The 144,179-nt window shown below is 36.6% G+C and overlaps 2 protein-coding genes across 2 annotated transcripts; both read left to right on the top strand.

Moving 5' to 3' along the window:
* Window positions 1–1,814: 1,814 nt before the first annotated feature.
* On the top strand, window positions 1,815–81,137 carry LOC131801753 (uncharacterized protein K02A2.6-like). The gene is made up of 3 exons (XM_059120697.1): window positions 1,815–2,346; window positions 76,328–76,431; window positions 81,063–81,137. Exons 1-3 carry the CDS (start codon window positions 1,815–1,817, stop codon window positions 81,135–81,137), a joined length of 711 nt encoding a protein of 236 aa, XP_058976680.1.
* A 35,334-nt stretch (window positions 81,138–116,471) lies between these two features.
* On the top strand, window positions 116,472–134,468 carry LOC131801621 (protocadherin-like wing polarity protein stan). Its single transcript, XM_059120459.1, has 4 exons — window positions 116,472–118,372; window positions 121,788–129,177; window positions 132,377–132,922; window positions 132,995–134,468. Exons 1-4 carry the CDS (start codon window positions 116,776–116,778, stop codon window positions 134,466–134,468), a joined length of 11,007 nt encoding a protein of 3,668 aa, XP_058976442.1. The 5' UTR covers window positions 116,472–116,775.
* Window positions 134,469–144,179: the final 9,711 nt, after the last annotated feature.

The raw sequence follows: 144,179 nt of genomic DNA on the forward strand, positions 1-144,179 counted from the left end.
ATATGTATATGATATATATATATACATAGGTTTGTCACATATTCCTGTATTTATGTGTCAATTGTTGGCATTGTTCAATACCCTACCCAACACCCTGGGAAAACGGGAAAACTCGTAAAAGACATTCTCAGCTCGGGGAGGGCTTCAAAAATTATCCAAAAATCAACGAATACTGTCCCCTTCCAAAAAAATATTTACTAAGAGGCCTTCACAAGGCTCTAATAGTCATTCAAATAGTAACTTAGAGAGAAATAATCGAACGATTTAGATAGTTCCTACAACTATGCATTACAAGACATTAGCAAGCCCCTAAGAGCCCTTCAAAAATTATTTATGCCCTCCACCATAATATGGAGGGTATATTAAGTTTGTCATTTCAGTTGTAACACATTTTAGGCCCCACAAATGTCGATTAAGTGATCCGTCCGTCCCTTTCCCTGTCAATCCGTCTGTTCGTTTGTGGAAATCACTCTAGCTTCCAAAAGAAATGAAGTAGGTTGGTAAAATTTTATTCAGATGTGTGCTTGTTCTGCAGGACTTTTGGTATTGAAAATGACGTATATTGGTCCACGTTTTGGTATAGCTCCATATAACTCTACCGACCCATTTAAGTTTTTTTTTTTTTGGCTGCTTCCAAATTTGCTGTAAATTGGCTGCATACGTTCCAATTATGTAGGAAAGATCCTTGCATAGAACTGTCAAAGTAGGTCTTGATACATATTTTAGAACACCCTGTATCACTCTCTCCCTCTCTTCTTTGTTATTCAATTGTTGTTATTATTATATCCCGTTTGTTGAAGTATGTCATTCAATAAAGCTAATCTAATTATTTAGTCTGCTTTTAAATCTTGTGCGTTTCACTTGGTTCATACATATCATTTTGGCGACGAGGCAAAAGTGAAAAAAAAAAAAAAACAGTGGTAATGGATGACAAACCAGTGGCAATAATTGGAAGCATTGAGCCTTTCAGTATTGGTGAAGACTTCAATTTGTATGCCAATCGATTAAAGCACCTGTTGTTATTAAATAAAATTAAAAACGATCCAGACAAGAAATCGTTTTTGATAAGCCTAGGTGGTCCTGAGCTGTATAAAACTTTATGTTCACTTCTATCACCGCAAACCGAAGACAATTTCACATTTGAGAACATTATTGAAAAACTTACAGCTCATTTCAAGCCGAAGAAGAATATCATTGTTGAGTGCTTTAAATTTTTTAAAAGAGACCAGCATCCATCTGAGACCATATCTGACTACATTGTAGAATTGAAACAATTATCCCAAAGCTGTGATTTTGGAACATTTCTTGATAAAGCGCTATTGATCAAATTTGTCTGCGGGTTAAATAATGATGTCATCCAAAATCGATTATTAAATGATACTTCAATCAATTCGTTTGAGAAAGCATGTGACCTTGCCCTGACATTGGACATGACACAGAACCAAGTAGACTTGTTAAGAAATCACTCAGTACATGTACTGCAAAACAACTCATTTAGAAGTCGTGATCAGCAACAAAGAAATGGAAATGAAGGGGCGGGTAATGAAGTAGGCAGGCAGAGCAAAAGAGAACGCAAAACTTCTATTATTGAGTGTTATTATTGTCACAAAAGAGGTCACATCGAGAGAAATTGCTGGATAAAGAGGAATGATGAGATTCGGAACAAAAGGAGACCCAAAAGAGAGCGAAGAGGTAATAATAAGAATGCCGTAAACAATATTGATGATTATACGAGCGATAGTGAGAGTGATTATTTAAATAATTTATACAATTTTCTTGCATGCAATTATAATAAGAGATTATTAGTTAAAATTATGATTGACAAGTTTGAAATAGAAATGGAAATTGATACAGGAGCTTGTGTCTCTGTCATTCATATAGATGATTACAATAAGTATTTGAGGCATATTGAAATGCAAAAGGATACCAAATGTCTTAAGGTTGTGACCGGTGACCGTGTTAAAGTTGTTGGTGCAATTTTAGTAAATGTGGAAATTAATTGTAACTCGTGGAAACTTAAATTGTATGTGCTTGACGGCGATCAAACTTTCACGCCTTTGCTGGGCAGAAACTGGTTGGATGTTTGTGCTCCGAATTGGAGAAATATAGTTGGCGAATTAAAATGTTTAAATTCATTAGACAAATTCAATTTCGAAAAGTATTCACAACTATTTTCGAAATCAAATAATTCAACCATTAGGGACTACACAGCTGAAATCTACCTCACCGATGAAGCTTATCCAATATTTTCCAAACCGTATCCAGTGCCATATGGTCTAAGGAAAAAGGTAGAAGATGAATTGGAGAAAATGTGCAAGGAAGGTGTATTAGTGCCCGTTAGCAGAAGTAGGTGGGCAAGTCCTATTGTAATAGCAAATAAGGGTGACGGATCAATAAGAATTTGTGTAGATTGCCGTCGAACTGTAAATCGTTTTGTAGAAATGGAGCATTATGTTATTCCCAGAGTAGATGATATACTTGCCAGTTTGTCTGGGTGGAATATTTTTTGTAAGCTTGATTTAACGGGAGCGTATCTTCAGGTAGGAGTAACTGAAAGGTCCAGAGAAATTCTGACGATTAATACACACCGAGGGCTGTATCAATACACCCGTTTAATATATGGGTTAAAAACAGCACCTCAGTTGTTTTCAAATATTATGTATGAAATTTTGAAGGGGTTAGATAAAACTTTAGTTTATTTTGATGATATCTTGGTCGGAGGATCAGATGTAAGAGAATGTGAAGTTAATTTGAAAAATGTACTGGATAGATTATTGCAATTTAATGTCAAGGTAAATTTTGAAAAATGTAAATTCTTCGAGGAAGAAATAGATTATTTGGGTTATACTATTAATTCTAAAGGCATCTCTCCTTCAAAATCAAAAATTCAGGCAGTAATAACGCGCCAACTCCAACAAATAAAAGTCAATTAAAGTCATACCTCGGTATGATAAATTATTATAACCATTGCATTCCAAATTTATCTTCAGAGTTGCGCTTACTACACGATTTAACAAAAAAATGATATTAAGTGGAAATGGTTGGACAAACATCAAATTATATTTGAAAAGAGCAAACACTTTCTTACAGATATTAATGTGTTAACTCATTATGACCCTAACAAACCAATTATAATTTCATGTGACGCAAGTCCCTATGGCGTAGGAGCGGTACTATCGCATGTAATCGAGGGCAAAGAACAACCAGTAATGTTTGCTAGCAGTACCTTAAAACCAGCTGAGCGTAATTACTCACAATTACATAAAGAAGCTCTCGCAATTGTATTTGCAATTCGCAAATTTCATAAATATATCTATGGTTTGCCATTTACGATTGAGAGCGACCATCAGCCATTAAGGGAAATATTCTCCGACAAAAAGAATTTGCCATCTGTAACGTCCAGTAGATTGCAAAGATGGGCAATATTTCTTTCTTCTTATAATTATATCATTCGCTATAAAAAGGGTTCAAAAATGTGTCATGCAGACGCGCTATCAAGGTTGCCTCTAGCTGAAGAAATTGAAGGGGAAGAGGATAGTATTAATATATTCAATATTTTGGATGATATACCAATAAATATGGACGATGTTCGCAAAGAATTAAAAAGGGACAACGAGCTTAGTCGGATTTATCAATTTGTAATGTATGGGTGGCCCGCAAATCTGAATGCAGATCTTATGAAATATTATGATAAAAGAACGGCATTAGGAACAGAAAACGAATGTTTGTACTATGGAGATCGTATAGTAATACCAAAAACTTTACAATGCAAAGTTCTTGAGCTATTGCACGATAGTCACATTGGTATAGTTAGAATGAAAGGTTTGGCTAGAACATATTTCTGGTGGGTAGGAATGGATAAAGATGTTGAAGAGTATGTAAAAACATGCTCTACATGTTGTAAAACACAGAATGTCTCAAAACAAATTACAACATCATGGCCTACTGTTACTTACCCTTTTGAACGAATTCATTTAGATTTCTGTAAAATTGAAAATGTTACTATTTTAGTAATAGTAGATACTTTTTCAAAATGGATAGATGCCAAAATAATGAAAACAACAAACGCTAGCGCGTTTATAGACATTTTACGTGGGTTCTTTGCAACATTTGGTTTACCTCGACAAGTAGTGAGCGATAATGGACCTCCATTTGGGTCAAGGGAATATATATCTTTTTGCGAAAACTCCGGAATTGAATGTTTAAAGTCGCCCGCATACCATCCCCAAAGCAATGGAAGCGCCGAGAGAGCCGTACAAACTGTTAAGACTGGTTTAAAGAAATACTTGATAGATCCAAAATACCTACATAAATCATGGGACTACAAAATAAATAATTTCTTGTTGAAATACAGGACAACACCAACAACAGTGACCGGTATTGCACCTGCAGTTGCCATATTTCGGTTTAAACCTAAAACATTGCTAGACCATGTAAACCCAAAAACTAACAACAATTTAGAACACAAAAATGTAAATATTGTAATAAAACAGAATGTTCAAAAAGAGATAAAGTCTAAAATACCGGAATATACAGTTAATGAAGTTGTAATGTACAGAAATGTACATAATAATTATCATAAGTGGATACTTGCAAAAATCGTAAAACAATTAAGTACAATAAGATATTGTATTAGCATCAATGGCCAGCGAAGAGTGGCACATATTAATCAATTGAAAAAGTTTTGTGGGAGAGCAAGACCATATTATTCAAATATAACATATCGAAGAGATAATAATAGAAAAAGACAAAGAAGTATTGATATACCAAGTGAAGTAGAATTAAGACGCTCAGAAAGAATTAAAAAGAAAAGAGAAGAAAATGAAAGAGATGATGATAGTTTATAAATGAATGATAAATTGCATGAGGAGAGTTTAATGCATTTTTGTTTTTGTCAATATTTAAGAGCGTGGATGAAAATTAAAGTTGCATGTTTATTTTGTTATTATATTTAGTCATACATTGTATAATTTGTAAATTATAAAAAAAAAAAAAAAATAAATTATATAATTTGTAATTATTTGTAATTATATATTATATCATAATACTGATATTGAAAATTATTATAAGATTTATTTTGAAATTATATCCCCTTATTATATTGGGGAGGGAATGATACATATTTTAGAACACCCTGTATCACTCTCTCCCTCTCTTCTTTGTTATTCAATTGTTGTTATTATTATATCCCGTTTGTTGAAGTATGTCATTCAATAAAGCTAATCTAATTATTTAGTCTGCTTTTAAATCTTGTGCGTTTCACTTGGTTCATACATATCAGGTCTATGTCTTGATATAGTACCCAAATAACTGTACCTCCAAATATTCGTTATTTTGATAATTTGTGTCCCACTTTTCACCGAGTATGTTTTAAATTTGCAATTTGAAGTTCTTCGTATACCCTTCATATTTATAAGGATACCTCTCTATTTTTATGATTTTAGCGACGTATTGGGTACTACAGCCCATTGCAGAAAATTGTGTATGCAGAACCATGTCTTCGTAGGCTCCAATATAACGATAACTCCCTGTGACTCCTCTAGCCTTTCCAAAATATTTATTTATTTATTAATTTATTTTTTCTTAAGGGGCAGTATTTTGAAATTATTCTTAAAAAAATGCATGAAAAAAGCTTTTAAAACCCACTGAAACTTATCTCTAATACAACTTCAAAAATTCTTCTTAGTCCACGGTTTCTGCCACAAAAGTCCTTCCAAAGAATATTTATAAGAGCCCTTCACAACACATTAGCGAAAGTCCACAAAAATACTAATAGTGTGCCGAAAATATGCTTTTAAAAATACCATAGTCCATAAAAATGGTGTAAATAACTGATATTGGCCATTTGGTAGACAAAAACCATAAAATCGGATAAAGATATATATGAGAGCTATATCCAAATCTGAACCGAACTTGATAATATTTAAAACACTTATTTCAGAGCCGTATCTGATATTTAGTACCAAATAATATTGTTGTGGAGTGCATATTACGCACGTGGGGGACTTAAAACCCCATGTATATGGAGCTATAGCTATATCTGAACCGATTTTCACCAAATTTGAAGTTCTTGTTTCTAGGATGAATTCTGTCGGAATTTCCGAAATTTAGTTCATTTGGGCTCATATCAGCCATTTGGTGCACAATAAACCCGAAATCGGACGAAACGTATATGGGAGCCATATCTAACATTTAAACCGATTCTAACCAATTTCAATAGAGTTCGTCTTGGACCAAACAAACATTGTTTGGCAAAATTCATCTTAATCGGAATATTAATGCGACTTGCATTTTGTTCACTAAAATAGATGGACGGACCGATGGACATGCATAAATCGAATCAGAAAGTGATTCCATGAATATCCTCAAAAGTAGTTATGGGTCTATCTTGCTTCCTTTTCCATGTTGCACACAAATGCACAAATACATAATACCCTTACCTCTATGTGGTGTAGGGTATAAAAATAAAAATGTGATGAAAGATATGGGAATATGCCTGTAAAATGATGCTTAAAAAATCCAGAATAGTTCTTTGAAAAGGTGTTTTTGATATTCGAACGAACAATCCGCTGAAAACATCCTTTTAAAATCCACAAATATTTCTTTGGTTTATTTTTCTTAAAAATAACAATAAATAGTCCCTTAAAAATATGCGTGAAAAACCAACAACTGGAAATAGTTTATGCTTTAAAGAAGCATTTTAAAATATGCCTCACAAAACAGTTATAAGTTTTTTAAATGTCCTTAAAAAATCTAAGAATTGTAATTAGAAAAATACATTAAATATCCCACGAAAAGTATTTTAAAGTATTTTTTATATTATTCTTTAAAATATCCATAATTAGTTGGCTAATGGTTCTCTTAAATTATGCTTTAAAGAATAAACGAATAGTCCTTTAAAACTATGCTTTAGAAAACAACGATAAATTCTCTTGAAAATACCCTTCAAACTTCCAGGAATCCTTTCAAAATATTTAAAAAACCCACAAAAGTCCTTTAAAATTAAAAATCCAAGAATTGTCCTCCAAAATTGTATATTCTATAATATTTCGCGAATATTTCTATAAAATTGTGAAATATAATGTGAAATATATTATTTGGAAAATTCACAAATAGTTGCCAAATGACCCATTAAAAATGTGCTTAAACCCCTTGATTGGTCCTTGAAAATTTACTTTGAAAAACACAAAAATACGCTTTAAAAATACAAGTTATAAAATTTTTGCTATAAAAATTTTTTGCACAGTCCTTTGAAATTATGCTTTAAAAAATCACTAATAGTTCTTTGAAAATTTGCCTTATGGTATCCGCGAAGAATCCTTTGAAATTGTTTTATTTTTATTTATTTTTTTTTTTTTTTTGAATCCTCTTTAAAAATCCACAAATGATCAATTGAAACGCTTCATGAAAAATCCCCGATTTTACATCTGATAGTCCTTGGGATATCTTCCTAAAAATTTTTCTATAAAAACTCTATTGGACCTTCAAAATATTTCGAAAGAAAATTCTTCGATTAAAGCTATGCCAATCCTTTGAAATCATCAATTGAGGCTCTGCTAGTCATTTGAAAATACTCTTAATACAATTAAGGCTATTTGGGTCCTTTAATACTATTCTTTAAAAAATCAAATTAAAGCACTGCTTGTCCTTAAAAAATATACCATAAAAAATCCACCATGAAGACTCTGATAGTCCTTTAAAACTATTTTAAAAAAATCCAAGATTAAAACCCTACTAGTCCTTTGCGGATATTCTTTAAAAAATCTATGAGAAAGGTTTTGCAATGAATTTCAAACTATTTTTTGAAAAACTCAACATTAAGGATCTGCTAGTCTATTGGAAATATTTTAAAAATATCGACGATGATGGCCGCTCTATTCCTTTGAAATATTTGTTTAAAAAATTCACGGCTAAGTCTATGCTAGTGCTTAGAAAATATATTCTCTAACCCCACGGACTGCTATTTTTATACCCTCCACCATTCTATGAAGGGTATATTGGCTTTGTCATTCCGTTCGTAACTCCTCGAAATATTCATAATAGTTCGTACACAGTATATATATTCTGGATCAGCGTAAAATTCTAAAACGATCTAGCTATGTCCGTCTGTTTGTCTGTTGTAATCACGCTATCTTTCGAACGAATTGAGACAGAAGGCTAACATATTGCATACATGCTTAGTTTAGCAGAAGGTTAAGTTCGTAAATAGGCCATGTTGGTCCACATAACGGTACTTCCCGACATTTTGTCGACATTTTGATGATTTCATTATAACATTTTTTTTCATTATAACATTATTCACCGGAATCGTTTTAAATTTCGTATTGGAAGACCATAATGTGTACCACAACCTATGGCAAAAGATATCGTATGCATGTCCACGTCTTCGTATAGCCCCCATATGACGGTACCTCCCGATACTCGGTATTTTCATGATTTTTGAGACATTATTCACCGGAATTGTAACAAACTTCGTAGTAAAAGTTCGTAATTCATACTGCAGCGTATGACAGAAAATTGTCTGTGCAGGTCCACGTCTTCGAATAGACCCCATATAACGGTACCTCCCGATATTCGGTGGTAGTTTTCGGATTTTTTTTTTTAAATTTTCAAGTTCCTTCCAAATGGGTATTAGTTGCTTTTTTACTTGTTTTTTTTCTAAGCCAGGATTAATTTGAAAACATTCTTTAAAAAATCCATGATTAATGCTCCGGCAGTCTTTAATAATATTCCAAAAGTATTTAAAAATCCTCTTCTAAGCCATAATTGTCTATTCTTCAAAGGTCCACGATGTAAGTTCCGCTAATTGCTTAATTTTTTTTCAATTCCTTAGTCCTTTGAAATCGTTCTATAAAAACCATGATTATTGCTCGGTGACTCCTTAAAAAATATGCCTTCTTATACATAAATCAATCATTACATTCTCAAAAACCCGCAATTTTTATTTTGGTTGCTCCTTAAAAATATTCTGTGAAAAATAAATGCACGGATTAAACATAATCGTGAGGAAGTAAAAATACCTCTTTGCCATGATTTCAGTATTTAAACCAAATAGTCTTTACAACTCCAATAATATTTGGGCATTTCGAGTTCAATGGAGGGTCTTTACCAAGAATTACCCTCAATTTCTTTATATGCACGTATGTACATGTGTGCATGTTTGTTAAGGCCTTTGGTGAAACTTATTTACATTTTGGTAATACACCCGTGTTTCTTGTTGTGTTCGATATTGTATAGTTGAAACATTACTCGCGTAAGCTGGCTTTTATTTAAAGGATAAAAGAGTGAGATATTAGGGTGTATCCGAAAACTGAATCAGAAAATCATTCGTGCCTTGGGGTTTAAATGTAAAAATATATTTTTTTAAATTTGAATATTTTTTTATGAATTCTAGCAATCATTAATCAATGTTTTACAAAAAAAAGAAAAGAAAAGAAAAGAAAAGAGAAGAGAAGAGAAGAGAAGAGAAGAGAAAAAAAAAACTTCTGGGTTCCAATTCCAAGTTCATATTTCCCTGAAATATTTAAATTGCTGTCTCCGTCCCCCTAATGTCTTACAAGAGATTAAACACCAAACAACCCAACGCCATCAATAAATGCTCACTTGCCTTACTTAAACATGCTTATGCTACTGCACTTTTCAACAACCATCTGTGCATATGTATGTACACATTTCACTCCGGCTTCTCAGAAAGGATTTCAATATTCTCCCAAAAAAAACGAAAAATAAAATCGAAGTATAAATAATGGCAAAAATATTTAAAAAGTTGAAAACGAAGGCAGACAAATGTGAATTTTATTTACTCGGCTTCTGTCAGAGACACACACATTGTTTATTTATTGCCAACCAATACAAATGGATGGATAGATCGACAGATGGATCGCATAAAGCTACAATGAACAAGGAATGCAGATTTCAATTGCCAAGTCCTTTCATCCACGCTCCCCACCACCCAAAAAGAAGGAATGAACATAAAATCAAAAACCATACTGTCAATGTGTGCAATACGAACATCCTGCATCAAAGCAAGGACCCACATTGTATACCGCACTGCAACAAAGGATCAACATTTAAGCTGGATATTCAATAAGCAGATAACATAGATTTGCATGTTGTTTATGGCTCTTACTTGCGATAGATAAATATATATTTGCATGTACGTGTGTGTGTGTCTGCAGATATGTTAACATTTGTTTGTCACACACACACACACACATATATATATATATATATATATATATATATATATATATATATATATATATATATATATATATATATATATAACACTTCCCATAAGTTGCACTTTATTTGATTCTTGTGGTTGAACGTTTTTCTTCCATACAAAGGAAATCATCAACATAAAGTTGTAAGGTTATTTTGAGCTGAAGTCAATCCGAAGTCAATCATCATATTCGAAAATAATACTTCAAGGAGGAAATGTTTTTTTTTTTTTTTCAATTTATCTCTTTTTTGTGGAAGCCTTTGGATAGCTGGGAATTGAAAATTGTATTAAATTGATTAAATAAAAATGTAGTCTGATAGGATTTGTTAGAATAACTTATTGGTTTTGGTATAACTAGTCACTTATGAGATTCTGTTGTGGAGAGTGGCTTCTCAAAAGTCAGTAATAAGCAATGATATAATGGACTTTACTAAAAATGTACTACTAAGTCGTAAACCACACATGTGGCTAGGAAAGCAAATTGATTTTTTCAGAAAGTTTTACAAAGATTATCTTTACGCATTGATTACGTTTTTGGGATTTTAAAGTTTCAAAAATTCTGATGAAGGTGGATCATATTACCGAAGATGAAAGGAAAATATAAATCATCATATTCATTGAAGTGGTAGGTTTGTCTTTTGGGACAACGTTTGGCAACAGTAAAAACAATTTGCGACGGAAACAGCGACAAACTAAATAAATTATCTTAAAAAAGTAAAATACCAGGCCGATTTTTGAATTTCACAATTTGAACGAATAAAATCCGTTAAAAATTGTTTTAAAATCATCAAAATATCGTATATAGGGAGGTACCTTTATATCGGGGTTTTACGAAGACATGGACCCGTATAAACAATTTTCTTTCACAGTCTGTAGTTCCCATTACGAACTCTAAATACAAAATTTAAAACAACTCCGGTGAATGATGTCTCTAAAATCTCAAACTATCGAATATCGGGGGTACTGTTGTACAGAATGAGATGAAAAACTTCCGACTGCTGTCATTTCCAAGCCACTCGTCCGACAGCTGTTAAAATTATTCCAGTGACAGCTCATTACATTGCTTACTTGAAAACTTTTTTTGTACTTCAAAAAGCATTTTGCTGAGAATTTTCGAGAAAAAAAGTTATTCGTAATGGAATTCAAGCGTAATAGTGTGATTTCTTTATATTTGGCTGGAAAACCACAACTGGCTATCGTTAGAGCACTCCAGGATTCAAATGTGAATAAATCTTTTGTGTCTCGTACTATTGCTCGTTATCGTGATACTGGTACCGTAGCCCGACGTCAAGGAAGTGGACGGAAGAAAACAGCAACATCAGCAGAAACGGTTCGAAAAGTAAAGAAGCGACTTGATCGAAACCCGTGCCGTAGTTGTCGAAAAATGTCTCGTGAGCTGAACATATGGCAATTATTGGAAAATGAGCTCGAGGTAAAGCAGTTAAAATTCCAAAAAGTGCCAAAACTTACACCGCAACAGAAACAAAATAGACTCAAAAGAGCTAAAGAGTTGCTTCGCTTGGACGAAAGTGGTGAACCGCCGAATTTGGTTTTTTTTCGATAAGGAAACATTCGTTGTCCAGCAGTTTGTAATCGTGTCTACTTGCCAAAAAGGTCAGCTGAAAATGTGCATCTTCAGTTGGCCATCAGAACTCACGCGCCGGCCATGGTGAATGTGTGGTTCAGATATAGCTATAGCTCCCATATATGTATGTTTTATTATATTTGGTGTTAAAGTATCTCACATGCGTAATATGCCCTCCGCAACAATAATCGTTGGTACCAGACATCAGATACAGCTCACACATAAGTGTTTAAAATTTTGTCAAGATCGGTTCAGATTTGGATATCGCTTCCATATATATTTTTATCCGTTTTATTTTTATTTATTTATTTTTTTATTTTTTTATTTATTTATTTTTTTTTTGCACCAAATTGCCAATATCATCCCAAATTGACAGAATTTGTGCACTTCCGACGGAATTCAGCCTAAAAGCAAGTGCTTCAAATTTTGGTGAAAATCAGTTCAGATATATAGAGTTGCCCATATTCGACGGACCCGTGTGTTTTTTTTTTTTTTTTTTTGGGCCCATTCCAATCGACGAGGCTTGTCCGCAGGCAACATTCTTTGCGTTAATTGCATTTTGTACGGGAACAAATGCAAATTAATGCGAATAATTGTTGTAAAGTGGAAGGTATTGTTGAAGCGGTGTAAGGTATTATATTGTCGGCCCGCCCGACTTTTGACCTTTCCTTACTGGATTTTTAGCGAGGTGAATCTGCCTTGTATAACTCTCAGTATTTTCGTATTTTTTTGGAAGTGCAGAGGGTTTGTGATTGTCAATATTAGTAAAAGAGGTACATACGCCATCAAAATTTTGCCAGTTTAAGGCCTTGACAATTCTTAGGTATGAACCTGACAGTCCAATAAACATGTTTTATAAAAATCTAAAAAAAATAGGTACACATATAAACAGCTCTTTTAAATTCGACTTTTTCCTGCTATATTAGCACTGTCGTTAGTTGTTACATTCTTCATGTTTTTACTTTCAACTTCAACACGTTTAATTGCTTTAAATTGTGTTCAGTTTTCATTTCTGCTGCCTTGAAGCGTAACAGGTAAAGGAGGGTTTTGTTGGCGTCTTTTGCTAACCAACAATTATTGCTATTTATGCTTGAGATCATTTTCCCACACATTTCTTTAACATTTTTCTCGCCACACTTGGTAGTTTCAAGTGCCAGGGTTGTAAATGAATTGAGGGGTACTGGAAAAGTATTATAGGGTTTGAAATATTTTCGCGATGATAGTTTGTCTTCGGATCATTATAAGACGGTTGGTTGTTTGCAGAAGTCACCCTCATGAATAGGCTTTTTGGTGGGAGAAAAATGTCAATTTCCTTACATTTCAAAATCAAATGTATCTAATCAGCTTTGTGTTCATATCTTTCCCACATTTTAAGACAGTTGTTAATTTTTCTCTGTCTTCAAAATTAAATAAGAGAGATTTCACTTAATGTGAACCAAAAACGAAAACCCTTTTTTGTATAAAATTTCCTCCTTATGTAAGCCTTATCCAATAACCCTTTTTGCATAAATTTCGCACAGACAATGAACAATTTCACGCGTATATACAGAGTGTATAAATTTACTTAACCAAACTGACTACTGCTGCTATTCATTTAATATTTGTTGGTTTTCTTAGAAAATTTGCCGCTGATCCGAATGGAAACCGAAAAACTGAATAAATATTCCAAATACATGTGTTCATATGCTCGGGTGGGAATTTGGCCAAAGGGAAATGTAAATGTAATTTTTAAATTTATTTTTACACGGTTCCCAAGGCTACACTTAGGTTAAATAAAATGCGTTGAGGTATGAATGAGCCACAAAAACATGGGAAATGTCAAAATTAGAAAATTAGATACCTAAATGTGAAACTATTCGAAAAATAATCTTATTTTTATTTGTTGATTTTTATACCCTCCACCATACTATAGAGGGTATATTAATTTTGTCATTCCGTTTGTAACTCCTCGAAATACTCATGTCAGACCCAACAAAGTATAAACATTCTTGATCAACGTAAAATTCTAAGACGATTTAGCCATGTCCGTCTGTCTGTGTGTCTTTATGTCTTTTGTAATTACGCTATCTTTTGAACGAATTGAGATAGAAGGCTAAACTTGTGCACACGTGTTTATTTTGGCGGTAGGCAGGTTAGGTTGTAGGTCCACGTTTTAATAACGGTTCCTCCCGATATTCGTAATCGAAACTATAGTCTGTGACAGAAAATTGTCTATGCAGGTCGAGTTCTTCGTATATGCCCCATATATCAGTACCTTCCTATATTCGGTATTTTGACGATTTTAGGTACAATACTCACCGAAGTTGTTTGAGATGTCAGAAAATCAGAAAATTGTCCATGCTGGTCTAGGTCTTCGTATAGCTCCGATATAACGGTTCCTCCCTATGTACGGTATTTTGATGATTTTAGCTACATTATTCACCGTTTATTTCAAGTTTCGAATTTGAATATGGTAATGGCTTGTGACAAACAATGCCTATGTAGGTGCACGTCATACAGACCCTAATATAACGGCTACATTCGGTATTTTTAAGATGTTAGCAGAATTTTTGGCGAATGTTATCTTTTTCGAATATTTTCAAATTCGTTCTAAATGGTGGAGGGTATACAAAGTTCGGCCCGGCCGAACTTACTGCTGTGTTTTGTTTTTTTTTTTTTTTCACCGATTTATTATTTAATTGTTAATTTTTCTTGTTATATAAAGTAAAACCGCAGAATAATTTATTACAGCTAACCTCGATATGTGAATCCTCCGTGTAAGGAGTGTTCTAAATTTCAAATAAATTTTATTTCGACTACCTTAATTTTTATACCTCCCACCAGATATTGAAATACATATTAAGTTTGTTTTATTTCATATTTCATTTTTACAAACACATACTGAAAATTCCGCAGGGTGAATGTAATTATATATACATTTTTTCCAATATTGACATTATATACCCCTGCATAATGAAATTTACAATGGCCCCCGTTGCATTGATTTATGCTGACACATGAAAATGTATCTGTGTCATTCGCAAAATTAAAACTGTAACAATACAACAAAAACGGGAAACACAGAATCACAACAATGACAACAATCATCGCAACTCTATATTTTGTTGCAAAATGTAGACAAATATTTGATTGAATTACAAAAAGGATATGAATTCAATTAAATTTTAACGAATAATATAATTTTTTTGGGGGGGGGCTTTTGTTTCATTTTTTGTTTGCATTTCATTGTTTTGCTTGTCTGTATATCTTTCGATTCTAACCACGAAATAAAATGTGTAAATAAATTTAAATACAAATTGCATTTGTATTTAGGTGATGAAATATTTTGATTGCATTTTATGTACATAAATTAAATGATAAAAACTAAACAAATTTGTAGAGTTTTTGGTAGTTTTTCCTTTTAGTCTAACTGAATTGTAAATGTAAATATGGAGATTATGGTGGCATTTGCATTTAACCCCATACCCAAGCTGAGAACACGGATGGTGTTTGGTGGTTATATTGACAAACAATAAGTAGTCTGGGTTTGTTGCAAATCAAAAAGTGCTAAGTCTTTTATTTATTAATTTTATAATCATACAGGGTGAGATAAAAAACTGCAGCAAAGTCAAACGCCATAATTTTTATTTATTTTTTAAACTTTATTGAATGAAAGCAAAACCTTTCGGAAATAGCATCAAATTTTAGAAAAAGTTTAGATTTGTTCGAATTGGTCACCTTTGGCACGAAATATGGCCCTCAAACGGCCAATGGAACCGTCACACGCTGCCCAAATGTTGCTCTGCGGTATTTTGGCCCATTCCCGACGAAGCGCTTGGTTGAGGTGATCGACACCTTGGTACTTTTTAGTGCCAACCTTGTTTTCCAAAATACTCCAGACACAATAGTCCAACGGATCGAAGATTTTGGTGGCCATTGTGCGCTGGAAATGAAGCGAGAAACCTCATTTTGTAACCATTCTTGGGTGGCGCGTGCTGCTCCTGAATATGTTCCCGAATGTTTTCTCATATCGCAATATTCCATTCGGCAAATATTGAAATATGAGCTCGGGGTAAAGTCATTGATATTCCAAATAGTGCAAGAACTTACACCGCAACAGAAAGAAAATAGATTAAAAAGAGCTAAAGAGTTTTTTCGCTTGACCGAAAGTGGTGAACTGCCGAATTTGGTTTTCTTCGATGAGGAAACATTCGTTGTCCAGCATTTTGTAAACAAACAAACTGATCGTGTTTACTTGCCAAAGAGGTCAGCTGAAAATGTGCACCTTCGATTGGCCGCCAGAACTCACGCGCCGGTAATTTGTGGTGATTGTGTGGGCCGCCATAACAGCCGATGGTCGCTCTCCGCTCGTATTAATCGACCGTGACATCAGTATAAATGCCGAATATTATCGCGAAAATATTCTGGAGGGTGTATTGAGGCCTTGGGCACGCACATTTTTTGGCCTAAATCTGTTGCCAAAATCGACTAATACTTCTTAATTTGTTTTTCAGTTTTTTTCAGGCAAATTTTCATATTTAAATTTCTTAATAAGTAGAAACCCTCAATGTATCAGTATTGGAACCCTACTAAAAATGTTTACTTGGTCTTGCCTGCTATTTGTGACATTTTGAAAATCATGTCAATTGGGATACTGTTTTGAGGAGAAACACAAGTGATTTGCATGGAAAAGAAAACTCGTTTTAATAATTCTTTTATTATCACCCTTCCCCCTAATTTTGTTCCATTGCAATTATCTAGAATCGGTTTTTCGCAAACAGCTTCCCCCCTTACTAAAAGCTGAAGTTTCTTAGTTGACCCTTCCTTTATCTTTCCCTTGCTATCTGCAATCATCTCTCCCCATTGTTATTGTACATCTTTCGCCCTTCCTTTCCCTCGGCCATCATCTTCCTCTGTTCATTGGACATGCAAAATGTTGACAGAAATTCTCCCTACAAGAGGGAAAACTAAGGTGTTTGTTGGACAGTGCATTGCACCCAGTCAGGCGTTTCATTTTATTTCGAATGATTATCAGACAGCCCTTGGCATCAGTTCTGTTCAAGTGTCTGCATATCCTGCAGTTATATTTTTGTTAAATTAAATTTATTGTGTTTTTTTACTACACAGACATGTTGAGAGCTTTTCAATTTCATTTTTATAATTTCAGCGAAAATATTTTAATTAAATGAAAAATATTAAATTCATATATTTTTTGTATTTTACAGAATTATTACCACAATGGATTTTCTCTCTAATGTGACCTAAGTAAGTGTGAATATTTGATTAAACATACATATAAATGTTCCCAAACAAATTCATAAATTAATTATTTGAAAACTCATTTTATTTATTATTTACAATATGTTTTTATCGTATTCGCCTATTTTACCGAATTTAGTTTAAAAACTTTTTGGTGTAGCTTTAAATGGAAAAATTATTATTAATGAAATAATAATTTTTCATTTAAATTACTTTAATAAGTTTTTTAATTAAACTTTCATTAGGGACTTTGTTAATTGTGTAACCATTTCCTTCGTTTGGCGTTTATATAAGTTTAGCCCGCCCCGGTGGCCGGTAGGAAATTTTAAGAAAGGATATTTAAAAGTAGGATATTTTATTGACAATGATGTATTCAAGACACCAATTTTTATTGAATAAGTAGCTGAAAGCAGACCAATATGTCCAAAATCTAAATAATCTATTCATTTTAAAATTAAACTTTATTTTCCATAATTTATAATTTTTATACCCTACACCACATAGTGGTAAGGATAATATGTCTTTGTGCATTCGTATGTAACATGGAGAAGGCAGCGAATTTCTTTCTGAGTCGACTTGTACATGTCAGTCCGTCCGTCTATACATATGTAATTGTGAACAAGATGCAGGTTGCATTTATTATTCAATTGAGATGAATTTTTGCAACCAATATTTGTTTGGCCAAAGTACGAACGCTATTAAAATTGGTGATAATCGGATAAGATTTAGATGTAGCTCCCATATATCTTCAACCGATTTCGGGTTAATTGTGCAACAAATGTCACATGTCACAAGTCACAAGTCCGCATAACCTGAACTTTGGCTCTACCGACCAAATTCAGTCTAAAAGCAAGTACATCAAATTTGGTTAAAATCGGTTCAGATATAGCCATAGCTCCACTATATACAGGGCGAGAAAAAAACTGCAACAATGCCAAACGCCATAATTTTTACGTTTATTTTTTAAATTTTATTGAATGAAAGCAAAAAAAAATCGGAAATAGCATCAAATTTTAGAATACGTTTAGATATGTTCGAATTTTTCACCTTTGACACGAATTATGGCCTTCAAACGGCCAATGACGCTGCCCGACTGTCTGCGGTATTGTGGCCAATTACCGGCGAAGTGCTTGCTTAAGGTATTCGACACTTTGGTATTTTTTAGTGCCAACCTTGCTTTCCAAAATACTCCAGACACAGTAGTCCAACGGATTGGTACCCGGAGATTTTGGTGGCCATTGTGCGCTGGAAATGAAGCGAGGAACCTTATTTTGTAACTATTCTTGGGTAGCGCGTGCAGCGATGATGCTGAGTCCTGTTCGAATGTCCAAGGTCTGCGGGCAAATCTGTGCGTGCCCAAGGCTTTAATACATCCTCCATAATATTTTCGAGAAAATATCCGGCATTTATTCCGATGCCACTGTCGATTTATACGAGCGGAGAGCGACCATCGGCTGTAATATCCGGAGCTTGAGTTCTGGTGGCCAACTGAAAGTGCACATTTTAAACTGACCTCTTTGGCAAGTAAACACGATAATTTTGTTTGTTTACAAACTGCTGGACAACGAATGTTTTCTCGTCGGAGAAAACCGAATTCGACAGTTTACCACTTTTGACCAAGCGAAGCAACTCTTTGGTCTTTTGAGTCTATTTTCTTTATTTTGAGGTGTTAGTTCTTGCACTTTTTGGAATTTCAATGGCTTTACGCCGAGCTCAATTTTCAATATTTGCCTAATGGAATATTGCGATATATTCAGCTCACGATCCATTTTTGGGCCACAGCGACGCTTCTTTACTTTTCGAACCATATCAGCTGATGTTGCTGTTTTCTTCCGTCCACCTCCTTGACGTCGGGCTACGCTACCAGTATCACGATAAACATTTATTTACATTTAAATGCTGGAGTGCTCTAACGATAGCCACTTGTGGTTTTCCAGCCAAATATAAATAAATCACACTATCACGCATGAATAACATCACGAATAACAGTTTTTGTGGAAAGTTCTCACCAAAATTCTTTTGTACGCTTACAAACAATATAATGAACTGTCACTGGATTAATTTTAACAGCTGTCGGACGCAGTCTGAAGGTAGTTGCAGTTTTTTAATCTCACCCTGTATATTTAATTGTGCACCAAATTGCTAGTATCACTCCAAATTACCTGCATTTTTGGCTCATGCAACTAGAAGCAAGAATATCAAATTTTATGAAAATCGGTTCAGATATAGCTTTAACTCCCATGTATATGTTTTATCCGATTTAGTGTTTAAGTCCCTCATATTCGTAATATGCACTCGACAGCAATGATATTTGAGCTCAGAAATACCTCTGCCAGATTTTATTAAGTTCAGATTTGGATATAGCAGTCATATATATCTGCAACCGATTTCGGGTTAATTGTGCGCCAAATGTTCAATATCGGTCCAAAAGTCTTGGATTTCGGTACATCCGACCGAATTCAGTCTAGGAGCAAGTACATAAAATTTAGTGTTTAAGTCCCTCACGTTCGTAATATGCATTCGAAACAATGACGTTTGTACCACATATCTTATAGAGCTCGGAAATAGCTTTGACAAATTTTATCGAGATCGGCTAATATTTGGATATAGTTTTCATATATATCCTTAATATATCCTTAATACGATTTCAAGTTTATTGTGCAAATTATGGCCAATTTCAGCTCAAATGGTTTCGGGACGTACGTTTCTATTTTGTGAAACTCTGATATACATTTTTTAATATAATCCTTCTCGAAGTGATATCATGCAATGTTATTTGATACAAAGGATTAAAATGTCTCTGTCAAATTTAGTGAAAATTGATTCAGAATTGGTTATGCCTCCCTATATTAGTTCCTTCAGAAACCAATTTATAACTGCTCTAAAGCCAAGTGTCGATAGGTGGTATGATCTGCTTCAAATAAATTCGTTTATTACGGGAGCTCTACTAAATATGCATAATGTTGTAGGGTATCATATAGTCTGCCCCGCCCGACTTTTGACTTTACCTTACTGGTTTAAGTATATTCCCCAAAAGTTCCAACACTATTCCCTACCGCCAAAAACATCAGTCAACATCATCATATAGCCCCTGCCGCGTTAATGATGTTTGAAGTCAAGCATCTCAGAACTCAAAAATAATTGACATCTTAATGACTTTAGTTGTTATTTCGGAAAACAACACAGAAAACCCAAAAACGAAAAAGAGTTCAAAATATACATATTTACCATAAACACACTTTGTTAAGTAGTTATTTTGGTTCTTGCTCTTGTTGTTTTCTGCTTTCGTTGTTCTGAACATAAATTATTATCTGGCCAACAAGCTGGAGCAACAATGTCCAACGTTGAATACTTTAAACACGCAATGAGCTCATTTTCTGAGCTTTGCTTGGTTTTTATTGTTTCTCTTACTTTCGGCCACTTGTGATTATGTTCTAGCCTTCTAACTACAGCTACAAAATTAAATGGCCGGGTTTTCTTCAAGTAGCTAGCTCGCTTGGCCAGGTAGTAGTAGCTAGCACTGTTGTTGCTGAGCATGCTTAAGTAAGTAAAGATTTATGAAAAATTTAATGAGTTTGGGAAACTAAACTATTATGGAGAGAAAAGTAACCGACCACAACAACAACAAAGTAAAATGAATAAAAACTTAAACTTTGATGGAATACAAAGTTTTTTTTTTTTTTGTAGAACGATTAAGCTGCGAAAACGGAAGTATAATCTAATTTTTTTCTGCAGCCCATGAGAAGCTTTAAGTTGGAAATTTCTTGGATATATTAATTTTGAACCATATTTTAAACAAATATAAATGTACGACCACATAGCTTACTTGTTCGCTCTGCTTTATCAGGTTTTGCAAGCTATCCAAGGCAACGATGCGGGTAAATGTTGAGAAGAATGCATAATAATTATACGCTTGTCCACATGTCTACCTCTGTAATTTTGCAGACATCTGCCTGTCCGCGCGAGTAAGCACGTTCGCATACCTGTCTACTGCGAGCGTAAAAAGCCAAAATAAAAAAATCACTTAAAAAGAAGACACTCGAGTCGAACTTTTTATGCCCTCCATTACAAATTTATATTTATTTAGAAGACTTGCAATTAAATAGTACCAACCAAGTATGTGCTGAATGGAGCAATAATTCTAAAATACACATGGTGAGATAAAAAAACTGCAACGAAGTCAAACGCCATAATTTTTTCATTTTTTGTTAAATTTCACTGAATGAAAGCAAAAAATGTCGGAGATAGCGTCAAATTTTAGAATAAGTTTAGAGTTGTTCGAATTGGTCACCTTTGGCCTTCAAACGACCAATGAAACCGTCACATACTGCCCGAATGTTACCCTGCGGTATGTTGGTCCATTCCCGGCAAAGCGCTTGCTTGAGGTGATCGACATTTTGATATTTTTAGTGCCAACCTTGCTTTCCAAAATACTCCAGATACAATAGTCCAACGGATTGGCATCCGGAGATTTTGGTGGTCATTGTGCACTCGAAATGAAGCGAGAGACCTTATTTTGTAACCATTCATTTATTCTGTTGCCACAGTCGATTAATATGAGCGGAGAGCTACCATCGGCTTTTACGGCGGCCCACACCATCACCATGGCCGGCACTTGAGTTCTGGTATCCAACCGAAGATGCACGAATGTTTTCTCATCGGAGAAAACCAAATTCGGCAGTTCACCGATTTCGGCCAAGCGAAGCAACTCTTAAGCTCTTTTGAGTCTATTTTTATTCTCTTGCAGTGTAAGTTCTTGCACTTTTAGGAATTTCAATGACCTTACCCCGAACTCATTTTTCAAAATTTTGTCGATTGGAATATTGCGATATGTTCAGCTCACGAGCCATTCTTCGGCCACTGCGACGCGGTTTTTGATCAAGTCGCTTCTTTACTTTAAAAACCATTTCTTCTGAAGTTGTTGTTTTCTTCCGTCTACTTCCTCGACGTAGGGCTACACTACCAGTATAACGGTAACGAGCGATGGTACAAGACACCAAAGAATTATTCACATTTTAATGCCAAAAAATACAAAAATTACCAAACGTTGTGCCTTGAGAAGCAGAGTTTTCAAATTTGAAAAAAGTTCACTCTTTAGTGTGTTAGGGTTGTGCAATTTTTAATGAGGAAGTAGTTTTGACGAGTAGTTTTGAATTATAGCTACATCATAGAAAACTTTACCAAAAGGGTAGCAGAAGAATGAAACGATAGAAGCAAGCAGGTGAAGCTCAAGTTTTAAACTTTGGAGAGTGGGTCGGTGAAATACAGCTGCATTTTTCAAAATTCGAAGCAGAATATTATGAAAAGTACGAATAGGAACTTAATGGTTGGTTATTGAATTTTCGAACGGCCAAAGCTAGACATCTGAAATTTTTAATAAGGACCTTTGATAAGGATTTCTATTATAAAAATTCAAACTAAAGTACTAAATTCTATTCCAAGGTTGACTGACAACGTGTGAAGTTAGAGTTTTGGAAATTTGGGAAATACAAGCAGAAACGTTAAAAAATAATAAATTATGGCCGAAATTCAGTAGGTTGATAAAATTTTTCTCAAATGTATATTATGTCTGCAGAACTTTTGGTATTGAAAATGTGCCATATAGATTAACGTTTTGGTATATCCCCGATATAATGGTACCTCTCTATTCTCGGTGTTTTGATGATTTTAGCGGCATTATTCACCGGAATTGTTTCATATTTGGTATTTGAAGTTCGTAATGTATATTATAGCCTGCGACTGAAAATTGTCTGCGCAGGTCCACGCCTTCATATAGTCCCCATATAACGGCACTTCCCAATATTCGGTATTTTGATGATTATATATATATATATATATATATATATATATATATATATATATATATATATATATATATATATATATATATATATATATATATATATATATATATATATATATATATATATTTGGCAGTTGAAGTTCGTAATGTATATTATAGCCTATGTCAGAAAATTGTCCATGCAAGTCCACGCCTTCGTATAGCCCCCATACAATGGCACCTCCCGATATTCGGTAATTTTATGATTTTAGCGGCATTATTCACCGGAATTGTGAAGTGGTAAAATTAGAGTCAAATAATGTGGATCAGTGGTTCTGTATGCGGGGAGACACGCTTTTGGAAATTCTGACTAAAAGGGCACAGAAGCGTAATACATTCCCGATCACTGCATTAAGCGGAGTAAGCTTTTTTGGTATAACGATCACAGATGGCGCCCAAGGTAAGCACACGAATAGGTTTTTGGATATTCGATCCGAAAAGGCGAAATTAGTACTAAGCAGCATTATGTTCGACATTTGATGTACATATGAGTGATGTTATAGAAGTAGAACACTGTGACTTCTTCTGGATACATTGATAGCTTTTACAATGCTTCTGGTTGATTACATAATATTACCTTACCTATCGAGCAAAAAATGAAGGTCATAAATTAGAAGAAGCTCTTGATGATCTTACTTAACTGAACACGTATTGTATTTTAATAATAATATTCACTGATTTAAATGCGTTGTTTATTTATAGGACTACGATGAGGGGCCATTTTTGAGTTATTTTGATTTGATTTTCAGTGTTGTTTCATGAAACTTTTGATTATTAAAAACATATCGATCCTTTGTAGGAGAGGAGACGAAAATGTGGTCCGATCTTGTTCAATGTAATATCTGAACTAAGTCTAATATTAATAGGATGCTCCCTTCCATTTCTAAGAAAAACATTTTTTTTTTTGTCCAAAATGTATTCTTGTTGAGGAGGAGGGGATACTGCCCAGTTTCGAATTCAATTTAATTTAAATAAAAATATTACAATGTACCATCTTCGGTTCAAATCTGAATGTCTCTTCGAAAGTCCAGTGCTGTCCAAATGATAGCCAATAAACTAAGAAATTTAAATGCCTATTCTGACAGTTTGCAAAGTTATACTAGTAAGGAAAGGTCAATAGTCGTAAAATAACCGTAAAATGGCTTTTAAAAAGTGGTTATGTTAAAAGGTTGAATTATAAAATTATCTGTAATAAATCTGATATAAAAATTGTGATATTAATTATGTCTCTTAGCTAAAAAAGTAGAAAAATGTGATATTTTTTAAACATTATATCAATCTGTCACAAAAGAAATAATAAACTTGATATACCCGCAATAAAAGACACAACAAACCATTATCTTCTTCTTCTGTGCGCTCAGCATACGGCGAGTAATCACTGCAGAACCAAACAAAAAAACACGTTCTTGTATAGTAGTATACCCCCCCCACCCTCTAAAAACACCAAATATATTTTACCAAAGTGTGTTGGTGTATGTTCGGCTTCTTGTTGGGAACAACAGAAAAGAAAAACTTTGTTGGTTTGAAGGAATCAACATTAACATTTTGGTTTTTTCCCCGCTTATTCACAACAGCAGCAAGTCGTCGTGTACAATATAAGCAAAGCGAAAAAAAAAGAAAGCAAACTTTATACTAACTCAAGTGGCAACGTTATTAGCATTTTGTGGCAAGTGTTAGTCCGTCCATATGTGAACAAATGTTTTTATTTTTTGTTGCTTTTATTCTTACCTCACAGGCTAATGTTGTGAACCAGCCAAGAAAAAAAGCAAAACAAAAACAAGTGGTAGCTACTTTTGGCTTGGCTAATATTAGCCGTTGCCTTTGCTGGCAGAACCTTTTTTCTCTAGCATGGTCAGTGACCCATGATGACGGTGATGATGGTAATGTTGTGGAATGTTGTTGCTGCTATGTGGAAAAGTGAAAAAAAAAAAACGTAAAACAGCAATAAAATGTAAGAAAATTTGAGACTTACACGCTAAGTTGTGAAGAATTGTTCTTGTATGGTCAACATCTAGAAGATGGATAATTAATTATGTTTAAAACACATAGTTTAGAAAAAATGCGACCTGCTGTTAATCGTTTCTGAAAATTAATGCGACAATATTTGCCACTCAAAAAATTATGTTTTAAACACGTGCAAGATTAATTATCCCTGAAGATAAATATTCAAAGTTTAAGCACAAGAGAATTTCAAACTCACTTTTTACCTAAAATCCATGATAGCAGCCAACCAGTTGAAGCTAGAAATGTATTCTCTATAGTTATGAAAAGTAATAAAAGGTACACCATTGATATTCAGCGATCGATAAAAGCGAAGAAAGATATTGATAGATAGATAACTACTAAAAGGTGCTAAATTGTATAACATTTCTTGGAGCTATCAGAATGAACTAAAATTTTAAGATTATCATGAGGGTATCTCTTGGTGAAATATGTCGGGATTATTGGAAAGTAATGGCACTATATTTTTGTTGGTCGATAAATGAGGTGGATTTAGATAAATTCCAATTTTATTAGTGAAGACACAAACCACACAGGGTCAAAACTGATCTACAAAATCATGATTTTTACCCAAAATTACTCATATTTTTCAACAATTGTCAGAAAATTTATTTAAAAAGTATATTTTCACTTATTTCAACATTCTATGTACATCTTGGTGGGCGTTGTCGCACATAAATTATTAGTATTTTTATACTTAGAAAAACATGTAGGAGGGCCATTGTGTACCAGAATAATTCTGATGGATCAGGTGTATAATCGTAAATGTTTTGGGAAAAGAACTTAATTTCAAATATTCGATTTCAAAATTGCCTAATTCGGCCACTTTTGTCGGAATTCTATGCTTCAGGATAACTTTTACCTCTTGTTCCCCAGATAGTATATTTCTGCCAGAACAATATTAGTATCGCATGATCTCGATGATCACCTTTGCGAGAGATAACATGGTTCAAAATTTTTTCCCGTAAAATGCAGAAAAATGCCATGCCGTAATCAACTCTCGGTAGTTCTATCCATGCACTTTATCTGGTGCATGGATAGAACTTTTCGGTATTCCAGCTCTATCCTCTCACCTAATATCCATTTTAGTACCACTTAGTATATTCCGAATAATTATACAACACATTTTCAAAACCACCTCCATATTTTAACCACAGCTACCAACAGTGTCACTTAAATCAAGTTTCAAAATTTCAGCTCTATCCCTTTAACTAATAGCCAATTTAGTACCATTTAGTACTTTTCGTGGAAATATAGTTAGTATTTTCAAAACAACTTCATATCTCAATTTCAGATAAGAACAAAGACCTCAATGTCAAATTTTTCCTGTCCCTGACGCTTCAACAAGTACTTAATTTAGTACCAATTAATACTTTTCGAACAATTATAGCACACATTTCAAAACCCATCTCCATATCTTAACCCAGATACCAACATATATATCATATTTTAGGATTTCAGCTCTATCATATCACCCAATACCAAATGTAGTACAATTTAGTATTTTTCGTACAAATATAGGACTCATATCCAAACCACCGTCAAATCTCTAAGACTGATACCACCAGTAATCTAAATATAAAATTCATCTATCATTTCACCCAATACCCAATTTAGTACCATTCAGTACTTTTCGTACAATTATAGTACATATATGTCCAAAAACCACCTTCATATGTCCAAGCTACACATGAACATCGACCCATATAACAAATTTCAGATTTCAAACACTATCTGTTCACCCAATAAAAAATAAAGTACCAAATAAAGTACTTTACGTCCACTTATTGCACACAATTGTAAAACCTCTTCTTGACCACAAATCTTCCATCAATAGGGAACCCAATACAAATTTCAAATTTCCAACTTCATCCGTTCACCCTAAACCAAACTGTTCCAAATTTAATAACATTTAGTACAGTTCCCACACTTAGTACACATTTCCAAAAATCACCTTCATATACCAAACTTACTTTCCAACCCTGATTATCATACCAAATTTCCATGTGAAAGGAAGTGCCAAGTGGTACCTTTTTATAAGTTTGGTACAATTTCGGAACTTTTCATAACCGTAAAGTTTCCCAAAACCCAGCTTTCTCACACGCCTACACGCCAAGACTGGCCTTTGTGCAATATTTCAAGATTCTAGCTTTCGCCGTTTCTTCTGGGCGTTGATTCTCGATCAGTCAATTATTTAACTACTACAAAGTACAGTTCGCATTTATTACCTGATACAGATACAATTTTGCACAATTCATTTGTTTGATCCAAAGACGAATCATATGAAATTGGAGATAACCGGTCAAAATTTAGATATAGCTCCCATATATATCTTCGTCCGATTTGCCTTATATCGTGCTCCAAACGTGTAATATTTGCCCAAATGGGATGAAATTTGACACCTACGACCAGATTGAGCCTAGAAACAAGTAAATATTTATAGGGGTGTAGGGATACATGTGGATGAAAAATGGTTACACACATTTTCTCTATAAAAGTTATATATCCTGAACTTTTCTATTTCTTATAAATGCAGTCGCAAGAAATAGATAAATTATTTGTGATCTTGGTAAAAGACATTTTTTCTTAGGATTTTCATTAAAATTGTTTTGATAAATATTGTCTTTAATTGCGGTAAATACAAAGAGAGCTGTAGTTAATTACCCAAACACGCACACTTCCCCCCATCTCAGACTCCCATCACATAGTCCAATAGTTAAACAGGTTATCATTGTAATTACAAATGCTTTTCTGCGATAAGAGGTTTATCTGCTTTCATTCGTGACTGGGTACTAATTTATAGCCCTAAGGTGCCACATAAATTTGTCACAATTGCAGATTGGCCTAAACAGACGCTGAATGGAAAATTTGTTTTTTTCCCGTAAAATGCAGAAAAATGCCATGCCGTAATCAACTCTCGGTAGTTCTATCCATGCACTTTATCTGGTGCATGGATAGAACTTTTCGGTATTCCAGCTCTATCCTCTCACCTAATATCCATTTTAGTACCACTTAGTATATTCCGAATAATTATACAACACATTTTCAAAACCACCTCCATATTTTAACCACAGCTACCAACAGTGTCACTTAAATCAAGTTTCAAAATTTCAGCTCTATCCCTTTAACTAATAGCCAATTTAGTACCATTTAGTACTTTTCGTGGAAATATAGTTAGTATTTTCAAAACAACTTCATATCTCAATTTCAGATAAGAACAAAGACCTCAATGTCAAATTTTTCCTGTCCCTGACGCTTCAACAAGTACTTAATTTAGTACCAATTAATACTTTTCGAACAATTATAGCACACATTTCAAAACCCATCTCCATATCTTAACCCAGATACCAACATATATATCATATTTTAGGATTTCAGCTCTATCATATCACCCAATACCAAATGTAGTACAATTTAGTATTTTTCGTACAAATATAGGACTCATATCCAAACCACCGTCAAATCTCTAAGACTGATACCACCAGTAATCTAAATATAAAATTCATCTATCATTTCACCCAATACCCAATTTAGTACCATTCAGTACTTTTCGTACAATTATAGTACATATATGTCCAAAAACCACCTTCATATGTCCAAGCTACACATGAACATCGACCCATATAACAAATTTCAGATTTCAAACACTATCTGTTCACCCAATAAAAAATAAAGTACCAAATAAAGTACTTTACGTCCACTTATTGCACACAATTGTAAAACCTCTTCTTGACCACAAATCTTCCATCAATAGGGAACCCAATACAAATTTCAAATTTCCAACTTCATCCGTTCACCCTAAACCAAACTGTTCCAAATTTAATAACATTTAGTACAGTTCCCACACTTAGTACACATTTCCAAAATCACCTTCATATACCAAACTTACTTTCCAACCCTGATTATCATACCAAATTTCCATGTGAAAGGAAGTGCCAAGTGGTACCTTTTTATAAGTTTGGTACAATTTCGGAACTTTTCATAACCGTAAAGTTTCCCAAAACCCAGCTTTCTCACACGCCTACACGCCAAGACTGGCCTTTGTGCAATATTTCAAGATTCTAGCTTTCGCCGTTTCTTCTGGGCGTTGATTCTCGATCAGTCAATTATTTAACTACTACAAAGTACAGTTCGCATTTATTACCTGATACAGATACAATTTTGCACAATTCATTTGTTTGATCCAAACACGAATCATATGAAATTGGAGATAACCGGTCAAAATTTAGATATAGCTCCCATATATATCTTCGTCCGATTTGCCTTATATCGTGCTCCAAACGTGTAATATTTTCCCAAATGGGATGAAATTTGACACCTACGACCAGATTGAGCCTAGAAACAAGTAAATATTTATAGGGGTGTAGGGATACATGTGGATGAAAAATGGTTACACACATTTTCTCTATAAAAGTTATATATCCTGAACTTTTCTATTTCTTATAAATGCAGTCGCAAGAAATAGATAAATTATTTGTGATCTTGGTAAAAGACATTTTTTCTTAGGATTTTCATTAAAATTGTTTTGATAAATATTGTCTTTAATTGCGGTAAATACAAAGAGAGCTGTAGTTAATTACCCAAACACGCACACTTCCCCCCATCTCAGACTCCCATCACATAGTCCAATAGTTAAACAGGTTATCATTGTAATTACAAATGCTTTTCTGCGATAAGAGGTTTATCTGCTTTCATTCGTGACTGGGTACTAATTTATAGCCCTAAGGTGCCACATAAATTTGTCACAATTGCAGATTGGCCTAAACAGACGCTGAATGGAAAATTTGTTTGTTTTGACCACCTCTTGTTCGTTGCATGCTAATGGAATGTGTGCCAAAATCCTGAAATTCCACATTAGCGGTTTGCATTCCATGATAATAAACTAAACTAAAACCGGATAAACAGAAAGTCACGAACGGCAACAAAAAAGAAAATACCGAATAATAGTTCATCCTCAGTTTGGGCCGCAACTTAGCAGCCAAGGAGCTTAAGATGTATAAATATAACTTGTTGCAATTGTAAAACAATGTTGCAATGTGTGGCGGTCATGTTAGCAGTTTGACACGCATGTTCATGGGGGGAGGATGAGGTAAAAGATTTTCTTAACCCAGCAAAGAAAAAAAAAACAATTTTCTTTTAAAAAATTATTAATAGCTCCCTGATATGTTGGCATCTATGCAAACCTGTAATGTTGCAATATGTTACTTTTCTGTTCGTTGCTACAAGTTGTAACCGAAAAGGCTTTTGAAAATATACATAAGTCCGTATCATGAGTATACCTGTTTGTGTCTGAGTGTTTGTGTGTGTGTGTGAATGCGCAAATGTTGTATTGCTGTTTCAGAAAACCAGTATTATGTGGTTCATTTCAGTTATACCGAATACCGGTATGAAACAACAACAACAACAAAATCCATAACACCATCACCATCCATGGACATTATCTCCATTTTGAGTTTGTGGCACATCGCTAATCTAAAATGCATTTTTGAGTTTAGTTTCTATTCATAGCAGCTTTTCCTTTTCGTACCACCAATCCCACATTCATCTCGAGTGTCGTATTTTACTCTATCGCTTACTAAATATCGTAATGAATTCGCAGTTTCATTGAGGTGCAGTTTTGGTTGCCAGCACTTGGTCGCGGTTTCAATTGAGTGCCATGGTGGTGGTTGGTATTAGCAAGGCCACCACCAAAGGACCACAATTGTTTTGTGAACATATTTTCCCAGCAGATTGTGATACTTTTCATTTTGCAGACAAAATAAACGGTATATAATTTATTTACGTTGTTTCTAATGGATTTGTTAGGGATTTTCTTTTTAACACAGGTGACAGGAAACAAAAACCTCAATGAAGACAAGGAAACAAAAGCACAGATAAATATGATCTCCTAAGTCCTAAGTAGTCATTTTGGGATAGAAACAATTTAAAAAGTATCTGTCGGATTAGCCAACAGATGTATACCCTCAGCCTATGCTCGATTATTTAAATTATTTTGATATGATATAAATATTGTGATGTGCGAGGTATGAACTATATCGACCGATATATCCCATCTGCACAGCAGATAATGTGTTAGTAGAAATAATGGGAATGTGAAATATGAAGAGAATCGGGTGTTTTGTTTGGTGATCGTTTTGGTTATTCAAAACTTTGACCGTTTGTGGAATAGGTACCAAAAGGAATGGTTCGATCTTTACCATTTTTATAACAGATCTTGTGTTGATGAAAATATTGAGATGTACGAAGTCTGTATGGGATCGGATGTTAATTTCGCGTTTCATAAGCTGTGGATATTCAAAATGTCGACCTTTTGTGAGGAAGGTACCAGGAGGAATGAACCGATATATTCCATCTTTACACCAGATCTTAGGTTTACCAAAATATTGGGATGTGTGAAATTTGAAGACAATGGGACTCTTGCAACACATTTTATATGAGTTGTATTATTCAAAATGTTGACCATTTGTGGGGGAGGTATTTGATAGAGTGGACCGATAGTGTCCATTTTCGCACCTGACCTAGCACTAATGCAAATATTAGGATTTGCAAAGTTGGAGGAAAATTGGATTATCGTTTCTCTTTGTGTGGAGAAAATATATTTTTTGAAAATTTCGTCTTTTTGTGGGGAGGTACCAGGAGGCCCATCTTCGAACTTGATCTAAGTTTGACAAAAATATTACCATGTACCAAGTTTTGACCAAATCGAATACTCCCTTCGAGAGTTATCGTGTGCACCAGCCAGACAGACGGATCGATGGACGGGTCGACCCCATATGTCCTGAAACGTATTTCGTCCAAAGAGACATATAGATCCTACCGTTATTTCTACTTGGCATCTTCCGTATGGATGATTATTAGGTTATTAAATTCGATAAAATTTAAAATGTGTGTCAACCAAATGACGGATTAAGTATATTTTGACGAAATCCAAAGTATATTTGGACGAAATCCGTTTCAGAAAATTTGGATTCGATCTAGATATGTCATGCACTTCTCTCTATCTCTCTGGATGGCTAAAGCACACAATAACTCTAAGCTTTGAACGTTGTAATAGACTCACCAACCTCTTACGAAAGGAGAGAACATATGTTTCAAGAGCCCCAAGTGTCAAGTTTCAGCTGATTTGGTTGGAAATTGTTACAGAAATCTTCAAAACACCATAAATCAGGAGGTAACTTTATATGAGGGCTATATAGATGTAAAGACCGGAATCTATCATTTTTTGTAGAGAGGGAGCAGACCAACCAAGAACCCAAATATAAAGTTTCAGCTAATTTGTTTGGAAATTTCAAATATCGAAAATCGGAATGCATTCAAAATACCATAAATCTGGAGGTACCGTTATATGGGGGCTACGTTTACCAATGTAGACCATTTCCAATATCAATCAGCCTGCATATAATATAAACCAATGTATCAAGTTTAAATAATGTGGACTCTATCGGTTGACGGACATCGTTAAATCACCTTATAATTTTAATTTGGGGTCTCCGAGGAATATTTTGAGGGAGCCAAAAATATATAGGAACCGAATCCAATTTGGGCTGATATTACACATTCGGTGCACAATAATCGTGAAATCGAATGACGATATATCTGACAAATCTGAACTGATATTGATAAAATTTGACGAATATATTTCTGAGCTGTATCTGATATCTTGTGCCAAATATCATTGTTGTGGAGTGCATCTAACGAAGGTGAGGGACTTACACAGCAAATCCGATGAAACATATGTACGGCAGCTATAGGTATATATAAACCGATTTTTACCAAATTTAAAGTACTTGCTGCTAAACTAAATCCAACTAAAAGAGTCTAATATATCAGCATCGATCCTATTTGGACGAATATTTCACATGTGGCGTACAATAAAATTGAACCCGGAAGATTATATAGTAACTATATCTAAATTTTGGACCGATTATCACCAATTTCAATTTGTTTACAGAAATACTTGAACAATCGACTCAGAATGTTATTCTATGCGGATCATCAAAGGACTTTTGGTATTGAAAATGGACCATATAGGTCCATGTTCTGACATAGCACCCATATAGGTACTATTATATGGGTACTACGTATACTATATATAGGTACTATTTTCTATATTTTTGTAATTTAAGCGACATTATTCACCCAAAATTTTAAATTTGGTATCTGAAGTTCGTAATGGATACTACAACCTATGACAGAAATGTTCCCTTATATAACGATACCTCCCGATATTCGGCATTTTGACGATCTTAGCGACATTATTTACTATCTAAAGTTTGCAATATATACTACAGCCAATGACAGAAAATTGTGTGTGTAGCCCCCATATAACGGCACCTCCCGATATTCGGAATTTTGATGATTTTAGTAACATTATTCAGCGGAATTTTTTTAAATTTGGTATGTAAAGTTCGTAATGGATCCTACAGCTTAAGACAGAAAGTTGTGGGTGCAGGTCCACGTCTTTGTATAGCCCTCGTATAAAAGTACCTCCCGGTATTCGGTATTTTGATGATTTTAGCGACATTATTCACCTTAATTGTCTCAAATTTGGCATTTGAAGTTCGTAAGGGATACTACAGCATAAGACAGAATATTGTATGTGTAGGTGGAAGTCTTTGTATTGCCCCCATATAACCGTACCTCCCAATATTCGGTATTTTGATGATTTTAGCGACATTATTTATCGTAATTGATTCAAATTTGATATTTAAAGTTCGTAATGGATTCTACAGCCTAAGAGAGAAAGTTGTCTGTGTAGGTCTACGTCTTCGTACAAGTCCCATATAACGGTACCTCTAGATATTCGGTATTATGATGATCTTAGCGACATTGTTCACCGAAAATGTTTCACATTTAGTATATGAAGTTTGTAATGGATACTGCAGCCTAAAACAGAAAATTGTCTGTGTAGGTCCTCATCTCGTGTAGCCCCCATATAACGGCACCTCCCGATATTCAGAATTTTGATGATTTTAGTGACATTATTTACCGGAATTGTTTCAAATTCGGTATTTGAAGTTCGTGATGGATATTACAGCCTTAGACAGAAAATTGTCTGTGCAGGTCCACGTCTTCGTATAGCCCCAATATAACCTCCCTGTATTCGGTATTTATATGATTTTAGCTACATTAGTCAACGATTTTTTTTTTCAGGTTTCGCATTTGAATTTTTATTGGCTTATGACAAAAGTTACATGTGTAGGTAATAATACAATGGCTACATTCGGTATTTTCAAAATTTTAACAGCATTTTTATCGGATTTTATTTTTTTGGAAAATTGCCAAATTCTTTCCAAATGGTGGAGGGCATTTAAAGTTCGGCCCGGCCGAACTTACACCTGTTTTACTTGTGACTTTGGTTTCATAATCTGTTGGATTTTCCCTATAATTATTATTATTATTTTTTTTTTTTTTTGCCTAGTGTTATGATTGTTATAATAAGATGCGGCATTAGGATGAACTATGTTGATGTACTACTTTCTATAAATTTAGAGAAAATCTTTAAAATATATATTTAAGTTTAAAATTATATTTATGCATACGCTAATAGGCTGTTAAACCACATCTAGGGTTACTACGGGATAATTTTCAGTTTTAAATCTATTGTGCTGATTTCGTCGATAAAGGGTTTTGTGGCAAGCATCGACAAACAAATTTTTGAAAACCTAAGCCAGAGTTCCGTATTTGGAATAGTTACTCTAATTTGTAGGTTCGTCGTTTTATCTTAGATGCTGCAAAAACGGAGACATTTTGGCAACATTTGCTACTCGACCAAAAAAGGACGTTTTCCCAAAGTGTGCTTATCATCAAAACTAAGTACTTAATTTAAGATTAAATAATACCTCTATTCATTTATAATTATGTCTAAGAAAATGCGCTGTAAACTTTTGCTCTGTTTTCTTACAAAGCTTTAAAATTTTATATTCTTGATCTTAGTGTCACATAAGGTTTTCTTTTTTAAAATGGAAAATCCGCGGCAAACAAAAACACAGGTGTTGCTGGTGTTGTTGTTGTTGTCGGTATCAGGGACCCTTGCTTACAATCTAGTTATCCTTTTTTGTCTTTGTTCCTCTTCTTTCGCACCTGAAAGTTATGAGACAACTACTACTACAACTTGGCAACCTAGCAGTTGTATTAACATCCCTGGCCAGTGCTAGTGCTTAACATGCAGATATGAATCTTTAATATTTGCTTCTTTCTCCTTCTGGTTTTTTTTTCATTCTTCCTATCGCACTGCCAGGGTAAAGTTTTGTCCGTTGCCATGGCTGTTTTGTGTTTTATTTGCCATGCGGTACGCTACTACTTCATGATGGCAGTTTTCTGTTTTTGCATATCAAAGGTGTTCTATTATTTATGAAATGCATGAACCAAATAAGGCTGGCTGGCTACCTGGCTAGCACCGAAAAAGGTGGCAGTAGGTGTTTTGGTCGTTTAGTTTTAAAATTATTACGCTCAGATAAACTTGAAAAGAAAATGGAAATGTAAGAGAAAACGAAAACGAAAGAGAGGAGAAACACAAAAAAGCGACAAGAGATAATATAAACTTTTTTAAAGTAATTCCTTGGTTTATGATTTAGTTGTTTTTATTGTTGTTTCTTTACCGGTTCCTGTTTGGCCGGGGAAGTGTGCTCTACGATCTCTGATTGCAATGGAAAATATGCAAAATTTTATGTGACACATGCCTTCCATATTTTGGAAAATAAAAAATATGAAAATAAAAATGTTAATAATCAGGGCTGTCACAGAAACCATGTCGGTTTTGCTTATTGTCGTTTTTGTAAACCAATGTTGGTTTCATTTGGTGTCATGAAACCAAGTTGGTTTTGTCAATTTCGATGATGTGCATTTTTTTTTTTTAATTATCTCTCACTGTAGTACAAAAGTCTTCCCATTATTTTCACCTATAGCTGACCCTTTATATTAAACTTTTTTATCGACGTAATCAACTATATCATTTTAGCTACAGATGGTATATATCATATAATACGGCCATAAATGTGTCTCACCGAAATAACGGTTTTAGAACCTAGGTCTCTTCGAAAACCGTTTCAGGACATTTGGAGTCGATTTAGTCATGTAAGTTTCTCCGTCCCTTTGTCTTTCCGGGGCGAATGACAACTTTCTAGGGGAGTATGCGACTTGGACCAATCATGACACACTGTAATATTTTTACCCAAATTAGATCGGTTTCGGAAATGAGAAATATCAATCCACTTTTTGTGGTACTTTCCCCACTAAAGTTCAAAATTTTGAAAAATTAAATACAAATTTCTTATTGAGCAATGGAAGACCCTGACATAGTTCAAGCGTGGCACGTCGTAAAAATTCGCCAAAAGTTTGTTCAGATGCAATAAAAAATAATTCTTGTCTTCACCTGAAATGAACAAAATTCAACGAGTCCTTGATCAAAAATTTAACAAAAGTTAGAGAAAGGGAGCGAAGAACAATTTTTTTCTTAAATTTGTTATTCAGTTTTCAACACCTCGAAGCATTCTTAGGAGACCCCAAAAAGTGTAAAAATTATTCCAGTGACAGCTCATTATGTTGTTTATAAGCGTTCGAAAGCATTTTGTTGAGAACTTCCCAGAAAAAAACTTATTCGTAATGGAATTCAAGCGTGATAGCGTGATTTCTTTATATTTGGCTGGAAAACCACAAGTGGCTATCGTTAGAGCACTCCAGTATTTAAATGTGAATAAATCTTTTGTGTCTCATACCATCGCTCGTTACCGTGATACTGGTAGCGTAGCCCGACGTCAAGGAAGTGGACAGAAAGAGAGAGCAACATCAGCAGAAACGGCTCGAAAAGTAAATAAGCGACTTGATCAAAACCCGGCAGTGGCCGAAATATGGCTCATGAGCTGAACAAATCGCAATATTCCATTCGGCAAATACTGAAAAATGAGCCCGGGGTAAAGCCATTGAAATTCCAAAAAGTGCAAGAATTTAAACCGCAACAGCAAGAAAATAGACTCAAAAGAGCTAAGGAGTTGCTTCGCTTTCCTGAAAGTTGTGAACTGTTGAATTTGGTTTTATCCGATGAAAAAACATTCGTTGTCCAGTAGTTCGTAAACAAACAAAATGATCGTCTTTACTTTCAGGTCAGATGAAAATGTGCACCTTCGGTTGGCCACCAGAACTAAAGCGCCGGCCATGGTGATGGTTTGGGCCGCCATAACAGCTGATGGTCGCTCTTCGCTCGTATTAATCGACCGTAACATCAGAATAAATGCCGAATATTATAGCAAAAATATTCTGGAGGGTGTATTAAAGCCTTGGGCACGCAAACATTTTGGCCGCAGACCTTGGACATTCTAACAGGACTCAGTACCATCGCACTCAGCAATGCCCCTCGCAAGAATGGTTACAAAATCAGCTTTCCAGCGCACAATGGCCACCAAAATCTCCGGATACCAATCCGTTGGACTATTGTGTCTGAAGTATTTTAGAAAACAAGGTCGGCACTAAAAAATACCAAAGTATCGATCATCTTAAGCAAGCGCTTCGCCGGGAATGGGCCAAAATACCGCAGAGCAACATTCGGGTAGCGTGTGACGGTTTCATTGGCCGTTTGAAGGCCATAATTCATGCCAATGGTGACCAATTCGAACAAATCTAAGCATATTCAAAAATTTGATGCTATTTCCGACATTTTTTGCTTTAATTTAATAAAATTCAAAAAAAAATTGTAAAAATTATGGCTTTTGTCTTTGTGGCAGTTTTTTTATATCACCCTGATAAGAATGAAATTATAGGGCGATTTAGCGATGTCAGTGAGTCTGTTGAAATATAGTAACCAATATTTATTATATAGCCTTGAAATTTGGCAGATACATTTAAATTATATGCATGCAGATTGATATTGCAAATGACCTATATTAGTCTACGTTTAGGTATAGCCCCCATATAACTTTACCTAGTAATTTTCAGTATTTTGAAGGTTTCTGGCATAATTTCCAGCCAAATTAAATGAGAATTTACAATTGGGGTTCTTGGTAAGTCCATCAACTCTCCTTGCCAAAAAATGTTGGATACGGGTTCAGTAAATAGTATAGCCACCAGTAACGGTACCTCCCGATTTTCGGTATTTTTAAAGTTTCTGCCACAATTACCAACCAAATCAGCTGAAAATTGATATTTGGGGATCTTGAAAGGTCTGTTCTCTCCTAACGAAAAAATTTCGATTCAGTACCTCCCGATTTTCGGTATTTAAAAATTTTTACGTCAATCCCCATCAAATTAGCTGAAAATTAATAATTAGGGTTTGTGTTAGGTCTGTTGTCTCCCTGCAAAAAAATATTTGCTACAGATCCACCAATTGGTATAGCCCCCCAATTACCCGATTTTCTGTATTTTAAAGGTTTCTGACACAATTTCCAACTAAATCAGGCGAAACATGACAACTGGGGTTCGGATACGGTTCATAAATCGGATACACTTACTTTATTGTAATTTGTGAGCTTTCACTGTATTCTCCAACCGATGTCACCGGTAGTTGCAGTTTAAAGTTGGACACGTTTGAATCCAGGTACTTTAATTTAATACTTGGATATTGAAAGTTTGGGCCGGCCGAACTTAATGTTTTTTTTTTTTCTTACCTCTACTTTCATAATCTGCTTGATCGCTCCTGTAATTATTGAAGAAATGCATTTTGTCCCACAGTGTAATTGGAAATGGAATTCTTAAATTGTCAACGAGATATATTTGTTGGGCAGCCTAATAGTGCGTCAAAACGTACATGCAATGTGAGAGCCTTTCTTGTGAATCCAAATAATCTCAGAAAGTTTTTCTTCAAAATATCAATGTCAATTTTTTACGAGAATCGAGATATATTTTTATAGTTTTTTTTTTTTTTTTTTGTTATTCATAAATTATTCATAAAATTTTCGGGGTTAACAAAATTCTTTTAAACGGAACGTAGTAACCGATTGCTTTACAATTTTCAAAGTATCACAAAGACACTCAACAACAACTTAAAACAAGTTCGTTTTTTGCAAACCTTGAAAACTTTCAAATTATTTATTTATTTTTTTTTTTTTGGCTTTTCCTTAAAAATTCAGGCCTTTATTTGAAGGTAAAGTCCTGAATTCAAGGCAACTCCCTTGAAAGGAATTAAAAACCCATTACCGCCACCCTTTATGCAAATAACTTTAATTGATGGCTGCCAATAGGGAGCCCTTCTCCTTTGCGACTTGTATACAATATGTCACAACATTTGTTTAACATTTTCTTACAACTTCCGAAGAAATTCCCTTTTTGTCATTTTTCCTCCTCCTCTCTCCATCCTTACTTGCCTCGTTGTTTAACTTTCGCTTGATAGCTAAGAAAACAAACTTGTTCATTTTTTATAACAACACCATTTTCTTGGCTTTTTCTCGGCGGTGTTGTTTGTTCGACAAGAAAATTTAACACTATTTTAACAAAATACTTTGTGTGTGCCTGGCATAAAATAAACGCTTTTGGTCCTTTGGATATGTTGGCTCTGCCATCATTTGTTATGAAAGCAAAACTTTTGCTTCAGAGAAAACGAGCAAAAGGATGACAGAGATTGCTACAACTCGAAACAAAGTGAGAGAAAAAAAGTATTCACAAGAAGAAGAAACTATGACAGACTCTTCTAAGAAAGTGTTGAAAATTGTGTTAAAAGTGTTAGTTGTTTTCTGCTTTATCGTCATCTTTTTTCTGGAGACCCAAGGAAGGCTATTGGGGAAAATGAAGAAAACAAATGATTTTTGCTTCAAACGCAAGTAGAAAAGAGAAAAATAATTGTTATTTGAGCTTTAAAGTAGAACAATAATACTTTCCGTAATGACCTTCAGGGAAAAGACATAAAGGTTAAATTTAAAATGAAGATGACTTTAAGAAATAGGATATTAACTTAAATATAAGAACTTCAAAAGATTGGATTCGCTATTACAAAAATATACCCTCTTCCAGAAAAATATACTCTCTTCCTTTATAAAATCGAAAATCAAAACTAGTAAATTCTTTCAGGTTTTGGAATAGAGCAAAAATTAAAAGTATTTATTTTTAAAGTCCAAACTATGCGTATACGTTATGACATATGTCATACGCCACATATACCCGCAATAAGGAATGCGTTCAATCTGAATTGAAATCCAAGAAATAAAAACACATAAAATATATATTAATATATTAACTTAACTTAACTTCTTTCAGGAAGAAAACAAGTCGATAAATTTTTCAGTGGAATATATGGATCTTTTATATCCTCAGCCATATCGGTATAGAGGGTGTATATTTTAAAACGGCAAAAACGTGCCTCATCGAAATAACGGCTTAGACCCTAGGTCTTTTTAGACCAAATCCGTTTCAGAACATTTGGAGTCGGTCTAGCGATTTCCGTCCGTACGTCTGTGTGTCTGGTTGGTGCGCAAGATAACTCTCGAAGGGAGTATTCGATTTGAGCCAAACTTGATACATCGTAATATTATTGTCAAACTTAGATCGATGGGCAATATCGGTCCATTCCTTCGGGTACCTCCCCCAGAAAATGTCCATATTTTCAAAGAAAAAAATTTACTGAACAGAAAGAAAAAGGATAATCCTATTTTACCCCAACTTTGCAAATCCTGCTAGGACAGGGGCGAAAATGAACAAAATCGGTCCATTCCATTAAGTACCTCCCCCACAAAGGGTCAACATTTTGAATAATTACAACTCTTATATAATGTGATGTAAGAGCCCGATTGTCTTCAAATTTCACATATCCCAATATTTTTATTAAACCAAGATCTGGTGTTAAGATGGAATATATCGGTCCACACCTTCTGGTGCCACCCCCAAAAAAGGTCACAATTTTCAAAAAAAAAAAAGAATATTTTCTGCACAGAAAGAAAATGATCTAATTTTGCACTAACTTCGCAAATCTTAATATTTGTGTCAGTTCTTGGTCAAGTGCCTCTCCTACAAAGGGTAAAATTTTTAAATAATTATAACTCTTATGATGTAAGAGAGTGATACTCACATTTTTCAATACTTTTATCTGTCATAACTTGCGACACAAATCAGGGATTCTTTGAAATATGGAATTTGTAATTTATGATTTCGCATAAAATTGGATATAACTGTTCGATTTTCTTATAATTCTGGCCATACCAGTATTTATACCCTACACCACAAGGTGGTCAGGGTATTATGTCTTTGTGCATTTGTTTGTAACAGGCTAAAGGAAACGAGGTAGACCCATAGTTCCTTCTGATGATCTGCATAGAATCACATTCTGAGTCGATTTATGCATGTCCATCCGTCCGTCTGTGAATATATTTTTGTAAACAAAGTACAGGTCGCACTTATTGCCTGATCCAGACGAAATTTTGCTCAGATCATTTGTTTGGTCCAAGGACGAACCCTATTGAAATTGGAGATAATCGGTCAAAATTAAGATATAGCTCCCATATATATCTTCGTCCGATTTGCCTTTTATTGCGCACCAAACGTGTAATATCACCCTGAATTGTATGGAATTTTGCATATACACCCAAATTAGGCCTGAAAATAAGTATGCCAAATTTGATCGAAATCGGTTCAGATATAGCTATAGCTCCCATATATATTGTTCATCCGATTTGTTACTTTTGTCCTCCGCAGCCGTAATATGAACTGCGCCACAACAATATTTGGGGAAATATATCAAATACAGCTCAGAAATACATTTGCTAAATTTTATCGAGATCGGTTCAGATTTGGATATAGCTCCCATATATAACTTCGTCCGATTTACCTTTTATTGTGCACCAAAGGTCTAATATTTGCCCAAATGGGATGGAATTTGGCATTTGACCGAATTGAGAATCGGTTCAGATATAGCTATAGCTTCCATGTATATTGTTCATCCGATTTGTTATATTTGTTACCTACAACCGTAATATGCACTCCGTAACAACGATATTCAGGGAAATATATCAAATACAGCTCAGAAATATCTTTGCAAAATTTTATCGAGATCGGTTCAGATTTGGATATAGCTCCCATATATTTCTTTATCCGATTTCAAATTAATTGTTCACCAAATGGGCAATACAATTCGAAGTTAAATCATACAAATGCTTCGGCATATTTAGTCCTTTAAACTTTAAATAATAATTATAATCATAGCGTGTATGATTGAATTCTCCCATAAAAACTTTTAATTGTTATGTGGAGCTCTACTAAATTAACAAAGTGGTGTAAGGTATCATAAAGTCGGCCCCGACCGACTTTAAGACTTTATGTACTGGTTTTAATCTGTATTTGATGAAGTATGAAAATGGAATACTTCGGATTTGAAACCTCAAGCACATGTTAACATCTTCTAAAAATTATCACATATCTCATATAAAGTGAAGGAAGTTACCAATATAGTCCGAACCTGGCACATTGTAATATTTATATCATATTTATTTAGGTTCGATACGAAATAGACAATATTAGCCCATTTTTTCAAAATCCACTCCATAGAGGGTCAAGAATTTGAAAAATCATAACAGAAGTAAAAATATTTTTAAATAATCAAAATAATAATCAAATCATACATCTGTCGATAAAACCGATACTATTTTACTTGTTTTAATTAACTTCTTGCATTTGCCATATTTTTATTTCTCTCATTTCCCACTCTAATAAAGTAAAAAGTATCAAATACTTCTATAATTTATATGATTGCACATTATAATATACTCAAGCTGATGAGCTATTGGCACCATTATTACCCCCAAAGTTGAAGTGAGCTAATTTGCGTGAGTGAAAGAAAAGCCAAATTAATCAAGTAGACATTTTTTCTCTTCATCTTTTCTGGTGCACAACACTTCAATTACCATAATTATCATTTGCATTTCCTTTACATTTCATCTCAATTATCGCTTCATCTGTACTCCCTAACGTTCGCTCGTTCATTCGTTTTCATTTCTTCTTCTCGCTCGCTGAGCAAATAATCTACGGTTAATGATAGCCTTTTACAAATACTCAAATCTGTTAACTTTGGCATGACGCCGCCGCCGTCGCCACCGCCTCCTTGAAAACAGAAACGGTAAAATTGAATTCATGCAAAAAACACAAAAAAAAAACGAGAACGTTATTGAACAAATCCTATGATATTTACCCCCTACTTTTGCTTTGCAGTTCCTTTTGACTCAACTACAGATTCTACGAAAAAAAAAAACTGCAACTTGAGAAGAAAAAACCCCGGCATGGCATTGCTTCATAATTTAACGCAAAATGAAAACCCATTCAGTTTCAATTTGGTTTTTTTGGCCAGTTTTTCCACTTCATCTGTTGTTTGTTAGTTGTGTTGTTGGCACTCGAGTTGAGAGATGATTCTGTGTTTGTTTGTGGTAGTTGTTGTTTTATTTTTGGCAAGTTTCAACATTGAATTTGGTCAAATGAGGCCGATGTACAGTGTCTGCAAGCACTTCTTTTGTACTGCAGGCACAGTAAAAACCAATCGATACATACTCGTTCATCACCAAAATACTATAACATGGTAATATATGAGTTGGAAGATTCAGGAGGTGAAGGAATACAACTTCAAAGTTTGAGGCTGAATTTGCAGAGAGTTATAATTGATTAGATATAATTACTAAATCATAACCTGAGTTGTTTTTAACTAGAAATGCTATTCCTCAAAAAAAAAAATAGTAAATTAAATATGATGAGAAATTAAATATGATGAGAATTGGGGAAATCTCTACACTAAAGTTAACATTTTATCGTGGCGTATGAGTAATGTGAAAAATCATACGTACCCTAGTGACAGCTTCATTACCCAATGTCTCAGAAAAGTATGAGTAATGTGAAAAATCATACGCTCCCATGTGGCAGCTTCATTGACCTTACCCAATGACTCAGAAAAACAACATTTAATTATTTCAAGATTAAAACGACTAACAACCAATATATATTATATTTACTTAATTTCTGGGTTGCATGACAGGCGGTAAAATCATTTTGAATTGTATTCAATTTTTCGCTCATAAGACTATGCTATTCACATTTAATTTATGGGGATCCCTACCGTAAGGTTGTGGTGTGAATCGTGATTTGGATATGACTATCTGATTGTGGTTTACAAAAACTTGAAGTTTAACAGAAATCTATGCATGAGCTGGCTAATATGTTGAATAAAAGTAAAATTTTCCATTAAACTGCGAATATTTTTAGTCCCAGCGAAATCATAAATAAACGAACAGGTCAATTCTGACCGTTACGTAGATGCCGATAGTATATATATCGGATATATATAGCGAAATATATATATGATGTGTGAATACAAAGGAAGGTTATGTTAGCTTGAATGCTTATATCTCAAGAATGTGTGGACCGATTTTGACAAATTTTGTCAATTCTGAATGCCCTCCTGTCATGAAAGAATAAAATCTAAAAAAATCGCATAAAAAGATGCCAATAATGAGGTTAATATAAATTTTGTAGTATTTTGTTACATTTTTTTTTATTTTTTCATATTTTTTATCGCATGCGATTTTTTCAATTTGACTTATAATATTGAGGTGTACATTTTGTAATATTTTTTCACCTTACAACACATGTTGGGGCTATTATATACAGATTGCAATTATCGTCGGACTATCACGAAAATTTTCACTAGGGTAGGGTAAGGCTCAGAAGGGCTAGGTCTATTGTTTTCAAAGATGCCCGCAATATATTTAGGGGTTGAAATGGACCAAAACTAAAAATGTTCCTGATTTTGCAAAGGACACGAAATCTCGCATGAAGTTAGATTTTAGGACGGCGGGTGGAATGAACCACTATTTTTGTGTGAAGAAATACCAACAATACTTACAGGCGATATCCGAAGTACACAAAATGCGAACTTCTGGCTTTTTTATGCTTATTTCGTTGACGAATGTGGTCAAATATCGTAGACAAGCAAATCATATAGATGAGTCTAAATTTGGAATACAGAGAAGACTCTTACTTTTGGAGATGATCGCAAAATATTTAGGGGTTCAAATAAACCAAAAATAGAAAAAATTTTGTGATCAAAGAATTGAAGCCAATAAACACGCCTGAGGAGAGAGTTAAGGACAGGGAAGAAGTCTACAACAACTAACAGAACGATGAAGTGCGTAAATATTGGGCAAATATTCCTGGTCAAAATGCTTAGGGTAATATGTGGGCAGTACTTCGTGACATAATTTCAAAAGCGAAATCTTCCAAAATGGATTTGGACATAAGGGGGCTTTTAATATATTGTTGTATTGTAGGGTATCACATGGTCGTCCCCGCACGACTATAGCCTTTGCTTACTTGTTTTTTATACCCTACACCACATACTTGTAAGGGTATTATGCCTTTGTGCATTTGTTTGTAACTTGAAGAAGGAAGCGATATAGATCCATAGTTACTTTTGAGGATACTCATAGAATCAGTTTCTGAGTCGATTTATGCATGTCAATCCGTCTGTCCGTCCGTCCGTCCGTCCATCCGTCCGTCCGTCCGTCCATGTATTCTTGTCAACAAAATGCCGGTCGCATTTATTATCCGTTGAGATGAAATTTGCCAAATAATATTTGTGTGGCCCAAGGACGAACCCTATTGAAATTGGTGAGAATCGGTTCAAAGTTAGATATAGCTCCATATATCTTCATGCGATTTCGGGTTAATTGTGCACCAAAAGGCTAATATCAGTCCAAATGACCAGAATTTTGCACATCCGACCAAATTCAGTCTAGAAGTACAGGGTTGCCCATATTCGACGGACCCATCGATTGTTATGCGACTTGTGTGCGGTGGAGCGCCGTCTTGTTGAAACCAGAACTGCCTCATACGCTTTCGACGAATAATTGGCATCACAAAATTGGTCATCATGTCGCGATAACGCTCCTGATTGATGGTAACAGAATGTCCATTTTCATTTTGGAAGAAAAACGGCCCAATGACCGTTTTCATGAAGAGGCACTTCTTGAATCTCCTGAGGATTTTCAGTGGCGTAAAAATGGCAATTTTGCTTATTTACGGTCCCATTCAATGTGAAATGGGCTTCATCGGACATGATAATTTTGTTTGTTGAGTTTTCACAATTGACTTCGTCTGTTGAATGTAAATTTCAACTATTTCAGAGCGCTCGCGTGGCGTGTATTGGTTCATGGTAAAAATCTGCTTGGACTGACGCTTCAAACGCGGTATGTCATTAAGCGATGTGACATCTCTGTCAAAAGTTATGGCGTTGCCAGATGGGTCCGTCGAATATGGGCAACCCTGTAAATACTTTAAGTTTGGAGAAAATCTATCCGATTTAGGGTATTGAGTACCTCAATGCGGGATATGCACTCCAAACGAATTATATTTGGTACCCGATAACTTATGGAGCTCAAAAATACATCTGTCAAATTTTATAGAGATCAGATCAGGTTAATATATATAGCTCCCGTATATATCTTCAACCGATTTCGGGTTAATCGTGCACCAAATGGCTAATATCATTTAAAATGACCAGAATTTTCACACATCCGACCGAATTCAGTCTAGAAGTAAGTACTCTAAATTTAGAGAAAATAGATCCGATTTAGGGTATTGACTACCTCAATGCATTATATGCACTCCAAGAGAATGATATTTGGTACCAGACAACTTATGGAGCTCAAAAATGCCTAAATTGAAAACTCTATTGGAATATGGATAATAGAGAATGTATCGGTGATCGGACTTTTAGACGTTAAATTTAAAATCGAAGAAGTTATTATTGATACTTGGGTTGTCATGCTTGTATTAATTTTTATGTTGGAGACAATTTTTAGGCATTCTATCGATCATTTGTAGAGAGACATTCGTAGAGCACCCATGGTGTATTCTGGATGAAAATATTTAACTAGAAGGCGATATAAACATAATTGGTAGCTCCAGAGATGACAACAATGTTGTAGTCGCTACCAAAGACAGTTTATAGATAATGCCGTATTATGTTTTTGGTAATTGAAACTAATGGTTAAGGAACTCCTCCTTTTAAAGATATCTTTATGTTAAGCTCGACATGCAGACGATAAGCTCGTAAGTGCAGTTGAACTCGCTTTTGTTTGTTTACAAGGGTTGTGAGCGATATATAGCTGAACGAACTTGTTGCTACTACTACTCTGGCTACTGACAGTTCGTAGGAGCGGAGCGCCTCAACTTCTGCGGAAAAAATAAATAGAAAAGAACAACGGATCGAGGTTCTTTCGGAAACATATAATCGAAGCAACTGTGAGCAGATCAAAACGAATTTCCTGTGGGAATAACGTGCCGAAACGCATTTGAAAGGGGGGCAGGGAACCAAAACTACTTTGGGATTGCGAAATAGTGCCAAAACTTGTATGTCCATATAACAAATTAACAGACTTTTTGTATACCCTCCACAATAATATGGAGGGTGTATTAAGTTTGTCATTCCGTTTGTAACACCTAATACATGTTAGACCCCACAAAGTACATATATTCTTGATCAGCATAAAATTCTATGTTGATTTAGCACTGTTATCCGTCTGGGGAAATCACTCTAGCTTCCGAACGAAATGAGGAAGGTTGATAAAATTGTTCCCAAACGTATATTTTGGTATTGGGGTAATGGGCCATGTAGGTCCACGTTTTGGTATAGCCCCTATATAATATTTTGATGACATTAGGCACAATATTTTCCGAAATTGTTTAAAATTTTGTATTTGAAGTTTCTAATAGGTACTACAGCCTGTGACAGAAAATTGTTTATGCAGGTCTTCACATATCGCCGACATAACGGTACCTCCCTATATTCGATATTTTTATGATTTTAGGCCGATTTTTTTCTCAAGTTTTGTATTTAAATATTGTAATGGCTTATGACAAAAATTGCTTATATAACGGTCATATTCGGTATTTTTAAGATTTTTATAGAATTTTTAACTGAATTTTTTTTTTTTTTTTTTTTGTGAAAATTTCCAAATGTCGGTTATTTGAATTCAAAATTTTATCACTTGTGGACAAGGTACTAGAAGAAGCGATCTGATCTGTACCATCTTCATATCAGATTTTTGTTGGTAGAAATATTGGGATTTGCCAAGTTTAAAAATAATCATATATTCATTTTGCATTTTATGAAGGTTATAAGTATTTGAAATATTGACCCTTTGCGGAGGAGGTACCAGAAGGAGTGTTCCAATCTACACCATCTTCATACCAGGTATAGAGTTTGTAAATTACTGACAAAAAAATAGACTATTGGGCTATTATATAACATTTTATAAGAGTTGTGATTAGTCAAATTTTGAGGGGGAGGTACCAGAGGGAGTGGCAGATATTGTCTATTTTGACACCTGACCTTGCAATGATGCAAGTATTAGGATTCGAAAAGTTTGCTCAAAATTGGATGATCCTTTCTTGTTCTATAGGGTAAATTAATTTCTGTGAAAATGTTGACATATGTGTGGGAGTTACTAAAGGGAGTTGACCAATATTTCCCCTCTCCGAGCTGGATCTAAGTTGGATATTTATTTATACGATGTACCAAGTTTGGACAAAATCGGATAATCCCTTCGAGGGTTGTCGTGCGCACCAGCCAGCCAGACAGACGTACGGACGGACTAGATCGGCTTCTGAAACGGATTTGGTTCAAAGAGACCTAGGGTGTAAAACGATAATTTCGATGAGGCACGTTTTGGCTGATGAGGCTCTCTGTAGTCATATATGGCTGAGGGCATAAAATATGGAGAAAATACCATTTTTGCTAATGGAAAAAATTGTGAAAAATCATTAAAGTTAGAATTAATTATAGATTTCCGAAATTAGAGAAATGCGACAATTGTATAAATAGGATTACTTTATTTAGTTATGCTCTGTAGAATATGTTTTTTGACGCTCTAGTTTCAGTGCTGACATATGTTGTGGAATATAAACATTTTCAGTAAAATAAGTTATGATTATTTGAAACTTTGATCCTTTGCTTTGGGAGGTACCAAATGAAGGGAGATGTTACATACCGTATGCCTGCTAATCATATGCCAAGTGTGAACGTAATCGGATACCCCTCTAATTTTCAGTATTTTTTTTAAACTTAGTCTATTTTTACCACAAACAGCGATACCACATGGGAAAGAAGTGAACCGATGTTATACAATTCCGAACTTTATTTAAGCTGGGAAATTATTAGAATGTGAAAATTTAAGTCCGAATCGTATATACATTTCAAGACTTTTCATGCGTACCAAGCAGGCAGTGATTTTCCTCCACCGAAACCGTAATGTTTTGAAATCACTGTGTTGCCACAACTATAAACCGGACACCATCCGTTGTTATTTTGTGTATTTTTCCCCTCCACAAAATTGGACCATTTGAATAGCTTGTTTTTTGTCTGCACGGGGTAAACTATAACTAGCGTATCAACCAAACAAGAACCACAGTCACACTGCCCCGTTGTGCACTCTGTGGGTGCATTTGTATGAGTGAGTGTAAATTGGCTTGAAATCTATTAAATAAACAAACGGCCAAACTCCTTGAAACTCCGGTCCATCGTGCCGTACGAAATATCTGTTGCAATTGAAAGACGAACTAAATCCGAACATAATCAAGTACAAAGCAAATACTTGCCACGATGCAACGTTCTCAGAGTTGTCCGTTGTTGGCGTTGGTGGCAATGGAGATTTTCGTTTTTCGTTGCGCCAATGTAAAGAGAAAAATACACTTTCCGCTTGAGTGTTTGGCGTCGTGGTGGAAACTGGGATTTGTAGATTTGTGCCGGATTATGGCATAGAAAATCAGCAAATTGTGAAAACAAGAAAAAAGCAACAACAACAACATAATGTGAATCTGTTTAAGACAGCTAATAAGCTGTAACCGCTTGTTCTGTTCCAATCAAATTATTTTCTGCTCAAATGAAAAGCAAGCAAGAGAACTGTTTTACAGTTTTTATTAAGGCCTTCGGAACTATAATCAACATGGGTGATTTGGTAATTGAGGCGGTCACAGTGTTGTGGAAACAGCAAAGAGGAATTTTTGAGGAGAAGTTGATTTGGGAGCAAGTACAATTTTTTGCAGGTTTAAACAATATTTTTTTTTATTTTTTTGTTATATATTTATTATTATTTTTTTTTATTTTATCTATTTATTTATTTATTATTATTATTATTATTATTATTATTTTTTTTTTTTTTGAGTAGAGCTTTTAGATATCTTCTTTTTCCAGGGAATTAAATTTCTGTTTTTGGAAATACCGTAAATATTACAAATTTTGGAATAATAGTATGACCAGTCCAACGAGTTTTAATACACCACTAGAAAATATCAATCTTATTTTGAGCTAAACAAAAAACAAAGCCATTCGGAATGGAAGCAAACCTTGAAATCCAGAGCAGAATTTAATTTATTTACCATGTCTTGCTTTTCCGTTATTTTTTTCTTGTATATTTTTTTATTTATTTATTTTTATTTTGTTTCTTTTTTTTACATTTTCTCACCTTAAATCCCCCAACACAAACAACCTAAGAAAGACTCCCTTTTAAAAAAAAATCTAAATTCAATGAAAAACATTTTTCATTCACAGGTTTAATGCCTCGCCCAGGAGACGTAACATTTTGTTGTTGCGTTATCCATTTGCTTGGCAACCTTGAGCTGCAATTGCAAGACGAAGAATAACTTGTTCTTATTGTTCTACTTCTTCTTCTCCTTCAACGAAAGAAGGGGGATTTGTGTGTGTGTCTCTCTCTGCTATATTGTTCCATAGAATTTGGTATTTGAATACAGTTTTGTTGTAACTGCCTATACTCTTCGTACCCCTTGTCCGATTGAAAATTTGCGCAAAGTACCCAATTTTCAAGATTTGTGTACGTCTTGTTCGTTTGGTTCATCTGTTTATGTGGCTGCGGCAAGGTTAAGTTGGTTATGCTATTTGTCGAGTGGCAATTACTTGAGATTATGGTAAGCAGAATATAGCCAAATTTATTTTGTTGCAAAGACTCTCCAGAGTGTTGAGTACATTGAATGTATGCCACGCTTTTGGGTGCTGTTCTTGTCTTGATTTGTGGCAGAAAAATTATTGGAGATGATATTGATATTGAGTGTAACACTAAGCATAATTCAAGTTTTTAAAATCTTAAATTTTGGTGCACTTTAAATCCAACTTATCTCAAAAAATTTGCAAGTTTTTTGTTATTATGTATGTCATAATGGCATAACTAGTAGGAAATTATCCGGCTTGAAAAAAAATCCTTTATGATCTGATGAAAACGTATATCAATACCCTGTTCATTATCAAAAAGCAGCATTGTTTTCCATGAAAAAAAAAATTTGAAAAGGAATTTTAAACCATGGACTTTTCTAGGATAGAAATTTAATAATTTTAAGCTTCGACTCATATGAGGTCGAAAAAATAAAAAAAATATTTTTGAAAGGGCTTTGAATATTCTACCCAGTTCCTATGGATGCTAAAATTTGCTTCTGAAGTTTGAAATGTAGTACTATATTGCATTATCAGGGAGAGATGAAAAACTGCAACCAACTTCAGACTGCTATCATTTCTATGCCACTCGTCCGACATTGTTTATAAGCGTACCAAAGCATTTTGGTGAGAATTCTCCAGAAAAAAGTTTATTCGTGATGGAATTCAAGCGTGATAGTGTGATTTCTGTTATATTTGGCTGGAAAACCAAAAGTGGTTATTGTTAGAGCACTCCAGAATTTAAATGTAAATTAATCTTTTGTGTCTCGTACCATCGCTTGATATTGGCACCGTAGCCCGACTTGCAGGAAGTGGACGGAAGAAAACAGCAACATCAGCAGAAATGGTTCGAAAAGTAAAGAAGCGACTTGATCGAAACCCGCGTCGCAGTGGCCGAAAAATGGCTCGTTAGCTGAATATATCGTAATATTGCATTCGGCAAATATAAAAAAATGAGCTCGAGGTAAAGCCATTGAAAATAGACTCATTAGAGCTAAAGAGTTGCTTCGCTTGGCCGAAATTGATGAACTTCCGAATTTGGTTTTCTCCGATGACAAAACATTCGTTGTCCAGCAGTTTTTAAACAAACAAAATGATCGCGTTAACTGCCAAAGAGGTCAGCTGAAAATGTGCACCTTCGGTTGGCCACAAGAACTCAAGCGCCGGCCATGGTGATGGTGTGGGCCGCCATAACAGCCGATGGTCGCTCACCGCTCGTATTAATCGACCGTGGCATCAGAATAAGTGCCGAATATTCCAACAGAACTCAGCACGCGCAACCCAAGAATGGTCACCAAAATCTCCGGATACCAATCCGTTGGACTATTGTGTCTGGAGTATTTTGGAAAGCAAGGTTGGCACTAAAAAATACCAAAGTGTCGATCACCTCAAGCAAGCGCTTTGCCGGGAATGGGTCAAAATACCGCAGAGCAAAATTCGGGCAGTGTGTGACGATTTCCTTGGCTATTTGAAGGCCATAGTTCGTGCCAAAGGTAACCAATTCGAACAAATCTAAACTTTTTCTAAAATGTGATGCTATTTCCCACATTTTTTGCTTTCATTCAAAAAAATTTAAAAAAATGTAAAAATTATGGCGTTTGACTTTGTTGCAGTTTTTTATCTCATCCTGTAGACTCTAATATAACTGCTAATTCGGTAGTTTTAAGATTTGAACAGAATTCTTAACGGATTTTTTTTTTGGAAATGCCAAATTCATTCAAAATGTTGGAGGGTACTCAAAGTTCGGCAGTTTTTTTATTTGTTTTTTATATCATTTCTATCTTTCTGAACAGTATTTTTCTTAAATAACGTCCTACGCCGTATTCCAAAAAAAAGGTTGTTCCATTTAATAATGATATTAAAACTATATCGACGCATTTATTAATATATAAATATGAATAGGAAACATACATAGCCGCTGCTGCAATAGTCCTAAGTAAAATTGATATTATTTGACAATTTTATACTATTTTTTCAGATTATGTTCTGTTTTCAGTTTGCGCATTTCCAAATAATTCCTATAAATAGAAATGATTTTTAATACGTTAAATGAGGAGAGTTGTATATCATTCAAAACCTAACCCCTCTAATTACATAAATTACCAGGGAATATTAACTTGTAAATTACTAAGCATAACTTTCACTTCTTTTGTGCTTGACTCCTACCCTATTCCATGACAGCTATCTCTTCTTCAAATTATTTTTCGGGATGATGTATTTCACAAATGTTCATTCACAATCCAAAACAGCTATAGACCATTAATTTCAAAAAGAAACAACTCAAAACGTTGTCTTCCTAAATCACATGAAAACTGCCAAAGAAAATCTGACAACTGCAATAACCACCTTGAAAAAAAGCATACAAAATAGAAGCAGCATCAATTCAATTACCATCATTTTTAGAAAAAGAAATCTAGTGCAGAGTAGGAAAAATGCCAAAGGCCACAAACAATGTTTTGTGGAAGATGGCGATGATGATGATGATGTTCTGATGAATAAATGCTTGGATGACCAAACATCATAGTCTTCTGTGGAAATTCTATGCGGCAGCAAAGTCATGTCTATTTCTGGTGTTTGTGAAAATTCCAAAGAATTTCTTTCTTTGAAAGAAATTTGTGTAATTTGAAAGAAAATTCTGAATCTGAAAAAAAAAACTCAACAAGATTTTTAATTTCTGTTCGTATGGAATCTTGTTACAATTTCAATTTGTAATTAAAAAAAATATTTCTCAAATATGCCAACTACAATGTAAATTGCTTAAAATTATAAAAATAAAAAATTTAAATGTTATGCATAAATAAAACCAGTAAGGAAAGTTCAAAAGTCGGGCGGGGCCGACTATATGATACCCTACACCACTACATGCATATTTAGTAGAGCTCTCGTAAAAATGTTTATACAGGGCATTTCAGAGCTCTATGAGATATTTGGTACAAAATCAAAATCTATCTAATTCTATCGTGCATTTTACGAACTATAGCTATCTCTGAACCGGGTTTCTCCAAATTTTACGTATTAGCTTCTAGACTGGTGATTTGGGCTGATATTGACCATTTAGTGCACATTTAACCCGAAATCGGATGAAGATATATATGAGAGCTATATCCAAATCTGAACCGATTTCGATAAAATTTAAAACAGCTATTCCTGTGCTCCATCTAATACCTGGTACCAAATATCACGGTTGTAGAGTGAATATTACGAATATATGAGACTAAAACTCTAAATCGGATGAAACATATATATGGTTGCTATATCTATATCTGAACCGATTTTCACTAAATTTGATATACTTGCTTCTAGGCTGAATTTGGTCCGATGTACTAAAATTCAGTCCATTTGGACTTATATTGGCCATTTGGTGCACAATTAACCCGAAATCGGATGAAGATATATATGGGAGCTATATCCAAATCTGAACCGATTTCAATAAAATTACAAACAGCTATTTCTGGGCTGTATCTTATATCTGGTACCAAATATCATTCTTGTGGAGTGCATATTACGAATGTGAGAGGCTTAAACACCAAATCGGATGAAAGATATATATGGGAGCTATAGCTATATCTGAACCGATTTTCACTAAATTTGATATACTTGCTTCTAGGCCGAACTCGGTTGGGTGTGCCAAAATTCAGGTAATTTGGACTGATAGTGGACATTTGGTGCACATTTAACCCGAAATCGGATGAAGATATATATGGGAGCTATAGCTGTTTCTGAACCGATTTTCTTCAAATTTGTTGTATTTGCTTTAAGGCTAATCTCGGTCACATTTGCCAAAATTCGGGCCATTTGGGCTGATATTGGCCATTTGGTGGTCAATTAACCCGAAATCGGATGAAGATATATATGGGAGCTATATCCAAATCTGAACCGATTTCGATAAAATTTAAAACAGCTATTTCTGTGCTCCATCTAATACCTGGTACCAAATATCACGGTTGTGGAGTGCATAGTAGGAATGTGAGGGACTTAAAAATCAAATCGGATGAAAGATATATATGGGAGCTATAGCTATATCTGAACCGATTTTCTCCAAATTTGATATACTTGCCGAACTCGTTTGGGTGTGCCAAAATTCAGGTAATTTGGACTGATAGTGGATATTTGGTGCACATTAAACCCGAAATCGGATGAAGATATATATGGGAGCTATATCTAAATTTGATCCGATTCTCACCAATTTCAATAGGGTTCGTCCTTGGGCCAAAAAATATTGTTTGGAAAATTTCATCTCAATCGGATAATAAATGCGACCTGCATTTTGTTCACAAGAATACATGGACAGACGGACGGACGGACGGACGGACGGACGGACAGACGGACTGACATGCATAAATCGACTCAGAAAGTGATTCTATGAAGGTTCTCAAAAGTAACTATGGGTCTATCTCGTTTCCTTCTCCATGTTACAAACAAATGCACAAAGACATAATACCCTTACCACTATGTGGTGTAGGGTATAAATAAAAGTAATCTAATTACAAAGCCATATGAAAGGATTATGTTGCGTATACGTGTTGCCACAATGTATACGCTAGAGGTAGCAATACAATCAATGGTATACCCTCCACTATAGTATAATTTGTCATTCCGTTTGTAACATATCGAAATATACATTTAGACCCCACAAAGTATATATATTCTTGATCAGCATAAAATTCTATGTCGATTTAACGATGTCTGTCCGTCTGTCTTTCTATTCGTCTTTGGAAATCTCTCTAGCTTCCGAACGAAATGAAAAAGGTTAATCAAATTTTACTCAAATGTATATTATGTCTGCAGGACTTTTGGTATTGATAATGGGTCATTTAGATCCACGTTCTGGCATAGCCCCCATATAGCGGCACCTCCTGATATTAGGTTCTTTGTTGTTTTTAACGACATTATTCAGCGGAATTGTTTTAAATTCGGTATTTGAAGTTTAAAATGGATACTACAGCCTATGACAGAAAATTGTCCGTGCAGGTACCTCCATATATTCGGTATTTTAATGATTTTAGCGACATTATTCTCCGTAATTGTTTCAAGTTTGATATTTGAAGTTCGTCAACGATACTACAGCGTATGACAGAAAAGATTCCTGCGTATAGCCCCCATATAAGGGTACCTCCCGATATTCGGCATTTTGATGATGTTAGCGACATAATTTACGGGAATTATTTCAAATTTCGTATTTGAAGTACGTAATGGGTACTACAGCCTACGGCAAAAAATTTCTATAGCCCCTATATAACTGCACCTCCCGATATTCGTTACTTTGATGATTTTAGCGACATTATCCACCGGCATTGTTTCAAATTTGGTATTTGAAGTTCGTATTGGATACTACAACCTATGACAGAAAATTGTATTTTCAGGACCTCGTTTACGTATAGCCCCCATATAACGGTACCTCACAATATTGGGCATTATTTATTATTTAACGATATTATTCTCCGGAGTTGTTTCAAATTTGGTATTTGAAGATCGTAATGGATACTACAGCCTAAGATAAAAAATTGTCCGTGCAAGTCCACGTCTTCGTATAGCCCCCATATAACGGTACCTCCCGATATTCGATATTTTGATGATTTTAGCTACATTATTCACCGATTTTTTCAAGGTTCGCATTTGTAATGGCTTATGACAAAAGTTGCCTATGCAGGTCCACATCCTCGTATAGACCCTAATATAAAGGCTACATTCGGTATTTTTTAGATTTTAACAAAATGTTTAACGGATTTTATAGTTTTGAAAAATTGCCAAATTCGTTGCAAATGGTGGAGGGTATACAAGCTTATTTACTTGTTTTTGTTTCAATTGAGGAGCGTAGAAGTTTATAAGAACAACCATAATGACAAAAACAAAAATAACAGCAAACAATAATAATGACTAAAAACTCAGTTTAGAGATATTCCAATGCTCTGATTTCAAATATCATGCTAATTGATACAAATTTCAAATATCAAGAAAAAATCCAAAAACAACAAAATAACAATTTTCAAAAAGAAAATTAATTAAACTTTTTTAACTTCTTATGTTGCACCAAAAGTTAGCCTTACATCCAATTTTTGATACCTCAATTTCATTCCAACAAAACACTGAAAGCCTTGAAACTTTTTCAATCTCCCGTTCTCTCTGAACAAGATATCAACTAACTATTACCTAAATGTTTTTTCCACTTTGCAACAAATTAAATTTGACTCAAACCTGAAAATTCCATTTTAGGCATTCCATCAACAAGAAGACCAAGGAAAAAAAGAAACCCAAAAATGGGTAAAAAATCAAACGAAAAAAGCCTGTCAGTGTCGTAAATTTTCCACACATTCAAAATGTTCGGTCATTCAATCTGTTTTTGCTTAACTTCGGAACAAAACTTTGTTTCCAATTTGCAATGTGAAAATCTAGTTTTGTTTTCTGTCATTGCACACAGACACACACGTACACAGATCCAGCGAAAAGTTCTGTCTTAACGAAAACTGATTGAATACAATGTTGTGTGTATGTCTTGTTTTTTGTTGAAGGCATTTTTTTGATAGCCTCCAACCAGGACTAGTGTGACGAACTACTAAATTGCTATTTTTCCAGCTTGGCGTGGCATTTGTAACTGTGAATCACGTTGATGTAAAAACGAGGGTTTGTTTTTGTTTGACTCGGGGTTTTGTTGGGGCTTTGTTGTTAGTATTGTAACGTAAGAACAATTTATCCAAACTAAACTCAACTAAATCGTGGCAATAGAAAACAATTGCATGAGAAATTGCACACGGGATATCGAAGAGGCAAAAAGTATATAAATGGATGGAATAAGGTATGGCAACACAAATTGCTACCAATTTAGAATAAGGACACTTTTCAAACCTGATTAAATCGGAAAAATCAAGGCAATTGGCAGTGTAAATGAAATTGAGCACGGAAAATTGATTTAGAGTACCTTGCCGATTTTTTGCAGGCAGAAAAACAGTATAAAATGTACAGGGTGAATTAAAAAAACTGCGACAAAGTTAAACGCCATAATATTTACATTTTTTTTTTCAATTTTTTTAATGAAAGCAAAAATGTCACAAATAGCATCAAATTTTAGAATAAGTTTAGATTTGTTCGAATTGGTAACCTTTTGGCACGAATTATGACCTTCAAACGGCAAATGAAACCGTCACGTGCTTGAAACCGAATCTTGCTCTGCGGTATTTTGGTCCATTCCCGGCGAAGCGATTGCTTGAGGTGATCGAAACTTTGGTATTTTTTATTTCCAACCTTGCTTTCCAAAATACGGCAGACACAATAGTCCAACGGATTGGTATCTTGGTGGCCATTGTGCGCTGGAAATGAAGCGAGGAACCTCATTTTGTTGCCATTCCTGGGTGGCGCGTTCTGAGGGCGATGGTGCTGAGTCCTGTTGAAATGCCCAAGGCCTTCAGCCAAAATGTTTGCGTGCCCAAGGCTTTAATACAACCTCCAGAACGTTTTCGCGAAAATATTTGGCATTTATTCTGATACCACGGTCGATTTATTCTGATACCACGGCCCACACCATCACCATGACCGACTCTTGAATACTGGTGGCCAATCGAAGGTGTACATTTTCAGCTGACCTCTTTGGTAAGTAAACACGATCATTTTGTTTGTTTACAAACTGCTGGGCAACGAATGTTTTCTCATCGGAGAAAACCAAATTCGGCAGTTCATCACTTTCGGCCAAGTGAAGCAACTCTTTAGCTCTTTTGAGTCTATTTTCTTTCTGTTGCGGTGCAAGTTCTTGCACTTTTTGGTATTTCAATGGCTTTACCTCGAGCTCATCTTTCAATATTTGCCGAATGGAATATTGCGATATGTTCAGCTCACGAGCCATTTTTCGGCCACTGCGACGTGGATTTCGATCAAGTCGCTTCTTTACTTTTCGAACCATTTCTGCTGATATTGCTGTTGTCTTCCAGGCACTTCCTTAACGTCGCACTACGCTACCAGTATCACGGTAACGAGCGATGGTACGAGACATAAAAGATTTATTCCCATTTAAATGCTGAAGTGCTCTAACGATAGCCGCTTGTGGTTTTCCAGCCAAATATAAAGTAATCGTACTATCACGCTTGAATTCCATTACGAATAACTTTTCTTCTGGAAAATTATCACTTAAATGTCATTTGACAATTAGTTCCGCACGTCTTCTGTCTTTGTACAAGTTAAAATAGGCATTTCCAACACACCTCCTTATCTAAACGCTGCAACCAAATTTCGTATCACTAAGCACTAAATTATCTCTTTATTGTAAGAATTACCAAATTTACCTACGCATCTAAATGCCTCGCATTTATAAAAATGCTAATACCAAAGTCCATAATTCAAATTCTATTCCAATACTATAGGTCAAATTTTGTACCATTTCGTACATATATTGTATGAATTCCCACAACGACTTACTTCTATAGCAAACATTAATATTCCAGCTTTCATCATACATTCACCCAATACCAAATTTAATACCATTTAGTACTTTTCGTACAAATATAGGACGCATTTTCAAACCACCTCCAAATCTCAAGCACAGATATCATTAGTAATCCGATTATGAAATTTCTGAATTTTATCCTATCCCTTCACCCAATACCAATTAAAGTACTATTCAGTACATTTTGTACAATTGTTATTGTTTCAGGAACGAAGTATATGTGGCCCGGCTAAACATGAACATAGCGACGACAATAACATAACAGATTAAGCATCAAGCACTATCTTTTCAACGAATAATAAAATTTTCCAGATATAGTACTATTTAGTATTTTCGTGCACTTTTAGTACACATTTCCAAAACCACCTCTTTTTAGCAAACCTACCACCAACAGGCACCCTAATACCTATATTACAAATTACCTTCTTCTTCTTTTCTTTTGTTCACTCAAAATGGAATTGTACCAAATTTAGTATCATTAATATAGTTCTTATATTTAGTCACACTTCCGAAACCACCTCCTTGAATCAACCCCATTACCAAAGAATTTATTGTCATACCTAATTTCAAGATTTTACAACTATCGTTTACATAAATCCAAGTAGTACGATATTTAGTTCACTTTAATAGTCGATAAACTTATTGTTCGAATTTCCAAAAAACGCTTTTTGGCATATATCCTACGCAACATCAAATATCCCCATTTGAAATTACAAATTTCCTGTTTTAACTCTTCCCCCAAATACCAAATTAAATATTTTGTGTTCTCGTACTTTTTAGGACATATTTCAATATTCCCTGATAAGTATAAACCAAAATGCACATATGGTGATTATAATGCCAAATTTTAGATTTCCAACTCAATTTCCTACCCAAATACCAAGTTTAGCACCATCTAGTACTTTTTGGTACGTATTTCCAAAACATCGTCCAAATCTCAACACTACACACTAACAGTGATCGTAATACAAAATTTCCGATTTCAAGCAGTATCCGTTGACGTTGCACCAAATTTAGTATTTTTAGCGCATAAGTACAAATTTCGAAAACTACCTCAATATACCAATCCTACATTCCAACAGGATTCCAGCTCTATCGGTTCCCTCCAAACCCAAATTGTACCAAATTTAGTACATTTCAGTACATATAACAACAAATTACCAAAACTACCTCCATATCGCAATCCTACACTTCAACAGCAATCATATTTCTAATAGTAATTATACCCTCAGCCATATGGCTTCAGAGGGTATATATCATTTGATACGGTCAAAACATGCCTAGTCGAAATAAGGGTTTTAGACCCTAGGTCTCTTTGGACCAAATCCGTTTCAGAACATTTGAAGTCGATCTACCGATGTCCGTCCGTCTGTCCGTCTGTCCGTCTGTCTGTCTGTCTGGCTTGCTGGTGCGCACGATAACTTTCGATGGAAGTATCCGATTTGATCGAAACTTGGTACATCGTACTATTTTTGTCAAACTTAGATCGAGTTCGTAGATGGGCGATATCGGTCCACTCCTTCTGGTACCTCCCACACAAAATGTCAAAATTTTCAAAGAAACGAATTTATTGCACAGAAAGAGAAAGGATAATCCGATTTTGCTCGAACTTTGCGAATTCTTATATTTTCATCAGTGCTAGGTTAGGTGTGAAAATGGACAATATCGGTCCACTCCATCAAGTACCTCCCCCACAAATGGTCAAAATTTTGAATAATTACAACTCTTATAAAATGTGATTTAAGAGTCCGATAGTCTTTAAATTTCACACATCCCATTAATTTTATTAGACCAAGGTCTAGAGTGAAAATGGAATGTTTCGGTCCACTCCTTCTGGTACCTCCCCCCAAAAGGTAGAAATTTTCAAAAAATATTTTCTGCACAGAAAGAGAAACGACAATCCGATTTTGCTCGAACTTTGCAAATCCTAATATTTTTATCAGTGCTATGTCAGGTGCGAAAATGGACAATATCGGTCCACCCCATCAAGTACCTCCCCCACAAAGGTTAAAATTTTTGAATAATTAATACTCTTATAAAATGTGATGTAAGAGTCCGATTGTCTTCAAGTTTCACATATCCCAATATTTTTATTAACCTAAGGTCTGGTGTTAAGAGTCCATTCGGTCCATTCCTTTTGGTACCTCCCCCACAAAAGGTCGAAATTTTCAAAAAAAAATATATATAAAATATATTTTTTGCACAAAAAGTGAAACGATTATCCGATTTTGCTCTAACTTTGCAAATCCAAATATTTGTGTCAGTCCTAGGTCAGGTGCTAAAATGAATAGTATCGGTCCACTCCATCAAGTACCTCCCCCACAAAGGGTCAACATTTTGAATAATTATAACTCTTAAGAAATGTGATGTAAGGATCCGAACCTCTTCAAATTTCACACATTCCAATATTTTTATAAACCCAAGATCTGGTGTTGACATGGAGTGTATCGGTCCACTCCTTCTGGTACCTCCCCCACAAAGTGTCGAAATTTTGAATATCCATAAAGCTTATAAAACGCCAAATTAACATCCGATTCTATTTAGACTTGGCACATCTCAATATTTCCATCAACACAAGATCTGTTATAAAGGTGGTATAGATCGAACCATTTCTTCTGGTACCTCCCCCATACATAGGGTTCAAGATTTTGAAAAACAAAACGCTCAAATAAAGCAAAATAAGCAAATACAAATATTTTTGTCAACACAAGATCTGTTGTGAAGTTGATATATATCTGCGAACCCCTTCCGGTACCTCACCCACAAAGGGTCACAATTTTCAATAATTTTATCTGTCATAACTTTCGAAACAATTTAGCAATTCTTTACTACTTGCTATGCTCAAATATTTCTCTCAATAAGAAGCCTGATATGCATATGAAATTTATCGGAATTTATGATTTCGCATAAAATTGGAAGTAAATATCCTTTCTTGTAATTTTGCCCAATATTTCGCTCAATACTTTTTTTATTTGTATCAGATGAAGTATAAAAATGGAATATTTCGGTAGACTCTATCTGGTACATCACGCACATTTTAACATTTTCTAAAAAAAATTATTACATATCTCATATAAAGTGAAGGAATGTGTCGATATAATCCATACCAGTAACGTCGGAATATTTATATCATATTTTTGGGTCCGATACGAAATGGACAATATTGGTCCATTTCTTCGGAACCTGCTCCATAGAGGGCCAAACGTTTGAATAATTGTAACGCTAGTCAAATATATTTCGACTATTTAATCGAACATAGGCTGAGGGTATATATCTGTCGGTAATACCGACTGATACTTTTTAACTTGTTTTATTTCTAAATTTCAGAACTTCAATTCTAACGATTCTCCCAAAATTTAAATTGTGCCAAGTTTCGAAACTTATGTGTACTAAATGAGTACGAATTTCCAAAACTACCTACATACCTCAGACCTACGATGCAATAGCCATCTTATTCCCAAATGTCAACATTCCAGCTCTATCGGTTTAACCAAATCGAAATCGTACAGATCGAATTTGAAATTAGTACGTCTTAGTATTTTATTTACAAATTCGAAAACTACCTTCACATCCCATTAAGGTTAATTTCAAATTTCAGCATTCCAGCTCCATCCGGCCCACCACATTCAAATTGAACCAAATTTAGTACGGCCTTTCCAAATTTAAGGTTTTAGCCCCAACCTTTCACATGATACGAAATGGTACCAAATGTAATACTTTTAGTACCGCTCTAGTACGAATTTCCTAAAACCCAACCTTATCTGACACCTTCGGATCAAGAGTGATCCCCACCCAAAATTTCAATTCTAGCTTCAGCTGTTCGCCTCGGAGTACTACAACCTATGGCAAAAAAATACCTATAGCCCCCATATGACGGTACCTCCCGATACTCGGTATTTTCATGATTTTGAATGTTTCAAATTTCGTAAAAATTTCATAAGCAGATCCTCGTCTGCGTATAGTCCCCATGTAAAAGTACGTTTATATATATGAGGGTTAACCCACTGGATTTGGATTTAAATTGTCATATCCATTACTTTTACTTCAAATAAATCCTCTCAAAGTAGGTTAACCCTACAAAAAGTTCTAACGTAAACATGGCATAACAGTTGTCATTCGAGTGGTAATTTTCGGATTTTTTTTTTTTTTTTTTAATTGTTCAAGTTCAAGAATTAAAAGATCGACCCGGCCGAACTTAGCTACTTTTTTACTAATTCCTATCTTGAAGCTTGACATTTATTCGTTGTCATTTTTGCATTCAGAATATTCGATACAATGCCCCTATTTCCCATATTTTCATATAAATATATACCTACAGATTTTCGTTATTAAAATAGTCTTGGCATTTCAAGTTCCAGGGAAGATAATTATTGTAGGGAATATTTTTCCGGCATACTGAAACCTATAACGCTCAGTGCCAAAATTTTTTATAAAATATTTTACCTGCATTAATCTCCGTGTCCACTTTTTTTATCAAAAAGTTACAGAGTCTTTTTGTGGCATAACAAGTTATATAACAGTTTTAATTTAAAACTAAAAATTATATATTTTATTTCCATTTTTATACCCTCAGCCATATGGCTACAGAGGGTATATATCATTTGATACGGCCAAAACGTGCCTAGTCGAAATAACGGTTTTAGACCCTAGGTCTCTTTGGACCAAATCCGTTTCAGAACATTTGGAGTCGATCTAGCGATGTCCGTCCGTCCGTCCGTCCGTCCGTCTGTCTGTCTGTCTGTCTGTCTGGCTGGCTGGTGCGCACGATAACTCTCGAAGGGAGTATCCGATTTGGTCCAAACTTGGTACATCGTAATATTTTTGTTAAACTTAGATCGAGTTCGGAGATGGGCAATATCGGTCCACTCCTTCTGGTACCTCCCCCACAAAAGTTCGAAATTTTCAAAAAATTTAGTTTTTGCACAGAAAGAGAAACGGTAATCCGATTTTGCTCCAACTTTGCAAATCTTAATATTTGAGTCAGTGCTAGGTCAAGTGTGAAAATGGACAATATCGGTCCACTCCATCAAGTACCTCCCCCACAAATGGTCAAAATTTTGAATAATTACATCTGTTATAAAATGTGATATAAGAGTCCGATTGTCTTCAAATTTCACACATGTCAATATTTATGTTAACCCAAGGTCTAATGTTAAGATGGAATATATCGGACCATTCCTTCTGGTACCTCATCCACAAATGGTCGAAATTTGAAAGAAATATATATTTTTTGCACAGAAAGAGAAACGATAATCCGATTTTGCTCAAACTTTGCAAATCTTAATATTTGCATCAGTACTAGGTTAAGTGTGAAAATGGACAAGATCGGTCCACTCCTTCTGGTACCTCCCCCACAAAGGGTCAATATTTTCAATAATTAAAACTCTTATAAAATGCGATGTAAGAGTCCGATTGTCTTCAAATTTCACACATTCCAATATTTAATGCAACCCAAGGTCTGGTGTTAAGATGGAATATATCAGTCCACTCCTTCTGGTACCTCCCACACAGTATTCTGATATGAATATGTAATTTGTCGGAATTTATGATTGCGCATAAAATTGGATACGAATGTTCAATTTCCTTCAAATTTTGCACATATCAATATATTTTATCTGTATTAGATGAAGTATGAAAATGGAATACTTTGGTCCGCTATATCTGTTACCTGACGCATATTTCCGAAAATGTGCACCTATCTCATATAAAGTACAAGAAGTAGCCGATATAGTTCAAATCTGTCACGTTCATAACTCAAGGCTGGGGGTATACATCTGTCGGCAAAACCGACTGATACTATTTTACTTGTTTAATATTCATTTTGTTTCTAGTTTTTTTTTTTATCTTCCCAATAAACTTTGGATTTTAATTTCAATTTAAAACTAAATGGAAAAAAAAACTTTTCATCAAAAAACATTTAGTTTTACTTTTAATTGTTGACCATAAAACCAAGAAAAATAGTTCTGCACAAAAAGTAAGGCAGCACGTTTTCAACTCTTAACTTCTCAACACTAGCAAAACTGTGCACACTTTCATGCCACAAAATTCTCCTCTCTCTCTCACACACACTGAAATGTGTCTCCTTTCTAGGAAGAGAAACCCCCCCAAAAAATTAAACCATATTGTTCATTTGATTTTATTATCATTTGGGTTGTGAGTAATAAGAATAACAACAACAGCAGCACACAACAGATGTGTTTCATGTCCTACTCCATTCATGCTTTTGTGGGAGACTGCCAATCCTTTTGCCCGAAAAAATTTCCCAAAAACTATTTTGTGTATGCGTCTGTGTGTATGGTTATTTTTTTTTTTTATTTATTTTTATTCCTTTTGGTTTATTTGTTCATAGTCCAAGAGCTATAGTCAAATTGCTAGTAAGTTCTTTACATTTGGGTAAAATAATTTTTACTGTTTTGCTGCTGTTGTTGTTGTTGTCCTGGAGTTTTTGTAATAACAATTGTTTCCTAAATTTGTTTGGCACATTTCAGTTTTACATGTAACTCAAACCTGGAGGGTGCCACTCAGAATTACTGAAACTGGTTAACCACAACAATTCCAAGTTGAATTTGTTCTCCGTTTTTATTCAATTTCCATATAAATTTGATTGGGTTTTGCCAGTTTTTTTTTTTCTCTGTTGTTTCTCAGCAGATCAGCACTAAACCAGTTGGAAGTTGAAAGTTATGTGGTTGCCATTGTTACCCCATTCAGTTAGCAGTTCTATTGATTTTGTGTTAGAAGCTTATGTTTTCCCTCCCAAAAAAAAAAAAAAAAAAAAAAAAAAATTAGGAAAAAATATATTGTTAATTAACTTAAGTGGTCTGGATGGATGAGAGAGGGAAAGTTTTCTTTTATAACGAAAATTGCTTTAAAATACCAAACCGAATTTTAAATTGTAAATGTTTGGAAAAAAGTTTTAGTTTTCCAATAAAAATATTAATACATTATGAAGGATAAGAAAAAAAATCCCAAGGGCTTGCAGGATGCAGATGGCTGAACACAAGCCGAATAAGCCAATTTTTTATGCAACATAAGTTCTAATAGGTATAAAATATGGTAACATTTGTATTGGGTGTACAGATAAAGCAAGAATTCTAACATTAGGAATAAGCGCGAACTACACAGTTTTCACATGTAACCCGGAACATTTTAGTATTAATTCGTAACATTTCATTTGTAATGCTAATTGAAATTTCAGTGTCTGTCTGTTGGAATAACGCTATCTTTCGAACGAATTGAGATAGAAGGCTAAAATTTTGCACACATGTTAAATTTGCCAGTAGGTTTTTTAGTAAATGGGCGATATATTCGGTATTTTGATGATTTTAGCGACATGATTCACCATAATTATTTCTAATTTGGTGCTTGAAGTTCGTATTGAATACTACAGCCTAAGACAGAAAATTGTCTTTGCAGGTCCCCGTCTTCATATAGCCCCCATAGACCCCCATCGCTTCTCATATATCTATTGCTCAGATACATTTTTATACCCTCTACCATACATAGCATGGAGGGTATATTAAGTTCGTCATTCCGTTTGTAACTCATCGAAATAACGATTTTTAGACCCAACAAAGTATATATATTCTTGATCAGCGTAAAATTCTACGACGATTTAGCCATGTCCGTCCGTCTGTTGTAATCACGCTACAGTCAAAACGAATTAAGATAGGAAGCTAAAATTTTACACAGATCTGTCTTTTGTCTGCAGGCAGGTCAAGTTCGAAGATGGGCTATATCGGTCCACGATATCGTATAACCCCATATAACGGTACCCCCGATATTCGGTATTTTGATGATTTCACCCACATTTTTTAATGGAATTGTCTGAAATTCCACACAAGGAGTCCCTTCTGAGTACTTTACCCCCTGAAAGAGAATAGTCCATATAGGTCCACGATATCGTATAGCCTCCATATAATGGTACCCCCCGATATACGATATTTTGATGATTTTAGCCACATTTTCTAATGAATTTGTCTGAAATTCCACACAAGGAATCCCTTCTGAGTACTTTACCCCCCCCCCCCCCCCAGAGAGAGAACAGTCCATATAGGTCCACAATATCGTAAGCCCCCATATAACGGTACCCCCCGATATTCGGTATTTTGATGATTTTAGACACATTTTTAAACGGAATTGTCTGAAAATCCATACAAGTAGTTCTTTTTGAGCACTTTACACCCTGAAAGAGTATAGCCCATATAGGTTCACGATATCGTATAGCCCCCATATAACGGTACTCCCCGATATTCGGTATTTTGATGATTTTAGCCAGATTTTTCAACGGAATTGGCTGAAATTCTATACAAGGAGTTTTTTGTGAGCACTTTGCCCCCTGACAGAGAATTCTCTTTATAGGTTAACGATATCGTATATCCCTCATATATCGGCACCTTCCGATATTAGGTATTTTAAAAATTTTATCTGAATATTTAATGGATTTTATTTTATTTATTTATTTATTTTTTTTTTTTGAAAATTTTTTAATTCGTTTCAAATGGTGGAGGGTATTCAAAGTTCGGCCCGGCCGAACTTACTGCTTTTTTACTTGTTTAATATAATACATCTGGAGGTCATATCATGAAATCTTATTTGATATGAGAGGTACCAATGCCAAATTCCACATTTGGTGGAAATTAATTTTGAGTTGGATATACCTCGCGTATGTTAGTTCCATCTGATTCCCCATAAGTTCCCAAAATAATACGGGTAGCTCTACTAAATATTGATAGTGATGTAGGGTAACAGCCTCTTTTTGTCTCCCATTACTGGGTTTATTAGGTGTAGGGTTCGTTTCTCGTTCTCAACGTGTTGGTTAATCCGCTCCATTATAGGTTCCACAAATGAGTTCCAATGTAACCTGACCCTTACCCTGTCACTGGAGTAAAATTTGTACTGACGTCCTACCCTAAGCCTTGAAAAGGTTATCCAAAACAACCACACAATCTTATATAATAAGTTAGAAATATTTACTATTACGGCTCCTTTATATAATATTTTTAAAATATTTAATTGTTATAGCTCCGATATGCTTTTATGTTACTAGTTCTTCAAACAATACTCCTTCATACTCAATCCAGCTCTGAAAACCCTTTCTAACACGTTGTTAAATTTGCAGCCATATACTCTTAAAAATGAAACAAACCTTTTTGTATAAATATCACGTACATTTTCTGTAACTCACTTAACACAACCCTTCACTGTACTTACCTCATACTGCACATCTCTCTTTCTCTCGTGGCATTAAAGAGAGGGAGAGCTCAACAAATAATAATTGCATAATGCAATAAAATCCATCAAGATCCAACTGACTTAGTACTTGAATTGTCCCTCATTTCTTTTCTAAATCCTTTAAATGTCAAAGAATGTGCCAAGAAGACATAGCTGTCCATGAGTATGAGAGATTTGACACTTCAGCAATGTATACTCCCTCTCAGAATAGCATAGACAACAGTAAATGAAGAAAACAGAGACCTCAAATCATATTTGTATACATATGTGTGTGTGTGTGTCAAGCTACAAAATACGATACAACCCTGAACAACTGGGGTCCATGGCTTGTCATTTAAATGTAACGACAAGTGCTATATTAAAGGGTTAAACACACACTCAAAATGACAGACATTCAGATATTACGTACATATGTATAAGCATATATACAAATGTATGGACTTGTAACTCTTTTGATAAATGCATATACATGGCCAAGTTGTAACATGGCTCAAAGTGGCTATATGTTGTGCTGATGCTCAAAAATATAATGGCTTGCTTATTTGCTGTTGTGTGTGTGTGTGTTTTTGTACATAAAGAGCTATGAGTAAATCCAATTTGGCATAATATTTGTTAACTCTTTCACATACACTCATATATACCTACATAAAACACAATGTGTCCATTGTCTGTCATTATCAATGTAACGGCATCATCATCAGCAGCAGCATCATTCAGGCAGTGACCGTACTCAAGTATTGCCTCTTGAAGGACTCTCCATTACACTTCAGAGAGCAGACAGACACACAAAAAGCCTTAGCCCAAAAAGGACATTAAATTGTTACCAACATTTATTAGCAAAAGCAAGCACAACAAAGGACATGCCATTGAAAAATATGAAATGAAAATAAATTGGCTTTAATTTCTCTTGTTTTGTTGCAATATGTCTCAAGTCTCCCAGACTGGCTCATGCAACGACCAAAAATGAAATAAAACAAAATAAGGAAATTAAAAAATTCGAAAAAAAATCTCCTCAATCCACAGCCTAATAATATCTAATTACCACACACACACATACACACACCTGATGTTTTTTATGAAAAACGAGGGAAACTCATGGTCTCAGATTATTTATTATTGCCCTCAAGGCAGATATCTCCCATACCATTTGTCATCAAAGAGAATAATGAATTTTATGAGGCAACCATAAATTTCTACCATCTTTAGGAAAACACCATCTTTGACGCGGTTTGGCTCACCAGTATCATCATAAGCTTCATCTTTTCCTTGCCACCAAAGCAGAAACCACATCCTTGGAACCATAACATATTTTCCTCTTCTAATTACCAACACTTGTTTATGGTTTCAATATGCTAACATTGTTGTTGTTATTTTGTCTGGAATGAGAAATTTGATAGCACGGTCGTTCCAGCAAAATCTCACCCCAGGGTAAAATCGTGGTCAGCGTTTTAGTTTCTGTGTTATTTTCTTCCATTTTTTCGTAATAAGCAATATTTTGTCGTTTCTAATTTTATAGGTGGCAGTTATTCCTGATTTATGCTGGGGAATAAGAAAACAGCTGAAACTGTTAAAAATTTAATTTTTCAGAATAGGCTTGGAGTATTTTTTTAACATATTTATTGTTTATTAATTTCAACAAGCAAAAAGGGCTTAAAGTTCGAACGAACGGAAAGAATAAAATACGCTAACTTCGAATATTAATTTATTTTAAATAAAATAAACTAGTAAAAAAGTCGGACCGACTTTATGATACACCCATTTGCATATTTAGTAAAGATTTATATAAAAATAAAAATATAACGAATCGGATGAACAATGCATGTGGGAGCTTTAGCTATATCTGAACCGATTTTCACCAAATTTGACATACTCGTTTCTATGCTCAATTTGGCCGTAAGCGCCAAATTCCATCCCATTGGGCCTAATATTACACGTTTGGTGCACTATATATGGGAGCTATATCCAAATCTGAACCGATCTCGATAAAACTTAGAAAAGGTATTTCTGGGCTGTCTTTGATATATTTCCCCAAATATCATTGCTACAGAGTGCATGTTACGGCTGAGGAGGACAAAAATATCAATATCAAAAATATCTGAAGCGATTTTGATCAAATTTGACATACTTATTTCAAGGCTTAATTTGGTCGTATATGCAAAATTCCATGATATTTGGGATGATATTACAAATTTTGTGGACAATAAAAGGCCAATTGGATGAAGGTATATATGGGAGCTACATCTAAATTTTGACCGATTATCTCCAATAGGGTTCGTTCTTGGCCTTAACAAGTGCATTGTGCAAAATTTCATCTGAATCGGGCAATAAACTCGTACTTTGTTTACAGAAATACATGGACAGACAGACGGACGGCAGACATGCATAAATCGACTCAGAATGTGATTCTATGCAGATCATGAAAAGGAACTATGGGTCTATCTCGTTTCCTTTTGCTTGATAGCGAGTAGCGGAACCCATCATCTAAGTTGGTTGAAAACCTTCGATGAAACCTTAAAAATACCAAAAATCTGGAGGCACCGTTAAATGGGAGTCATACCGTTAATGGACCTGAGTCAAACAAACAAGCCAAGAACAGACTTACCGAGAACCCCAATTGTCAAGTTTCAGCTAATTTGGTTGGAAATTGTGACAGAAACCTTGAAAATACCGAAAATCTGGAGGTACCTTTACATGGGGGTTATACCAATTAGTGGGCCTAAATATAACATTTTTGCAGGGAGAGAACCAAGAACCTCAATATTCGTAGTTTCACCCTATTTGGTTAGCAACTATGGCAGAAACCTCAAAAATACCAAAATCAGCAGGTATCCTTATATGGGGGCTACATCAAATATGTAACAAATATTTTTGGAGATACGAGACCTACCAAGAACCCCAACTGTCAAGTTTCAGCTAATTTGGTTAGAAATTGTGGCAAAACCTTCAAAATACCGAACATCTATGTGGGGGCAACACTTAAACTTGGGCCAATATAGGATCATTATCAATTTCAAGCAACCTGTATATAGAACAAGTTCGGCCGAGCCGAACTTTTAATACCCTCCACCATATGGAACGAATTTGACAATTTCAAAAAAAAAAAAAGAAAATTCTGTTAAAATCTTCAAAATACCGAATGTAGCCGTATCTTATATATTCAAATGCGAAACTTGAAAAACAAAATTCGGTGAATAATGTCGCTAAAATCATGAAAATACCGAATATAGGGAGGTAACGTTATATATGGGTTACGAAGACATGGACATGCATAGACAATTTTCTGTCTTAGGCTGTAGTATCCATTAAGAACTTCAAATACCAAACTTGAAACAATTCCGGTGAATAATGTCGCTAAAATCATTAAAATATCGAATATCGGGAGGTACCGTTATATGAGGGCTATACGAAGAAGTGCACCTTCACAGACAATTTTGTGTCATAAGCTGTAATATCCATTACGAGCTTCAAATACCAAATTTGAAAAATTTGAATCACCTAAATACCGAAAATAGGGCGGTACCGTTATATGGGGGCCATACCAAAACGTGGAGCATTTTCAATACCAAAAGTTCTGCAGACATAATATACATTTGGTTAAAATTGTATCAACCTATTTTATTTAGTTCGGAAGCTAGAGTGATTTCCACAGACGGACGGACATCGCAAAATCGACATAGAATTTTAAGCATATCAAGAATATTTACTTTGTAGAGTCTAAAATTTATATTTCGAGGTGTTACAAATGGAATGAAGAAGTTCATATACCCTCCATTGTATGGTGGAGAGTATAAAAAAATTAAACTAAACTTTATGACTCTAGCATTCTCTTAAATTCATTAAATATCTACTTAATAGCATCAAAAGTCTCTTCGAAATTCTTAAAAGTCCAAAAATGGTTCTTTTTGTTTTCCTTATCCCCTTTTTGTTATATTTGTTCCCTTTTGCTTTTCCCAGATGAAGATTTTCGAAATCAACAAATTTTTAATCAATTATCATTGAAAGAATCAAGACCACATTCCACTAAATGGCCCAGTTTTTCCACTCCACTCTTCAAGCACACCCAGCTTTCCCTTTCCTCAAATTAGAGAGTGGGAGAAAGAAAAACTCATTTCTTTTGCACGTTTTCTTGCATACCAATTCTCAAAAGAAAATTATATTAGATTATTTTTGCTGCATCAGCAGAAAAATAAAGTCATGACTGCATTATCGAGGGGGTGAGGGAGAGAACGAAAACGAAACACTGTTACCAAAAGCGGAAAAGTATATAAAATTATTTAATTTGCCATAAAAAATGGAGAAAATGATGAGCCAAAAGAAAAATAAAGAGTAGAAGACATGAAACTCTGCCATCATAAATACTTTTTGTTGAAGCGGGATTTTTAGCGCCATTCCGCCAACACTTGGCTAAGTTCTGATTGGATGCGAAGTGTTGACCATCAAGTCAACACAATTTAAGACGGGCAAACAGTTTAAGCACGATGAGGGGGTGTCATATAACACCGAACGAAAAAGAAGCAACTATGTGGTGCAGTTTTTATAACTTTTTTTCAGTATTTTGCAAGTTTAACGTTTTTTCTCTTTTTTTTTTTTTTTTTTTGCTTCTCCATTTCTTATGCCACGTACTACACCTTTAAGTGTTGGGTAATGAAAGTTATCACGGTGTTGGTGAGTTAGTTTTTCTTGAAGAAAATCACGTCCGAAGAAAATTGTTTTGTTTGCCACGTTTTCGAAAAGCTTTAGTTTGTATTTTTATTATCCTTGCTTGCTTGCTTGTTATCCCCCAACGACCCTCTGGCCATTTTGTGGAGAAAGAAAAATGGGAAAAAAGAAAGAAGGGTATTGCAATTCTAAGTAATCGAAATTCTTATTAAATGCTCGTTAGAAAGTTAAATCAACTTTGTCATAATATCGGCAATAAACAAAACAAATATATCCCTTTCTGGAATAGAAAAATCGAATGGGAAAATAAAGTTGCTCGATTTCTTCCACAAATGTGTGTGTGAATATGCAATTGTATTGGCATTTCAATTATCTGCATTTTAATGAACTTTTATGCGGCTTAATTAAAACATTAATCATCTGACAAGAATGTAGCACAGATTTTCATAAATATTTCACACTTTCGTACCCTTCAATTCGCACTCCAATTCAATTTATATTTAATCCCTTTCAATGAATTCCAACTAATGCTTCAATTCTGCTGTTAATTTTAGAATTGAAATTTTAATTAACGCTAATTAATCTGCAGTTGATTGGTACTTTTGAAATTACTATGAAGTCGACTGTAATCGACAGTTGAAACCACACGAAGGTGAAAGTGGATATCTGCTATGCAATAAATGTTAAATTTTTACACCAAGCTTGGAGTAAGAAAATCCCCACTCTGTATCAACGGTGCGTATACGTGATGTCATAAAGTATACGCACCCATGCATATGTAAATGGATATATTGTTTGATTTTATGGAAGGCGTTGATGTGTAAAAATATGATATTACAGAGTCAAATAATTGAGAGCAGATAAATTTACCTAGAATTGGGAACGTAAGTGGGTTACAATTTTAAACCCGAATTTTTTGTTTAATTAAAAAAAAAAAAAAATTATATGTAGTCATTTCAGACGCATAATTACGGTTTTTATGTTAACATGCCTCTACTGTAAAAAGTGCCTCCACAAACTCCACTACAAAAATTCTTAAATATTTAAAACTATGGCTCATATAGTCTTTCGCAAAATTCTTTTAATAAACAAAGATGACTAAAAAACATTCCTTGGAAATCCATAAATATATGTGCGATAGTCCTTCAAAATATTAAAAAAAAAAAAAAATAATCTATAATATTCCTAAAAAATTTTTAGATCCTTAAATTTATGATATTGCCCCAATTTCCTATAAATCAAAAATTCACAGTAATGGCTATAAAATCTCCTTGAACCTTCCTTTTTAAAATCCTCGACAAAGGCCATAATTTCATTACAAAAATCCAGACTGTGTATGTAAGCCATCCTTTCAAGATAGTCCTTCTTCTTTTAATCTACGATTCAGATTCTGATAATATTACCAAAAAATAATCATACAATGAAGAGTATATTAAATTTGTCTTTCCGTTAACAAGTCCTCCAAAATTTCGTCGGAAACTCCATAAAAGTACATACAGGGTGAGACGAAAAAACTGTCAACAACTTCAGATTGCTGCCACTCGTCCTACAGCTGTTAAAATTATTCGAGTGAGAGCTCATTATTGTTGTTTACAAGCTTACAAAAGCATTTTGGTGAGAATTTTCCAAAAAAAAGTTATTTGTGATGGAATTTAAGGGTGATAGTGTGATTTCTTTATATTTGGCTGGAAAACCACAAGTGGCTATCGTTAGAGGACTCCAGCATTTAAATGTGAATAAATCTTTTGTGTCTTGTACCACCACTCGTTACCGTGATATTGGTAGCGTAACCCAACGTCAAAGAAGTAGACGGAATAAAACAGCAACATCAGCAGCAATGGTTCGAAAAGTAGCGAAGCGACTTGATTGAAATCCACGTCGCAGTGGCCGAAAAATGGCTCGTGAGCTGAACATATCGCAATACTTCATTTGGCAAATATTGAAAAATTAGCTCGTGGTAAAGCCATTGCAATTTCAAAATCATCAAGAACTTACACCGCAACAGAAAGAAAATAAACTCAAAAGAGCTAAAGAGTTGCTTCGTTTGGCCGAAAATGGGGAACCGCCGAATTTGGTTTTCTCCGATGAGAAAACATTTGTTGTCCAGCAGTTTGTCAAGAAACAAACTGATCGTGTTTACTTGCCAAAGAGGTCAGCTGAAAATGTGCACCTTCGGTTGGCCACCAGAACTCAAGCGTCGGCCATGGTGATGGTGAGGGCCGGCAAAACAGCCGATGGTCGCTCTCCGCCCGTATTAATCAACCGTGACATCTGAATAAATGCCGAAAATTATCTGGAGGGTGTATTAAACCCTCGGGCACGCAAACATTTTGGCCGCAGACCTTAGGTATTCCAACAGGACTCAGCACCATCGCACTCAGCACGCGCTACCCAAGAATGGTTACAATATTAGGTTTCTCGCTTCTTTTCTAGCCCACAATGGCACCAAAATATCCGGATACCAATCCGTTGGACTATTGTGTCTAGATGTTTTGGAAAGCAAGGTTGGCACTAAAAAATACCAAAGTGTCGATCGTCGGGAATGGTCCAAAATACCGCAGAGCAAAATTCGGGCAGCATGTGACGGTTTCATTGGCCGTTTGAAGGCCATAATTCGTGCCAAAAGTGACCAATTCGAAGAAATCTAAACTTATTCTAAAATTTTATGCTATATCCGGCATTTTTTGATTTTATTTTATTAGGCTTTGATATTCCTTCAAATTATGCTTTTGAAAACGTAAAGAAAATTATAGTTTGAAAAAAACTTGAATTATCCTTCCATTTGCTTCCGCTAGTATTTTCTATCAAATCAGAGGGGCATAGTTTAAATTGGAATGTATTTTGGAAATATCAGATTTCAAGAATCTTTGAAAGAATATTTTCTAGTTAGTCCTCGTTTCCATATAAAGAGTTGGCATATAACGTATTACGGAAGTACGATTCTACAAAACCACATTGGTATTTATCATTTTTATCAAAATCAAATACATTGCATAGTTCCATAAACAACAAATATTTCACTAAAACTCTACATAATAATATACTCCATATAATATACAAAACTTCTTTATTAACTTAAATCCACAAACCATTTGTTTACCATTCAAAATTAAAGTCTTAAACCAAGTGCACACACACACACAGATACACAGACCTGATAAAAATGCAAATATACTCACATTTCTAATGGTTTTGTTTTACCTTCTTCATTCTTTCAGTTTATTATAACCCAGCCACAATGATGTTCCACAACTATAACAATGAAATGAATTTAATTATCAGCAACAACAACAACTACTACTCAGCCACTCTACAGGAAGAGGTAAGCAATACTAATAATAATAATGGGAAAAAACCACATAAAAGCAGCAGATGCGTAGAAGTTAAAATAGAAGAAAAAGCTCTGCTTCTCTTTTAAAACAATCACAAATGAGGGAAAGAAGGAAGCTATGGTACAATAATAACAACAAGAAAAGGGTACAACTGACAATGTGGTTGTTGAGCACATAACAATATCCGATCTAAGGTTGTTGTAGCATCGTTTTTCATTAGAATATGTTTTACTTCCTTAAAGAAGGACTATTACAATAGAGTAGGTAGGATTAACACAATCTGAGTAATTGCTGTCGGAAAGCCAAATACACATTTTGAGAACTAAAAGGTTTTCTATTAAAAAAGAAAGTTTTTGTTTATAATAACTAGAACAACATGGCTTTTTAAGTATCTTCCCTATTCGATTAGAAAGACATGAAGAATGAGAAAAGTTCGAAAGGCATCATTTAACTGCAAACTTAGAGAGAAATTCTATATTCCAAACATACGCATTTGCTTATTTTGACCCGTATGGTAATCCATTCCTTGCCAAAATGCAAGGTTTTCACTGTTAGAACCTCCGAAACAAATTGTTTACTGGCAATCCGATTAAAATTGCAACCCGTAGCCTTATTACAAGGAAGGACGCACAAAGGTTGACCGACTCAACTCATGGTGATATCTTGTCGCCAATACAAAGTCTACTGTAAGACTATTACCACATAGATCTTATCGCAGACATTGGCAAAATTGATTTGACGTAAGGGGGGTGGGCTCAGTAGGGTAACACTCTCCACCGTTTATGACGAACTTGGAAAATGTAAAAAGAAAATTCATTAAAAACTACCGCTATAATTTTTAAGATTCCAAATATCAGGTGTTACACTTATATAGGACCATATTAAAAAGTGGATCTCTATGATCAATTATCTGCCATGGGTGGCAGTTTGAGATGATTTTGTTAACAAATTTAGCTAAAATCATCAAAATATCGAATGTCAGTTATATTGGGCCTATACGAAAGCGTGGACCTCTACAGCCAATTATTTGCCAGAGTAGGTGGTGCCTATTACGAACCTCAAATACATAGTTTGAAAATATCCTCTTGAAAATGTAGCTAATATCATCAAAATACCGAATGTGGGGAGGTACCGTTATAAGGAGGCGTGGATCTGTACAGGAAACTTTTTTCATAGAAGGTAAATATCGAATGTCAGTTATATCGGGCCTATTCGAAAGCGTGGATCTCTACAGCCAATTTTTTTGCCAGAGAAGGTGGTGCCTCATATACCAAGTTTGAAAATATCCTCTTGAAAATGTAGCCAATATCATCAAAATACCGAATGTGGGGAGGTACCGTTATAAGGTGGCGTGGATCTGTACAGGAAACTTTTTTCAAATTTTAAATAAATCCAAAGAAAACTGTGACACAAATCATCAGAATACTGAATATCCTGTGATACAGTGATATGGGGTTAGGACATATATTTTCCGTTCTCGGCAAAGATCTTTTCTACATATTGGGAAGACATATTCCCAATTTACAGCAAAAAACCTCAAATCTGTCGGTACAGTTATATGGGGACTATATCGAAACGTGAGCCTATATAGCTCATTTTCTACGCAAAAATCCTCAAGACTTAAACACACATCTGAGTAAAATTTTATCAGCCTTTTTCATTTCGTTCAGAAATTAGAGTGATTTCCACAGAAGTCCATCTGTCTGCTTGGGAAGCACATCACTAAATCGACATAGAATTTTTGGTCTGAAATATATATTTCGAGGTTTTACAAGCGGAATAAAAATCATACCCTCCCTTCTATGGTGGAGGGTATAAATAAATCATTTATGTAGGCCCTCTACCTCAACAAAGCCGACCTCCTAATATCCTTGGCCATTTGGAAAGTGAGTCTTTGAAAATAAATCTATAAGATCCAGAATTCGAGCGGAATATATTGAAATTCCAAACTCAAAAAAGTCCTTTAGGAAATTAGAGAGGTACCCTTGTATGTGGGCTATAAGAATGTATAGACCAATATACACAATTTTCTTCGAAAAGGGATGGACATTTTTAACAAAACCCGCATCATGCCACTTATCAGCTAAACTACTTTATTCGTCAAAAATCGTCATTGTCGACTTTTGTGTACATTTCCTATCTATTTCTCATCCATCTGACGTTTTGCCAACTAGCCGTCCCCAACAGCTGGCAGCGAATATCGGTAAGCCTGAAAACAGAAAGTTTATCGCTTCCCAGAACTGCTCCACATTTAGGAGTAGCTACTCTTTTCAAAAACTGTGATGTGCTTGAAACCCTTGTTCAACTGATTTTAGAATCAAGAAACTCAATGTGAAGGTCATCAGTTACTGCAGAATCATAAATGTGACAACATTGGAACAGGGTCCGCCATATAACGTTTTTTAAATGCTATAAAAACGGACTACCGATTATTTTCTCAAAACTTGTTTCTTTTTTGAGAAATTTTTTCAACTGACTGCCCCGGCAGGCCATACAGTAGTAGCCTATACCACTAGTCCAATTTTTAAGAACTTTATCGATTGTGAACATCAGTTTATCACTAATGGCTTCACGTATATCGTCTCTTAAAGCACCACTTTTCTCTGTTTTGTCGGGTTAACACTTATCTTTGACGGGGCCTCACAAATAATAGTTCAACGGTATCAAATCGTTGCTCCTAGGTGGCCAACCTACATCAGCTCTGCAACACATAATACGAATTTTTTATCAACAGAGCGCAAAGCTCGAGTGTAGTTTCGGCTGTGTGGCACTTAGCACCGTCCTGTTAGAAACAAATATTGTCGATATCCTACTCTTCAATTTTAGTGATCAAAAAATCGTTCAATATGAACCGATAACGCAACAGCCACTCCTTGACCAATATCAACTATGTCTTTGGACTAAAATACGCACCGAACATTGTATCGGCTTTTCAATGTAAGCGTACAACAAGGTGGTCATGGCAAAAGAAAACGAGATAGAATTTTTGATAACCTGCATAGAATCCCTTTCTGAGCATGTCAGTCCGTCTGTCTGTTCGTCCAGGTATTTTTGTGAACAAAATGCAGGTCGCATTTATTATCCGATTGAGATGAAATTTTCCACTAAATATTTGTTTGATCGAAGAACGAACCCTATTGAAGTTGGTGAAAATCGGTTTAAACTTATATATAGCTATAGCTATATATATATATATATATATATATATATATATATATATATATATATATATATATATATATATATATATATATATATATATGTATATATATATATATATATATATATATATATATATATATATATATATATATATATATATATATATATATATATATATATATATACATATATACATATGTATATATAAATTTTACAGAGATCGGATCGGATTTTGATATAGCACCTAAAAAGTGTAATATCAACTCAAATAGGATGGAATGTAATGAATATCGATTCAGACACAAATTCCTCCGCAAATTTAGTAAAAATCGATTCAAAGGCGGATATTCCTCTCATATGTTAGTTCCTTTGGACTTTAAATTATATCTATAATCATGATATAATTCAATTACACTTAAGATGCAGAATTTCGAGTTGGTATTGAAATACAGTAAATATTAGAGATTTTTTAACCAATCGTTACTTTTTAGCCAATTAGTTCGGTTTAAGAGATAGTATTGTTGGCGCACCAAGCAAACTAAAGCCTATGTCCATATAATATATGCATTTATTTTTAGCAGACAAATGTTTGCTGGATTATAAAATTGCTTAAACATAGGTCGCAGCACTCCAGCAGGAACATTTATTTTCCTTGAATCCCCTTGTACATGTGGCACAAGTGTGGATGATATGTTTCGCAAACTATTACCATCCGGCCGCAAAACAATGACTCGAACAAACTACAAGAAAATACACAAATCACTTACCTGTCTAGGCATGACTTTCGGAAGAAAAAATAGAAACAACAACAACATTTGAACAGGATAAGAAATGAAAATGGCATGGAGGGAAGGATATGCCATGGAAATGAAAAGAAAGGAAAACTATGACGATAATAACAGTTTCAATGCGGCTACGATGGTAATTAATACTGAAATTTGAAAAAAAAAGTAGAAATTGCAGGCAGATAATTGCATAAAGTCTAAAGTCTGAAGGATGTTTTCCAGCATATAGACAGCTGAATGTGATATGAAAAGGGTTTTCCTTTCCTTTGATTTCATGCTAAATTTTAAGCTTTAATTTTGTGGTGTTTTCACTGCAGAATAGTTAGGCTGGTAGTTTTCCAACTCAGCTTAAAGGGGCAATAATCAAACTTCTTGCAATTCCTCTTTCTTTCCTCTTTTGTTGCTATCGTTCTTCTTCCTTTGTTCTTCCATTCAAATGACTTTTGTTCATTAATTTCAAAACAAAAATATATACTTCATCTTTTGTGTTTGTTCACAATTCCTATTCTTTTGTTTTAACATCCATCCTTGGTTTCTATGATTCATTGCATATGTTTCCCTTTCCCTACGAGTTATTGCGGCAAGTTGTTTCCCACAACAAAAGTTTCTTTTCCACATTTCATTTTGCGTGATTTGTTTTTTCTATTACTCTTTTTTATTTTTTGTTTCTGTAGTCTGTTCCTCGTTTTGCCAAAGAAGATTGTAATAAGACTATGAAAGATTACATTGCTGGTTTTTATTACACTTGATTAATGGTTGTTCAATGCAGTCAAGCGTTGAGGATAGGATAGAATGGGATATAAGGAAACGGATGTTCTCGGAAGTCATAAATATTTTGTGAATTATTTTGTAGCGGAATTTTGTCTTTCCCATAAACAGATAATTTGTAAATGCCATGTCATTGTGGCAAACCTGCATATAGTCATAATATCTCCTCAAATTAACCAAAATAGTTTAATGGTTTTGGACTTTTGCAATGAAATAAAATCATTAATCATTTTGCTAGACTTCCAATATAATAATTATCATCAATTAAATAAAGTAAAACAAAACAAAACAGATATGGTCAAATATTTAGTACTAATGAAGGTCATCATTGCCAAATACCATTTGAGTTAATAGAGGATGGGATAACTGAGAGGTCTATCTTGTAATTAACAGGAAAGTAATTTCTCGGCATTCTTCCATATATGATCAGAAGGTCATATTTTAGCAAATGGCCAGAAGGTCATACTCTCACAAAAGGCCAGGAGGTCATACTCTCATCTTCCATAGATGACCTGGAGGGGTCATCTTGCATAGATGACCTGGAGGGGTCATCTTGCATAAATGACCTGGTGGGGTCATCTTGCATAGATGATCTGGTGGGGTCATCTTGCATAGATGACCTGGAGGAGGTCATCTTGCATAGATGACCTGGAGGAGGTCATCTTGCAGCTGGAGGAGGTCATCTTGCATAGATGACCTGGAAGAGGTCATCTTGCATAGATGACCTGGAGGAGGTCATCTTGCATAGATGACCTGGAGGAGGTCATCTTGCATAGATGACCTGGAAGAGGTCATCTTCCATAGATGACCTGGAGGAGGTCATCTTCCATAAATGACCTGGAGGAGGTCATCTTCCATAAATGACCTGGAGGAGGTAATCTTCCATAGATGACCTGGAGGAGGTCATCTTCTTTAGATGATCTGGAGAAGGTCATTTTGCATAGATAACCTGGAGAAGGTCATCTTGCATAGATAACCTGGAGAAGGTCATCTTCTATAGATGACCTGAAGGTCATCTTCCATAGATGACCTGAAGGTCATCTTCCATAGATGACCTGAAGGTCATCTTCCATAGATGACCTGAAGGTCATCTTCCATAGACGACCTGGAGGTCATCTTCCATAGACGACCTGGAGGTCATCTTCTATAGATGACCTGGAAGTCATCTTCCATAGATGACCAGAAGGTCATCTTCCACAGATGACCTGGAGGAGGTCATCTTCCATATATAACCTGGATGTGACCTGGAGGCCATTCCATAGATGTGACCTGGAGGTCATCATCCATAGATGTGACCTGGAGGTCATCTTCCATAGATGACCTGGAGGTCATCTTCCATAGATGACCTGGAGGTCATCTTCCATAGATGACCGGGAGGTCATCTTCTCACAGATAACCAGAAGGTCATTTTCTCACAGAAAATTTCATTTTCTGGAAGATGACCACAAGATCATCTTCGTTAGATGACCGGGAAGTCATTTTCTATAGATTACCAGAAGGTCGGCCAAGCGAAGCAACTCTTTAGCTCTTTTGGGTCTATTTTCCATCTGTTGCGATGTAAGTTCTTGCACTTTTTGGAATTTCAATGGCTTTACCCCGAGTTTATTTTTCAATATTTGCCGAATTGAAAATTGCGATATGTTCAGCTCACGAGCCATTTTTCGGGCACTGCGACGAGTGCTCTAACGATAGCCACTTGTGTTTTTCCAGCCAAATATAAAGAAGTCACACTGTCACGCTTAAATTCCATCATGAATAAATTTTTTTCTGGAAAATTCTCATCAAAATGCTTTTGTACGCTTGTAAACAATATAATGAGCTGTGACTGGAATAATTTTAACAGCTGTCGGAAATGACAGCGGTCTGAAGTTGGTTGCAGTTTTTTCATCTCACCCTGATTGATTGCCATATTTAAAAGCTTTGCACAGTTTCATCAAAATAATTCTAGAACATAAAATCCAATATTTGAATTAAAAATGAAAGCACATACTTCAAAATTGTCGACACATTTCTTTTTCCCAAAGTATAACTACCCAATAAACACAAATTTATTTATACGAAAATTAAAAGTACATATAACTATACACATATGTACATAGTTATGCACACATGTGCAGTATGTGTATTTTGCATGTGTACTCATTTTTATACAAATTTCTATCCTTCTTTGCTTAGAAAGCATTGAATTCTATGAAATATTGAATGGAGAACATTTAAAGAGAGAGAGAGAGATGGGATCTCATAAAAAATCCCCACCCAAGCAATGACTTGCAAATTCATTTAAGAAAAAAAAAAAACATTTTCCATTAGCATTGCTGGAAATTCATTGAAAGTATATGTAAAGAATCTTTTTAGATTTTTCTAACAATTATTAGATCGAAGAGATTGGGCAAAATGTGCATGCAATGCACATGACATTTTGATTTTTTTGCTATGGTATTGATTTTGTATTCAAAAGAGATTTTCTTGTAATTGAATAATTTCAAATGCAGTCAATGTCAAGGCAATTGGTGAAGACTCTAGACGGGCTGATAAAGAAAACATTTTCATTATATTTAATATTGTCATAATAATTTGATATTTGGAAAACCCGAAGACGAACGTAACCATATTGTCCCTAGTGGTTTCTATTGAAATAACATTTATTATTTGCAATTTTATTCTTCTGAATGAGTGAGATAAACATTCATAAAGTGGGTTGACTCAAATATTTCCCTTTGATGAACATGACTTTTATGCTCGCAGTTTAGAAGCCATGTCAATTTTAACAACTTAAATTATCATTTCTCCTGAATTTCGAAAAAAATTCTTCCTCAGTTTCAGCTCTTTCCTAGAACAGAAAACAATTTTAGGGTTTTATTTGCCGTCACTCTTCACTACTCTTTATTTGGAAACACCCACAACTAATGTTCCAGAATTTCCAATTAATATTGAACATTTATGGCTTCCCTGCGACAAGGATCAAAAGCACAAATAGAAGTTAAAATGTCCTTTGCAAGTTGTTGTTTTTTTTTTCACTGGAAATTGTTTAAGCTTCTTAAAATTAATTATTTACGGATACTCACAGTATACGAAATAATATTTATTAACAACAATATTATCACAAGAGACATATTTCATGGGAATTTTCAAAATTACCAGCATCCCTTTGACATTTTCGGTCATTCAATGTTGTAATTATTTTCGCAGAGGACAGATAGGATTATGGGTATTTTATGAAATTTAAGTGTTGTTAAATTTTAATGAAGGTATTGTTTGTCGAATGCTTTTAAATAATTTTTAAATTAAGTCCTATGGTATCAAATAATTTAATCGGAATTTCTACGAAATTTGGGATGATTGGAAAATATGCTCATCGTTATAAGAGATGTGAATGGAAGGGATGGTGAGAAATGAAAGGACAACAAAGGCGCCATAATTATTTTGCATCAGAGGTAGCAGAAAGTAATTTCGGGTTCAGTTTGTCAAGTTGTCAACAGGAATATTACGTACCAAAACCACCCACCATAACGGAATAATAAGAAGCTTAAAGTCTGTCTATGTTGTATGACATTCATGTAGTTTCACTGTGCATAGTTACGTGAATTTGGAAGCAGCGATGGGCCAATCTGTAAAATTCCCTGTTAGATTTATAGCATAGTTATACCCTACACCACATAATGGTAAGGTTATTATACCTCTGTGCATTTGTTCGCAACAGGGAGAAGGAAGCGAGATAGACCCATAGTTACTTTTAAGGATCTTCATAGAATCACTTTCTGAGTCGATTTATGCATGTCAGTCGGACGGACAGACGTCCGACCGTCCATATATTTGTTCGAATTTATTATCTGATTGAGATGAAAATGACTTGAATTTTAGCACATCCAACCGATTTCAATCAAGAAGCAAGTACATCAAATTAAGTGAAAATCGGTTCAGATATAGCTATAGATCCCATACATATATTTCATCCGATTTGGGGTTTAAAATCCCTCACAAGCGTAACATGCATACCACAAAAATTATCTGTGGTACCAGATATCAAATACAGCTCTGAAATAAGTGTATCAAATTTTGTCAATATCGGTTCAGATTTGGATATAGCTCCCATATATATCTTCAACCGATTTCGGGTTAATTGTGCAGCAAATGCGCAATAACTCTTCAAAAAGTCCTGAATTTTGGTACATCCGACCGAATTCAGTGTAGAAGCAAGTAAATCAAATTTGGAGAAAATCGGTTCAGATATAGCTATAGCTTCCATATATATGTTTCATCCGATTTGGTTTTAAGTCCCTTACACGTAATATGCAATCGAGAAAAATTATATTTAGTACCGGTCATCAGATACAGCTCAAAAATACCTCTGTCAAATTTTATCAATATCGGTCGGAAATAGCATGAAATTTTAGAATAACTTTAGATTTGTTCGAATTGGTCACGAATTATGGCTTTCAAACGGCCAATAGAACCGTCACATACTGCCCGAATGTTGCTCTGCGGTATTTTCGCCCATTCCCGGCAAAGCGCTTGCTTGAGTTGATCGACATATTGGTATTGCTTTCCAAAATACTCCAGGCACAATAGTCCAACGGATTAGTATCCGAAGATTTTGGTGGCCATTGTGCGCTGGAAATGAAGTGAGGAACCTCGTTTTGTAACCATCCTTGGGTGGCGCGTGCTGAGTGCACCCTCCAAAATACTTCCGCAATAATATTCGGTATTTATTTTGATGCTACAGTCGATTAATACGAGCGGAGAGCGACCATCGGCTGTTATGGTGGTCAAGCAAAGGTGCACATTTTCAGCTGATCTCTTTGGCAAGTATACACGATCATTTTGTTTGTTTACAAACTGCTGGACAACCAATGTTTTCTAATCGGAAAACCAAATTCGGCAGTTCACCACTTTCGGCCAAGCGAAGCAACTCTTTAGCTCTTTTGAATCTATTTTTTTCTGTTGCTGTGTAAGTTCTTGCACTTTTTGGAATTTCAATGAATTTATCCCGAGCTCATTTTTCAATATTTTCCGAATGGATCATTGCGATATGTTTACCTCACCAGCCATTTTTTGGGCACTGTGGGGCGTGTTTCCATCAAGTCGCTTCTTTACTTTTCGAAGCATTTCTGCTGATGTTGCTGTTTTCTTCCGTCCACTTCCTAGACGTCGGGCTACGCTACCAGTATCACGGTGACGAGCGATGGTACGAGACACAAAAGATTTATTCACATTTAAATGCTGGAGTGCTCTAGCGATACCCACTTGTGGCTTTCCAGACAAATATAAAGAAATCACATTATCACGATTGAATTTCATCACGAATAACTTTTTTTCTGGAAAATTCTTTCCAAAATTCTTTTGTACGCTTGTAAACAATATAATGAGCTGTCACTGGAATAATTTTAATAGCTGTCGGACGGATGGCTTAAAAAGTAACAGCGGTCTGAAGTTAGTTGCAGTTTTTTTCATCTCACCCTATATACCCCCAGCCTTGAGTTATGATTATTCACACTGTTGACCCTTAAGAGGAGGTTCCGAAGCAGTTGGCTAATATTGTCCAATTCCTATCTGATTTAAGTCTGATATAAATATTACAACGTGACATATTTGAAGTATATCGCCTATTTCCTATACTTTATATGAGATACGAGCAATTTTTTAAAAATATTGAAATATGCGTAAAGTACCAAATATAACGGACCGAATTATTCCATTTTTATACTTCATCTAATACAGATAAAAATATTGGTATGTGTAAAATGTTAAGAAATGAAGGAAGGAAAGAAGAATTTATATCCAAATTTATTCGAAATCATAAATTCCGATAAATTTTATATTCATATCAGATTTCTGGTGAAGACAAATGTTTAGATATAGCAAGTTGTAAATAATTGCAGACTTGTTTCGCAAGTTATGACGAATAAAAGTATTGACAATTGTGATCTTTTTGTGAGTAATGTACTAAAAAGGCCTTCGCAGATTCATATCAATTTTCAGAACAGATCCTGCGTTAGCAAAAATGTTTGAATATGCGAAAGTTGAAGAAAAATGTTGAACCCTATTTGGACGAGGTACCAGAAGAAATGGTCCGATCTCTACCATCATTATACCAAATCTTGTGTTGATTGGAATATTGAAATGTACGAAGTCTGAATGAGCTTCATGGATACTCAAAATGTTGACCTTTTGTGGGGGAGGTACCGATCTCTACCCTATCTTTAACAGATCTAGTTTTGATGGAATTATTTTGATATGTCAAGTCTGAATGCAATAGGATATTAATTTCGTGTTTTATGAATACCTCCACCAGACCTTGAATTAATAAATATATTGTGATGCTTATTTCGGATTTAACGATAGTTTTTGTTATTCAAAATTTTGACCCTTTGAGGGGAGATACCAGAAAGAGTAGACCAATATATTCCATCTCCACACCAGACCTAGGATTAATAAAAATATAGTGATATGTGTAATTTGAAGACAATCGGACACTTACATCACATTTTATAAGAGATATAATTATTCAAAATGTGGACCTTTCGTTGGGGAGGTACTAGATGGAGTGGACCGTTTCAAATGGCCGTATCAAATGATATATACCCTCTCCAGACATATGGCTGAGGTTATAATTATTAGTCGAACTTCTATAAAATTGTACTTTATTCCTATTTGACTTACACAACTTATAGCTAGGTTTAGGTAAATAGTTAATCTTTCGCCTTTACCTCTGTGTTGATCTGCAGAATTTTAAATGTATTTAATTTTTGTTTCATGACATGTGTTACACATTGTCGGCAATAAATGCTCATCAGTTGTCTACACTCTTCAAAAACTGCAGTGGTCATTCAAAACCACCGTTGAACATTGAAGCATAACGGCAATTCAGATTAACCAAATAATTTGTGGCGATAAAGCACAATCGCATAAATACGGCTTTTGACAAAACGCAGTGATTTAAATTTGCGAATGTGTATGTACGTTCGCAAATTATTTTCTTGATTGCAAAATTTTGAATTTTCATACACACACACAAACCACAATATTTATAAACATTTCGCGCCAAAACATAATAGAATTCATACAAACTTATACAAAATATGTGTATATGTATGTGTATGGGCTTCACATACTTGCATACATAGCTTCCATAAAAAATATGCTGTGACTTTTGCAGATTTTCACGTATGGGAAAATGATTGAAAAAATTATAAAATATTTTTTGTTCACACCTTGCTTTGTTTGTTTTGCCACAGCTCGTTTTCTGGTGTTTGTTGTTGGCTGTGTTTTTTTTTTCATTCATTCATTTATTCACTCATTGTTTTTTTCGTTTTTTGCTTTAGCTCTCACTCTTTCTGCTAAAATTCTGTTAAACAGAGAAAAAATTGTTTATGCTTCGCGTAGCATGTAACTGCAAATATGCCAGAAACAAACGCTTAACCAACCAACACAAACACTCACACACATGTACACACTCGCTCACACATGTTTGGTTCAATGTGCACACTTACAGCCAATTGCATGCAGTCAACAATGGCAACGTAGCGGAAAAACGGTGAGAAAATTGAAACTCTAAAATGCAATGAAACTTTTCAACTGGCACTATCGGGGAAAATGGGAGGGGGAGGAAGGGTGGCAGGGGTCCAGGTTAAACATGAAATGGCAAAATTTTTGTATGATTTTTATAATTCGCAGCGAGCATTTGATTGCAAGCAGCCATATGTTACTGTTAGTGTTGTTGGCAAATCCGTTGTCCATATTATGACCATTACTATGGCTGTTGCTGCAGCCGATTCTGATGCTTTTATTGCAGTTATATTTGATATTCGTTGCCCTGCTGACGTTGCTATTACACAAATGGTCATAACCATTTACAAAGCGTGGAAAATGCACCGGTCATAACAATACACTCAAGGAAAAAATATTAGTTAAATTATGAAATATATAAACGGTGTTACCGTATTATCGTCACATTTCTAGTAGGAATTAGGGAAAGTTATTTCAAAGAATGAGTGCACAGAGTGGAGTAATCTCATGGCTACACTGGCTCCCTGTGATTAACGAATTAGTTGAAAACATTACCACATGGGGATAAGGGTTGGGGCATATTCGCCTCTGTTTTATTTCAGCCTGCGTTAAGACACGTCATGAATGAAACTCTGAAATCTCTAGACGCTTGTATCAAGAGAAGTGGTCTGGCAATGGAACAAAACCGCCATGTAGTGGCGCCCAACGAAAAAAAAGTCCATTGGAGTATTTGTCGACAGTGTAAAATATTTTTTGCAAGGGCATTCCTACCTCGATCTCTGGCATACAGAGATTCTGAATCTAATATGCCTTATTAAAACTCAAATTTCTCCCATCAAGGATTTTTAAAATGTTGGTGAAATTGTATACCCATTAAAAATACTAATCGCAAACCGAGTTATCAACTTATTACTTTAACAAGGGTAAGGTAGCCAAATTGGGGTAGTGTGCTGTCGAAAATAATACTTAATTATTTTTTCACGCTAGATCCTTGTAGAATACAACTACAAGAGTCCTAAATAAGAGTAATAGGCTTTATAAACCTGAATAGGGGTGACAAATTCTCCCATTTTAACACTTTCGGAAATGTTCGGATTAAGATTTTTCGAATTCCGTGTATTTTAGGTATACAGGGTGAGCTAAAAAAACTGCAACAAGGTCAAACACCACATTTTTCTTTTTTTTTAGTTTTGTTGAATGAAAAACAAAAATGTCGGAAGTAGCACCAAATTTTAGAATATGTTTAGATTTGTTCGAATTGGTCACCTTTGGCACGAATTGTGGCCTTCAAACGGCCAATGAAACCGTCACACGCTACCCGAATGTTACTCTGCAGTATTTTGGGATATTCCCTGCGAAGCGCTTGCTTGAGGTGATCGACACTTTGATATTTTTTAGTGCAAACCTTGCTTTTCAAAAAACTCCAGACACAATAGTCCAAGAGATTGGTATCCGGAGAATTTGTTGACCATTGTGCGCTGGAAATGAAGCGAGGAACCTCTTTTTGTAACCATTCTTGGGTGGCGCGTGCTAAATGCGATTATGCTGTGTCCTGTTGGACTGTCCAAGATCTGCGGCCAAAATGTTTGAGTGCCCAAGGCTTTAATACAACCTCCAGAATATTTTCGCGATAATTTTCGGCGTTTATTATAGTCAATTAATACGAGCGAAGCCGGCGCTTGAGTTCTGGTGGCCAACCGAAGGTCAATATATTCAGCTGACCTCTTTGGCAAGTAAACACGATCATTTTGTTTGTTTACAAACTGCTGGACAACGAATGTTTTTTCATCGGAGAAAACCAAATTCGGTAGTTCACCACTTTCAGCCAAGCGAAGCAACTCTTTAGCTCCTTTGAGTCTATTTTCTTTCTGTAGCGGTGTAAGTTCTTGCACTTTTTGGAATTTCAATGGCTTTACCCCGTTTTCATTTATCAATGTTTGCCGAATAGAATATTGCGATAAGTTCAGCTCACGAACTATATTTCGGCCACTGCGACGCGGGTTTCGATCAATTCGCTTCTTTACATTTCGAACAATTTTTGCTGATGTTGCTGTTTTCTTCCGTCCACTTCCTTGACGTCGTGCTATGCTACCAGTATCATGGTATCGTAGTAAATCAAAATGTTCTTCAAAATTGTTTGCCATAAAATTCTATATTAGGGTCTATACGACGACGTGGACCTGCATAGACAATTTTTTTCATAAGCCATTAGAATATTCAAATACGAAACTTGAAAAAAAATCGATGAATAATATCGCTAAAATCATAAAAATACCGAATATAGGGAGGTTATATGGGGGCTATACGAAGACGTGGACCTGCACAGACTATTTTCTGTCATAGAATGTAGTATTCATTACGAACTTCAAATACCAAATATGAAAGAATTCAGGTAAATAATGTCGCTAAAATAATTAAAATACCAAATATGGGGAGCTAACGTTATATGGCGGCTATACGAAGACGTGGAGCTGCACAGACAATTTTCTGTCATAGGCTGTAATATCCATCACGAACTTCAAATTTGAGTCAAATTTTATCAACCTACCTCATTTCGTTCGGAAGCTAAAGTCATTTCCACAGATTTCAATAAATCGACTTAGAATTTTATGCTGATCAAGAATATATAGACTTTGTGGGATCTAAAATGTATATTTCGAGGTGTTACAAACGCAATGACAAACTTAATATATCCTCCATACTATGGTGGAGGGTATAAAAACAGTTGAATTTGTATCACGTCCATATCCCCAAAAATGATTGCTTAATTTGCGGGTACCTCAGTTTTAATACATTGCCAACTGCCTTAGAACCTTTTACTACTCGCCACCCTTCAACGCGTATGTCCAATTGTTATACTTCGCATGATGTCTTTTTCATCGACTGGCTTTGAAATCGCATTTGTCCTCTCCCGGTGTTTGCTGAACTACGCCTTCTTCGGATTTCAGTTAAATGCCTTTAATGATAATGTGACGTATTTAGTCCCACATTTGTTGACATTTCCTATAAAAATTTAAATGTGTGAAAGTATTTCTTGGGACATCTAGTGACCTACATTCAACACCCGGAGAAAAACAAGATTGTCATTGACACAAAACATTTCACACAGAATTAAATTCCTCCCAACTTCAAGAAATTGAATCACAATTTTTCAGCAACTTTACCAATCAACTACATATTGAATTGATTTTTCTCTGCCTCTCGCTCTCAGCATCTATAACTCATTCTCCTTGTGAAATTTCAGACTACAAATTAATACTCTTGCTGACACTTTGACAACTTCTACTACAGCAATTCACCTTTTTTCGATTTTTAAGGTAAATGCATCCGGCTTTATGAAACTCGAACATACTGTTTCAATTTTTTTTCTCTCCTTCTTTGAAGAAAAAGAAAAATGAAAAGAAATCTACGTTTTGATTGTTTGACTTCCCAAGATTACGCAAAGAAAGAAAGAGAGAAAAAATGCATCGAATAATATGAAGAAATGAATGAAGTTTTTCTGTTTGCAATTCTCTTTCTCTCGTGTTCTTTTTTTTCTTCGTGCAAAAAGTTACAAAAGTTCGTTTGATAGTCATCATTGTCCTAAATGAAAACTGTTTCCAGCTGCTGGATATTTGTTTTAAGTCGTCGTGGAAGAAAAAAACTTGTTACTTCTTGTTTTGAACTTTGATGGAGGCAAAACCAATCATAGGTATTTTACATCAGTTCAATTCTATTTTCAATTATTCAACGAAAGCTTAAAAGATTTTCAAATAATAATGGAAAGGAAACTCGAAGGAATTTATAAAAGAGAATACTAAAAAATTCAAGTGGTTATATATAAAAATTATCCCTCGAATATTAATAGAGATGGCCTATATATTAATCAACATGTACTCCCGGACATATATATATACAGGGTGAGATGAAAAACCTGCAACCAACTTCAAACTGCTGTTATTTCTTAGCCATACGTCGAAGGACTTAAAAATTATTCCAGTGACAGATCATTATATTGTTTACAAGCGTACAAAAGCATTTTGGTGAGAATTTTCCAGAAAAAAAGTTATTCGTGATGGAATTCCAGCGTGACAGTATGATTTATTTATATTTGGCTGGAAATAACAAACTTGGCTATCGCTAGAACACTTCAGCATTTAAATGTGAATAAATCTTTTCTTTTTCGTACCATCGCTCGTTACCGTGATACTGGTAGCGTAGCCCAACGTCAAGGAAGTGGACGGAAGAAAACAGCAACATCAGCAGAAATGGTTCGAAAAGTAAAGAAGCGACTTGATCGAAATTCGCGTCGCAGTGGCTGAAAATGGCTTGTGAGCTGAACATTCGGCAAATATTAAAAATGAGCTCGGGGTAAAGCCATTGAAATTCCAAAAAGTGCAAGAACATACACCGCAACAGAGAGAAAATAAATAGAAAACCAAATTTGGTTTTCTCCGAGGAGAAAGCATTCGTTGTCCAGCAGTTTGTAAACAAACAAAATGATTTACTTGCCAAAGAGGTCAGCTGAAAATATGCACCTTCGGTTGGCCACCAGATCTCAAGCTCCGGCCATGGTGATGGTGTGAGCCGCCATAATAGCAGATGGTTGCTCTCCGCTCGTATTAGTCGACCGTGGCAACAGAATAAATGCCGAATATTATCGTGAAAATATTCTGGGGGCTGTATTAAAGCTTTCGGTATGCAAACATTTTGGACATAATCTATTGAGACGACCTCCTGGACATCATCTATAGAGTTGGCCTCCAGGTCATTATCTATCGAGATTACCTCCAGGTCATCATCTATTGAGATGACCTCCAGGTCATCATCTATTGATATGACCTCCAGGTCATCATCTATAAAGATGACCTCCAGGTCAGGACCTTCTGGACATCATCTATTGAGATGAACTCCAGGTTATCATCTATAAAGATGACCTCCAGGTCAGGACCTTCTGGACATCATCTGTAGGGATGACATCCTGGTCATCTATAGAGAGGATCTCCTGTGGTCATCTATAGAGAGGATCTCCTGTGGTCATCTATAGAGATGACCTCCTGGTCATCATCTATAGAGATGACCTCCTGGTCATCATCTGTAGAGATGACCTCGTGGTCATCATGACCTGGTGGTCATCATCTATAGAGATAACCTCCCGGTCATCTATAGAGAAGACCGCCTGTGGTCATCTATAGAGAAGACCTCCTGTGGTCATCTACAGAGAGAACCTCTCCTCTGGTCATCTCTAGAGAGGACCTCCTGCGGTCATCTATAGAGAAGACCTCCTGTGGTCATGTACAGATAGAACCTCTCCTCTGGTCATCTATAGAGATGACCTTCTGATGATCTATAGAGATGACCTACTGATCATCTATAGAGATGACCTCCTGATCATCTATAGAGATGACCTCCTGGCCATCTATAGAGATGACCTCCTGGTGATCTATAGAAATGTCCCCCTGGCATCTATGGAGATAACGTCTAAAGATTCCCTCTTCCTCCTTTTCCTTCACTTAGCCTGTGAATAGATTAAAGTTTTAAGTAAAACATGAATTTATCTCATTTTTACTCTCAATTCAATCACATAACCTTAAGGCAAAATAGCCCTCCATCCCTTAACTGGATCCCTGTTAACTCCATAATTTCCATTTTCCAGCTGTTGCAGCCCCTGCAGCTAACTGAGATATTGTCATCATCATTTTCATTTTACTATGATTTCAAATTGTTTTTGTTTCAAGTTGCTCCCCTTTTTCTTTCCGCCCTTCTAAATACCCAACTTCATATCATAATTAAGGTCTGTGATACCTTTATGTTTCGGTCATCATCAGAAAGTTGGAAATGATTCCATTACAAACTCCCCACTTGCATCCCAAATTTTTGTTGCTGCTGAAGGAGCAAAAAACTCAGCTTTTAAACATCAATATCTCTTGGCTAAATGAATGAAATCTTTTCCATTGTCTTAGTCATGTTTTGTTTTATCATCCTTTTTGAAGGCCACTGCTGGGTGTTGAAGACAAAGCTCGTAGGAGAGCTGTGATTCCATTGTCTATTCTGAAGGATATGTTTTTGTGAAGAATAGCAAAAACAGACAAAGGAATAGAAAAAGTCTTCATTTTAGTTGTTTTACTTCTAAGTTCTTCGTGTTTTTTTTTTTTTTTTGGAATAGCTTACTTTTGTGTGTGTGTGTGTAAGTGTTGGCTCCTTGTTGAAAGGACATCTGTATTCACAAAGTGTTTTTTTTTTTTTTAATTACTGGCAGTGAAGAGCGAGTGGAAAAAAGTTTCAAAGGAATAATAAAACAGTTTCATGGTTAATGAATGAACTCTCCACAATTAATTGAAGCTCTTAAGGTAGATTGATTTTCTATTAAAATATCATTGTTATCCTCTCTGTAAGGCCTGGTCTATAGGAGCAGGTAATGCCATTGTAATACATAAAAGAAGAGAGATTGTGGATATATTTTTTTGTATAAAGAAGGGGCTTAAATTGTAAGGTTTTAAGTTGGTTTCAATTTGGCGTAAATTGTTTCTCGATTTGCCAAAGCGATTTCTTAAACTTACATAAATGTTGTAAAAGATCAATCAATTAATGTTGTAGATAGTCATAATTTATAATTTAACATTATAGACAAAGCCCTTGTCTTTTGAGAGGTTGCCAGTAGGCTTTCAATATGCTCAGATCTATACACAATTAACTGATCCCTTTTATAACTCATGGTCATAGGTACAGATTACCACGAAGCCATCTTCTTAAAATGTCCCCTATAGGGTACGAAGTGGTCTTTTTTTCGGTAAACCTTAACTTTACGATTTTTTATTAGTGACCAAGAGGTTATCTTCGCAAAGAATGTATATATACAGGGTGAGATAAAAAAAATCAACAAAGTCTAACGCCTTAATTTTTATTTTATTTTTTTTTTAATTTTATTAAATGAAAGCAAAAAATGCCGGAAATAGCATCATCATTTTAGAATAAGTTCAGATTTGTTCAACTTGGTCACCTTTGGCTCGAATTATGACCTTCAAACGGCCAATGAAACCGTCACACGCTGTTCGAATGTTGCTCTGCGGTATTGTGACCCATTCCCGGCGAAGCGCTTGCTTGAGGTGATCGACACTTTGGTATTTTTTATTTTCTGTCCAAAATACTCCAGACACAATAGTTCACCGGATTGGTATCCGAAGATTTTGGTGACCATTGTTAGCTGGAAATGAAGCGAGGAACCTCATTTTGTAACCATTCTTGGGTGGAACGTGCTGACTGCGATGGTGCTGAGTCCTGTTGGAATGTCCAAGGTCTGCCTATTTAAATGCTGGAGTGCTCTAACAATAGCCACTTCTGGTTTTCCAGCCAAATATAAAGAAATCACACAACCACGCTTGAATTCCATCACGAATAACTTTTTTTCTGGAAAATTCTCTGCAAAATGCTTTTGTACGCTTCTAAACAATACAATAAGCTGTCACTGGAATAATTTTAACAGCTGTCGGACGAGTGGCTTAGAAATGACAGCAATCTGAAGTTGGTTGCAGTTTTTTTCATCTCAACTTGTATATGCAATTGAAATGTTAAGGTAGGTTTACTAATGCGTCCTATATTTGTACGGAAAGTACTAAATTGTATTAACTTTGGTATTTGATAATTAGATATTGAGGTATCTGTTGGCATCTGGCAAAGAGATATAGAGGTGGTTTTGAAAATGTGCACGAAAAGTACTAAATAGTACTGTATTTGGTAAAATTAGATATCGGGTGAGCAGATAGTGCTTGAAATCGGAATTTTGCTATAAGAGCCACTGTTCATGTGTAGCCTAGACACATGGAGGTGTTTTCAGAAACTTGTACTATAATTATACGGAAAGTACTTTATGGTACTATATTTGGTACTGGGTGAAGGGATAGAGATAAACTTTTGAAATTTCATATTTATATAAATGATGGTATCTGTGTTTCAGATTTTGTAGTGGTTTAGAATTTCATAACATATATTATCCGAAAAATCCTGAAATCTTCAAATTTGATGTTGAGGTCTCTGTTGGTATCTGTGGGTGCTGTTTTGCAACTGCGGACTATAATTGTTCAAAAATTACGAAATTGTTCTAATTTTGGTTCAGTTTTGGATATGCCTACTAAATATTACCAAGTTCGGTATTGGGTGAGGGGATAGAAGTGAAATTCTGAAATTCTTATTTAGGACAGAAAAATTGCATGTGGGTCCATTGTGCTATGGTTTACTAAAATCCTCCTCGATAAACTTCAAAATGAAAGACCTTGAAGACTTGTTAGTGTGAGTTTTCTTAATATTATTTCCGAAGAAGGAAAACCCTGAAATAACGATGTATGAAGATGTTATTAAACAATTTTGTAAAATCAATTTTGAAATTTGAAAATTTTTGGTGAGTTTTTCGCTGACGAAGTATCGAGCACTTGTTTGTTTTATTATAAAACTTAGTCTAAGTCCGATGATGGTCTATATCGGTACATAGAACAGGACAATTCAATGTTGTGCAAACTTTATATATTCCAATATTTTTTATGAATGTCAGGTCAGGTACGGAAATGGACACTATCGCCTAACTCCATCGAGCAACCACCCATATGTCTAACAACACAAGATCTACTGTTGAGATGGAGACCTAGTGCCTTCCATATAAAAGTAAAGAATATTAACTCAAATAACACCGTTTTTAAAACATTTCAGTACTTTTTAGTACGAATTTCTAATTTGCCCGCCTTATACCTAACCTTGCCACAAACATGCCAAATATCAAAACTCTGGGCGTTAATAAGGCAAATTGGCTCTGAATATGACCTTTTTAGCAGCAATGATCTTAGGTGTAATACAAATGTCCTTTATTGGATTTAATTTCTTTTTAAATGACTAATTGCATTCTTTAGGTTATCCCATAAGTATATGTTTTGAAAACGGAATTATCAGCAAATCCATTCTTGTGTCCTTTTATATCCTTTTATTTATTGTCCTCTGTAACATTAAAAAAATATATCCAACAATTAGAGAAAAAGCGTTTTATTTTTAAAAAGGGCAATCTCTTGTCGATTACATATTTTTGAATGTTATTCAATATTTTATATAAAGAAAATTAAATACAACTGCTAATTTCCCACACAATGGAACTCATTGCTATATTAGATTGAACAACCCCAAATAATTACAACAATCACAGTGGTTTTAAATATGAGAAAATTAGCAAGTGCCCGTCACTTCGTCACCTTAAAATTTTAGATTTGTTCCAACAGTTCGTCTCCATATGTAGTCCCTAGAAGCCAACAGTGACTGTAATATCAAATATCAGGGCTTCAGTTTTATGCCTTCACCTAATACGAATTTAGTAATATTTGAGACTTTTTCTAACAATTATGGTACGTATTTTCTAAGCAATCTGCAAATATCAATCTCAGATACATACTAACAGTGACCTCAATATAAAATGTTAGGATTTCACCTCTTTAATTTCCCCCTTTACTAAATTTAGTACCATTTCCTACAATTATTTGGTTTTGGATATGCGTGCTATCCAAAACAGCCTCTTTTCTCACCCACAGACACCAACACTGACAACATATAAAGTTGCAGGATTTCATACCCATACTATTTAGTACTTTTTGTGTAATTATAATAAACATTTCCAAAAACACCTCCATATTTTAAGCACAGACACCAACAGTGACGTCCATATTAAATTTTAGGATTTCAGCTTTATTCCTTCACCAAATACACATTATAGTTATATTTAGTACTTTTCGTACAATCATAGTACAAATTTCGAAAACCAGTAGCATATCTCAATTTCAGACACCAGCAGAGACCTAAATACCAAATTAAAAGATCTCAGCCCTTTCTTCCCCCAATACCAAATTTAGTACCACTTAATACTTTTCGTTCAAATATAGGACCCATTCCCAAACCACCGCCAAATCATAAACAGAAATACCACCAGTCATCTAAATATCAAATTTGAGAATTTTACGACTATCCCTTCACCTAATATCAAATATAGTAACAATTATTACTTTTCGTATGATATCAATGCCAGATACCAACAGTGAACATAATATCAATTTTTGTGACTGCACCTCTATCTCTTGACCCAATATTCAATTTAGTATCACTTGATACTTTTCGAACAATTATAGTACACATTTCCAAAACCACCTCCATATCTCAACCACAAATACGAGCAGTGACATTCGAATCAAATTTCAGGATTCCAGCTCTTTTCCTCACCCAATACCGAATTTAATAACATTTAGTAATTTTTGTACAGAGATAGGTCGCATTTTCAAACCACCGCCAACAAATTCAACCAATACCAACTATGGTACCATTCAATACTTTTCGTACAAATATAGTATACATTTCAGAAACCACCTTCATATGTCCAGGCTACACATGAACAGCGACCCCAACACCAAATTCCAGATTTCAAGCACCCAATACTACACTAAGTACCATTAAGTATTTTTCGTATAAATACAGATACCATCTGTAATATAAATATCAACTTTCAGAATTATCACTATCTATCCCTCCACCCAATATCAAATATTATAGCATTCAATATTTTTCGTACAATTAAAGTACATATTTCCGAAACTACCACCATGTATCCAGACTGCACGACTATAACGTCAAATTTCCGATCTAAAGCACTATCTGTTCACCCAATTCCAAATTGTACTAAACATAGTACTATTTAGTACATTTCATGCACTTGCACTACACATTTCCAAAACCACCTCTTCTTCGCAAACTTTACACCAAAAGGCACACCCAATACCAACATTTCATATTACCACCCTTTTCCGTACTCCCAAAACGGAATAGTATCAAATTTAGTACCATTCGCACACTTTATACACATTTCCACACATTTCCTTCTTACTTTCCTACGTTGATTCTCATACCAAATTATAGGTTTTTACCTCTATCTGTTAATATAATACCAAAAGGTACCATTTTGGAACTTTTCGTAACCTTAAAGTTCGAATTTACAAAAACTCATTGGTACATCTATCCTGCACTATATTAGTGACTCTCATACCAAAATTTAAAATCCTAGCCCATTTCGTTTGTCCTACACACATTATTCAATTTTTAGTACATTTTAGTACTTCTCGTTCAATTAGTACTTTTCGAACATCTATGGTATGAATTCACAAAAGCCCTGTCTCATCACACGCCTACGCATCAAGATTGATTTTCGTTTCGATTCTAGCTTCATCCGCTTGGTATGGGCTTTGATTTTCAATCAATTTTTTTACCCTCTACCATTCTGTGGTGGGTATATTACCTTTGTCGTTCCGTTTGTAACTCCTCGAAATATTCATGTTTGACCCTACAAAGTATATATAGGGTGAAATGAAAAACCTGCAACCACCTCCAGACTGCTGTCATTTCTAAGCCACTCTTCCCACAGCTTTTAAAATTATTCCAGTGACAGCTCATTATATTGTTTATAAGCTTACAAAAGCATTTTGGTGCGAATTTTTCAGAAAAAAAGTTATTCGTGATGGAATTCAAGCGTGATTGTGTGATTTCTTTGTATTTGGCTGGAAAACCATAAGTGGCTATCCAGCATTTAAATGTGAATAAATCTTTTATGTCTCCTACCATCGCTCGTTACCGTGATACTGAGAGCGTAGCCCGACGTCAAGGAAGTGGACGGAAGAAAAAAGAAACATCAGCAGAAATGGTTCGAAAAATAAAGAAACGACTTTATCGAAACCCGCTACGCTGTGGCCGAAAAATGGCTCAGAAAGTGGTGGACTGCCGAATTTCGGTTTCTCCGATGAGAAAACATTCGTTGTCCAACAGTTTGTAAACAACCAAAATGATCGCGTTGACATGCCAAAGAGGTCAGCTGAAAATGTGCACCTTCGGTTGGCCACCAGAACTTCAGCGCCGGCCATGGTGATGGAGTTAGCCGCCTTAACAGCCGATGATCGCCTTGCGCTCGTATTATTCGACCGTGGCATCAGAATAAATGCTGAATATTATCGCGAAAATATTCTGGAGGGTGTATAAAAGCTTTGGGCAGGCAAACATTTTGGCCGCAGATCTTGAACATTCTAACAGGACTCAGCACCATCGCACTCAGCACGTGCCACTCAAGAGTGGTTACAAAATGAGGTTCCTCGCTTAATTTTTAGGGCACAATGGCCATCAAATCTTGGACTATTGTGTCTGGAGTATTTTGGAAAGCAAGGTTGACTCTAAAAAATACCAAAGTATTCGCCGGGAATGGGTCACAATACCGCAGATCAACTTTCTGGCAGCGTGTGACGGTTTTATTGGCCGCTTGAACGCCATAATTCGTACCAAAGGTGACCAATTAGTATAAAGTTGATGCTATTTCCGATATTTTTGGCGATTATTCAATAAAGTTGAAGACGACATAGAGACGTCCGTCTGACTGTATGCCTGTTCGTCTCGATGTCTGTCGAAATCATATTATAATTCAAACGAATCGAAAACTAACATTTTGACAGTAGGAAGGTTAAGTTCGCAAATGGGCCATGTAGGTCCATGTTTTCATATAGCTCCTCGTTTTCGTATAGCCCCCATATAACGTTACCTTCCGATATTCGGTATTTTGATGATTTTAACGACATTATTTACCGGAATTGTTTAAATTTTTTATTCGAAGATCTTAATCGGTACTACAGCCTATGACAAAAAATGCAGGTCCACGTCTAAAGGTCATTATTTAAAAAATATTTTTCGGAGTTTGTTGAAGTTTTTCAAGTTTCTTCCAAATGGTAGAGGATAAAAAAAATTCGGCCCGGCCGAACTTAATTCTTTTTTATTTGTTTCACTATATATACATATAGATCCTTATATATACATATAGATCCTTACACTTATCCTATAACCACGAAAAATGGAAATGACGTCAAAAAAATGGAAATCATAAAAACATTTAAAAAAAACTTCCCCAATTTTTTTTTTCCGAAAAACACTGTTAACTGTCATCTTTTAAGCCTTTTTGCGACCCTTAATTGTCCCATTTTAATTATCAAATAAAATATTCAAAAACATAGAATGTTGTTTATTTTAATAAATAATTACAAAATCTATTTTCTGGTTTATGGAATATTTTAACAATTTTAGTTATTATCGATGTGGATGGCACAAAAAAGAGGGGATTTTATGTGTAAATAATGGACAAAAGCCTTTTACAAGAATGCTAATGGATTTTTAATTGAAATTCCAATTTATTTCCTCTGTTGGGGATACTCCTCAACCTTTCTAGGGTTAACCACCACGGACCACTCGTCCCTGGCCAACCTGGTTCCCACCTGTTGTTTGAGAACTACTTACGATTGTCACGCTGGAAATTGCCTGGGTACTGACGGCTTGTTGTCCTAGTCGTGGTCGTCCACTAGCAGCTATCCGCGGGGAAGATGTTGGGCAAACGGGCCTGGAACCGCCTTTACAAATAATAATTAACCGCACAGTTTTTTCTTCAATTTTGTTTTATTTATTTCAATTCACTTATTACTTATTATTATTACAATAGTATTTTGTTTATATTAGTTTTAATCCATATGATTTTAGTTTATGTTTTCTCTTTTATTCTTATTTCACTTTTTCTTTCTTATTAGGTTTTAGTTTTATGTTTTATCTCTGCTGACGGCTGCACTGGTAATGACCGATCACACCAAATTCACCAACGAACGAAAAAAAGAACAAAAGAAGAACAAATAATAAATGTCCTGTGTCGTGTCGTTATCAGTGACCGCCGTCAAAAAAAAGAGCGGAGCGGTCGACGTTTATGGGGATTTTTTTTGGTGTTGCCCTCTTTACGTTTCCCCATAAACATCCTCCCCCCGTTGGGATTCCTCCCAACTTGGAGAAAAACAAAATAAATTCAAACTTGTAAACTAATTAAATTATGTGTTTGTATAAATGTTAATATAACATAAAAAAGGAATTCACCAGAATCCAGCCTGGATGGTACAATGATTAACACCTCTTGGGCATTTCTCCAAAAAAGGTCCAACCAAAAATAGTGTTTTGGACATAAGGCATATTTGGTTCCAAGATAGGCAGTCCCATGTATATGCCGTCAGCTGCATCTTTCCCCAAAACGACGCTTATTGGACCAGGTCGGTAAAAATGCGTGTCAGCTACAACATTTCGCGGGTAAGTAAATGATACACGGCTGACGTCGAGGTAGTGCCATGGTTCAATGGGATGGTCCGACTCGCATACCCTTACTATCGTTGTAAACGTCCTTACATTATTGTTCGTCGAAGTCAGCACCACCTTGAAGAAAGGGCCAAATTGAGGATTGTATTTTGGCAGAGGATGACCTAAATAGATGCAGCTATCCTGGGCCATAGGGTTGAGCAGGACCCTGATTTTTACTGCAGGTTCTATTTTGCCAGGACTGTGCAGAAATGCCTCCGCTGTCATTTTCGTCCAATATGATTGGCTCGTATCCAAGGGGTGCATAAGCGTATGGTGGGCGAGTTTACAAACACGACACCCGGTCTGCCAGGGACAGTAGGCGATACGGTGACCCATACCAAGGCAATTACGGCAGTACTTCGATCTGCGCACAAAGTCAGCTTTTCCTTCGGGGGCTAGCTGGAGGAAAGATCTGCAGTGCCGTAAAGAATGTCGCGTATGACAAAGAGGACATTTGAAGTCATCATTGTAGCTCATCTGTAAGGAAGGGAAAGGTAGTTAATAATACAATTGCGTAGAGCAAGACTTCATGGGACCATTTTGGCTGGAAGTCGGAGCAGGATTTATTCTGAGCGAGGAAGTACAACTAATTTGTGGACCGGGCGAGAGATAATACCACATTGGGTTTTTAAGTCCACAACACGTACTCGAGTGTCCTGACCATGGTGTAATTTTATAACTCGACCCAAACGCCAATCAGTTGGGGCAAGAGCGTCATTCTGTACCACTACTAAGTCATTTAAACGCAAATCATCCTGGGCTCTTTTCCATTTGGGGCGCTTGTGAAGTTCCTTGAGATATTCCGACTTCCATCGACGGCAGAACTCTTGAGAAATAAACTTCAAACGTCGCCAACGATTCAATAAAGATGATTTACATTCGACTTCTTCTGGCTCGGCTGGGGAAAGTAACGAACTTCCAATAAGGAAATGTCCTGGAGTAAGGGCATTGAAGTCATCAATATCTTCGGATAGAGGAGTAAGAGGTCGAGAATTTAGACACGCTTCTATGTTGGCTAGTATAGTCGAAAATTCTTCGAAAGTGTGTCTAATCTGTCCTGCGATCTTTTTCAAGTGGCTTTTACAACTTTTTACCCCGGCTTCCCAGAGACCACCCATGTGGGGAGCTGAGGCAGGTATGAAATGCCATTCTAGTTTTTGAAATCCATATCGAGTAATGGCATCTTCCTTAATTTCTGAGACAATCTTCATGAAGTTAGCCCGAAGTTCTCGATCAGCACCCACGAAATTTTTGCCATTGTCCGAGTACATATTGAGAGGACACCCACGTCTGGCTATAAAACGAGAAAGTGCGGCCATGAAGGCAGGGGTGGACAGATCGCTGACAGGTTCCAAATGGATAGCCTTTGTTGTAAAGCATACGCACAAGCAGATATAACCCTTCGAAATGCGGCAACCTCTACCGCTAAACGTTTTTATTTCGAAAGGCCCGGCGAAATCTACCCCGGATGTGGAAAATGGCCTGCTGAACGTGGTCCTTTCAGGAGGAAGTGCAGCCATCAGTTGAGTTCGTCGTTTTCTTTGAGCCAAGACGCACCGAGTACATGATCTATAGTGGGTTTTCACCAAATTTCTCCCTCTGATGATCCAACATTCGAGTCGAATAGTGGCGAGAGTAAGTTGAATGCCTCCGTGATTAGTCTGCCTGTGAACGTGATCGACATAGAGTTTGGCAAATTGGCTTCTATAAGCCAAAATTATTGGATGTCTTTCGTTATACGAGAGGGTAAGGGAGGAACTTAAGCGCCCGTTTGCCCGAATAAGTTGATCCTTGTCTAAAAAAGGATTTAAAGAAAGTAAAGAGCTGCCTGATTCCAATCGTTTATTTTTCGTGAGACAATCATACTCTGAGGGAAAGTGAATTCTTTGAGACAAAGACATCAAACGATAACGGGCAAAACTAATTTCCTTGCAAGAAAGCTTTATACCTTCAAAGTGGGCCAACTTTTTACTCTCCGGATGGGTTCTTCGGACAAATCGAAAAGCGTAAGCAATGGCGCGGACAGCAGTGGATAGGCGAGAAAACCGTCCTAAAACGTCCTCTTCCACGGTAGATCGAGCAAGATTAACTTTGATAGGTTTTGACTCAAGACTAGTCTCCGTAATCGCCACAGCGGAAGGCCATTTTTTACTATCTAGCTTAAGCCAATGAGGCCCATGCCACCACAAATCAGACTCCTTAAGCTCTAAGGGAGTCCGCCCCCGGGTTGCTAGATCTGCCGGATTTTCATCGGTCGGAACATGACGCCATTCATTTCCAACTTTTTCCTGAATGATCGAAACCCTATTCGCCACAAAGGTTGTCCAAGTATACGAAGGTTTTTTGAGCCATGATAAGACTATAGTTGAGTCAGACCAAGCAAACAGCGGAGCTTTTGGTAGTTCTAATTGTGAATTAATCGAATCTACTAATTCCGCTAGAAGAAGAGCTCCACATAACTCCAAACGAGGCAACGACATTTTCTTCAAAGGAGCAACTTTTGACTTGGCTACGAGTAAGTTTGCAAAAATAGAGCCACCAATTTCCACCCTCAAATAAAGGGCTGCCGCATATGCCGACTCCGATGAGTCACAAAACCCATGAATTTCTATATTACAATTCGGCGAATATTTTACCCAACGCGGTATGCTTATTTCTTCTATTCCTTTGGAATTTGAGACAAAATGTTTCCAATTTAACAGAGTAAGAGATTTTAGTGGATCATCCCATCCAATATCATCCAACCAAAGCTGTTGCAATAGAATTTTTGCCGTAACAACAATCGGAGCAAGCCATCCGAGAGGGTCAAAAATCTTTGCAATGGTTGATAAAACTTGTCTCTTTGTATATGAACTTCTTTCTTCGATTTTTTCAATTACAAAGTAAAAGCTATCAGAGGCGGCATTCCACCTAATTCCCAAAGTCTTAGCAGAACTCTTGTCACCGAGTTCAAGAAATTCTGCATTCAAGAGATGCTCACGAGCAAGACCATTCAAAATTTCTTTTGAGTTAGATGTCCACTTTCTAAGTTCAAAGCCAGCTGATTCTAAAATGCCTGTGAGTTGGTTACGAGCTTTAAGTCCTTCTGAGACATTATGAACTCCCACCAAGGCGTCATCGACATACATGTTATTTCTCAAAATTTTCGAGCCAATAGGAAACAAATCTTCCTCGTCATCCGCTAATTTCAAAAGCGTTCTGAGGGCCAGGTAAGGGGCGCAATTTACACCAAAAGTGACTGTCTTCAACTCATAGTCAACTATTTCTTCATCTGGGGAGGTTCTAAAAAGTAATCTCTGATACTTTGTGTGTTTTGGATTGATCCAAATTTGACGATACATCTTTGAAATGTCCGCATTGAATACATATTTGTATATGCGCCAATTTAACACCAAAGATATAATATCCTTCTGCAATGTAGGACCAACGTATAACGCATCGTTTAAACTTTTCCCATGAACTGAGGGACACGAGGCATTAAAAACTACCCTCAACTTTGTCGTTGTGCTTTCGGGCTTAAACACACCATGGTGGGGCAAATAAAAACAATCCTGGTAGTTAATAAGTCCTTCAACCTTCTCCATATGTCCCAAGGACAAATATTCTAAAAGAACCTCCTCATAATCAGACTTGCGACTTGGATTTCGCAATAACGAGGTTTCGTTACGCAAAAATTGAGTAAGAGCTATATACCGACTAGATTTGGACGAAAGAGCGAAAGATATGTCCGATCGGAAGGGCAAGTCTACTACATATCTCCCATCGGGACAACGCAATGTAGTAGATCGAAATATTTCCTCGCACATCTGATCGTCCGATGATATTATAGGGACTTTTGGCACCTCCTCAATTTCCCAAAATTTAGCCAACTGATTTTGAACCGAAACTCTAGTACAATGTGAGACATGAATTGTAGGTCGCTTGCCCAAATTTGTAGATGGTCCTGTCAATATCCATCCAAAAACAGTTTCTTGGGCTACCAGAGAGCCAAGTATATTCTTCTTAACCCCACTTAGCAAAATAATTGGATAAACATTTCCCCCGAGTAAGATGTCAACTGGGCCACTTTCATAAAATTTGGGATCCGCATAATCTAAATCCGGAAGTTCCTCAACACACACTTTATCTAATGGCTGTGTAGGGATATCTCCAGTTATTTCTGGTACCACAAACGCTTCTAAGTCCAACGAGAAAGATCGGTTCCTAATTGACCCAATTGTAACAGATGCAATTTTCGAACACTTTGTTAAATGCTCTCCACCGAGTCCTGAAATATCAGCAGACACCGAACAAGTTGGCAATTTTAACATTTTCTGAATACGACACGATATAAATGTATCATCTGAGCAAGGGTCCACCAACGATCGAATTCTATATGCAACTCCGTTTTTAACAATGTTTACCCAAGCTGTAGCAAGCATTGTCCTACTAGAGACCTTTGTGTGAAATGTTCGGGCACGTGAAGAAGTTGTAGGTCCATCAGAGGGCGAGTTTGTAATTGGGTTAGAATAGTTAGTAGATTCATCAACATTATTCCCATTATTTGGATACACTTTATTCTTGTGAAGAAGAATATTATGCATTAATTTGCATTTTGCACAACCGCCTGATCTACAGTCTGCCGCTCTGTGACCTTGAGCTAAACAATTTATGCACCTATTTTCTCTTTTTACAGCATTTAGCCTATTTCTAAAATCCATGCTCAGAAATTTAGGACAAGACTGCAAAGAATGACTCCCTTTGCACAATCTGCATTTACTATCATTTGTTTTAGTATGATGAACTCTAAACTGCTTAGGTTTATCATATTGGTTAAATTTGGGGCGAGAGTTTTGATTGGCTTGCGTCCCATTCGAGCAAGTTATATCCGATACACTTTCCAAAGCTTGAAACCTATCCGTCAGAAATTTATTCAAGTCCTCCCAACGAGGCATTTCAGTTTTATTTACTATGGACTGTTCCCAAAGTGAAAGAGTAAGCTTCGGCAATTTAGAGGAGCATTGGTATACAAAAATTGGGTCCCATGACTTCACATCAATTTTGTATAACTCAAGGACCGAAATACAATTTGTCACTTCACGCTGTAATTTCTTTAAGCTGCTAGCCGATTCTTGTCCGCAATGAGTCAAATTGAATAAATTTCTCAACTGGGTATTCACCAATATTCTCTTATTTTGGTATTGGTTTTTGAGGTTGTCCCATGCAATCGTAAACCCTTCGGCCGTTAGAGGAATGTGACGATTTATATCTCTAGCTTCACCGCTCGTCTTTTGAAAAAGATGATATAACTTTTCAACAGAGCTAAGCTTTTTGTTATTTATATATATGGCTGTGAATAAATCACGAAAACTGGGCCATGATATATAATCTCCTTGAAAAATTTCCGTATCGCATGGTGGTACAGAAATAGAAGAAGTTGACTTTTGATTAAAGGAGCTCGGTACAACCTTAATTTTCTCCTTCCAATCTCCCAGAATATTCACGCATCTTATATAGCTCTCATGAGCAAGTTTCTTTTTTGTTTTAAGTACCTCCTTATTCTTCTTACTGCATTCGGGATCAGCAGTACAATGTTTGTATGTTTCCTTCCATTCGGCCCATAAACTTTGGATCTCAGCTCGCTCGGCTTCAATCGCCGATTCATTGTATCCCGACGCGTCTGTATCCTTAAGATTTTCCTCAAAGCAACAAATTTCCTCACACTGAGTTAAGAATTCTTCTAGATTCGCCATTTTCTAAGTGAAAGCTTATGTTCTTACAACATGAGCAAGAATATCAACAAATTAGATTCCACTTTATCAGTCAGCCAATTGACTTCTAATTTATTTTATGCAATATATCCGACTTTCAAAGAGCAAGAAATATAAATGTTGCCAAAATGGTATCTAGTATGTCGAATTACATACGACAATTTTCTTTTTAATTTTCTTTCCCGTGGGCAAGTTTCCAAAAATATCCAAAATGTTCCAAAAATTTAAGATTCCAATTTAATATAATTTTAAAGGCAAGTCGCCAATTTCCAGAAAAATATTTTCTTTATTTTTCCAAAAATATCCTTATTGAGCAAGTTTTATGCCACAAAATTGTTGTTTGCTCATCCAATAATCATATATGATGGCTACAATTTGCCCAAAAATGTTTCAAATATAAAACACTCAAAAACATAGCCCAAATCCAATAAGTGTTTTTTTTTTTTCAACAGTTCACTCATATGTAACATTCAACTCAACTCAATGTCTCACTGACATATCAAAGTACAAAGATCCAAATGATCCATAAAACGTCATTATGTTTTAACATGAGCCAGTTTTTTATATTGAGAAGGAGAATTGTTCGGATTTGCAAACAACCAACAGTAGAGACAGCCAAACAACAATAAAACCAAATGTTTTTGTTTGCTTTATTTCCTTGCTTCTCTTTTCCAATGAGATACTGCCACCAGTCAAGCAAACAATCTCACATCAACACTTCGTCTCAGCAAAAAATTCACCCTCAGCAGTAAGAGCGAGTAAGAGAAACACACAACTACAATTATTGCAATAAAGAGCAAGTAAACACAGCCACTGAGACAACGCAGCAGCAACCCAAATTAAAATTACATTTTCACAAGCAGCACTGTCAGCGCAAGAGCAAGCAACCAACAGACAAGTCAGCATAAAACAACAACAATGTGCACCCCAATTAAGTGCCAACAAAAACACCAAAAGTGATGATGACGAAAAGTGCCGGTTCAACCCAACAACAACGACACGGCAAATGACCAACAACTGGTAGAAATTTCAAATTTTTGTAACGGTACCCAGGAGTCAACAAACTTGTTTTGCCTTGATTTTTTTTGCAAATTTGGGTGTAACTGTCGAGCAAATTTTTGTTCTTTACTTTATCACAACACCATGGGCAAGATATGAGATATGTTTTTTTTTTTTTTCACCGGTTCACAAAGGACCATATGTTGGGGATACTCCTCAACCTTTCTAGGGTTAACCACCACGGACCACTCGTCCCTGGCCAACCTGGTTCCCACCTGTTGTTTGAGAACTACTTACGATTGTCACGCTGGAAATTGCCTGGGTACTGACGGCTTGTTGTCCTAGTCGTGGTCGTCCACTAGCAGCTATCCGCGGGGAAGATGTTGGGCAAACGGGCCTGGAACCGCCTTTACAAATAATAATTAACCGCACAGTTTTTTCTTCAATTTTGTTTTATTTATTTCAATTCACTTATTACTTATTATTATTACAATAGTATTTTGTTTATATTAGTTTTAATCCATATGATTTTAGTTTATGTTTTCTCTTTTATTCTTATTTCACTTTTTCTTTCTTATTAGGTTTTAGTTTTATGTTTTATCTCTGCTGACGGCTGCACTGGTAATGACCGATCACACCAAATTCACCAACGAACGAAAAAAAGAACAAAAGAAGAACAAATAATAAATGTCCTGTGTCGTGTCGTTATCAGTGACCGCCGTCAAAAAAAAGAGCGGAGCGGTCGACGTTTATGGGGATTTTTTTTGGTGTTGCCCTCTTTACGTTTCCCCATAAACATCCTCTTTGGGAGCTTTTGTACAAAATGCCTGTCCCAAAGGGTCAAATGGTATTTGTATAGACATTTTAAGCATTTTTTAAACAATTTTTGCATATTTTTTTCTGAAATTGTTAATGAATGAAATATTTTAATTTTTTTGTGGTCACTTGCAAGAAAATGTTTTGATATTTTCTTATCGCAGGAATTTTCCCCATTTTTCTTTTGAGGTTTCCCCACCCCTCTACATACCACTAAACATTTTAATAACATCCTCTTTCAATAATGTTTCATAGCCAAAGCAATATCTTATCGTAATTATATGTAATCCTCTCCCCACAACCCCTTAATAAAGGTTAATTATCAAATAATGACTACTGCTAAGCTAATAATTATTTATTGCCTGGAGTAGAAAAGACAAGTTAAGATAATTTAATAATTTGTTGTTGTTGTCCAGATGGAAACTCTCACACAGCAATAGATTCATCAAATTAAATTCTTAGCTTCTGATTATCTTTCTTAAATCATAACAATGATAATCACAAAGTAATTCACTTCTGTTTGCTTTCGAATCAACCAATGTATTTGAAATAATATTAACACTTATGTTAATAGGATTTTCCAATTATCGGTAATCTATGAATTTCGAATTCTCAATATGTCTCGACCATCAAACTAATTTGATTGCAATTCATTTATCGAAGGGTTGGAAATTAAACAATACACAATTCCATTTTACACTCAGAATTCTATAAAGGGTGAGATAAAAAATGCAAAAAAGTCAAACGCCATAATTTATATATATTTTTTTAATTTTATTAAATGAAAGCAAAAAATATCGGAAATAGCATCAAATTTTAGAATAAGTTTAGATTTGTTCGAATTGGTTACCTTTGGCACGAATTATGGCCTTCAAACGGCCAATGAAACCGTCACACGCTGCCCGAATGTTGCTCTGCGGTATTTTGGCCTATTCCCGGCGAAGTGCTTGCTGAGGTGATCGACACTTTGGTATTTTTTAGTGCCAAACTTGCTTTCCTAAATACTCCAGACACAATAGTCCAACGAATTGGTATTCGGAGATTTTGGTGGCCATTGTACGCTGGAAATGAAGCGAGGAACCTCATTTTGTAACCATTCTTGGGTGGCGCGTGCTGAGTGCGATGGTGCTGAGTCCTGTTGGAATGTCCAAGTTCTGGCTTTAATACACCCTCCACAATATTTTCTCGATAATACGACCGGATTAGTACGAGCGGAGAGCGACCATGGGCTGTTATGGAGGCTCACATCATCACCATGGCCGGTGCTTGAGTTCAGGTGGCCATCGGAAGGTGCACATTTTCAGCTGACCTCTTTTTTTTGCAAATAAACACGATCATTTTGTTTGTTTTCAAAGTGCTGGACAACGAATGTTTTCTCATCGGAGCAAACCAAATTCGGTAGTTCAACACTTTTGGCCAAGCGAAGCAACTCTTTAGCTCTTTTGAGTCTATTTTCTTTCTGTTGCGGTGTAAGTTCTTACACTTTTTGCGATTTCAATGGCATTACCCCGAGACAAATTTTTCAATATTTGCCGAATAAAATATTGCCATATGTTCAGTTCACAAGCCATTTTTTGGGCCACTGCGACGCGGGTTTCGATCAAGTCGCTTCTTTACTTTTCGAACCATTTCTGGTGATGTTGGTGTATTCTTCCGTCCCCTTCCTTGAAGTCGGGCTACGCTACCAGTATCATGGTAACGAGCGAAGGTACGAGACACAAAAGATTTATTCACATTTAAATGCTGGAGTGCTCTAACGATAGCCACTTGTGGTTTTCCAGCCAAATATAAAGAAATTGCATTTTCACGCTTCGCCACGTCATAACGAATAACTTTTTCTCTGGAAAATTCTCACCAAAATGCTTTTGTAGGCTTGTAAAAAAATATAATCAGCTGTCACTGAAATAATTTTAACAGCTGTCGGACGAGCGCCTTAGAAATGACAGCAGTCTGAAGTTGGTTGCAGTTTTTTCATCTTACCCTGTAATTTGAATTCCCCATCCCTTATTAAGTCTTCTTCCTTTGTGGGAAACAAATAATCACAAAGTCTCTGCTTCCAATACAAACTCAATAAGATTGCATTTATTTTCTTAAATACAAACACACACACACACATCAAATACCTCAAATCAATAATATGATTATCATTTAAATAACATATCAATAACAGTTGTCTTGCATTCCAAAGATTTCATTACCTCTCCCAGCATCTCCATCCCTGCACCCTCAACTTGGCAAATTGACATGGAACATTGTTATCCGTAGTCGTAGTCAAAAATGATTCCAGCTCAATGTCTCTGGGTAAATTTCAAATCAATTAACAAAATTAAATTGTATTGGTTGTGTGTATGTGCAGATGAAAGTGTACGTGTGTGCGTGTGGCTTCGAAGGAATGCAAATGCTTCAAAGATGAAGAAGAACAAAATTAAGAAAACTCAATTGATGCAAATTGAGGCATGACAAGTACATGTTAGGGAATGTTTGTGAGAGCTCTCGTAAATCGACACAAGGACATTGTAAGGGATGTGAGTTTTTTTGGTAAGGGATGTGAGTTTTTCTGGATTCTAGAAATGGGATGAGATCAAGGACAAATAGAGACTTTGTGGAGCAAAAAATAAAACATTATTCCAAAGATTAACTAACGGAATGATTGAACACTAGGCCTCTAAAAACTTCAAAAAGAATCCTCTTTAATAGTGGCTTCTTAAAAACTATTTGACATGGAGCACAAATCACAGGGCACCAATATTTAGTACACTTCTGTACAGCAGTATTTATAACAAATTAAAAAAATAAGCAAAAAAACATTAAGTTTGGCCGGCCCGAACATTTAATAACCTCCATCATTGGGACAAAAAAAAAATTATAAAAGTATCTGAATTCAAACGTGTCCCCCTTTAAACTACAAAGCCCGCTTAAATAATGCTATTAAACTTTTCAAAAAAAAAAACCAACAAGTGGGTGAGGCCGTTATATGGAGGCCGTACCAAAACGAGAACCTATATAAGCAATTTTATACTTCAAGGATTTTCATCTACAAAATCTTCTTAAATACAACATTTGAAACTATTTCGTGGGTAAATGTGACAAGGATTATCAAAATTCCGAATATCGGTGGATATCGTTATATTTGCGCTATAGGAAAACGTGGACCTATATACTCAAAGGTCCCCCACCGGAGCTAGAACCCATTATGAACGACATCTAACAATTTCTAGACAAAAATCGTCAAGATACCAATAACGGGAGGTACTGTTATATAGGAAATATACAAAAACGTGGACATATGTGTACAATATTTCGCCACCAGAGCTAGAACCCATTATGACCTACAAATATCAATTTTTGGACAAATCCGTGGAAAAATGTGTCAAAAATCATCAATATATCGAATATCGAGAGCTACCGTTATATGGAGGCTATACCAAAACGTGGACCTATATACACAATGTTCGCCACCGGAACTAGAATCCATTATAACCTACAAATACCAATTTTTAGACAAATTCATGGAAAAAAGTGTCGAAAATCATCAAGACACCGAATTTCTGCCAAATTTTAAAGCTCTACGTCAACTAATGTGGGCAGTATAGTGATTTCAACAGAATATTTTATGCTGATCATGAATATACAGGCTGTGATAAAAAACTGTAGCAAAGTCAAGCGCCATAATTTTTACATTTTTTTTTAATATTTTATTAAATGAAAGCAAAAAATATCGGAAATTGCATGAAATTTTAGAATAAGCTTAGATTTGTTCGAATTGGTCACCTTTGGCACGAATAATGGCCTTCAAAGGGCCAATGAAACCGTCACACGCTGCCCGATTTTGGTGATCTGCGGTGTTTTGATGATCGACACTTTGGTATTTTTTAGTGCCAACTTTGCTTCCCCAAATACTCCAGACACAGTTGTCCAACGGATTGGTATCCGGAGATTTTGGTGGCCATTATGGGCTGGAAATTAAGCGATGAACCTCATTTTGTAACCATTCATGGGTAACGCGTGCTAAGTGCAATGGTGCTGAGTCCTGTTGGAATGTCCCAGATTTGCGGCCTAAATATTTGCGTACCAAAGGCTTTAATACACTCTCCAGAATATTTTTGGGATTCTGATGGCAAGGTCGACAAATATGAGCGGAGAGCGACCATTAGCTTGTTTGGCGGGCCACACTATCTCCATGACGCGTGAGTTCTGGTGGCAAACCGAAGGTTCACATTTTAAGCTGACCTCTTTGGCAAGTAAACACGATCATTTTGTTTGTTTACAAACTACTGGAAAACGAATGTTTTCTCATCGGAGAAAACCTAATTCGAAAGTTCACCACTTTCCGCCAAGCGAAGCAAATCTTTAGCTCTTTTGAGTCTGTTTTCTTTCTGTTGCGGTGTAAGATCGAGCACATTTTTTCAATATTTGACGAATAGAATATTGCGATATATGCGGCTCACGAGGCATTTTTCGGCCACTGCGACGCGGGTTTCGATCAAGTCGCTTCTTTACTTTTCGAACCATTCCTGCTGATGTTGCTGTTTCCTTCCGTCCACTTCCTTGATGTCGGACTACACTACCAGTATCACGGTGACGAGCGATGGTACAAAAGCTGGAGTGCTCTATTGATAGCCACTTGTGGTTTTCCAGCCAAATATAAAGAAACGCTTGAATTCCATCACAAATATTTTTTTCTGGAAATTTCTAACCAAAATGCTTTTGTGCCCTTGTAAACAATATAATGAGCTGTCACTGGAATAATTTCAACAGCTGTCGGACGAGTGGCTTAGAAATGACAGCAGTCTAAAGTTGGCTGCAGTTTTTTCATCTCACCCTGTATATTCTTGATCAGCATTAAATTCTATGGCCATTATGTGATGACTGTCCGTTTATGGAAATCACTCTAGCTTCTAAACGAAATTAAATAGGTTAATAAAATCTTACTCAGATGTGTTTTAGGTCTGCAGGACCTTTGGTATTTAAAATGGGCTATATAAGTCCATTCATTTGGTATAGACCGCATATATCTGTACCCACATACGTATTTTTTTTTTTTTTTTTTTTTTTTTTTGGTGTTTTAGTCACAATTTCATACCGAATTTGCTTCAAACTGGGACTATGTGTTCTCAATATTCCTACATATTCTCATTCATCCTTGTAGAAAACTATAGATATAGGTTCAAGTTTTAGTAAAAACCCCATATAACTGTACCTCCAGATATTCAGTATTTTAATGATTTGTGGCACAGTTTTCACCGGAATTATTTAAAATTTGGAGTACAATGAAAACAAATCCTTCCGAGGATATTTTTTTCCACAAATTTAATTTTTTTAAAAGAGACTGAGTTCATTGTCATTATCATACAATGAATGTGGGTAGATTATGAGCCAATTAAGTTCCCCAAAAACCTCTTTTGTAAAACACTTTTTGATTATTTACGCCCCTTAACATCTGAAATCACTCTTTTCAAAGAAAAAGGATATCCTTTTAGCTAATAAGTTTATAAAATAATTTATTTTGCAATTTATTTTAAAGCCTCTCTAACCCTTACCCACATTTCTCTTCTTTTCTTTACAGATTTTTATATAAACACCTACGACAACAAAGAAGACTTACAAATGTTCTGTAATTTAAACAAATATTTTTGATGTGTGGTTAATTAAGGTCTGGACCGCACTCATACACACCTCCACACCAAAAACCACACACTCACATAATTCTTTGACCACATCAAAACTTCATTGAAAGAAAGGAAGAAAAAAAACAAAACATCAACAACAGCCGCTGCAAAAGGATACAAAGTAGAAGAAGGGAGAAATTATACAACACTTAGCTAGCCACTTGCATTTACACAGATACACACACACTCACTCACTCACTCACTGTGTGTGTGAACACTTTTACTTATCACTTTGATAAGACCACAGTTGTAACCACACACACACACATACTTACGCAAAAAGAACTCAGAGTGGCTCCAATAAACGCAAAATGTGTTTTCAACAACATCCGGAAGAGTGGCTGCCATCAACAAAGTCCTCGACAGCAACAACATCATCAGCACCAACATCGTTATTAGCAACTAAAACTGTAACACAAACACATTCCATCTCCGAAACTATTTCTCATTCATCATTACCCACAACAACAACAACAAGAACAGCAACATCAAGCAAAGCAAATGCAACTGAAACAATTTCAGCCACATTAAAGAGAGTGCCAGACTTTGTGAGTTGTAGCCACCAAGATACAACCACTTTCACATCAACAACAGCAACAAAAACAACAACAACAAGATGGCAACACAACCATCAACAGGAGCAACCAGCAAGAGTGGGGAAGAGGCGGCCACACTTTAATGCCATAATGCCACTCACACCCATCAGATCCATCCGCCGCCACCCACTCTTAATACTCTTAGCCATCATCTGCCTTACAGTACAAATCTCCAGTGCGTATCTGATAATTGTCCATGAAGATGCTGCACCTGGAACGGTGATATTCAATGCGTCGGTGTACAAATTGGGCTCGGAGCGCCATTACAAAATTAATGCCCACAAATCGGCCCATTTCGTACATCATCTAGTCTCGGTCAATCACAAGGATGGCCAGATACAGCTGAAGAAATCCCTGAAATGTGATGGAATCTATTATCCGAATCTGTTCACCTTCTATGTGGACTCGACATCGAATCGTTTGCGTAGCATCGACTATTACAGTTTGCCCATACGGATATTTGTGTCGGGCCACACGTGCAACGAAGATCGTAGGGTGGAGGAGGAAATTCATGGCCGGCACTATGAGGAGGAGGATACAGGCTATTCGAAACGTAGACGTCGAAGATTTATTGAAGAGCTCGACCCTTTGGAAGAATATGAGCGCAGTTATGGCGAGTTTCGGGACACAAACAGGCACAGCAATTCGCTAACACTCCAACCGTACAGCCACAACCATTCCCTCAATGAATTTCGGGATGGTGATCTCATTTTTGGCAACTCCTTTGACAATGAAATGCGCCACCGGATTTTGAGTCGCAAACGTAGATCCATGCTCTCCCTGGAAACATCCTCACCATCTTTCTCCTCTTCTCTGTCCTATGGAAATTTACATCGCCGCATTTCGGAGGCCAAACAATGGATATCTGAAACCTATGCCTCCTATGCCATACACACCACAGATAAATGGAACCAAATCTGCCTGCGAAAATCCCAGTTCATCAACAATCTGAATGCCTTTCTGCCACGTTCCATATGCCAGCATTGCAAGGTCAACTTCCTCGATGTGAACGATGAACGTTTTGTGATCGAACATCAAAATCGCGATTTGGTGGCCAGTCGTGATGTTTGCATTCATGAATCGATGTGGAAGGTTAGTATAACCTTCAACATACGCTGTGATCGCAGTGACATCGTGGACTCAGATCATCGTCTGAAAATCGTCTACCACTATCAGGAATTCAATGACACCGACATTGCAAAACGTGTAAGGCGAGAGCTGCGCAATCAATCGCCCTACTTCGAGCAGGCCTTATATGTGGCCTCGGTGCTGGAAGAACAGCCAGCGGGGTCTAGTGTGACCACAGTGCGAGCCCGTGATCCCGAAGATTCTCCCGTAGTCTATTCAATGGTTTCCCTTCTCGATTCGCGTTCTCAATCTTTGTTTAAAGTGGACTCAAGAACTGGTGTTGTCACCACATCGGCCAGTTTGGATCGTGAATTAATGGATGTTCATTATTTCCGGGTTGTCGCCACCGATGATAGTTTTCCACCCAGGTCTGGCACGACAACGTTACAGGTTAATGTTCTAGATTGCAATGATCATAGTCCCACCTTTGAGGCGGAACAATTTGAAGCGTCGATACGTGAGGGAGCCACCGTGGGATCCACTGTCATAACCTTGAGAGCTACGGATCAGGATATTGGCAAAAATGCCGAAATTGATTATGGCATTGAGAGTATAACAGGTGAGATGACCCATTTTTCTTTTACTTTTTTTAAAAAATCTCACATTCACAGCTAATATTTTACACTTTTTAACACTTTCCCTGTTCCGGAAACTGGAAGAATCAACTATTAATGCAATTTTAACAATCTTTCGCTTTATAAATAAATTTAATAAAATTATCGTACACATATCCAAAACCAGATACCAACATTGACCTCAATTTCAAATTTCAGAATTCCAGCTCTATCCAATTTAATACCACTTAGTACTTTTCGTAAAATTACAGTACATATCTCTGAAACTACCTCCATATGTCCAGGCTATAGATAAACAAAGACCTTAATTCCAAATTTCAGATTTCAACCACTATCTCTTCACCCGATACCAAAGTGTATTAAATATAGTACTATTTAGTGCTTTTCGTACACTTGTAGTACCGATTTTCAAAAACACTACTTCATCGCAAACCAACCATCAAAAGAGACCTCAATTAAACATTTCTAAATTCCAGCTTCAACCGCTTACCCTAAACAAATCTGTAGCAAATTTAGTACAGTTTACACACTCAGCGCACATTTCCAAAAGGACCTTCATATATCTAACATATTTTCCAATCTTGATTTTCATACCAAATATCAAATTTTTTTCTCTATCCATTCACATAATAGCAAAATTCACATAATGTTCATCGAGCAAATGGAGATGATTTCAGTGGAAATTCTCATTAATGGGCGTTTGCACTGGTATATGATTTCCCAAGAAGATGAAGAATTTCAATTACAATTCAAAATTGTAGGTCAAATTTAAAAAATCGCATGCGATACAAAAATATGATAAAAATTGAAAAAAGGGAACAAAAGATATTCTCTTTTTTACTGGTATATTTTTTCGCGATTTTCTTAAATTTTATCGTTTTCTGGCAAGAGACCATTCCGAATTGATGGGAATTGTGAAAATCGGCCCAGCAGTTCCTGACTCATAAGCAGAATAAATAAGATATATTCTTTTACATATATATTGTACCTATTTTGCTTTATATCTGATTTCTTGGCTATTAGCATCTCTGTAATCGTGATTTGACTGAGATTGAAAATATACGTGGTTTAGTGGACATTTTCCTATTTTCTTATATAAGAGGGTCTATTTTGGTAGGTTTCTGTCCACTCCTAAACTCTAGCTCCATGTAAATTTTCGAGTCAATTGGTTCATAATTGTGGCCTATAGACAAACTGCAAAATCAGGAAATTTTTCTGTCCATTTGGTCCATTTCAACCCCTAAATATCGTGCGATCATCTCCAAAAACAATAGGGTTCTATTCTGACCATAACCTCACCTCCATTTTCAATTTCGTGAGGATCGGTTCATAATTGCGACCAGTATTACAGATTACAAATTAACATGGACAGACGGACATACATAGCTAGATCGACTCATCTCGGCGAGATAGGAAGATCCATATATACTTCCCTATGTGGGAAACCAATATTTCGAGGTGTTACATAATTGTTGGCCTAATCAAACTTATAATACCCCCAAACACATAGTGTTATAAGGTATAAAACTGGTTCAGAAAATATTCAAATTCAGGTGTTATCAAAATTCTTATTGCAACGTATGCATTGACAAAATTTACAGTTTTCCTTCACTCCATCAATGACTCGTATTCCAAATATTAGAATTCTAACTCATTCCGCTTGTTCAATACAAATATTGAATTTTTAGTATTTTTCGTACCCTTTTAGTAAGAATTTCAAAAACACAACCTTATCACAGGCCTACTCACAAAAACTTAGAATTGATTGCCTCCAATATTTGCACTTATACCCCTGAAACGGTACAGACGACATCTGCTAATCTGAATTTTTCGAAGATAAGCGGTGAGAGCATTCCTTCGTCTATATATTCATTATTCTATGGTCTGGGTATAAATTCTCAGTCAGTTCCCGAAGTAAAGCAAACAGTTCCCGAAGTAAATCAAACCATAAAAAAACAAGAAATATATTACTTTTATTTAATTTATATGCTCCTGACTGTGACATACAGGGTGAGATGAAAACACTGCAACCACCTTCAAACTGCTGTCATTTCTAATCCGATAGCTGTTAAAATTATTCCAGTGACTGCTCACAATATTGTTTACAAGCGTACAAAAGCATTTTGGTGAGAATTTTACAGAAAAAAAATTATTCGTGATAGAATTCAAGCGTAATAGTGTGCTTTCTTTATAAAATTTGCTTGAAAACCACAAGTGGCTATCGTTAGAGCACTCCAGCATTTAAATGTGAATAAATCTTTTGTGTCTCGTACCATTACTCGTTACCGTGATAGCGTAGCCTGGCGTCTAGAAAGTGAAAGGAAGAAAACAGCAACATCAGCAAAAATGGTTCGAAATGTAAAGAAGCGACTTGATCGAAACCCGCGTCGCCGTGGCCGAAAAATGGCTCGTGAGCTGAACAAATCGCAATATTCCATTCGGCAAATATTGAAAAATGAGCTCAAGGGTTTTAACAATGAAATTCCAAAAAGTGCAAGAACTTAAACCGAAACGGAAAGAAAATAGACTCAAAAGAGCTAATGTTGCTTTGCTTGCCCGAAAGTGGTGAACTGCCGAATTTTGTTGTTTTTCGATGAGAAAACATTCGTTGTCCAGCAGTTTGTAAACAAACAAAATGATCCCGTTTTTCATGCCAAAGAGGTCAGCTGAAAATGTGCACCTTCGGTTGGCCACCAGAACTCAAGCGCCGGCCATGGTGATGGTCGCTCTCCGCTCGTAGTAATCGACCGTGGCATCAGAATAAATGCCGAATATTATCGCAAAAACCTTGGACATTCCAAAAGTACTCAGCACCATCGCACTCAGCACGCGCCACCCAAGAAGGGTTACAAAATGAGGTTCCTCGCTTCATTTTCAGCGCAAAACGGCCACCAAAATCTCCGGGTACCAATCCGTTGGACTATTGCGTCTGGAGTATTTTGGAAAGCAAGGTTGACACTAAAAAATACCAAAGTGTCGATCACCTCAATCAAGGTGATCGCCGGGAATGGGCCAAAATATTGCAGAGCAACATTCGGGCAGTGCGTGACGGTTTGAAGGTCATAATTCGTGCCAAAAGGTGACTAATTCGAACAAATCTATCTAGCTATTTCCGACATTTTTACTTTCATTCAAAAAAAAAAAAAAATTAAAAGAAAATTAAAAATTACGACGTTTGACTCTGTTGCAGTTTTTTATCTCACCCTGTATGATATATGACAATACAAGAATGTACACATCAGTTAGAAAATGCAACCAATTTAGGTCCAATTTTGTATCCAGTGAATAGGCGCACACCGGATCCACTTTACACATCCACCTCTTCTTCTTAACACCTCTTTACTACGCTATTTTCAAACATTGTTTTTTTTAAATCCTTATCCATATATTTTATTTCAGATGGCACTGGAACGCTACAAGATCAAGAGATTCCCATCTTTCGCATAGATGCCCGTACTGGTGTTATTGCAACACGCACCTCCTTGGATCGGGAGACTTCGGATAGTTACAACATTATAGTGACCGCATCGGATATGGCTTCGGCTCAGAGTGAACGTAAAACAGCCACAGCCAGTGTTTTAGTAAAAATCCTGGATGACAATGATAATTATCCGCAATTTAGTGAACGCACCTATACAGTCCAAGTGCCGGAAGATCAGTGGGGCGACGATAATGTGGTGGCTCATATCCGGGCCACCGATGCTGATCAGGGGAATAATGCAGCGATACGTTATGCCATAATTGGTGGTAATACCCAATCACAATTTTCGATTGATTCAATGAGTGGCGATGTGAGTCTGGTAAAGCCCCTCGATTATGAAAGTGTACGGTCGTACCGTTTGGTAATTCGAGCTCAAGATGGCGGCAGTCCGTCAAGAAGTAATACGACACAGCTGTTGGTTAATGTCATCGATACGAATGATAATGCACCGCGTTTCTATACATCCCAGTTTCAAGAATCGGTATTGGAAAATGTTCCCGTGGGTTATAATATTATCCGGGTTCAGGCATACGACAGCGATGAGGGTGCTAATGCTGAAATAACTTATAGCATTTCGGAACGAGATGATAATTTCCCATTGGCTGTGGATCCAAGGTCGGGTTGGGTGCATACCATTAAGCAATTGGATCGTGAGGAACAGAATCGTTATGCATTTCAAGTTATTGCCAAAGATGGTGGTGTGCCACCCAAATCAGCCAGTTCCACCGTGGTGATAACGGTACAAGACGTCAACGATAATGACCCGGTATTTAACCCAAAATATTATGAAGCCAATGTGGGAGAGGATCAACCACCGGGGACGCCAGTTTGTACTGTGACTGCCACAGATCCTGATGAGGATAGCCGTTTACATTATGAGATTACATCGGGTAATACCCGAGGACGTTTTGCCATAACCTCACAAAATGGTCGCGGTTTGATTACCATAGCCCAGTCGCTGGATTATAAACAGGAGAAGCGATTTTTACTGACCATAACAGCCACGGATTCGGGAGGAAGGGCCGACACCGCCACAGTGAACATAAACATTACAGATGCCAATAATTTTGCTCCGATCTTTGAGAATGCTCCCTATAGTGCGTCGGTGTTTGAGGATGCTCCAATTGGCACCACGGTACTGGTGGTATCGGCCACTGACAGTGATGTTGGTATAAATGCCCAGATAACATACTCATTGAATGAGGAAAGCATCAACGGACTGGGTAGTCCAGATCCATTTTCAATTAATCCCCAAACCGGAGCCATTGTGACCAGCGCCTTGCTGGACAGAGAGACAACCAGTGGTTATTTATTGACCGTAACAGCCAAGGATGGTGGCAATCCCTCGTTGAGTGACACCACAGATGTGGAGATCAGTGTCACCGACGTCAATGACAATCCGCCACATTTTAAGAATCCCCTTTATCAGGCTTCCATTCTCGAAGATGCCCTGGTGGGTACATCAGTGTTGCAAATTGCAGCCACTGATCCAGATATTGGCCTAAATGGACGCATAAAATATTTGCTCAGTGATCGTGATGTGGAAGATGGTTCATTTGTGGTGGATCCCACTTCGGGTACCATACGTACCAACAAAAACCTGGATCGGGAAAGTGTGGCCATATACCATTTGACAGCCATTGCTGTGGATAAGGGATCACCGCCCATGTCGAGTACGGTGGAGGTCCAAATACGTTTAGAAGATGTTAATGATTCACCACCCACCTTCCCTTCGGATAAAATAACCCTCTATGTCCCGGAAAATTCTCCTGTTGGCTCGGTGGTTGGGGAGATACATGCCCATGATCCCGATGAAGGTATAAATGCCGTGGTCCATTACAGCATAATTGGCGGGGATGATTCGAATTCCTTTTCCCTGGTAACACGGCCGGGTTCGGAAAGGGCCCAATTGCTGACCATGACAGAGTTGGATTATGAATCGAATCGTAAACGTTTTGAATTGGTCATAAGGGCCGCCTCGCCACCCCTAAGAAATGATGCCCATGTTGAGATATTGGTGACCGACGTCAATGACAATGCCCCCGTTTTGAGAGACTTTCAGGTGATTTTCAACAACTTCCGTGACCATTTTCCAAGTGGAGATATTGGTCGGATACCAGCTTTCGATGCCGATGTCAGTGACAAGCTAACCTATCGCATACTATCCGGAAACAATGCCAACTTGATAAGATTAAATCAGACAACAGGCGGCCTAAGTCTGAGTCCCCAGCTGAACACGAATGTACCGAAATTCGCCACCATGGAGGTGTCGGTGACGGATGGCATTAACGAGGCCAAGGCCATAATGCAATTGGCAGTGCGTCTCATTACCGAGGATATGCTCTTCAATTCGGTAACAGTTCGCCTCAATGAAATGACGGAGGAGGCCTTTCTCTCGCCACTGCTGAACTTCTTTTTGGATGGTCTGGCCGCCATAATCCCCTGTCCCAAGGAGAACATTTTCATATTTTCCATACAGGATGACACCGATGTCACATCGAGAATTTTGAATGTGAGCTTTTCGGCCAAACGTCCGGATGTGTCGCATGAGGAGTTCTATACGCCACAATATCTCCAGGAGAGAGTTTATCTGAATAGGGCCATATTGGCTAGACTGGCCACCGTAGAGGTCTTACCCTTCGATGATAATCTGTGTGTCCGGGAGCCATGCCTGAATTTCGAGGAATGTTTGACGGTTTTGAAATTCGGCAATGCCTCTGATTTTATACACAGTGATACGGTGCTATTTCGTCCCATTTACCCGGTGAATACTTTTGCCTGTTCCTGTCCCGAGGGTTTTACGGGGAGCAAGGAACATTATCTCTGCGATACAGAAGTGGATCTTTGCTATTCGGATCCCTGTCAAAACGGTGGCTCCTGTATGCGTCGAGAGGGTGGCTACACCTGTGTCTGTCCGCCCAGCCACACGGGAGTGAATTGTGAAACTGATATTAAAAAACTGAAGCCTTGCATGTCGGACATCTGTGAGGGTGGTTTGTCCTGCATGAACAACTATATGACCAGCCAACCGCCGCCCTATACGGCAACATGTGAGCTGCGTTCCCGTTCGTTCTCACGCAACTCTTTCCTCACCTTTGAGAGCATGAAGCAGCGTCATCGTTTCAATATCAAGTTACGTTTTGCCACTGTCCATGAGAATGGTCTGCTGCTCTACAATGGGCGCTACAATGAGCTGCATGATTTTGTGGCCTTGGAAGTAGTGCAGGGTCATGTCACCTTCACTTTCTCGCTGGGCGATCGCAGTGAAAAGGTGGCTGTTTTCCAGCAGAGCAAAGTATCTGATGGCCAATGGCATGATGTGGAGGTAAATTATTTGAATCGCACAGTGACCCTGATTGTGGACTCCTGTGATACAGCCGTGGCCTTGGCGGGCAATTATGGCGACAAGTGGAACTGTGCCAATCAAACCACATTGAAATTGGATAAACGCTGTTCCCTGCTAACCGAGACCTGTCATCGTTTTTTGGATCTAACCGGACCCCTGCAGATTGGTGGTCTGCCACGCATTCCGGCCCATTTCCCCATTGAAAATCAAGATTATGTGGGTTGTATTTCCGATTTGAGAATTGATGAACGTTACATCGATTTGAATTCCTATGTGGCAGATAATGGCACGATTTCAGGATGTCCTCAACGTAACCCACTGTGCTCTTCGGAACCCTGTTTCAATGGTGGTGCCTGTCACGAGGGCTGGAATACCTACACATGTGAATGTCCTGAAGGTTATGCCGGCAATAATTGCCAGGAAACCATACCCGCCCCCTGGCGTTTCTCCGGAGATGGTAGCCTAAGCTTCAATCCCCTGCTCAGGCCTATACAAATGCCTTGGGTCACATCGCTGGCCATAAGAACCCGTCAACGCAATGCCTTCCTGATACAAATACAAATCGGACAAAACAGCTCGGCAGTGGTATGTCTCAAGGATGGCATTTTATATTATATCTTCGATGGCGAACCCATGTTTTTGGCTGGAGCCTTTTTGGCCGATGGCGAATGGCATCGGGTGGAGATAAAATGGATGGGTTCGGAAATATTGTTTTCAGTAGATTTTGGTCAGCGCACAGGAGCGGTGCCCATATCACAAAAAATCCAAGGCCTGTATGTGGGCAAAATTGTCATCGGCAGTCCGGATAGCTCCATTGGCCATGTGGATGATTTACTCTCCTATGAGGGTTGCATACAAGAGGTACGCATTGGAGCCTCCCAAGCGGTGTTGTCCAGGCCCACAATTCGTGAAAATGTTGAAGATGGTTGCCTGTCCAAGGCCGAGTGCCCGGTGACATGTCCCCCGCATTCGAGCTGCACCACTTCCTGGGATCATGCGGAGTGTGAATGTTTGCCAGGTTATGTGGGGCCCGATTGTCTACCAATATGTACGGTGAAACCCTGTATGGCAGGAGTGTGTCGTGCCAATATCTCAGAGCCCAAGGGCTATCATTGTGAATGCAATACCACCTATCAACATGGAGAATATTGTGAGAAAACGGTTCAGCAACCCTGTCCAGGAGGATGGTGGGGTGAAAAGGTGTGCGGCCCCTGTAAATGTAATGTCAAGCAGGGCTATCATCCCGATTGCCACAAGACCACCGGCCAGTGCCATTGCAAGACAAATCATTATCAGCCAATAAATGAGACCGCCTGTATACCCTGTGACTGCTACTCCATTGGATCGTTTAACAGTGCCTGTAATCCGCTGACGGGTCAGTGTGAATGCCGGGAGGGGGTAATTGGTCGTCGCTGTGATTCCTGCTCTAATCCCTATGCCGAGGTCACCCTAAATGGTTGTGAAGTGGTCTACGATGCCTGTCCCAGATCTTTTGCAGCCGGAGTATGGTGGCCTAGAACCCCCTTGGGCAGTACAACAGTGGAGAACTGTCCCACCCCCTCCAAGGGTAAGGGTCAGCGGACATGTGACAGTTTGTCGGGTGGATGGAATATTCCCGACATGTTCAATTGTACCTCCGAGCCATTTGTGGAGCTACGCAAACAACTTTCCCAGTTGGAAAAATTGGAACTGGAATTGAATTCCTTTGTGGCCATAAAGACGGCGGAAAATCTACAGAAGGCCTGTACCACAGTGGATCGTAGTTCCAAGGTTCACAAGAAACCGATGACCAAAGACCATCGACGTTACAAAATGGAATCTTCTTTCCTGCTGAATGAAAACAACAATGTCTGGTCACATGAACTGGAAATGGAATATCTTTCGGATGAAATGAAATTCTCTCATGATCGTCTGTATGGAGCCGATCTCTTGGTCACAGAGGGTTTGCTGCAGGAACTCATAAATTATGAACTCATGCAGAATGGTTTGAATTTAACCCACTCCCAGGATAAATATTTCATCAAAAATCTCGTGGAGGCAGCCAGTGTTATTTTGGATCGTAAATACACGGCCGAATGGAAGAGGGCCTCAGAACTAATACAACGTGGCCCCGATGACCTGCTGGATGCCTTCAACAAATATATGGTCATATTGGCTAGATCCCAACATGATACCTACACGAATCCCTTTGAAATTGTACAGCCCAACATGGCTTTCGGGTTGGATATTGTAACGGCCGAGTCGTTGTTCGGTTATGAACCCGAACAGCTGAGCGAATATCATAAAACGAAATATTTCAAGCCGAATGCCTTTACCACGGAGAGTATTATTTTGCCCGACACCAGTGGATTCCTGCAACATTCAGCCAAACAAAAACCGGTTATTACCTTCCCCAAATACAACAACTACATTCAGGATAAAAGTAAATTTGATAAATACACAAAGGTTCTGGTACCGTTGGATATGTTGGGCATTACCCCACCCGACAGCAATGAGGTGACCTATGGCACAAATGACTACAAGGCCATAATATCCTATGCCCAGTACAAGGATGTGGGTCAATTGCTGCCGGATATGTTCGATGAAACCATCACCCGACGCTGGGGTGTTGACATTGAGGTGGCCTCACCCATCTTGTCGCTGGCCATATTGGTGCCCTCTACCGAGGCCGAGGAGAAACGCATAGAAATCCCTTATCGTAAAATCTCATCACAGAAAACCTATTCGGCCACTGGATCCAGTGAACAGGAATTCATTGAGGTCTTTGATGTGCCCAAGAAACATGGCGGCAGTGGGAGTCAGGCCAGCTCGAATTCGGCCAGTGAGGAGCACATGATTGAAAATATACGCATAACAGCTCATGAGATTCCACCAGCATCGTCGTCGTCCTCGGGCGCCTCCTCTTCGAGGGAGCATGACAGTAACGAGGCCATGGAAATAGAAGATCCCGAAGAGCCTCATCTGAATGTACGCTTCGATGACAACATTGAATTCCATGGCAATTCGGGAGAAGAGGTCATCAACTCCCCCGAAGATATGGGCCACTATGATCAATCCCAGGAGCAACATGAACATTCCCAGGAACATGAGGACTTGAATCCCGGCAAAGGAGAAAATGAAGCATTCTATCGCAATCGTCGTTTGGTCAAACGCCAGGTTGAGGTCATCTATCCCAGTGAGCAGTCACAAAAGTCTCAACACATTTCCTATCGCTCGCTGGGTTCGCCACATCTCTCACAGCCCATCAAACTGCAAATGTGGCTGGACATTGAGCCAGGACGTTTTGGACCCCGTTCCAATCCTCAGTGTGTACGCTGGAACTCCTTTACGAATCAGTGGACACGATTAGGCTGTCAAACTGATATACCCGATTATGACAACATTCACCTGCTGCAGGTTCCCAGCAATGCAAATCGGGGTGATGGTGCTGCCGCAGCACTCCAACCACCACCCATCATTGTCAATTGCACCTGTACGCACATCTCCAATTATGCCGTCATTGTTGATGTCATCGATCCCGAGGACATACCCGAACCCTCGCTGCTCGTTCAAATCACTTCATATTCAGCATTCCTCGTCTCGCTGCCCGTCCTCCTGAGCGTTCTGATTGCACTCGCTCTGTTGCGTGGCCAACAGACCAACTCGAATACCATTCATCAGAACATTGTCCTGTGCGTCTTCTTTGCCGAATTGCTGTTCTTTGTCGGCATGCAATCACGTCGTAATTTGCTCGAAAACGAATTCCCCTGCAAACTGATTGCGATTTGTTTGCATTATTTCTGGTTGGCCGCCTTCGCCTGGACGACGGTGGACTGTGTGCACTTGTATCGGATGCTAACGGAGATGCGTGATATTAATCATGGTCCGATGGGTTTCTACTTTGCCATGGGTTATGGTGCGCCCGCCATTGTTGTGGGTCTGTCGGTGGGTGTGCGTGCTCACGAATATGGAAATAGTCTGTTGTAAGTATTAACCGGAATTACCAATACGAAGAAGCAAAGCCAACACACAAACACACACATACACACACTAGAAAAAATTGTTGATTGATTTGGGAGTATTTCTTTGCGATTTTCTTTTTTTTTTTGAGAATGTGTGTGATGTGCTGTGGAAAACATGTAAGAAAATTCATTCATTTGCAGGCCTAAAAGTAGAACTTGATCTGGATTAGAATGCAGTGCAATGCAAAAAACATTTGCATTGTACATGAGCGTGTAACAGAATCAATCGATTCGAAACTAGTTAATGATGGGCAATTTTAGGTTGAAGAACATCCTACCAATTTGGGCAACACAAAAGGAAAAGGAAATGTATTGAGATTTGCAGGCTTTAAAGTCGATTTTGTAAATGGTACCCTGGTGCGTATACGGATACGGATAATAAGTATACGACCAGTTGGTTTTATTTCAATAAGAGACTTATTTGTTTATGCAAGGCAGATAAGGTGGTCAAGATACACATTACTCGCTCAGGTTTTGAAAAACATTAAGAACATAGCAGGCTGTAGCCAATGGTCGAACTTATTTTCTTTAGAGATAATAAGGGTTATAGTATATTGCGGAAGCAATAAAAATATTAGAGGAAAATCCAGCAGATTATAAAAGTAGAGCTAACAAAGAAGAAGATACGTCTATCGACGTTTTTAAAGTTTAAATCGAAAAAGGGAAGTACCTCCCTAGTCCACACTTTTAAATTAAGATTCCTCGAAATTAGTGCATTTTAGATATTAGTGTCTTCGACAATATTGAAAACAAAAAACAGGCTGAGATAAAAAAACTGCAACAAAGTCAAACTCCATAATTTAATTTTTTTTTATACCCTACACCTAAAGGTGGTCAGGGTATTATGTCTTTGTGCATTTGTTTGTAACATGGAGAAGGAAGCGAGGTACACCCATAGTTAGTTTTGAGGATATGCATACAATCACTTTCTGAGTTGATTTATGCATGTCAGTCCGTCCGTCCGTCTGTTCATGTATTCTTGTGAACAAAATGCAGGTCGCATTTATTATCCGATTGAGATGAAATTTTGCACAAATCATTTGTTTGACCCAAAGACGAACCCTATTATCGAGATCGGTTCAGATTTGGATATAGCTCCCATATATAACTTCGTCCGAGTCTTATATTTCTCCAAATGGGATAGAATTTGGCACATACGACCGAATTGAGCCTAGAAGGTAGTATGCCAAATTTGGTGAAGATCGGTTCAGATATAGCTATAGCTCCCATATATATTGTTAATCCGATTTGTTATTTTTGTACTGCGCAGCCTTAAAATGCACTCCGTAACAACGATATTCAGGGAAATATATCAAATACAGCTCAGAAATACCTTTGCTAAATTTTATCGAGATCGGTTCAGATTTAGATATAGCTCCCATATATATCTTCGTCCGATTTACCTTTTATTGTGCACCAAATATCTAATATTTGCCCAAATGGGATGGGCAAATTTGGCTCAGATCGGTTCAGATATAGCTATAGCTCCCATATCTATTTTTCATCCGATTTGTTGTATTTGTTACCCACAGCCCATAAAAACTTTTAATTGTTATGTGGAGCTCAACTAAATTAGCAAAGTGGTGTAGGGTATCATAAAATCGGCCCCGGCCGACTTTAGGACTTTCTTCACTGGTTAAATTTAAAAAAGCAAGCAAATTTTAAAATAAATTAAGATTTGTTCGAATTGGTCACCTTTGGCACGAATTATGGCCTTCAAACGGCCAATGAAACCGTCGCAAGCTACCCGAATGTTGCTATGCGGTATTTTGGCCCGGCGAAGCGACACTTTTATATTTTTTAATCGCAACCTTGCTTTCCAAAATACTCCAGACACAATAGTCCAACAGATTCGTATCCGGAGATTTTGGTGGCCATTGTGAGCTGGAAATGAAGCGAGGAACCTCATTTTGTAACCATTCTTGGGTGGCGCGTGCTGAGTGTGAGTGATGGTACTGTTGTCTGCGCCCAAAATATTTGCGTGCCCAAGGCTTGAATACACCCTCCAGAATATTTTCGCCATAATATTCGGCATTTGTTCTGATGCCACGGTCGATTAATACGAGCGGAGAGAGACCATCGGCTGTTATGGCGGCCACTATCCGGCGCTTGAGTTCTAGTGGCCAACCGAAGGTGCACATTTTCAGCTGCACATTTCTGCGGCAAGTAAACACGATCAGTTTGTTTGTTAACAAACTGCAGGACAACGAATGTTTTCTCATCGGAGAAAACCAAATTCGGCAGTTCACCACTTTCGGTCTAGCGAAGCAACTCTTTAGCTTTTTTAAGTCTATTTTCTTTCTGCTGCAGTTCTTGCATTTTTTGGAATTTCAAGGGATTTACCCCGAGCTCATTTTTCAATATTTGCCAAATGGAATATTGCGATCAATTTAGATCACGAGCCATTTTTCGGCCACAGTGATGCGGGTTTCGATCAAGTCGCTTCTTTTCTTTTCGAACAATTTCTGGTGATGTTTCTGTTTTCTTTCGTCCACTATCTTGACGTCGGGCTGCGCTACCATACCACGATATATGAAATCCAATTTAGATAAGATTTAGAATCTTAACGTCTTCTAGGACCTAGAGTAGAATTTTATGACAAATATTTTTTGTGTTATATTTTGACTTGCTACAATCCCGTTTAAAGGAAGTTTATAACCATACTTTAAAAAAAGAACCAAAAAGTCCTCATCTTTGACACGCTTGAGGGTTAAAATTTTCGACCAATATATTCGCCTTATTTTCATCTGCAATATTGCCGAAGACATTGTATAGCTGAAATGCACGGACTCCGAGGAATTTTAATCTGAAAATGTCCAAGAATGAGAAAAAGGGGAGATCATGTTTCCTCTGTTTGCTTACATTTCGATCTAAACTTTGAATCACCGATACACGTATATCTTTTTTACTCCACATTTATACTTTGCTGGATTTTCCCCGAAATTATTGAAAATTGAATTTTGGTGATGGTCCCAACATCGTGAATAGCATGGCCATATTTCTGGCTTGTGGTGACGATAACTGTGGAAGAGATTATCCGATTTTGTCCAAAGTTGGAGTTTAGCTCAGCTTAATGGCTCTAACACTCTTAAATCCGTACTAATCTAGTTTTACAATTTTCTCACCCCAATCTTTTTCCATATTTTCTCCCCCTTTGCAGCTGCTGGTTATCTGTCTACGAACCTGTTGTCTGGTGGCTTGTTGGTCCAATTGCTGGAATGTCTGTGGTTAATTTACTCATACTCTTCGTATCCGTAAAAGCGGCATTTACCCTGAAAGATCATGTGTTGGGTTTTGGCAATTTACGTACCCTTTTATGGCTTTCGGTGGTATCTCTACCCCTGATGGGTGTTATGTGGGTGCTGGCCGTACTGGCAGCCTCCGAAAGTTCTCAACTGCTAAGTATGTTACTATCCGGTGTGGTGGTATTGCATGCAGTTTTTTGTCTCGTCGGCTACTGCATTATCAACAAGAGAGTAAGAGAAAATCTACAAAGGACCTTCCTGAGATGTATGGGACGTAAGGTACCTCTGCTGGATTCTTCGATGGTGGTCAGTAACAGTTCTCACAATGTCAATGGGACCAATGCGAGGCCCAATAACTTTCTCAACGCCAATGGTTATGATACACAGCGCCGAAACGTGGGTATAAGTGTTTCCAGTACCACATCGCGCAGTACCGCCAAGACCAGTTCCAGTCCATACAGGTAAGAAGAAGAAGAAAATTTGCTAACATTTTTTTACACATTTAATCTGTTCCTTCTCTTCCCCCTTCACAGCGATGGCCAGTTGAGGCAAACCTCAACCTCCACCTCGAATTACAACTCCAATTCAGATGCTCCCAGTTTCTTGCGGGGTTTTGACTCATCCACCACCAGTGGCCAGAGGGAGGGCAAGTCCCGGCGACATCATCGCAAAGATTCCGACTCCGGCTCTGAGACTGATGGTCGTTCGTTGGAGTTGGCCTCTAGCCATTCTAGTGATGATGATGAGTCCAGAACCAATCGTTCTTCCACCACCGGCACAGCCACCAGCACCCATCGCAGTACTGCCGTAAGCATAACTCCTTCCTATCTACCCAATATCACGGAGCATGTCCAGGCCACCACCCCGCCAGAGCTGAATGTCGTACAAAGTCCTCAACTCTTCCCGAGTGTCAATAAACCTGTCTATGCTCCCAGATGGTCAAGTCAGCTGCCGGATGCTTATCTGCAATCCCCACCAAACATGGGTAGATGGTCACAAAATACCGAATCTGATAATGAACACATACAACATCATGGTCAGAAAATGACCATCTCACCCAATCCCCTGCCCAATCCTGATCTCACTGATACCTCATATTTACAACAACATCACAACAAAATCAATATGACACCATCGATATTGGAGAATTTGCAAAATGCTCGACCCTCGGAAAGTTATGATGCCTTGGAAAGGGAAAGCCTGTATGGCAGAAGGCCGGACAACTATGGCCAGTATGATACCATGCCACCGAATATAACGAACTACAAGCCTCCCAGCCATTATGGCAGTGAGCATGATTACAATGGCAGCAATGGTAACAACAGTAATGGTACAGGCAGCGGAGGTGGTGGTGGGGGTGGCAGCTCCAATGGCAATGGTGGCACACAGATTGTCAATCACATGAGAACCTTTAACAATGACAATGCCTATCTCAGCGATAGCATCTACGATAAGCAGAGAACTCTTGGCTCCCCATATATGTCCAAAGATCGCATTGCTCCCGATATTTATGGGTCGCGAGAGAATCACTATAGTCTGAAGAAACATCAACCACCTCCCATGTATGGTACCGATTCCGTGCATTCGGTACATTCCCTGCTGCGCAATGACTATCACCAGCAACAACAACAACAGCAGCAACAACAACAAAGACTACATCATCAAGATCATCATTCGGACCGTTTATCGGAAAATTCCGATAAGAATGGTTACCATTTTCCCTATACCGCCGAGGAGGATCACCTGACAACAAATGCCAGAAAACTAAGTCTACAACATTCCCATTCACCATCGCTGCATGGTGGCTCACAACAGATCCTCAATGGGCATCATCCGCATCATATGGGCCCACAGGGTATGGTAAATGATATCAATAATCCTGGACTGATGGGGAGACATACCCTGAATGGCTCTCGCCATAGCTCCAGAGGTTCATCACCGCCCACATCAAGTATAGCACCCATGCAGCCACTGGCACCATTGACCAGTATTACCGATACAGAGTGAGTACTGTTTTCAAGTTTGAAATGGTTTTGGGAATTTTCGAATAAATTATCCATTTTTTTATTATTATTTGTATTTGCTTCCACATAATGCATTTTTTTGGTTTTAATAAAGTTCACATAGTTTTTGGTTAGAGATTTTAATTTTACGAGGAAAGTAAAGCCAAAGAGGACTTCTAAATATAGAGTAGAGAATTTCTTGTAAGCTGCAGTTCGTATGCACTACGAAAATAACAATTATACGCCCAAAGTAACCTATTCTACATGGTTGGATTATTTTCCAAATTTCTCAAAAAAATATTGGACAATTGCATAAATTAAGGGGAACCTTCCATAACCTCCGCAACGGGAAAATTCAATTTTAGCTAAAGAGGGGTGCTAGTTACTTGTACGATACACTCGAAAGTATCCAAAATATATATTTTATAAAAATACATTTCCAAAAAATATATTTTCAAAGCCTACCGGTTGATCCCGAATTCCAAAATGCACTAAGACCCTCACACCTGTTATGGCGGACGAAAACAATATATGGGCCTTTTGCCAAAAAAAGTGGGCTAATATTAAACAAGTTGTTGTTGGACAAGAACCTAAAATGCTGAAGTACAACAAACTCCGTTGAATCATGAAAGGAACCGAATAACCCGAATCACGATAAAGTTGTTAGACACGAGTTTATGTGTTCACAATTTTTAAACTTTATGACAAGAGCAAACATTTATTCAGAGAGCAAATCATATTCTTAACCATTTGGATACGATATGGGCTTGACAAAATAACCCCGTTTGATATAAAGTTCTCAAGAAAAGCCCTTCGCCCTCAGACGGCCCTCGATGAGCAACAATTGACTTCCTCTGATTTTACTTTCCGGCTCCGCTTTGTCGACAATCGCTACACGTAGATTATCCGGTCAGACAGCCTGAGAGAATTGCCTTTTTCGGCCGCTTTGACTTGAAGATTGGGATTTTGTGGTTTCCTTGTGTCCCTTTCCAGCCTTTGGCATATATGGGCTTTTGAAACCGACCTGCGCACAATCGTCTTGCTGACAGCCGGTGGCGCAGGCGCAGGCGCTGGCAAAAAGGCTTGACCAATCGACGAATTCTTGGCCTCGGGATACGGCCCCTCAGTAGACCGTCTTCTCTTTAATGTTGTACGTGAAGAGGATTCAGTTTCCTTCGGAATCATCTTTTTTCCTTGGGCTTTCTGCAATTTTTTGCGCAAGCTCTAGACTCCGAGAAGGAGGCGCTTGGTTCCGCTGTTGGTATGACAATGGGAGCTGTCTTTTCATCTGCCGGAATACTGCTAACGGCCGCGAAGACATTGCGGAAAGTATTGTTCTCAGATAACTGGTCGTCTGCGCAAGGTTAATGGGTGAGAGAAAAAGAGCATTTCGATCAAGAAAACACTTTGGTTGTAATTGTAACAGTGAAATGTATGTTCTGTTGTTAATAGACTGTTAATCCGGTTCTTCTGCGATGTCCAGTTTTAGGAATTCTTCTACCTTTATGGGTAGCTAAAATCCTCTGTACGGAGTTGGGTAGTCATGGCTACATCAGTATGAATGATATTCAGACCCGCTTGATAGGCTTCAGGATCTCTCTTATATCGCTCGATCTCTCTCTATAGATCATGCTGGTCTTTCCTGACACGCCTGGGTTAGGATGGGTCCCTCGGATGTTTGTTAGGATGACTCACACGATAACGCCCAAACAGGTTCTGCAACCAAAGCATATTATTATGCTGACGTAAGGAATAACCCTTTGTCTCCTCATGTAAATGGTCCACAGGATTCATGAGGAGACACCCTGTTTCAATTCTGAGAGCGGCATTTTGGCAGGTCTGAATACTTTTCCATTGTGTTGCACTCGTATTCGCAGAGCACGCTAGGGCCGCATAGCTAACCACAGACCGACCTATCGCTTTATAAGAGGTCAGCCGGATGACATAAACATGCTGTCGAATGTAACCCCAAGGATTTTGGGGTAGTTAGTCGTCGGAAGTATGTGTCCCTCGACCTGCACATTCAGCTGTGTTCTCATCTCCGCAGTCCATGTGGTAACTAGTGTGGCCGTTGATTTAGCCATAAACCTCATTGTCGGTATTGCCTTATAGACATGTTGCTCCCCTCAAGTATGCTTGGAAAGATGTAGAGAGATATACCCAAAATTTTAAACATGAGTCGCAAGATTATCAGATCTTTCAGACATGTCTGAATAGTATAACTCAGACATTAGAACGCTGCAGTGTGAACCAAGGTTACGGAGTCGAGTCATTTTTGATCAGACTCGTACTGCGTCTCTGGAGTTGTCTCTAACGTAAATAGATGGAGCAAGTTCCCCCCTCTTCCACACTTTTAGAAAATTTCAAACGGTATCGTATCAATTCAAAATATTCCAAATATTTGTCATAAAAATTTAATATGGGTCCTTTTAGGGTTAAGGCCGTACTTTGTATAAAGCCAAACCTGTTGGAAAATATGGCATGACCCCACAATAAAGGAAAACAGGGGATATATTTTTATAAGGGCTGTGATAATAAGATTTTGGTGACATTTAGTCAAATTTGATAAAGAATATTTCTGTGGTAGACGTCATCCTTCCACAATGATGATTTGTTGGAGATTTGAGCACAAACTCACACAAAGTATGGCTTTACGATTCTATTAAAAGGGAGTTTTAAACAATATTTAAAGGTCCACAAAAGACCCCTTCGTTGACTCGTTCGAGGGTTACAATTTTCGTTGGAGCCCCTTCCCATAAAATGGTTTCTGGTATGTCGTATACGTAGTGACATCAATCATACTCCCAGTAGTCCACAACTAATTTTTTATCCGATTGCGATAATCTTTTCAGCAGCTTGTAAGGCAAATCCCTGCAGATTAATGACAACAATTAATTTCTCTAATTAATTTCAATAAAAAACAGTCAAAAATGGCTACATTAAATCTTTTGAAATCCTTTGTCGCTTTACTTTCCCTTCTTAGGGGTTCCTTTTGTTATAACTATCTCCGAAGATCTTGGAGTTTAATTAAAACGCATATTTTTCGGGGTCTTACGCTTTTGTTATTGGTGTCTAGTTAAAAAAAAAACATATTTAACTTCTACTTCCATTACACTTGTTTATCATCTGGTTTGGCAGTTTTTTTTTTTTTTTCATTATTTTGTATTTTTTACGGTTTTATTTACATTGTAGTTACTTTTTGTTGTTGTTTTGTTTTGTTGCTTTTTCGTTGTAATAAAAATTACTTACTGTTTTTTCCCCGTTGTTGAAGAAATCTAATCTAAACAACACCAAGAACAAGAATACCAAACCATTCATTCATTCATCCATAAAATGAAAACACACTCAATTTCTTTTGATTGTGTTCTTTTTATTATTTTTCCCTCTTTTTTCTTCTTCTTCCTGTTTTTTCCTCTTTCTTTTTTTAACGAAATCATAAAATACACTTGCCTTCCATAAAAATGTGTGTGTGGATGTGTGTGCGTGCGTGCATCTGTGGAATCTCTCCTCTTTTTTATGGGGAACTATAAAAAAATCCTTTCATATCATGATCATCATCATCATCGTCATCATCAAACCTACAACAAAACAAACGAAATGAATACCAAATAACAACAACGAAAACAAACAACCCAACCAACCATACCCAACGAACCCAAACAACATCCTGTTTTCCATGCCATTAAACACTTACACTTATATCCGACAATACCTACATACATACATTCATACAAATGCACACTACTCTTCCCCCCTTTGTTCATTGGCTCAACTGTTCAACAACAAAACCGTATTTCCTGTTGTAATATGCATTAACTCTCACATACACACACGTACTTCCGTCTTCCGTTACCACTACCAACCAAAAACGAAAAAAAAAACAAACAACATCAAACAAATACCCCTTTTTGGTTCTCTCATTCCCATAATCATCAACTAAACGAAATTACCAAATATCCACGTCCAATTTTTTGCTGGTAACAAAAATGTAATGGATACTCTTCGGACCCCCCTCCATACCCTTCTTTTGGCCATCCCTCTTAACCCCATACTCCAAAAATGTGACCCTTTCATATACGTCAATGAAAACAACAATAAATTGTCTTGTTGTGTTTCCATCATTTCCATGTTGTTTATTTTCTTCCGTTTCCCTGTGTTTCGCATTGTTATTTATGGTCCGGCATTTTTGTTATTTACATCACGGTCCCCTATTTTTTATTCCCTCTTTACTCGGATCTTCCCCCCCCCCCACCGTTTTCTTGGGCTAAACAGCGGCAGCCATGGGTCATGGACCTGGGATCGTTTAAAACAAATCTAATCATAAACCTTCTCTCTCTATATTCTCTGTTTCTCTTTATCTGCTTTTACAACTGTATGCAATTATGGTTGTGCTACACAAATGTGTATGTGTGTGTGTTCAATACAAACAACAACAATACCAACTACTACAATGGAAAATGGCAAAATCAACACACAACAACTAAATGCTTTATTTACTTATGTCGGACTCTCGAATACACAAATTACATCTCTATTTGACTCTCGCACCTCTCTCAAACGAAATAATGCTCTGTAATCAACACAAATACAAACACATTTGGGCTTTAACAATTAAACACTTGGCTGGAACAACAACAACAATGATAACAATAATAACATCATGGCAAATTGACTCTTAACTACTGGCCTTTTGACATAACCAAACAAACTCAAATCCACACACACATACATACACACTCACAAATATATGGTAAAATGTGGCTCCACAATGGGTTAAACTGCTTGCTCTTTACTCTATGCTGACTAATAATGGATAATGGACAACAAACAACAACCCCCGACATCATGGTCCCCATGAACAAATGGCTTGGGCTAAACGAATTTGCTGCAACAATTGTCTCTAATTTACTAATAACATAACAACAACAACTACTACGACTGCAAATCTTTGCTATCCTACTACAAATGCTATCCTTTCAACTATGGCCTCTCCATTTGAAACCTGGGCCTGGGACACCTTATAACAATAACAACAACAACAATCATTTAAATAAACTAAATTTATTTGCCTTTGCTACTACTACCAACAACTACAACCTAACAACACACAAACACAAATTATGCCTATGTGTGTGTACAATGTCCTTTCTACAAAAATAAAACACACACATACCTCATACATAAACAAATTCGCTCCACACACATACCCTCATCATTATTATCATCATCATCACCATCGACGTTATGTGTGTGTGTGGTGCGTGTGTATGTGTGTGAACACTTGCAGATCAGAGGTAAACTACAAATTCATTTAACTTTTTAATCTAATAAACTAATCTCATTTATTTGTTAGTCGTATTTGTTTATACTCCATACACCACCATTCTAACCCCCTTTGGAAATTCCTCCTTTCTCCTCCCCCCCCCCCCCCCCCCCCCTCCCCCAATACACTAACCACATTGCAAAGTATATTTGTATTTTAATACTAACAAAACTTGTTTAATATTTTTTAAACAAATCTTGAAGAAATCCAAAGCACTTTTTCAAATTTTAAACCTCTTTCTTAAATTTTCTAAAGAATAGTTTAAACTAAAAGGGTCCATTTGTATGTGGTCACTTCTATATAAAGTCCTTAAACAATTTAGCATGAGAACCTAAAACTCTTTTGGGATATCGAAAGTCCCATCAATTCCAGTTTGAATTTACTACAGCTCAGACTTGCTAATAGGCAGTGAAATTCTAAGAATACAGGGTGAGATGAAAAAACGGCAACCAACTTCAGACTGCTGTAATTTCTAAGCCACTCCCCGACAGCTGTTAAAATTTTTCCAGTGACAGCACATTATACTGTTTATAAGCGTACAAAAGCATTTTGATGAGAATTTTCCAGAAAAAGACTATTCGTGATGGAACTCAAGCGTGATAGTGTGATTTCTTTATATTTGGCCGGAAAACCTCAAATGACTATCGTTAGAGCACTCCAGCATTTAAATGTGAATAAATCTTTTGTGTCTCGTACCATCGCCGGATACTGGTAGCGTAGCCCGACGTCAAGGAAGTGGGCGGAAGAAAGCAGCAACAACAGTAGAAATGGTTCGAAAAGTAAAGAAGCGACTTGATCGAAACCCGCGTCGCAGTGGCCGAAAAATGGCTCGTGAGCTGAACATATCGCAATATTCCATTCGCCAAATTTTGAAAAATGAACTCGGTTTAAAGCCGTTGAAATTCCAAAAAGTGCAAGAACTTACACCACAACAGAAAGAAAATAGACTCAAAAAGAGTTGCTTCGCTTGACCGGAAGTGGTGAACTGTCGAAATTGGTTGTCTCCGATGGGAAAACAGTCGTTGCCCAGCAGCTTGTAAACAAACAAAATGATCGTGTTTTCGTGCCAAGGAGAACAGCTGAAAATGTGCACCTTCGATTGGCCACCAGAACTCAAGCGCCGGCCATGGTGATGGTGTGGGGCGCCATAACAGCCGATGGTCGCTCTCCGCTCATATTAATCGACCGTGGCATCAGAATAAATGCCGAATATTATCGCGAAAATATTCTTGAGGGTGTATTAAAGCCTTGGGCACGCAAACATTTTGGCCGCAGACCTTGGACATTCCAAAAGGACTCAGCACCATCGCACTCAGCAAGCGCCACCCAAGAATGATTAATAAATGAGGTTTCTCGCTTCATTTCCAGCGCACAATGGACACCAAATCTGCGGATACCAATCCGTTGGGCAATGGTGTCTGGAGTATTTTGGGAAGCAAGGTTGGCACTAAAAAATACCACAGTGTCGGTCACCTCAAGCAAGCGCTTCGCCGGAAATGGGCCAAAATACTGCCGAACAACATTCGGGCAACGTGTGACGGTTTTATTGGCCGTTTGAAGGCCATAATTCGTTCCCAAGGTGACCAATTCGAACAAATCTAATTTTTTATTTCCGACATTTTTTGGTTAGCCGCTTTCAACCTCCCTATATTCGGTATTTTTATAATTTTTCCAAGAATTTGTCTGAAAATATGTATTTTTCGGTCATAATGGGTTCAAGCTCCGGTGGCGGAACATAGCATATATAGGTCCACGATTTGCTATAACTCTCAAAGAATGGTACCCCCCGATATTTGGTTTTTTTATTATTTTTGCACATTTCTCTAAAGATTTGTCCAAAAATCGGTATATGTAAGTCGTAAGGGATTTTAACTCCAGTGGTAGAACATTGAAAATGTAGGTCCATGTTTTGCTACGACGCACAGTTTTGGTATGGCCGCCATATAACGGCCTCACCCACTTTATGAGTGGAAGAAGCGCGGGATAAATATTCAGAAAAAATATTCAGAAACAAGTAAAACACATTAAGTTCGGCCGGGCCAAACTTTTAATACCCTCCACCTTAGGATAAAAGAAACATTAGAAGAAATGTAGCAAAAACCATTAAAATTCCGAATATCGGGAGGTGCCGTTATATGGGGGCTACACCAAAACGTGGACCTATAATTACAATGTTTCGCCACACGAACTAGGACCCATTATAATCCACAAATACAAATTTTTAGACAAATCAGTGGAAAAATGTGGCAAAAACCATCAAAATACCGAATATCGGGAGGTACCGTTATATGGGGGCTATATCAAATCATGGACCCACGCATGCAATGTTTCGCCACCGGAGCTGGAACCCATTATGACCAACAAATACCAATTTTTAGACAAATCCATGAAAGAGTGTGGCAAAAATCATCAAATTGCCGAATATCGGGAGGTACCGTTATATGGGGGCTATACCAAAACGTGGACCCATACATGCAATGTTTCGCCACCGGAGGTGGAAACCATTATGATCTACAAATACCAATTTTTAGACAAATCCGTGGAAAAATGTAGCAATATTCATCAAATTACCGAATATCGGGAGGTACCTTTATATGGGGGCTATACCAAAACGTGGACCTATACATGCAATGTTTTGCCACACGCACAGGGACCCGTTATGATCTACAAATACCAATTTTCAAACAAATCCATGAAAAAATGTGGCATAAATCATCAAAATACCGAATATCGGGAGGTACCGTTATATGGGGACTATACCAGAACGTAGACCGATATATCTCATTTTCAATACCAACCATCCTAGACACAATGCGCTCTACGTCAAATACTGTGGGCTGTATCGTGATTTCAACAGACAGACAGACAGACAGACAGACAGACGGACAGACAGACGGACAGACAGACAGACAGACAGACGGACATCGTTAAATCGACTTAGAATTTTATGCTGATTATGAATATATATACTTTATGGGGTCTACGACGAATATTTAAGGATGTTACAAACGGAATGACAAAGTTAAAATACCCTCCTTACCAAGGAGGAGGGTATAAAAACACGTATTTTGGTAATAAAATTCCATGATTTGCAAGCGCTGTTCGGTTGTAAGACGATTCATGGTAAAACTATAGACCAAAATTAGGAAGTTTACCAATGAACAATGAAACCATCATCCATATACGATTTTTTGTCAAAATTAAGAGCCTAAATATTACCCTAGATTTACTAAATTGAAAGTATATGAGTCGATCGATGAGTCGATATCGCCTAGCTTAATTTTTATCCAGTGAATATCCTTACTATATCGTTGTAACATTGTAAATCATTCATGTACATTACAAACTTTTTTTCTGGAATTTCAATATTTGCTTTTTATAAATTACAAGTAAATGTTTTCCATTTAATTTATTTAACATTTATTCCATAGGTTCAAATAGTAATTACAAATTTGTGTATTTGTTTCAATTACAAATGTAGTTTTGAATCATTTTATTTGCATAGTTTTGGTTTGTTTTTTGTAAATAAAAGAGAAATGTAGCATCTGAAAATCGAAAGCAAAGATTTGCAAATTAATATTCATTTTGGTAATTTTTTGTAAATTTATATTGATTTCGGTAATTTTGGTTAATTTTTATATTTATTTGTTATAAAACGTATCACATCCTGCGAGATAAATGTGGTCATATAAAATTTATGTTAACACAGTTAATTTTATTAGTTGAAAAAGTCTTTAAATAACCAAGAGTATCTATACAAAAATGTTTTTTTAATTTCGATTTTTAGTCAGTGTTTCAAAATTTTTCCCAGTTAAATTTGGCATTTTTCGAACATATAATATTTTTGGAAGTTTGGGGGGCTAGAAGATGAGCTTGTATCAGATGCTCATGCTTAGTCATGTCTCCATATTTAATTTCGAATTTATCTCCCATTTTTATACCCTCCGCCTTGAAAAGGGGGATATATTACTTAGTCATTCCGTTTGTAAAATCCCTAAATATTCGTTGGAGACCTTATAAAGTTCATATATTCAAGATCAGCATAAATTCTAAGTCGATATAACGATATCTCGGATGTTGAAATCACGATACAGCCCACTTTATTTGACGTAAAGCTTCAAAATTTGGCATAACAATACAACTTGTGTCTAGGATGATTGGTATTGAAAATGTCCACGTTTTGGTATAGCCGCCATATAATATAATTTTTATGATTTTCAACACATTTTTTTCACAGAATTGTCTAAAAATTTATATTTGTGTATCATAATGGGTTCTAGCTCCGGTGGCGAAACATTGCATTGAACGGTACCTCCCGATATTCGGTATTTTGATAATTTTACCACATTTTCCCACGGATTTGTCTAACATTTTTTTATTCATAGTTTGAAA

The sequence above is a fragment of the Musca domestica genome, unplaced genomic scaffold (assembly GCF_030504385.1).
Source record: "Musca domestica strain aabys unplaced genomic scaffold, Musca_domestica.polishedcontigs.V.1.1 17, whole genome shotgun sequence".
Lineage (NCBI taxonomy): Eukaryota > Metazoa > Arthropoda > Insecta > Diptera > Muscidae > Musca > Musca domestica.

Excerpts from the sequence above, each read along its gene's own strand:
- LOC131801753 (XM_059120697.1), top strand. The coding sequence starts at position 1,815 with ATGATTGACAAGTTTGAAATAGAAATGGAAATTGATACAGGAGCTTGT. Across the intron at positions 2,347-76,327 it reads ATTAGTGCCCGTTAGCAGAA|TTTATTATAACCCAGCCACA; the intron begins GTAGGTGGGCAA and ends TCATTCTTTCAG. Across the intron at positions 76,432-81,062 it reads CAGCCACTCTACAGGAAGAG|TCTGTTCCTCGTTTTGCCAA; the intron begins GTAAGCAATACT and ends TTGTTTCTGTAG.
- LOC131801621 (XM_059120459.1), top strand. The coding sequence starts at position 116,776 with ATGCCACTCACACCCATCAGATCCATCCGCCGCCACCCACTCTTAATA. Across the intron at positions 118,373-121,787 it reads TGGCATTGAGAGTATAACAG|ATGGCACTGGAACGCTACAA; the intron begins GTGAGATGACCC and ends ATTTTATTTCAG. Across the intron at positions 129,178-132,376 it reads GAATATGGAAATAGTCTGTT|CTGCTGGTTATCTGTCTACG; the intron begins GTAAGTATTAAC and ends CCCCCTTTGCAG.